Source organism: Sardina pilchardus, chromosome 6, assembly GCF_963854185.1.
Source record: "Sardina pilchardus chromosome 6, fSarPil1.1, whole genome shotgun sequence".
Classification (NCBI taxonomy): domain Eukaryota; kingdom Metazoa; phylum Chordata; class Actinopteri; order Clupeiformes; family Clupeidae; genus Sardina; species Sardina pilchardus.
In genome coordinates, this window is record NC_084999.1 from 29,404,174 (window position 1) to 29,511,673 (window position 107,500).

Below are 107,500 nucleotides of genomic sequence, written 5' to 3' on the forward strand. Positions count from 1 at the left end.
CTGGACGCTGTCGAGATGTTCTGATGCTCGTGTGGGAACCTTATTGGGGTTTTGGCCCCCGTCCAGGCATATGATCAGGTTTCAAATATGTAGAGAAACAACCTTGGCCTGAAGTTGGACCAGCTCTGCTAAGTCGCATCCAGATCTACGTTTCTGAGGGTGACAGAAATACAACTCTCAAGTAACAAAAACAAAATTCAGAATCAGTGTCATTTTATTTATGGAAGAGCTTTGGTTACTTCTTGGACACATATACAGGAGAGTGTGTGTTTCTGATTATTCTGTGATAGACTGACTTGTAAATAGTCAAACATCAACAGATTGAATGATAGAATGCTCTAGTCTACATTTATGTTATTTCAAAGATCTGATATGGTGTAGGGGTTTGCATGGATGGTCGAATAACCAAAAATATGTTAATATCGCTATTTGGTTATTCTAGTGCACAGAATCATGGAAAGTTATGCTACTATGTCATTGTTTATTGAGTTATAAATTGAAATCAGTGAACAGTCAGTTTGACCCAACGTGACCTGAGTAAAATATGTCCTGGCCTGGTCACTCCTTTGAAATGATGTCATCTATGCCCATCTCATACGCTTCTCATCTGTATATCAGGTCATAGTTGTCGTCACGTTATTACCAGGGCTGTGGGGAGGAGCAGCGGAGAGTGAGATTAAGGGGCTACAGTACCTACCATTGCACAGCCCAGACTGCAGGGGGTTTCGTGGTGATATGGTTAGGGTTAGTTGGTGCTCTTACGCTGACCGTGTCAGCGCTGCCTGGAAGACGATGTTGGGGTCTTAAAACACCTGTGGAGAGCACATCAAAGAGCTTATAGACAGCGATATCGTGCACTTTTTAAGATCGCAGTAATTGGCCTGTCCTGAAAATGATATCGGCAGACCCCATCTCTCCCATGCCTAACTGAGTTATCAACTAAGGTCCAAAGTCAAGTTTAATCACACTTTGACATAACTATATATACTGTGTGTGTATATATATATATATATATATATATATATATATATATATATATATATGATTGGTCATTTAGCTGATGCTCTAATCCAAAGTGAACAGTGAACTAATAACTTGGACAAGTCCCTCTGGAAAGGTTCCCTGCTCAAGGGCACAGCAGTGGCCGTCCTTCAGAACCTACAGCCACCTGATGCTCCATTTGGATCATAGGGTTTGATTCTGTGGGAATACAACTGAAAACGTGTATTTGTACTTAAAATTCCTTTGGATAGGGGGCGCTGTGGCGCAACAGGCTACAGTGCTCTTGCCATATACGGGTCCGAGTGCCCACGGGGACCCATACGAGGACCAAGGTTCGACTCCGACCTGCGGTCATTTCCTGATCCCACCCCATCTCTCTCTCCCACTTGCTTCCTGTCTCTCTCTACTGTCCTATATGAATAAAGGCAAAAAGCCCAATAATAATAATAAAAAAATGCCTTGGATGACCATGTCTACATTTTTTTTATGTACTGTAAGTGTTTTGTCTGAACTTTGTTGCCTACAGTAAGTCTTTGGGTATTGTTGTGAGGTTGGTGCATGGAGATTTCTGGATCACGAGGCTGTTTACTGGTTCTCTAGGAAAAAGTCACGCCACGCTCCATGCTGCACACATTTGCACCTATCAGCGAGCCATTAAAAAGCCGTTGATGCTCAATAAGGCGCTGGGCGCTCCCTCAGTCGAGCGTGCGCAGCGGAGGGTTACTCAGTCTGCCCCAATCACCACACGCCAGCATCAGGGCCACACTTCAAACAGGCCCTAACGATGGCACCTGTTAACAGATCCAAACACTCAGAAGCTTTGAATTCCCCTCGACTTACACACAATGTTTACTCAGGCGAGTGCAGATGTTCTCGGCAACCCGGGCAGCGTTACGGTTCACGGCCCATGATTGATTAGAGGGACAATTACGGTACAGAGTTTTGCAAAGATGAGGATTAGCAGGACTTGTGAGAGCTTGTGTTTCTGTTTTGAGAAACTCTCCGACGTGCAACGGATATCCATCAGTTTTTATGCGCTCTGCTCAACAGCCTTGAGTTATTGTGGAACAAATAGAGACATATGGTACAACGTAATACTGTGAATAAGGACGAATGTGACAGTTGACTGTTGCGTCTTGACATGTAAAGAAATGGCAAAAATGATTAAGAAGTTGGTTTCTTAAAGACTAAGATTTTCCACACATATACAGGACAGAATACTGGGCTTTGTGTTTTTCCTCTCTCACATTTCCTGGTAAAATAATCTTCAGTTGTTCCTCAGTAAAAGCAGCTGTAGGGAACTAGCAACAGCAAGTGAACAAGTCAACAGGCTTACAAACTTACAACAACAGCTGGCACTGAAGAGAGCCTTGATATCACGCTAACTCATGTTTTTCTGGACGATGTAATTGACAAGATCAGACTGTGAAATCATTTTTTTTTCTGGGGGGGGTTCCTCTGACCCAAACCACAGAACATGAGTAGCCAAGACAGCTAGTTGGAATGACAGGTGTGTTTATCTGTTCCTCATATGACCTTGAAGCATGAAAAATATTTTGAAGACGATAACAGTACTAGCTGTCTTTAAAAAGTGGCAAATTATTGCAATCTGTCTCTTTAACCCGAGGAAATCTTTGTAACGGTTGGGTTCCTTAAGGAATTCACAGAAACGAAAATGCAAGATGACAGCATTTGCTTGCCATATATGCATGATAGGTACACCCAATGTAATTACGTTCATTACAGACAAGGACGCTGTCATTTGATATAGAAAGTTCCTCCAGAGTATTGGTCTTCATTCCGCTGTCTTCGGAAGAGGAAAGCTTGTTCTAACTACGCACCCCGCGGGAGATTTCTGCCAAAGCTGGAGGAGGTTGCAAAATGTCTACTGTTTCTCACCAAAACAGTGTCCTCAAATGACTTTATGTCTTGAAGCATGACCTTGCAAAAAAAAAAAAGAATTCTGGGAAAGGAGCGACACACTAAATATGCCCCATTTCGTCCACATCCGTTGCAGTTGGGCGATGCACAGTGCACAGGAGTCAGCGCCTGGATCTTGAGCGTTGACACCGCTGTGTGTGTGAGCGGTCCCAGGAAAGTCGAGCATGCCAGCACTCTAGGCTCCGCACTCGGCCCAGACTTGGCAGGGAAGCCGCCCCCACCGTAGCGCTTTACAGCACCGAGAACTTACAGGGAAGAAGGGAAGGAAAAGTGTGAGCTTTGGAATTAAGCTTTTGTGAATGGCTTCAACAAACATTGCTTCTGAACAAACTATGTGAAAAAGGTTTTAGATTCATGTACTGTAGGTGTGTGTGTGTGTTAGTGTGTTCCTGTGTGTTCAGATTAGGCTACAGACTCTGTTATGTATTCATTCTGCTATCCATAGAACCCATCAGCCAATCCATCCAGTGTATCCATGAAACAATCATTTAAAGGGCCTATGTATAGATTTTGACCTATCATCACTATTGCTTTGACAATGGCACTCTTCATTGACTTCCATGTATTCAATACAGATAGCTCGAGGGACAAAGTAGTATTATGAGAGAATGTGGTGCGAAGCTACAGTATATGAATCATGAAACTTTAGTGGGTATCTTGGTAACACAGGGCATAAATGACCCAACTTGAGTAAAAACAACCCAATAAAAATAACCCAACAGGCTCAACCCAGCAGTTAGCTGTCAAATGCTGCCGGCACTCTCCTGGCATTTAAAGGCACACTGTCCAAATCATGTTCCTCTTCAAACGTCCCTTTGACCGGTTTTCTAAATACATGCTGCGCACATTGACATGGCATGATCGGAGTGGACTCTTGACACAGCTGAAAAGACTGCTTCACGGAAAGATGACATGAGCTTGTTTCAGAGTCTGTCTGGCAGCAGAATGCTGTGCACTCAGAGAGAATCTTCCAGAATTATGTGATGACAGGCCTGCAAGGCTCCCAGATCTCTGAGCTCCAAATGCCACAAAATGAGACGTTGCAATCAAGCAAGTATGCTGGTGTGGAATCCATGCATAAATGTATGAATAGTTACAGGCCTGCATACCAAAACATGGTTTATAAACAAGAAGTCATCAAGGGTCCTCAAGAGTTTTGTTTGACCTGTTGTGATCATTTCACACTGGCTTCTCTGTTAAGAAATAGAGTATTATCGATTTATTTCCATCTCAGTCCAACACTGAAATTTCAGTCTCGGGGACTCAGCCCAGAACGTTCCAGATATCTGTTTGACAAGGCGATTAAGGCACCAATCTGAAACACCTTTTGTTGACTGTTAACATTTCAAATTGCTTCTGGACTCATTTTTTCATTTATAATTCATGTCTGGTGAAATATTACAGTTTTTCTCATCACAAATACACACACCAGATTGCCCCCCCAAACAGACACACACACACACTCTCTCAAAAGAATCTGCAAACAATTTTGATGAAGGATTTGACAGTGAATAGCAACATGGTTTTAGGGACTCTCCAAATCAGTTATGCACAAACTACTGGCTGTCTTGCAGGTTTCCTGACAATCTTTTTTTTCAGACCGAGCATTCGGGACCAACACAGATGTACTTTTAAGTCCAAAAAGACCCTGGGATAAAGCTGTCATACTCTCACCTAAACTAGAATATGCATTGTTTAGTTGCTGCTAAAACTATTTTCAGGCACTGTAAGACTGGCAGGAATCAAATAAAAGGCTGTCTTGATTACACGTAACTGACTTCACACATGCCATGGGTTTAAATGAACATGACTTCAGTTTAGATTTGTGTCTGAGAACTTTAAAGGGTAATGACTACACTAAGTGGCTGAAAGCACTTATTTAGACTTATAAAAGTTAATCGACTTTGAGCAGGTCACAGACAGCCTGTATAATGTACCTGGTTATTGGACATACTTGACAACTTGTTAGGATTGGAGAGGCTGTTGAAAAAGTAATCCAAAATAAACACATTTTTTGCACGTTAAACTACTTTTTTTTTCTCCTCTCTGAACCAGGAACAGATGTCCGACCTGGCTGATGAATCGAAACCATCTGAAACAACTCTCACAGACTTACACCAATAAATATACCTCTCAACACGTTTACTGTTTGTAAAGAAGAAAAAAACAGACTGAGAGGGAGAAGGCTGGAGTTTTGCTGTAACCTGTTGCTAAAGATCTTTGATAGGTCCTCCTGAGAAACACCCAAAAACAGACATGAATATTCTAGCAGGTCATAATATTGAGCCAATGATTAAATTAAAATGTCTTGGTTGCTGGCTATTTGACATTAGTCCATTAGCAATTAGAAAAAAGAATAATAACAGACCACTGCATGACTCACTCACACAACCAATTCAAGTTAAATATCATGCACAGTCAAAACACAATATTGACAGAAATCTGATGTTGTTTTGCAGATGTGCTTCACTTCTGTGCGAGGGCAATACAGTACATGACAGAACCCCTCCCTCTTGTTGAGACCCTTTGTGACCCACATTTTAAAGTTTAAAAACTCAACGTGGACTAGCGCTTAGCATTTGTTTTTATCCAAAGTGACATGCAACTGCGTGTCCGGAAATCGACCCGTGCCGCCCGATCGTCAGGCAGTGCCATTACCGCTGCACGACCACGCCTACGTCATTGTTGTCTTCCACGCAGCCACGCAAAGCCCTGCCTGATGAGAGGGTGGTTGCGCTGAGTGGGCTCGGGGTGTGGGGCCAACATGTTTGCTCCTCAGTCACGTCAAACAAGCCATGTTTTCATTCTGCGCAGCACTTACAGATGACAAGAAAAGCTGATTGTTTGTGTTTGACGTAATTTCATACTCACTGACTATTCGTGCTCTCTTCTTTCAGAGCTAAAGAGCGAAACAGAGGGCTTCAAGCAGGGAGAAGAGGGAGAAGGAGAGAACGCTTTTGATGTGCAAGTGCCAAAACACTTGTTTTTGCAGCACACACTTTGGAGTTGACCCATACATATTCCATTCTGGTGTTTGTGTATGTAATGGACACTGACCACTGAAATGTCCCAATATACAGACTGGACAAGACTGAAGAGAATAACTAACTCCTCAATGCAAAGAGCAGAACAGTTTCTTCCACAAACAAATGACAAGTCATATAGCCACCTGGCAGCCAGCCAGAAAAGTATTTCTCATCCCTGAGCTATAAGATGTTATAATCACATGCACACAGTTTAAGTCATCATAACCTGCATCACAGTGATATGTGCTACAAAGTCACACATATGGTGAGAGTTGCCATATACAGTAGATGTCATAGATATGTTCAGTGCAATACTGTATGTAAGATGTGTTTTGAGAATAATACAGTAAGCATGGCTTTCAAAACATGATATAAGGGTGTTATGGCTTTTGCCTTCTATATGTTCATACACACACACACACAAAAAAAAAAACTGTTATGGACACTTGGCTTAGCCTTAGAGCAAGTGCATGTCTAGAGGATTAGCACAAAGAACAACATGGACAGAGGTAGCATCTTGTGGACAAACCAAGGCATTCTAATACCCCTGCCCTTCAATTATAAACACATCACACCTGCGTCCAGGGTCACCTGCTCAAGATAGAGGGAGGCACGCATGCACGCACGCACGAATGCACGCACGCGCACACACACACACACACACACACACACACACACACACACACACACACACACACACACACACACACACACACACACACACACACACACACACACAAAAACACACACACACACACACACACACACACACACACACACACACACACACACACACACACAGATTATAAGATGGATACAGTAGTTCCCAAAACGGGGGCATGTGATCATTAAACTTGTATCATTTAACCCCATTTGTACCCCAACATCCATTATATTCTCCTGATGAAATCCTGGCTAAAGCCTATCGTCCTCTGATACACTGGCCTGGCTGTAGAAGTTCTGTTTTTAAAGGACCATTTGTCACCTTGTGACACTATTCACGAGAACTGATCATTTCCATCCCAGCGAAAAGGGAGCTGAGATAGTTGTCTCCTAAAACACATGGGGGGAAGAATGGCAATCACTGGCACCTTTTTCACAGGGACATATGTTTGCTTCTCAAAGCAATCGACTTCACATCTGTAAAATTTCCACACACACACACACACACACACACACACACACACACACACACGCACACACACACACACACAGAAATGGAAATGTGCATGCAATTATCCTGTCACTGTACAATAAACATCATGTGTCAAACGTGCATGTTTTTTTCTTCCTCGAAACATCAGCCCATGCCTCTTCCTGTTCTTGTCACACGATGATTGGTTGGGAAGCTTTCTTTTTAGTTCAAGTTCAAGTTCAAGTGTATTGTCATTTTCTCATAAATAAGGCATTTATCAGTAATTAAAATTAAAACTGTTGATCCTTGGTGATTTTAATATTCATCTGGACAACTCCTCTTCAGTTGACTTCCTGTCCTTACTCTCCTCCTTTAGTATAACACATGTTCACAGTCCTCCTACTCACAAGGCTGGTAAGGATCTTGATGTGATTCTGCTACGTAACTGTACTGCAGACAACGTTTGGGTTAATCCTCTACATGTATCAGATCATTACTTCATTAGATTCTCTGTGCGTCTCCTTGATAACCCTACAGTTCCTGCTCCGACGATGTCATTCCGACGAAACCTCAGAAGCCTCTCAAGTGAACATTTTGCAACATTAGTAACTTCTGCTCTACCTATTCCAAGCTCATTCTCATCACTTGAGGTTAATGATGCTACAGAGACTCTTTGCTCTACACTGGCATCCTATCTGAATGCAGCATGTCCTCTTTCCACAAGACCCACTCGTTCTAAACCTCGCCATCCATGGCTGACAAACAGTATACGCTCAGTACGCAAGGAACTTAGAGCTGCTGAAAGGAAATGGCGTAAATCTGGAGATAGAAATGATCTTAGTAAATACCAGTCTATGCTATCATCTTTTTCATCCACTGTCACACTTGCAAAAAGAACATATTATCAGAGTAAGATTGAGAACGCCACTGACAGCAGAAAACTTTTTGCTACGTTCAAGTCTCTTCTCAATCCTCCACCACCGCCATCAGCTACTTCACTGTCAGCAGATGACTTTGCAACATTTTTCACTGAGAAAGTTGCTAAGATAAGTGCTCAGTTTGATGACCCTATAAGAAGGACTCTGCCTGGTGTTAGCATGATGCCATCATTGGACTTTTTCTCTCCTCTTGATGAGGAAGCGGTCTCTCAACTGCTTCAGCGAAGCCGTCCAACAACATGCCCTTTGGATCCTGTCCCGTCTACTCTCCTGCAGTCTATAGCACCCGCTATTATACCGGCAGTCACACATGTATTTAATACTTCACTCAGTTCTGGAATAGTTCCTTCTTCTTCTTAAACAGGCAATAACTACACCTTTGCTGAAGAAAAGTACACTTAATTCAACTGATGTGAAGAACTACAGACCTGTCTCCCTTCTTCCTTTCTTGTCAAAGGTTTTGGAGAAAGTGGTCTTCAAGCAAATGTGTGACTTCCTCTATCAGAATAACCTACTAGACCCTATGCAGTCTGGTTTCAAGAGTGGTCATTCTACTGAAACTGCTCTTCTATCTGTGACTGAAGCATTGAGAGTAGCTAAGTCCTCTGCTCAGTCATCAGTGTTAATTCTGTTAGATTTTTCTGCAGCCTTTGATACGGTTAACCATGACATTCTCCTTTCTACACTATACGAACTGGGAATTTCTGGGAAAGCTCTTGACTGGTTCAAATCTTACCTTAAAGGGCGTTCTTTTAGCGTGTCTTGGCAGGGACAGATATCAAAGTCTCATGACCTCACTACAGGAGTCCCCCAAGGATCAGTATTAGGGCCCCTCCTTTTCTCTATTTACACCACTTCTTTAGGTGGGATTATTCGCTCTCATGGATTTGAATATCATTGCTATGCGGACGACACTCAACTTTTCCTATCCTTCCCACCTGAGGACTCTAGTGTTTCCCATCGGATCTCTGCATGCCTGAAGGACATTTCAATCTGGATGAAGGATCAGCACCTTCAGCTTAATCTTTCCAAAACTGAACTCTTGGTGTTTCCAGCAAAAACAGCTATTCCCCAACAGATCAATATCCAGCTTGATTCATCCTCACTGACTCCAACTAGATCGGCACGTAACTTGGGTGTCATAATTGATGACCAACTTACTTTCTCTGAGCATGTTGCCTCAATTGCTAAGTCATGTCGGTATACCCTGTACAACATTAGGAAGATCAGACCTTATCTGACACAAGATTCCACTCAGCTTCTTGTACAGGCAATGGTTATCTCCAAGCTGGACTACTGTAATTCTCTGTTAGCTGGCCTACCTGCTTGTGTATTAAGACCACTACAGTTGATTCAGAATGCTGCAGCACGACTGGTCTTCAATCAGCCAAAGAGGACACATGTAACCCCTCTCCTAGTTACTCTCCACTGGCTCCCTATAGTAGCCAGAATTAAATTTAAATCTCTCACTCTGGCCTATAGGACACTGACTGGATCTGCTCCCAGCTACTTCAGTTCTTTAATCACGATGTACATTCCCAACCGCCCATTGCGATCTTCTGAGGAGCGTCTGTTATGTCGACCAACCATACATGCTAGGTCAAATTGTAGATCCTATTCTTCAGTGGTTCCGTGTTGGTGGAATGAGTTGCCCAGTGCTCTCCGTTCCAGCAACAGCTTTGGATCTTTTAAGAGGGGTCTTAAGGCATATTTGTTCAATATGCACTTAGTCCTTTGAGTTTGTGATGTGTTATGGTTTGTATAATAGTATTGTTTTGTTATAATTTGTCCATTGATATAATTTGACATTTATTTTGCTATTGTCCTTAAATTTAGCCATACCATGCTTTAGTTATTATTATTATTATATATAATTAACTGAGTGACTTATTTGATTGCTATTCTCATTTCACTGTTTTTATTTCTCATTAGGTTAGTGCTTAAAATTATTGTTTTACTGATAATATTACTATTCTCCCTATTGTAATTGTTCACTGTTAATTTAATTTGTACTGTTATTTATTTGTATGTCGCTTTGGACAAAGGCGTCTGCTAAATAACCATAACCATAACCATAAAATCCTGTCACACTTAACTTGAAGGTTTCTACATAAGAGTGACATGAATGTGTCATAAACATTATAAACAAGAATAAACAACATTTATGACATAAGGCTATTAAGTGTCATTTGGTTTTTGTCATGACAAGTTAGGGTTAGAGTTCATGTGTCATGACAGTGTACAAGACTGAAGTGTAAGTGAATATTAAGAAAAAGGGAAAAAAAAGAGATAGAAGAAGATATAAGCTAAGATAATGCAAAAAGAGGAAGTGGCAAGTGTAAAAAAAGTCACTGAGGAGGTGTGAGGCTTGTGGATAGAAACTGGGTCTACACAGGCTACTAACCAGATGATGTCATTGTAGTGATGTCAAATTGCTGATAAGGTCAACACTGCTACTCCAACCAATATAAGCACACTTTGGGGGCCAAGCAGTGAAGCTGTGTAGGTAGGCACCCTAGGCCTAAGGCCTCAAGACTGAGAACAGAATCACAGTGAAAAAAATGGAAGTGCACGAGCCGAGCCGGGCATGAAGTGTGAGGTGAAAGGTTTCAACTGAATGCAGCTGTTTCTGGTAGTACTGTGGGAGGTCCAGTTGAAATCAGTGACCTTATATCTCAGCCAATCTGTTGTTGCTTGACATGAAACTTTCTCTCAATGCCTGCTGCTGAGTTGCTTGTTCCTCTCATTGCTGGTGTGTGTGTGTGTGTGTGTGTGTGTGTGTGTGTGTGTGAGTGTGTGTGTGTGCGTGCGTGCGTGCGTGCGTGCGTGCGTGTGTGTGCGTGCGTGCGTGCGTGTGCTACAGTGAGAGTGTGTGATTCTATGAGTGTGTGAGTGTTTTCTCTCTTCAGGGTGTGCGTGTGTTCGCTGCTGAGTATGTGTGTATGTTCATGTGTGTGTTTTAGTTCAAGTTTATGAATGTGTGTGTGTGTATGCTGGGGTGGGGGTTGGTTTCATAGGCGATGACAAAACAGTTCTACATTCACTTTTACAATTGACTGACAAGGGGTTATAATCCAAAACATAGCCTGAAAAACGCAAAACCACCAATAGTATTTGAATGAAATATACTCATCCTGTAAATGAGAGGATTTTTTTTTTTCAATTTTTTTGTCAATTTCTCTCAATCTGACACGAATGATCTTCAGACCAAGCCTCAGTTGGAGACCATATGATTCAGCTTGTGTTGGTGAGCTACTGTGCTATAATGCATTGATACTACACACACACACACACACACACAAACACACACACACACAAACACACAAACACACACACACACACACACACACACACACACACACACACACACACACACACACACACACACACACACACACACACACATCAATATCATTCTAATCAGCAAGCCAGTGAATGCGAATAATGAGGTCACCTTTTTGGCATATGCCCCATTCATTCAAACAGAGAACTCATCTCTAGCATGCTTCAGTGATACCACTGGGTTCTTCTTAGCACTATTTCATCACTGTTTGGCGTGCAACAGAACAGAGACTGTTCCGGACTACCAGAGAAAGAGTGCCTTCCCATTCCTAGATTCACACTGAATCACTGTCCGCGTGTCTTTCTGGGTGGGGGGAATTTGAGGGCTTTGTTGAAGACCACTGACAACAGGTGGTGAGAAACACTATCCTGCAATAAACAAGAACCATAATGATCAGAAGATGTGCCCCAGAAGAATATTATGGAGTCGTAGTAATTTGAACATTACTTCTGAGAAAGAGAAGGCCTTTAAAAGCCTCTTGGTTGCTAGACTTCGTAGATAGATTTCCCACACATAATTCTTAGTCCTGAAAGGTCACCATGCCAATTCATGTGGATTTATTTTTATCACACTGTTTATGTTGTAAGTGCATGGTGTGTGTGATGTCTTAAAGGGATAATCCGGAGTGAAATTCACTTTAGATAAATTTTTCGGACTATTGGGAGTACATACGTTGAGTTGACACCAAAATCATGTCATTCGGATGTATTTTGAGAAAGTTCGAGTTCACCGTTTTTAGCCAAAACTCGTTAGCCTGTAAGTGACCGGGGCAGGTCCTTCCGCCACTACAAAACGCTATTTTTATACCTCTTCTACTGTTCCAAACAACGCTACACTTACGTGGTAGTGAGTAGAGGGTCCCTAAAGCCAAACCGAAGTATCCTCACGTCTTTATGTGGTCGGATAGAGAGTCCAGAATTAATTTAATCGAGTCAGTACCTTTCCGGAAATGTTAGTAAAGTGTTGTTGAAGCGTTGCGCAGCTGCCACCGCGACATTTCCGGAAGGTACTGACTCGATTAAATTCATTCTGGACTCTCTATCCGACCACATAAAGACGTGGGGATACTTCGGTTTGGCTTTAGGGAACCTCTACTCACTACCACGTAAGTGTAGCGTTGTTTGGAACAGTAGAAGAGGTATAAAAATAGCGTTTTGTAGTGGCGAAAGGACCTGCCCCGGTCACTTCCAGGCTAACGAGTTTTGGCTAAAAACGGTGAACTCGAACTTTCTCAAAATACATCCGAATGACATGATTTTGGTGTCAACTCAACGTATGTACTCCCAATAGTCCGAAAAATTGATCTAAAGTGCATTTCACTCCGGATTATCCCTTTAAGTTACTGAGACCATGAATTTCGCCTTGCGGATCAATAAAGTGATCTATCTATTTTACAAAGAAAAAAGTGTTCCGAACACCCTGAACCCAATGCCACTGTTAGTCTGCTGCTGTAACTGCATCATTCAGAACGGCATCTCATGCAACCATATATAAATAAATATATAAATATGTGAATGGGGTTCAAAGAGGACATGCATGCGGTCCATGGCTGTACTCCTGCCACAGCCTCACATACCATAACACATGGATTTGCATCAAATAAAACCACAAATATGTTCTCTGGAAAGGGCCCCTAGCATTCACGTCTGGTATAGACTCAAACGCTTAGACACATCATGGTCCAGTCCCATATATGTACTGTACAGTGGTAGGGTATGTGGGATGGTTTGCTCAATCTCGTACACCACTGGAAGAGGTCAACTAAGACTAGAAAAGCACTCAGAGAGTGCAAACCTCCATCAATAATTGGAATAGGGTATGGGAATGTGTGTGTAAGAGAGTGTCTGTCTCTGTGTGTGTGTGTGTGTGTGTGTGTGTGTGTGTGTGTGTGATCTGTAGTCTTAATGCATAAACATGACAGATTTGCCACTAGAAGTCCTGCCCTGTACAGTGCAGGACAACTGATGCATGTCTAACCTAAACGTTCAGTTTATTTCCACTAACAAAAAATATCTATAACTACACCATAACATCTAGTGCAGTGACCAAGTCAACTGGAAAAAATGGAGGACTTAAACAGGGATACATTATTTTCATTGTATGGCTATCCTGTGCACAGTTTGTGTACGAGACTGATCGTGTTTGCCAAGGGACATTACCAAGATGGCTGCTGAGTGCGGAGGCCTTTAGAGACTCTGGTCAACTCTCGTCCATCCCGGCACACACACACACACACACACACACACACACACAACAGGGCAAGAAAGTGAGGAAGGCCCAAGCGTGTCACTGAAAACACAGGACTTGCACACAACTGGCTAAACAGAGCTGTGATCCTGTCTTTCTCCTTAAATCCATCCCAGCTGTCGGCCTGTCGCTGCCTTCCCCTCCCATGCTCCTTAAAGACCCGCGCTATTATTTATGTGGATGTAATAGACTGCAAAGGCATTCTTGCATGCAAGACCTCGCTGGGACCTGATGGTGTGATGTCGGGTGCGGCCACAACAGAGAGGGTTCTGTTGGTGGGCCGCCGAGGTCACTTCAAAGAACCTGCATCTTCAGCCTTAACTAATTGACAGCCATAAAATCTGATTTATTGACCATTATTACGGGTGGTGATGGTCAGTCTAGAGTCCACATAAAGTGGACACATAAATACTCAAAGCTGGAAAGAAGTAATATATACTCCGCCAGAATGTGTGTCTTTGTGTGTTTGTGTGTGTGTGTGTGTGTGTGTGTGCATGGAGAACAATGTGAAAGACTTTTTAAAAACACATATAAAATAAATAGAGAAATAAAGTATGCATTAATCAAATTCATATACATGTGCAGTGAAAGATAAACACACACATACACACACACACACACACACACACACACACACACACACACACTCACCCGCATACATAAACACATGAATACACATACACACATAAACATATATTTAAATAAACACAACGGCAGCAACAACAACTGTAAAACCCAAATCCTATAAGCACATTAAGGATCGAAAGCAAGGAATGACAAATTCTTCCTTTCATTTGGGAAAGAGGAAGTCATAATCACTAAACATTCCCTAACCTCTTTAAATGAGTGGTTTTTAGAAAACAAATATGACCAGAATGTAAACTGCACACTCTCTAATAGGAGGAAACATGTGGGGAATGGAAACTGGAGATGCCGGTAGATAAAAGTCTTTCCATAGTGTGATTTGAGGTCTAATGCCAGAGCTCAGAATGTGTGTGTCTGAGTGTCTCTGTGTGAGTGTTTTTTATTTGTTGTGAGAGGATGTGGCTTCTACATTTAAGAGGGCATGAACTTGCTGTGTTCTGTGAACTTGCTGCTCTTATTGTCAATAAACATTATCATTACAAAATCAGTCTACATATTGTCCAGATATAGAAATGTTAATAATAATAATAATAATATTAATATTACTAATAATAATTGTCACAATATTAATAATAATAATCATAATAAAATAAGTTTAGCAGAATAATAGCAAATCCTCATTTTAACATACAGTAACCATAAACATACAAGCCGGAAGGAGATTTAATTAGTTAAAGACAAGGTAAAAGATGATTTTTTAAAATGTTTCTAACACACTTTCGCAAAAATCTAGACCATTAGGTAAACACTCCCATAAGAGACCATGAAAAAAAATGGCAGCGCTTTCCCATGACAGTTTCCGGCTTACGGGAGTTTTGGAACTATTAACAGCCAATCTCTTGGTCAGTAGTCAATGAGTTCATTAAATTGATTACACTCTAGCATCCAGAAATACATCCCACCCTCCTGCGATTCAGCCATTCAGCGCAGGTTTTTTTTTTTTTTTTTACTTTTGATCGTGTGCCGGTGTCACAACTCTCTCTATATGGCTCTAGGGGTAAATCATTCCACTAACAAAGACACAGCCGAAAAGAGTCTTGGCTGTGACCTCTTAGTGTTGATGGAAGACGCCCCAGCAGCCGCTCATTAGGACAGCAGTGGGTGAGAGCGTCATTAAGATAATAAGGTGCAGATAGTGTCTTGGCGGCCAGAGTGATGGAATTTGAATTCAATTCTGCCCACTATAAGAAAAAGAGTAACTAACAGAAGAGTGAAATGAGTCTTCTTTGGCTGATTAAAGACCAGTCGTGCCACAGCATTTTGAATAATATGCAATGGTCTCATTACAGACACAGAGCACTGACAATGCATTGCAATAGTAAAGTTTGGACACCATGGCCTGCACAAGTCTAATTACAGTGCATGCAAATGCACTGTACTGTTCTTCCTAGACTTCTTCTTATTAGAGTGCATGAAAATGCACTCTACTGTTATCCGATTTTTAGAGTGCATGAAAATGCACTCTACTGTTATCCGATATCTTCTTATTACAGTGCATGAAAATGCACTGTACTGTTCTTCCTAGGCTTCTTATTCTTCTTCTAACGTACGCAATTCAGCTTGAACCGTTTAACGTAGAAACTTCATTCAACCTTTGTTGCATAGGTCTCGCTCATGTGTGCTTTGTATTTTTCAACTTTGTAACTTTTATACTTTTTAAACTATGAATTAAAAAACGATTTCCCCATAGATTTAACATTGAGCTATTTCCCCATAGACTTAACATTGCTCATTATGACATCACGGCAGCAATTAGAATGTTACACCAGGTGGCCAGTCCAGGTGCAGCAGCTCTCTCTCTCTCTCTCTCAGGCTTTAAACATTGCTCTCTTGAGACTACATTTTCTGTTCCCCTGTATCAACTGTATCAGCATAAGTCTTCCTAATTCCATCCAACTTTCTATCCATTCATCTTCTTCAAACCATTCACTCATCCACCCATTCTAAACAGTCTGCCTATCAACATCAATTAGACGCTCTACATTCAACTTTTAAACAATCTACTCTGTCTCAGGCTGGCTCTCTTAAAGGGATATTCCGCCATTTTTGGAAATACGCTCATTTTCCACGTTCCCTCGAGCAAAACAATCGATATTTACCTTGTTCCCGTTCATCCAGCCATTCTGTGAGTCTGGCGATACAACTTTTAGCTTCAGCCTAGCATAGATCATTGAATCGGATTAGACCATTAGCTTCTCGCCTGCTAGCTTCATGTTTAAAAGTGACTAAGATTTCTGGTAATTTTCCCATTTAAAACGTGTCTCCTCTCAAGTTAGAAAGTGCAATAAGACCAACTGAAAATGAAACCTGGCGTTTTTCTAGGCTGATTTGACATGGAACTACACTCTCATCTGGCGTAATAATCAAGGCAACTTGCAGCTACTGGCACTACTACTGCTTGTTGTCTATGGGGACTATTTTCAGATGTCGCGTAAGATATCACTGCGCCTATGGTACGTTTGCAAGTTGCCTTGATTATTACGCCAGATGAGAGTGTAGTTCCATGTCAAATCAGCCTAGAAAAACACCAGGTTTCATTTTCAGTTGGTCTTATTGCACTTTCTAACTTGAGAGGAGACACCTTTTAAATGGAAAAATTACCAGAAATCTTAGTCACTTTTAAACATGAAGCTAGCAGGCGAGAAGCTAATGGTCTAATCCGATTCAATGATCTATGCTAGGCTGAAGCTAAAAGTTGTATCGCCAGACTCACAGAATGGCTGGATGAACAGGGAACAAGGTAAATATCGATTGTTTTGCTCGAGGGGAGGTGGAAAATGAGCGTACTTCCAAAAATGGCGGAATATCCCTTTAAGACTAGCCAGTTAAATTGATTACACCTGTATCTGTATCCACTACTCTCAGTAGAGAGCTGTGTCTCTCCATTCTACAAGAATATAAGGCACATTCCATCCAACATTCTATCCATTCATCTTCTTCAGACCATTCACTCATCCACCCATTAAACTGTCTATCAACATCTATTAAACAATCTGTCTATCAACATCCATTAAACTCTCTGTCTATCAACATTAATTAGACTATCTACATTCAACTTTTAAATTATTTACTCTGTCTCAGGCTTTAAGATACTCTGGCTCTCTTAAGACTAGCCAGTTAAATTGATTACACCTGTGTCAACTACTCTCAGAGAGCTGTATCAGTGTCTCTCTTAACAAGAATATAAGGCACATTCCATCCAACCTTCTATCCATTCATCTTCTTCAGACCATTCACTCATCCACCCATTAAACTGTCAATCAATATCTATTAAACAATCTGCCTATCAACATCCATTAAACATTCTATCTATCAACATTAATTAGACTATCTACATACAACTTTTAAAGTATTTACTGTGGGTCCCTCTCAAGCAGCGTTTATATGTCCTCCCTCACTCCTCGATCCTCAATGATCTACATAAAGAAAGATAGAAGAAGGGCTAGACTATCCCATTGTTGCCGCTCCATCATTCTTTATGTAGATCAGTGAGGAGCGAGAGAGGACGCGTAAACGCTATGAGAAGCACCTTCTGTCTCAGGCTTTAAGCATACAATCTCATTAAGACTACAGATCCTGTTTCACTACTTCCTCTGTCCACAACTGTTTCAAAATAAAGGTCCTCACTGCAATAATACACTATTAAATCATTTAACCATTGAAACTACTCAACTATTGAACTGTTCAACCATTCCAACTGTCAGTTATCATCCACTATGCCTCCAGTCAACTACATGAAACCTCCATGTACCTAGCAACCAACATAGCAACCATTAAAAAGTGTTTATGACCGTTTCCATAGCAACCAACATGATTATACTGCAGTAATTTCTTGTTTCCTGATAGTGGCCACCATGGATACCCTAGCAACAAATGTTTCAAAATAAAAGTCCTCACTAGCAAGTTAGCTAGTTACCATGGTTAGCATAGTTAGCATAGTTAGCATTTTTAGCATAACTGCAAAAAATCATCAACTAAGTTAGCTAATCAACCTGGTTAGCATTGTTAGCAAATTTAGCATTGTTAGCATAGTTAGCATTTTTAGCATTGCTGCTAGAAATCATTGGTTAAGTTAGCTAATCAACCTGGTTAGCATTGTTAGTAAAGTTAGCATTACTAGCATAATTAGCATTTTTAGCGTAACTGCTAGAAATCATTAGCTAAGTTAGCTAATCAACATTTTAACATGAATAGAAATCATTAGTTAAGTTAGAACTGGAATGTTTCATCTTTAAACAGTCTACCTTCACACTATCAACTCTCTGTAAACTATGCAACCACCATGTTTACCCTAGCTACACCTTAGTAACCATATCTACATTATCTATCTATTTCTGCATTTTCATGCACTGGTAATTCCTTGGAATTGCATTTCTAGTTATTCTTCTAACGCACGCAAATCAGCTAGAACCGTTTAACGTAGAAACTTCATTCAAACTGCGTTACGTAGGTCTTACTTAGGACATGTGTGCTATGACTTTTCAACTTTGTAACTTTTATACTTTTTAAACTATTAGTTAAAAACTATTACAATTTCCCCCATAGACTTAACATTGCTCATTATGACATCACGGCAGCAATTAGAATCTTACTCCAGCTGGTCAGCCACCTGGGCACCAACTGTCAGTTTCTCTCAGGCAATCTCTCTGAAGACTACATATTCTGTTCCCCTGTATCCTCTGCGCACAACAGTATCAAAATAAGTCCTCCTAATTCCATCCAACTTTATATCCATTCATCTTCTTCAAACCATTCACTCATCCACCCATTCTAAACAGTCTGCCTATAAACATCAATTAGACGCTCTACATTCAACTTTTAAACAATCTACTCTGTCTCAGGCTGGCTCTCTTAAGACTAGCCAGTTAAATTGATTACACCTGTATCTGTATCCACTACTCTCAGTAGAGAGCTGTGTCTCTCCATTCTACAAGAATATAAGGCACATTCCATCCAACATTCTATCCATTCATCTTCTTCAGACCATTCACTCATCCACCCATTAAACTGTCTATCAACATCTATTAAACAATCTGTCTATCAACATCCATTAAACTCTCTGTCTATCAACATTAATTAGACTATCTACATTCAACTTTTTAATTATTTACTCTGTCTCAGGCTTTAAGAGTACACTCTGGCTCTCTTAAGACTAGCCAGTTAAATTGATTACACCTGTGTCAACTACTCTCAGAGAGCTGTATCAGTGTCTCTCTTAACAAGAATATAAGGCACATTCCATCCAACCTTCTATCCATTCATCTTCTTCAGACCATTCACTCATCCACCATTAAACTGCCAATCAATATCTATTAAACAATCTGCCTATCAACATCCATTAAACAATCTGTCTATCAACATTAATTAGACTATCTACATACAACTTTTAAAGTATTTACTGTGGGTCCCTCTCAAGCAGCGTTTATATGTCCTCCCTCGCTCCTCGATCCTCAATGATCTACATAAAGAAAGATAGAAGAAGGGCTAGACTATCCCATTGTTGCCGCTCCATCATTCTTTATGTAGATCAGTGAGGAGCGAGAGAGGACGCGTAAACGCTATATGAGAGGCACCTTCTGTCTCAGGCTTTAAGCATACAATCTCATTAAGACTACAGATCCTGTTAACTGTTTCCTCTGTCCACAACTGTTTAAAAATAAAAGTCCTCACTGCAATAATACACTATTAAATCATTTGACCATTGAAACTACTCAACTATTTAACTGTTCAACCATTCCAACTGTCAGTTATCATCAACTATGCCTCCAGTCAACTACATGAAACCTCCATGTACCTAGCAACCAACATAGCAACCATTAAAATGAAGCGTTTATGACCGTTTCCATAGCAACCAACATGATTATACTGCAGTAACTTCTTGTTTCCTGATAGTGGCCACCATGGATACCCTAGCAACAAATGTTTCAAAATAAAAGTCCTCACTAGCAAGTTAGCTAGTTAGCATTGTTAGCATAGTTAACATTTTTAGCATAACTGCAAAAAATCATCAACTAAGTTAGCTAATCAACCTGGTTAGCATTGTTAGCAAATTTAGCATTGTTAGCATACTTAGCATTTCTAGCATTACTGCTAGAAATCATCGGTTAAGTTAGCTAATCAACCTGGTTAGCATTGTTAGTAAAGTAGCATTGCTAGCATAATTAGCATTTTAGCGTAGCTGCTAGAAATCATTAGCTAAGTTAGCTAATCAACATTTTAACACGAATAGAAATCATTAGTTAAGTTAGAACTGGAATGTTTCATCTTTAAACTGTCTACCTTCACACTATCAACTCTCTGTAAACTATGCAACCACCATGGTTACGTTAGCTACACCTTAGTAACCATATCTACATTATCTATCTATTTTTGCATTTTCATGCACTGGTAATTCCTTGGAATTGCATTTCTAGTTCTTCTTCTAACGCACGCAATTCAGCTTCAACCGCTTAACGTAGAAACTCCATTCAAATTTTGTCACGTAGGTCTTACTTACGCGATGTGGGCTTTGTATTTTTCAACTTTGTAACTTTTATACTTTTTAAACTATTAGTTAAAAACTATTACAATTTCCCCCATAGACTTAACATGGCTCATTATGACATCACGGCAGCAATTAGAATCTTACGCCAGGTGGCCGGCCACCTGGGCACCAACTGTCAGTTTCTCTGGCTTTAAGCATACAGTCACTCTGAAGACTACACATATCCTGCTAAACTGTTTCCTCTGTCCACAACTGTTTCAAAATAAAAGTCCTCAATGCAATAATACACTATTCAATCATTTAACCATTGAAACTACTCAACTATTGAACTGTTCAACCATTCCAACTGTCAGTTATCATCCACTATGCCTCCAGTCAACTACATGAAACCTCCATGTACCTAGCAACCAACATAGCAACCATTAAAATTAAGTGTTTATTACCGTCTCCATAGCAACCAACATGATTATACTGCAGTAACTTCTTGTTTCTTGATAGTAGCCACCATGGATACCCTAGCAACAAATGTTTCAAAATAAAAGTCCTCACTAGCAAGTTAGCTAGTTAGCATGGTTAGCATAGTTAGCATAGGTAGCATTTTTAGCATAACTGCAAAAAATCATCAACTAAGTTAGCTAATCAACCTGGTTAGCATTATTAGCAAATTTAGCATTGTTAGCATAGTTAGCATTTTTAGCATTACTGCTAGAAATCATCGGTTGAGTTAGCTAATCAACCTGGTTAGCATTGTTAATAAAGTTAGCATTGCTAGCATAATTAGCATTTTTAACGTAACTGCTAGAAATCATTACCTAAGTTAGCTAATCAACATTTTAACATGAATAGAAATCATTAGTTAAGTTAGAGCTGGAATGTTTCATCTTTAAACTGTCTACCTTCACACTATCAACTCTCTGTAAACTATGCAACCACCATGTTTACCCTAGCTACACCTTAGTAACCATATCTACATTATCTATCTATTTTTGCATTTTCATGCACTGGTAATTCCTTGGAATTGCATTTCTAGTTATTAGAGTGCATGCAAATGCACTCTACTGTTATCCGACATCTTCTTATTAGAGTGTTATCCGACATCTTCTTATTATTATTAGAGTGCATGAAAATGCACTCTACTGTTATCCGGTTTCTTCTTATTATTATTATAGGCGATTATTCTTCTTCTTACGTTTTTGTGCGTCCAATTCAGCTTCAACCGTTTAACGTAGAAACTTCATTCAAACTGCGCTGCGTAGGTCTTACTTAGGTGACTTCAGCTATGTATTTTTCAACTTTGTAACTTTTATACTTTTTGAACTATTAAATAAAAACTATTACAATTTCCCCATAGACTTAACATTACATTATGACATCATAATAGGGCAATTAGAATCTTATGCCAGGTGGCCAGTCCAGGTGCAGGAGCTCTCTCTCTCTCAGGCTTTAAGCATACATTCTCATTAAGACTACAGATCCTGTTTCACTACTCCCTCTGTCCACAACTGTTTCAAAATAAAAGTCCTCACTGCAATAATGCTCTATTAAATCGTTTACCCATTGAAACTACTCAACTATTTAACTGTTCAACCATTCCAACTGTCAGTTATCATCAACTATGCCTCCAGTCAACTACATGAAACCTCCATGTACCTAGCAACCAACATAGCAACCATTAAAATTAAGCGTTTATGGCCGTTTCCATAGCAACCAACATGATTTTACTACAGTAACTGCTTTATTCCTGATAGTGGCCACCATAGATACCCTATCAACAAATGTTTCAAAATAAAAGTCCTCACTAGCAAGTTAGCTTGTTAGCATGGTTAGCATTGTTAGCATTTTTAGCATAACTGCTAGAAATGATTAGCTAAGTTAGCTAATCAACCTGGTTAGCATTGTTACCATAGTTAGCATATTTAGCATTTTTAGCATAACTTAGAAATGATTAGCTAAGTTAGCTAATCAACCTGGTTAGCATTGTTAGCATTTTTAGCATAACTGCTAGAAATCATTAGTTCAGTTAGAACTGTAATGTTTAAGCTTTAAACTGTCTACCTTCACACTATCAGCTTTCATTAAACTATGCAACCACCATGTTTACCCTAGCTACACCTTAGTAACTATATCTACATTATCTACTGTATCTATACATTTTTGCATTTTCATGCACTCGTAATTTCCCTGGAATTACATTCTCTAGTTATCGATATTATTCTTCTTCTAACGCTTTTTGTGCGTGCAATTCAGCTTCAACCGTTTAATGTAGAAACTTCATTCAAACTGCGCTGCGTAGGTCTTACTTAGGTGACTTCAGCTATGTTTTTTTCAACTTTGAAAACTTTATCGTTGAATTTATATTAATTTTTTAAAACATTTCTTCTCCCATAGACTTAACATTGGATTATGACATCATAATAGGGCAATTAGAATCTTATGCCAGGTGGCCAGCCCCACCTGCAGCAGCTCTCTCTCTCTCTCAGGCTTTAAGCATACAATCTCATTAAGACTACAGATCATGTTTCACTACTTCCTCTGTCCACAACTGTTTCAAAATAAAAGTCCTCGCTGCAATAATACACTATTAAATCATTTAACCATTGAAAATACTCAACTATTTAACTGTTCAACCATTCCAACTGTCAGTTATCATCAACTATGCCTCCAGTCAACTACATGAAACCTCCACGTACCTAGCAACCAACATAGCAACCATTAAAATTAAGCTTTTATGGCAGTTTCCATAGCAACCAACATGATTATACTACAGTAACTTCTTTATTTCTGATAGTGGCCATCATGGATACCCTAGCAACAAATGTTTTAAAATAAAAGCCCTCATTAGCAAGTTAGCTAGTTAGCATGGTTAGCATAGTTAGCATTATTAGCATAATTAGCATTTTTAGCATAACTGCTAGAAATCATTAGCTAAGTTAGCTAATCAACCTGGTTAGCATTGTTAGCATAGTTAGCATTGTTAGCATAGTTAGCATTTTTAGCATAACTGCTAGAAATCATCAACTAAGTTAGCTAATCAACCTCTTTAGCATAGTTAGCATGGTAAACATTGTTAGCATAGTTAGCTAATCTGGTAATCAGGTTAGCTAATTCAATTTTAAACTGTTTATCTTCGCACTATCAACTTTCAAAAACTATGAAACCACCATGTCTACCCTAGCAACACCTTAGTAACCATATCTACATGATTTATCTGTACATTTTTGCATTTTCATGCACTCGTAATTTCCTTGGAATTACATTCTCTAGTTATTATCGATATTATTATTCTTCTTCTAACGCTTTTTGTGCGTTCAATTCAGCTTCAACCGTTTGACGTAGAAACTTCATTCAAACTGCGCTGCGTAGGCCTTACTTAGGTGACTTCAGCTATGTAATTTTCAACTTTGTAACTTTTATACTTTTTGAACTATTAAATAAAAACTATTAAAATTTCCCCATAGACTTAACATTGGATTATGACATCATAATAGGGCAATTAGAATGTTATGCCAGGTGGCCAGCCCCACCTGCAGTAGCTCTCTCTCTCTCAGGCTGTAAGCATACAATCTCTCTGTGAAGACTACATATCCTGTAAACTGTTTCCTCTGTCCACAACTGTTTCAAAATAAAAGTCCTCACTGCAATAATACACTATTAACCCTATGAGCCCTAAGCTGTTTTAAGGGCATTTTCACTACCTCTAGTTAGAAGCATTTATCCTGGTCATTGTAAGTGCCATTCACACATGCTACATATTGTTTTTTTCAGCACAGTCTAGGCTATCCAGATCTGCCACAATATCATGTATAAATACTTGCATTGATTTGATTTAGATTTTTAAATAATAAAAAGTTGAAAAGCGTACTATAAAAATTCTTACATTTTGATGTGTATCTCACCACAGCAAGCTCACATCTCGACCAAACTTACATGGTTATGTAGGCCTGACTGTCCTGAACACGGCCATATAAGAACCATGGTGGAGGTATACTTTGGGGCTGAGCAATTTACAGAAATATGTGGTGTGTGCCTTCCAGAAATAAATGGGAATTTTTATTCAGTGATGAAAAAATGACTTTTTGGCACTTTTTGCACTCCATATTTGTGACACTAGCTGATCTGACATGACTTGTTTGCGGTAGCACACATGACGTGCACAGATGATGATTCTCTTTAATATTTGTTTTACTGCATTGCAATGAACAAAGTAAAGGCAAAAAGTGTTTATTTGTTAAACAAATTTGGATGCAATATGAGTCTTGAATTGGATACCATACAGGAGTGTGCTAGGATCTCAAAACCGTGTTATGAACGTGACTTGTCATAGAGAAACACATGATAACATTGGATTATGAACATAGGCTATTCCACACAAAAACACGAGGTAAGTGGAGCTAAATGAAGTTATTATTTTGCTGTCACTTCGTCTGTTTTATGGCCTAGAAGGTTGTATTTGGTATCTGTGGATAGCTCTAGCTCTCCTCTTTCATCTGACATGCGTGCCAAGTCTTTTTTATCGCGATTTCACGAGGAAATCAAACGAGAGTAAAGGTAGCCAAAGCTATATGACATTATTATTTGTTTGTAACTTCGTCTGATTTTATCATACGAAATGATCGATGTATTTGGTATCAATGCAAAGCTCTGCTTCTCCTCTTTCATTTGATATGCGTGTCATGTCTGTGCGATGCGTGGTCCGCGAGTAATTTAAGCGAGAGTTCTGGATGCGCCGGTGAACGCAGAGCAATATAGACTGTAAATATGATATACTTTGATTTAACTTCATCATTTTATTTTATTTTCATACTTGATCGTACAGACAAGTGTCTAGTATCGTTGGAAAGCCCCGGTTCTGCTCTTTCCTGCAATATAAGTTTCACCTCGCTGTGACTAATAATAGCGGAGCAATGTAACAAAGAAAATGTGTGCGTTTTTTGACGCACTTTGCGTCCGTCGGGCTCATAGGGTTAAATCATTTAACCATTGAAACTACTCAACTATTTAACTGTTCAACCATTCAAACTGTCAGTTATCATCAACTATGCCTCAAGTCAACTATATGAAACCTCCATGTACCTAGCAACCAACATAGCAACCATTACAATTAAGCGTTTATGACAGTTTCCATAGCAACCAACATGTTTATACTGCAGTAACTTCTTTATTCCTGATAGTGGCCACCATGGATACCCTAGCAACAAATGTTTCAAAATAAAAGTCCTCACTAGCAAGTTAGCTAGTTAGCATGGTTAGCATTGTTAGCATAGTTAGCATTTTTAGCATAACTGCTAGAAATGATTAGCTAAGTTAGCTAATCAGCCTGGTTAGCATTGTTAGCAGGGTCATTCTCTAATTCAGGGTACATTCCATGTCAGCAAAAAAGCAAAATAGCGCTGTCCTTTCTCAGTGGAACATTAAATGTCTCAATATAGTATATTAATTCAGTGTTACATATCTGTTATCTGCAGAGCTTAAACATTAACTGTTTTTGAGTTTTTTAAATAAAAAACAGGTTTTTACTTGAGAGTTGGTCAACTATGTTACGGACAAACAGGGTGTTACAAAAAACATTAAATTCAGTCTTGCACTTGAAATGAAATGCAATTTAGAAGGCTCTTGAGTCTATTTCTGCTACACATACAATAGTTATTTTAAATTATTTTTAGAACCAACCTTTTTTTAAAGATGAATATGCAATGCATGTATAACCGTCCTTATGGACGAGGATATTTTTTATTATAAATCTCCATTTAAGCTATCTTTCATCATTCAAAAATATGTTATAGTAAAGTCCAACCTATTCAAATAAGTAGAATGCTTAAAAATGTAAGAAACATCAATATTGGCTGTTTTAACTTTAAAAATCAAAGTGTAACCTAGGTGACAATGAAAATCACACGGTTGACATTATAACTTAGTTGACTGGACATACAGTATTCTTAACCATGGACAACATTTTATTCATGAGACAGAATTTAATTACCAAAGTTCCTTTTGGTGAAAACCTCTTATTTTAAATGCTAAATTATTAAACAATATACATAATTCCACAGAGAATACATTGAAATGCACACTAACAAAACTTTAATTTCACAAAGACTTGTGACATAAAATCATCCTTTTTGTATTCAAAAATCTGAAATGAGTTAAGTAAAATAATATATCTATATAAAATGTGTGTATATTTAAAGGTCCAGTCGATATAAATGACATAGAAACAATTAATTATCACAATATTCCATAGATCACTGATGTAACTTAGTTGACAGATAGTTGAGCTCCGGTGTAACTTAGTTGAAAAATAGAGCTGACCGTAACTTAGTTGACCGTAACTTAGTTGACAATTTCCATATTTCTTCCCCATAACAGAAATGGTGGACCTAGCCTAGCTAACCACATGTCATTTTTTAGAGCAGGTTAATGGAAGAATTCAACACAAAATGGAATTATAATGAATAAAACTTTTTTAGTCATGATAATGTACATAACATAGTTGATGGTTAATAATACGGGCGTTGACAATATGCTTTTCTACATCAAATATTCAAAAAACTGAGAGGAGACACGCCATGGTGTGTTTGAAATGACCACCGCAGAGGAAAATGACATCACATGGTGCTGGTCACATGGTCTTGGGACAAACCATTTTTGAGTTACCGGGGGAGGTTTTGTTTGTAACATAGTTGACCAACATTTTGTGGACATGAATAAATTATATTATTTTAAGTATTTAAATACATAATTTACATTTTAAACTATTATTTTCCTTTAATATTAAGACTTTTGAAAAAGATTGCACAAATAATGTATTTATTTCAATGGTTTTAATGGATGTTTTTGGACCCTCAACGTTCTCACATTGAAATCGGACATGGACAAAACTGTACACTTAGGGCTATAATGACACATTTTAAGCAAAATGAAGAATATATCTCACATATTGTCTATGTGATGTTATTTCATGAAGCAAGTATACAAACAAAATGTTATTTGTTTGAAGAAATTTGATTGTATAAGTATATTTAACATCAGTGGACATGCAGTGTACCCTAAATTATAGAATCACTCAGCATAGTTAGCATTGTTAGCATTTTTAGCTTGACTGCTAGAATTCATTAGTTCAGTTAGAACTGTAATGTTTAAGCTTTAAACTGTCTACCTTCACACTATCAGCTTTCTTTAAACTATGCAACCACCATGTTTACCCTAGCTACACCTTAGTAACTATATCTACATTATCTACTGTATCTATACATTTTTGCATTTTCATGCACTCGTAATTTCCCTGGAATTACATTCTCTAGTTTTTATTTTTCTTCTAACGTTTTTGTGCGTCCAATTCAGCTTCAAACGTTTAACGTAGAAACTTCGTTCAAACTGCGCTGCGTAGGTCTTACTTAGGTGACTTCAGCTTTGTATTTTTCAACTTTGAAAACTTTATCGTTGAATTTATATTAATTTTTTAAAACATTTTTTCTCCCATAGACTTAACATTGGATTATGACATCATAATAGGGCAATTAGAATCTTATGCCAGGTGGCCAGACCCACCTGCAGCAGCTCTCTCTCTCTCAGGCTTTAAGCATACAATCTCTCTGAAGACTACACATATCCTGTTAAACTGTTTCCTCTGTCCACAACTGTTTCAAAATAAAAGTCCTCACTGCAATAATACACTATTAAATCATTTAACCATTGAAACTACTCAACTATTTAACTGTTCAACCATTCCAACTGTCAGTTATCATCAACTATGCCTCCAGTCAACTACATGAAACCTCCATGTACCTAGCAACCAACATAGCAACCATTAAAATTAAGCGTTTATGACCGTTTCCATAGCAACGAACATGATTTTACTACAGTAACTTCTTTATTCCTGATAGTGGCCACTATAGATACCCTATCAACAAATGTTTCAAAATAAAAGTCCTCACTAGCAAGTTAGCTAGTTAGCATGGTTAGCATTGTTAGCATTTTTAGCATAACTGCTAGAAATGGTTAGCTAAATTAGCTAATCAACCTGGTTAGCATTGTTAGCATAGTTAGCATAGTTAGCATTTTTAGCATAACTGCTAGAAATCATTAGTTCAGTTAGAACTGTTATATTTCTCTATTTACACCACTTCTTTAGGTGGGATTATTCGCTCTCATGGATTTGAATATCATTGCTATGCGGACGACACTCAACTTTTCCTATCCTTCCCACCTGAGGACTCTAGTGTTTCCCATCGGATCTCTGCATGCCTGAAGGACATTTCAATCTGGATGAAGGATCAGCACCTTCAGCTTAATCTTTCCAAAACTGAGCTCTTGGTGTTTCCAGCAAAAACAGCTATTCCCCAACAGATCAATATCCAGCTTGATTCATCCTCACTGACTCCAACCAGATCGGCACGTAACTTGGGTGTCATAATTGATGACCAACTTACTTTCTCTGAGCATGTTGCCTCAATTGCAAAGTCATGTCGGTATACCCTGTACAACATTAGGAAGATCAGACCTTATCTGACACAAGATTCCACTCAGCTTCTTGTACAGGCAATGGTTATCTCCAAGCTGGACTACTGTAATTCTCTGTTAGCTGGCCTACCTGCTTGTGTATTAAGACCACTACAGTTGATTCAGAATGCTGCAGCACGACTGGTCTTCAATCAGCCAAAGAGGACACATGTAACCCCTCTCCTAGTTACTCTCCACTGGCTCCCTATAGTAGCCAGAATTAAATTTAAATCTCTCACTCTGGCCTATAGGACACTGACTGGATCTGCTCCCAGCTACTTCAGTTCTTTAATCACGATGTACATTCCCAACCGCCCATTGCGATCTTCTGAGGAGCGTCTGTTATGTCGACCAACCATACATGCTAGGTCAAATTGTAGATCCTATTCTTCAGTGGTTCCATGTTGGTGGAATGAGTTGCCCAGTGCTCTCCGTTCCAGCAACAGCTTTGGATCTTTTAAGAGGGGTCTTAAGGCATATTTATTTAATATGCACTTAGTCCTTTGAGTTTGTGATGTGTTATGGTTTGTATAATAGTATTGTTTTGTTATAATTTGTCTATTGATAGAATTTGAAATTTATTTTGCTATTGTCCTTAAATTTAGCCATACCATGCTTTAGTTATTATTATCATATTTAATTAACTGAGTGACTTATTTGATTGCTATTCTCATTTCACTGTTTTATTTCTCATTAGGTTAATGCTTAAAATTATTGTTCTACTGATAATATTACTATTCTCCCTAGTTTGTAATTGTTCACTGTTAATTTAATTTGTATTGTTATTTATTTGTATGTCGCTTTGGACAAAGGCGTCTGCTAAATAACCATAGCCATAGCCATAGCCATAGCCATAGCCATAGCCAACTGTAATGTTTAAGCTTTAAACTGTCTACCTTCACACTATCAGCTTTCTTTAAACTATGCAACCACCATGTTTACCCTAGCTACACCTTAGTAACTATATCTACATTATCTACTGTATCTATACATTTTTGCATTTTCATGCACTCGTAATTTCCCTGGAATTACATTCTCTAGTTTTTAATTTTTATTTTTCCTCTAACGTTTTTGTGCGTGCAATTCAGCTTCAACCGTTTAACGTAGAAACTTCATTCAAACTGCGGTGCGTAGGTCTTACTTAGGTGACTTCAGCTATGTATTTTTCAACTTTGTAACTTTTATACTTTTTGAACTATTAAATAAAAACTATTAAAATTTCCCCATAGACTTAACATTACATTATGACATCATAATAGGGCAATTAGAATCTTATGCCAGGTGGCCAGTCCAGGTGCAGCAGCTCTCTCTCTCTCAGGCTTTAAGCATACAATCTCATTAAGACTACAGATCCTGTTTCATACTTCCTCTGTCCACAACTGTTTCAAAATAAAAGTCCTCACTGCAATAATACACTATTAAATCATTTAACCATTGAAAATACTCAACTATTTAACTGTTCAACCACTCCAACTGTCAGTTATCATCAACTGTTTTGTTTTGTTATAATTTGTCCATTGTTAAAATTTTACATTTATTCTGCTATTGTCCTTAAATTTAGCCATACCTTGCTATAGTTATTGTTATTAGATAATTAACTGAGTGACTTATTTGATTGCTTTTGTCATTTCATTGTTTTATTTCTCATTAGATTAGTGCTTAAATGATTGTTGTATTGATTATATTGCTATTCTCCCTTTTTTGTAATTGTTCACTGTTATTTAATTCGTATTGCTATTTATTTGTATGTCGCTTTGGACAAAGGCGTCTGCTAAATAACCATAACCATAGCCAAACTATGCCTCCAGTCAACTACATGAAACCTCCAGGTACCTAGCAACCAACATAGCAACCATTAAAATTAAGCTTTTATGACAATTTCCATAGCAACCAACATGATTATACTACAGTAACTTCTTTATTTCTGATAGTGGCCATCATGGATACCCTAGCAACAAATGTTTCAAAATAAAAGTCCTCACTAGCAAGTTAGCTAGTTAGCATGGCTAGCATTGTTAACATAGGTAACATTTTTAGCATAACTGCTAGAAATCATTAGCTACAGTAAGTTAGCTAATCAACCTGGTTAGCATTGTTAGCAAAGTTAGCATTGTTAACAAAGTTAGCATTGTTAACATAGTTAGCATTTTTAGCATAACTGCTAGAAATCATCAACTAAATTAGCTAATCAACCTCGTAACCATAGTGAGCATGGTTAGCATTGTTAGCATAGTTAGCATTTTTGCATAACTGCGAAAAATCATTAGCCAGGTTAGCTAATCAGGTAATCAGGTAAGCTAATTCAATTTTAAACAGTCTATCTTCGCACTATCAACTTTCAAAAACTATGAAACCACCATGTCTACCCTAGCAACACCTTAGTAACCATATCTACATGATTTATCTGTACATTTTTGCATTTTCATGCACTCGTAATTTCCTTGGAATTACATTCTCTAGTTACAGTGCATGAAAATGCACTGTACTGTTCTTCCTAGTCTTCTTATTATTTTCTTTATTATTATTCCGCTGACAGCTTTTTCTAACCGCAATTTCTCTTCAACCGTTTAACTTAGAAACTTCATTCAAACTTTGTAACGTAGGTATTCTAATGGATCGGGTTGCTATGACTTTTCAACTTTGTAACTTTTATACTTTTTGAACTATAAATTAAAAACTATTAAAAATATCCCCATAGACTTAACATTGGCCTCTATGACATCACAATCGGGTCGTTGAGCAATTAGAATCTTATGCCAGGTGGCCAGCCCCACCTGCAGCAGCCCTCTCTCTCTCAGGCTTTAAGCATACAATCTCTCTGTGAAGACTACATATCCTGTTAACTGTTTCCTCTGTCCACAACTGTTTCAAAATAAAAGTCCTCACTGCAATAATACACTATTAAATCATTTAACCACTGAAACTACTCAACTATTTAACTGTTCAACCATTCCAACTGTCATTTATCATCAACTATGCCTCCAGTCAACTAAATGAATCCTCCATGTACCTAGCAACCAACATAGCAACCATTAAAATTAAGCGTTTTTGACAGTTTCCATAGCAACCAACATGATTATACTACAGTAACTTCTTTATTCTTGATAGTGGGCACCATGGATACCCTAGCAACTACTGTTTCAAAATAAAAGTCCTCACTAGCAAGTTAGCATTGTTAGCATGGTTAGCACAGTTAGCATTGTTAACATAGTTAGCATTTTTAGCATAACTGCTAAAAATGATTAGCTAAGTTAGCTCATCAACCTGGTTAGCATTGTTAGCATAGTTAGCATTGTTAACATAGTTAGCATTTTTAGCACAACTGCTAAAATGATTAGCTAAGTTAGCTAATCAACGTGGTTAGCATAGTTAACATAGTTAGCAATGTTAGCATAGTTAGCATTTTTTAGCATTACTGCTAGAAATCATCAGCTAAGTTAACTTATCAACCTGGTTAGCATTGTTAGCATAGTTAACATTTTAGAATACCTGTTAGAAATTATTAGTTAAGTTAGAACAGGAATGTTTAAGCTTTAAAATGTCTACCTTAACACTATCAACTCTCTTTAAACTATGCAACCACCATGTTTACCCTAGCTACACCTTAGTAGCCATATCTACATTTTTTTGCATTTTCATGCACTGGTAATTCCTTGGAATTGCATTTCTAGTTACAGTGCATGAAAATGCACTGTACTGTTCTTCCTAGTCTTCTTATTACAGTGCATGAAAATGCACTGTACTGTTCTTCCTCGGTCTTCTTCTTCTTCTTCTTCTTCTTCTTATTACAGTGCATGAAAATGCACTGTACTGTTCTTCCTATTCTTCTTATTATTACAGTGCATGAAAATGCACTGTACTGTTATTCCAAGTCTTCTTATTATTATTACAGTGCATGAAAATGCACTGTACTGTTCTTCCTCGGTCTTCTTCTTCTTCTTCTTATTATTATTCTTCTTCTAACGCACGCAATTCAGCTTCAACCGTTTAACGTAGAAACTTCATTCAAACGTTGTTGCGTAGGTCTTGCTTATGCCATGCCTGCTTTGTATTTTTCAACTTTGTAACTTTTATACTTTTTAAACTATGAGTTAAAAACTATTACAATTTCCCCCATAGACTTAACATTGCTCATTATGACATCACGGCAGCAATTAGAATCTTACGCCAGGTGGCCGGCCACCTGGGCACCAACTGTCAGTTTCTCTGGCTTTAAGCATACAGTCTCTCAGAAGACTACACATATCCTGTTAAACTGTTTCCTCTGTCCACAACTGTTTCAAAATAAAAGTCCTCAATGCAATAATACACTATTAAATCATTTAACCATTGAAACTACTCAACTATTGAACTCTTCAACCATTCCAACTGTCAGTTATCATCCACTATGCCTCCAGTCAACTACATGAAACCTCCATGTACCTAGCAACCAACATAGCAACCATTAAAATTAAGTGTTTATTACCGTTTCCATAGCAACCAACATGATTATACTGCAGTAACTTCTTGTTTCTTGATAGTGGCCACCATGGATACCCTAGCAACAAATGTTTCAAAATAAAAGTCCTCACTAGCAAGTTAGCTAGTTAGCATGGTTAGCATAGTTAGCATTGTTAGCATAGGTAGCATTTTTAGCATAACTGCAAAAAATCATCAACTAAGTTAGCTAATCAACCTGGTTAGCATTATTAGCAAATTTAGCATTGTTAGCATAGTTAGCATTTTTAGCATTACTGCTAGAAATCATTGGTTAAGTTAGCTAATCAACCTGGTTAGCATTGTTAATAAAGTTAGCATTGCTAACATAATTAGCATTTTTAGCGTAACTGCTAGAAATCGTTACCTAAGTTAGCTAATCAACATTTTAACATGAATATAAATCATTAGTTAAGTTAGAGCTGGAATGTTTCATCTTTAAACTGTCTACCTTCACACTATCAACTCTCTGTAAACTATGCAACCACCATGTTTACCCTAGCTACACCTTAGTAACCATATCTACATTATCTATCTATTTTTGCATTTTCATGCACTGGTAATTCCTTGGAATTGCATTTCTAGTTAAACTTCTTCTTCTAACGCAGCCAATTCAGCTTCAACCGTTTAACGTAGAAACTTCATTCAAACGTTGTTGCGTAGGTCTTGCTTATGCCATGCCTGCTTTGTATTTTTCAACTTTGTAACTTTTATACTTTTTAAACTATTAGTTAAAAACTATTACAATTTCCCCCATAGACTTAACATTGCTCATTATGACATCACGGCAGCAATTAGAATCTTAGGCCAGGTGGCCGGCCACCTGGGCACCAACTGTCAGTTTCTCTGGCTTTAAGCATACAGTCTCTCAGAAGACTACATATCCTGTTAACTGTTTCCTCTGTCCACAACTGTTTCAAAATTAAAGTCCTCACTGCAATAATACACTATTAAATCATTTAACCATTGAAACTACTCAACTATTGAACTGTTCAACCATTCCAACTGTCAGTTATCATCCACTATGCCTCCAGTCAACTACATGAAACCTCCATGTACCTAGCAACCAACATAGCAACCATTAAAATTAAGCGTTTATGACCGTTTCCATAGCAACCAACATGATTATACTGCAGTAACTTATTGTTTCCTGATAGTGGCCACCATGGATACCCTAGCAACAAATGTTTCAAAATAAAAGTCCTCACTAGCAAGTTAGCTAGTTAGCATTGTTAGCATAGTTAGCATTTTTAGCATAACTGCAAAAAATCATCAACTAAGTTAGCTAATCAACCTGGTTAGCATTGTTAGCAAATTTAGCATTGTTAGCATAGTTAGCATTTTTAGCATTGCTGTTAGAAATCATTGGTTAAGCTAGCTAATCAACCTGGTTAGCATTGTTAGTAAAGTTAGCATTGCTAGCATAATTAGCATTTTTAGCGTAACTGCTATAAATCATTAGCTAAGTTAGCTAATCAACATTTTAACATGAATAGAAATCATTAGTTAAGTTAGAACTGGAATGTTTCATCTTTAAACAGTCTACCTTCACACTATCAACTCTCTGTAAACTATGCAACCACCATGTTTACCCTAGCTACACCTTAGTAACCATATCTACATTATCTATCTATTTTTGCATTTTCATGCACTGGTAATTCCTTGGAATTGCATTTCTAGTTATTATTAAACTTCTTCTTCTAACGCTCGCAATTCAGCTTCAACCGTTTAACGTAGAAACTTCATTCAAACTTTGTTGCGTAGGTCTTGCTTATGCCATATGTGCTTTATATTTTTCAACTTTGTAACTTTTATACTTTTTAAACTATTAGTTAAAAACTATCACCATTTCCCCCATAGACTTAACATTGCTCATTATGACATCACGGCAGCAATTAGAATGTTACCCCAGCTGGTCAGCCACCTGGGCACCAACTGTCAGTTTCTCTCAGGCTCCTCTCTGAAGACTACATATTCTGTTCCCCTGTATCCTCTGCGCACAACAGTATCAAAATAAGTCCTCCTAATTCCATCCAACTTTATATCCATTCATCTTCTTCAAACCATTCACTCATCCACCCATTCTAAACAGTCTGCCTATCAACAACATCAATTAGACGCTCTACATTGAACTTTTAAACAATCTACTCTGTCTCAGGCTGGCTCTCTTAAGACTAGCCAGTTAAATTGATTACACCTGTATCTGTATCCACTACTCTCAGTAGAGAGCTGTGTCTCTCCATTCTACAAGAATATAAGGCACATTCCATCCAACATTCTATCCATTCATCTTCTTCAGACCATTCACTCATCCACCCATTAAACTGTCTATCAACATCTATTAAACAATCTGTCTAACATCCATTAAACTCTCTGTCTATCAACATTAATTAGACTATCTACATTCAACTTTTAAAGTATTTACTGTGGGTCCCTCTCAAGCAGCGTTTATATGTCCTCCCTCGATCCTCGATCCTCAATGATCTACATAAAGAAAGATAGAAGAAGGGCTAGACTATCCCATTGTTGCCGCTCCATCATTCTTTATGTAGATCAGTGAGGAGCGAGAGAGGACGCGTAAACGCTATGAGAAGCACCTTCTGTCTCAGGCTTTAAGCATACAATCTCATTAAGACTACAGATCCTGTTTCACTACTTCCTCTGTCCACAACTGTTTCAAAATAAAGGTCCTCACTGCAATAATACACTATTAAATCATTTAACCATTGAAACTACTCAACTATTGAACTGTTCAACCATTCCAACTGTCAGTTATCATCCACTATGCCTCCAGTCAACTACATGAAACCTCCATGTACCTAGCAACCAACATAGCAACCATTAAAAAGTGTTTATGACCGTTTCCATAGCAACCAACATGATTATACTGCAGTAACTTCTTGTTTCCTGATAGTGGCCACCATGGATACCCTAGCAACAAATGTTTCAAAATAAAAGTCCTCACTAGCAAGTTAGCTAGTTACCATGGTTAGCATAGTTAGCATTGTTAGCATAGTTAGCATTTTTAGCATAACTGCAAAAAATCATCAACTAAGTTAGCTAATCAACCTGGTTAGCATTGTTAGCAAATTTAGCATTGTTAGCATAGTTAGCATTTTTAGCATTACTGCTAGAAATCATCGGTTAAGTTAGCTAATCAACCTGGTTAGCATTGTTAGCATTGCTAGCATAGTAAGCATTTTTAGCGTAACTGCTAGAAATCATTAGCTAAGTTAGCTAATCAACATTTTAACATGAATAGAAATCATTAGTTAAGTTAGAACTGGAACGTTTCATCTTTAAACTGTCTACCTTCACACTATCAACTCTCTGTAAACTATGCAACCACCATGTTTACCCTAGCTACACCTTAGTAACCATATCTACATTATCTATCTATTTTTGCATTTTCATGCACTGGTAATTCCTTGGAATTGCATTTCTAGTTCTTCTTCTAACGCACGCAATTCAGCTTCAACCGCTTAACGTAGAAACTCCATTCAAATTTTGACGCGTAGGTCTTACTTACGCGATGTGGGCTTTGTATTTTTCAACTTTGTAACTTTTATACTTTTTAAACTATTAGTTAAAAACTATTACAATTTCCCCCATAGACTTAACATGGCTCATTATGACATCACGGCAGCAATTAGAATGTTACCCCAGCTGGTCAGCCACCTGGGCACCAACTGTCAGTTTCTCTCAGGCTTTACAATCTCTCTGAAGACTTCTGTTCTGTTCCCCTGTATCCTCTGCGCACAACAGTATCAAAATAAGTCCTCCTAATTCCATTCAACTTTATATCCATTCATCTTCTTCAAACCATTCACTCATCCACCCATTCTAAACAGTCTGCCTATCAACATCAATTAGACGCTCTACATTCAACTTTTAAACAATCTACTCTGTCTCAGGCTGACTAGCCAGTTAAATTGATTACACCTGTATCTGTATCCACTACTCTCAGTAGAGAGCTGTGTCTCTCCATTCTACAAGAATATAAGGCACATTCCATCCAACATTCTATCCATTCATCTTCTTCAGACCATTCACTCATCCACCCATTAAACTGTCTATCAACATCTATTAAACAATCTGTCTATCAACATCCATTAAACTCTCTGTCTATCAACATTAATTAGACTATCTACATTCAACTTTTAAATTATTTACTCTGTCTCAGGCTTTAAGAGTAGGCTACTCTGGCTCTCTTAAGACTAGCCAGTTAAATTGATTACACCTGTGTCAACTACTCTCAGAGAGCTGTATCAGTGTCTCTCTTAACAAGAATATAAGGCACATTCCATCCAACCTTCTATCCATTCATCTTCTTCAGACCATTCACTCATCCACCCATTAAACTGTCAATCAATATCTATTAAACAATCTGCCTATCAACATCCATTAAACATTCTGTCTATCAACATTAATTAGACTATCTACATACAACTTTTAAAGTATTTACTGTGGGTCCCTCTCAAGCAGCGTTTATATGTCCTCCCTCGCTCCTCGATCCTCAATGATCTACATAAAGAAAGATAGAAGAAGGGCTAGACTATCCCATTGTTGCCGCTCCATCATTCTTTATGTAGATCAGTGAGGAGCGAGAGAGGACGCGTAAACGCTATATGAGAGGCACCTTCTGTCTTAGGCTTTAAGCATACAATCTCATTAAGACTACAGATCCTGTTTCACTACGTCCTCTGTCCACAACTGTTTCAAAATAAAGGTCCTCACTGCAATAATACACTATTAAATCATTTAACCATTGAAACTACTCAACTATTGAACTGTTCAACTATTCCAACTGTCAGTTATCATCCACTATGCCTCCAGTCAACTACATGAAACCTCCATGTACCTAGCAACCAACATAGCAACCATTAAAATTAAGTGTTTATGACTGTTTCCATAGCAACCAACATGATTATACTGCAGTAACTTCTTGTTTCCTGATAGTGGCCACCATGGATACCCTAGCAACAAATGTTTCAAAATAAAAGTCCTCACTAGCAAGTTAGCTAGTTAGCATGGTTAGCATTGTTAACATAGTTAACATTTTTAGTATAACTGCAAAAAATCATCAACTAAGTTAGCTAATCAACCTGGTTAGCATTGTTAGCAAATTTAGCATTGTTAGCATAGTTAGCATTTTTAGCATTACTGCTAGAAATCATCGGTTAAGTTAGCTAATCAACCTGGTTAGCATTGTTAGTAAAGTTAGCATTGCTAGCATAATAAGCATTTTTAGCGTAACTGCTAGAAATCATTAGCTAAGTTAGCTAATCAACATTTTAACATGAATAGAAATCATTACTTAAGTTAGAACTGGAACGTTTCATCTTTAAAACGTCTACCTTCACACTATCAACTCTCTGTAAACTATGCAACCACCATGTTTACCCTAGCTACACCTTAGTAACCATATCTACATTATCTATCTATTTTTGCATTTTCATGCACTGGTAATTCCTTGGAATTGCATTTCTAGTTATTATCTTTATTATTATTCCGCTGACAGCTTTTTCTAACCGCAATTTCTCTTCAACCGTTTAACTTAGAAACTTCATTCAAACTTTGTAACGTAGGTATTCTAATGGATCGGGTTGCTATGACTTTTCAACTTTGTAACTTTTATACTTTTTGAACTATAAATTAAAAACTATTCAAAATTTCCCCATAGACTTAACATTGGCCTCTATGACATCACAATCGGGTCGTTGAGCAATTAGAATCTTATGCCAGGTGGCCAGCCCCACCTGCAGCAGCCCTCTCTCTCTCAGGCTTTAAGCATACAATCTCTCTGTGAAGACTACATATCCTGTTAACTGTTTCCTCTGTCCACAACTGTTTCAAAATAAAAGTCCTCACTGCAATAATACACTATTAAATCATTTAACCACTGAAACTACTCAACTATTTAACTGTTCAGCCATTCCAACTGTCAGTTATCATCAACTATGCCTCCAGTCAACTAAATGAAACCTCCATGTACCTAGCAACCAACATAGCAACCATTAAAATTAAGCGTTTTTGACAGTTTCCATAGCAACCAACATGATAATACTACAGTAACTTCTTTATTCCTGATAGTGGGCACCATAGATACCCTAGCAACTACTGTTTCAAAATAAAGGTCCTCACTAGCAAGTTAGCATTGTTAACATGGTTAGCATACTTAGCATAGTTAGCATTTTAGCATAACTGCTAAAAATGATTAGCTAAGTTAGCTAATCAACCTGGTTAGCATTGTTAGCATAGTTAGCATTGTTAGCATAGTTAGCATTTTTAACACAACTGCTAAAATGATTAGCTAAGTTAGCTAATCAATGTGGTTCGCATTGTTAACATAGTTAGCAATGTTAACATAGTTAGCATTTTTAGCATTACTGCTAGAAATCATCAGCTAAGTTAACTTATCAACCTGGTTAGCATTGTTAGCATAGTTAACATTTTAGAATACCTGTTAGAAATTATTAGTTAAGTTAGAACAGGAATGTTTAAGCTTTAAAATGTCTACCTTAACACTATCAACTCTCTTTAAACTATGCAACCACCATGTTTACCCTAGCTACACCTTAGTAGCCATATCTACATTTTTTTTGCATTTTCATGCACTGGTAATTCCTTGGAATTGCATTTCTAGTTATTATTATTCCGCTGATCGATTTTTCTAACCGCAATTTCTCTTCAACCGTTTAACTTAGAAACTTCATTCAAACTCTGTAACGTAGGTCTTCTAATGGATCGGGTTGGTATGACTTTTCAACTTTGTAACTTTTATACTTTTTGAACTATTAAATAAAAACTATTAACAATTTCCCCATAGACTTAACATTGGCCTCTATGACATCACAATCGGGTCGTTGAGCAATTAGAATCTTATGCCAGGTGGCCAGCCCCACCTGCTGCAGCCCTCTCTCTCTCAGGCTTTAAGCATACAATCTCTCTGTGAAGACTACATATCCTGTTAACTGTTTCCTCTTTCCAAAACTGTTTCAAAATAAAAGTCCTCACTGCAATAATACACTATTAAATCATTTAACCACTGAAACTACTCAACTATTTAACTGTTCAACCATTCCAACTGTCAGTTATCATCAACTATGCCTCCAGTCAACTAAATGAAACCTCCATGTACCTAGCAACCAACATAGCAACCATTAAAACTAAGCGTTTTTGACAGTTTCCATAGCAACCAACATGATTATACTACAGTAACTTCTTTATTCCTGATAATGGGCACCATGGATACCCTAACAACTACTGTTTCAAAATAAAAGTCCTCACTAGCAAGTTAGCATTGTTAGCATAGTTAGCATTTTTTAGCATAACTGCTAAAAATGATTAGCTAAGTTAGCTAATCAACCTGGTTAGCATTGTTAGCATAGTTAGCATTGTTAGCACAGTTAGCATTTTTAGCACAACTGCTAAAATGATTAGCTAAGTTAGCTAATCAACATGGTTACCATTGTTAACATAATAAGCAATGTTAGCATAGTTAGCATTTTTAGCATTACTGCTAGAAATCATCAGCTAAGTTAACTTATCAACCTGGTTAGCATTGTTAGCATAGTTAAAATTTTAGAATACCTGTTAGAAATCATTAGTTAAGTTAGAACAGGAATGTTTAAGCTTTAAAATGTCTACCTTAACACCATCAACTCTCTTTAAACTATGCAACCACCATGTTTACCCTAGCTACACCTAAGTAGCCATATCTACATTTTTTGCATTTTCATGCACTGGTAATTCCTTGGAATTGCATTTCTAGTTAATGTCTAATCTTCAAACTATTATACAGTGTAAACTGACACTATATGTGACTGAGGCTACGTGTTCAGAGAATATTGTCGCCCATTTTAAACATAGACAGGAGTTAAGCTGTTAACAGAAGGTACGTGTGACCTTTATGTAAGTAAATAAATAACTTTGAGTTATTTACGTTTGTAGCAGAGAACCAGTGAACTTTTTGGGAAAAATAACTCAACGTCTGGTTAAATATCATACTGTGGGACATAACTTTGGGTTACTTTATCCCAGCAGGGTTATGCATTTAACCAAAACAGGTTGGATTACAAATATAACCCAAAATAACAATGTCAAAATAACACTTTAATTACAACCTAATTTGTTGGGTTAAATGAGTTACTCAATTTGCATTAAATAATCAATGGACCCCATTTTACTCAGCGGCTAAGACATTTTTTTTTTTCTGAAAAAAACAGTATCTCAAAATATTAGAATAAATCAGTTATAAAATAGAAATGTCAACCTTCTTAAAAGTAATTAATCTGACCAATCAGAAAAAGTTTATGCACTCAATACTTGGTCAGACTCCTTCTCTGCCTGGGGCACTGCTGAGGTGTTATGGAAGCTAAGGGTGATTTGGTAGCGGCCTTAAGCTATTGTCTGGAGTCTATAATTTTCCTCTTGATAATAAACCATAGATTCTCTATGGTGCTCAGGTCAGGTGAGTTGGCTGGCCAATCAAGCAAAGTGCCATGGTCACCAAACCAATTGTTAGTTTGCGAACAGTTGCCAAGTCCTGCTGGAAAAGGAGATCAGCATCTCCATAAAGCTTGTCAGCAGATGAGAGCAGATGAGAGATGGATACATTGATTCTGGACCTGATAAAGCACAGTGGACCAACACCAGCAGATGGCATGGCACCCCAAATCATCACTGACTGTGGAAAGTTCACTCTTGGCTTTTGTGCCTGACCACTGCTCCTCCAGGCTTTAATTGGATCCTTGATTGGACCTTTGATTTCGAAATGAAACACAACATCCATCTTCATCTGAAAAGAGGACTTTGGACCACTGTGCAATGGTACAGCTCATTTTCTGCTCAACTCAGTGAAGACACTTCTAACGTCTCTGGGACAGGAGTGGCCGCTTGACAATGTGACAGTTGTAGCCCATTTCTTGGACATGTCTGTGTGTAGTGGTTCTTGATGCATTGACTCCAGCTTCAGTCGACTGCCTGTGAAGTTCCTCCGAGTTGCTGAATCAGCTTTGCTTGACAAGATGTGGTCATCGCATGCTGCTTGCGCACCTACCACAATTTCCACTTCCAGTCAACTCAACATGAATATGCTTTGATACATCACTCCCTGAACAGCCCGCCCTTTCAGCAACTTTTGTCAATGACTTTCTGTGGCTTACCCCCCTTGTGGAGGGTGCAAATGAGTGACTCCTGGACAAAAGTCAAATCAGCAGTCTTTCCCATGATGGTGGCCGTTTAATGAACCAGACTGGGAGATTAAAGGCTCAGGAAACTGACTGATTTTGGCCCCAGCTGCAGCGCAACTGGCTGGGGCACCTGCACCATACGCCGGCGACCCAGGTTCGATTCCCGCCCCGTGGGGCTTACTCTCTCTCCCATTCACTTCCTGTTTCACACTGTCGCTGTCATTATAGCCATAAAAAAAGGAAACTGAAATGTCTCTATTATAAAATCTGGAATTACTGGATTTATTTCCATAGGAGTTGATCCGTAAACCAAAAATTGCTGGAAATATGTTAAGAATCTGCAGAAGAATATATGAAAGTTTAAGAAATTACAGGATATTCAGGATAGGACATTTCCATGGTATGCCGTTTTTTTTAGATGCACCTGCACTGTTTTAAAAATAAAATGGGGAGGTGAAATTGGCATGCTATTTTAATGATAAATTATATTCAATGAATACTATAGGACTGTATAGACTGAGACTGGACATGTATGGTAAATAGACACCCATGTTACATGGCACTTTTAACATTTTGAGTATAGTCAGTGATGAAAACAAGGCCATTTCGACATTTTCCACATTCCACCTATAAGTCTTCACTGTATAGCCTAATGTAGGTTAACAGCTTTAGTATGCTGATTTAACACTTGACCATAGAACTGAAAGTTATCAATTTTTATTTTAAATTGCAATCTTCATTTTAGTGAAGCAGGTTCTCAAATGACTCCTCACCTGCAATTACAGAGGCCAAGCATATCCAAGACACTTTCCAAACTGGAAATGTAAGGGTGCATCAAGGTGTCGCTGACACAACTAGTCATTACACATGCAGAACATTAACTGTGACATGCTATATGTTTAACAATCTGATGCATTTTGGAGAATTTAGCTCGCAGAGAAGAGATATAGAAAGCAACACCAAATTCATCATCAATGTTCAGACAGGACACAGAAAGGAATGGGATGAAGAGGGGATCAAGAATCTGAATAAAGATACTCTTTTTGCTGTGGGTGGAAAATTTGTTGATGTCAAATGATTCCCCCGTAATTATGTGGGAATGCTAGATAAACTTGATAAAAAAGCACAATGAGAAAAATGTTTGCTACAGCATGCGATGGACCACAGCCCTCTCAGACAATCACTGTCAGGACAAAGGCAGACATGCAATCCACACTCACAAAGTAGCTCCATGCACTTTAATGCAGACCAGATTTAGAAACCATTCCCTCCCAACTGGCCTTTCCTTGAGCTTTTATTTTTTTTTTTTCAAATAGTAAAATTCCTCACTCACACACACACACACACACACATACACACGCACATACTGTACATATATAATACGTGCAAACAGACAAGGCAAGTTTATTATATAGTGATAATCATTAAGACTGCTGTTTAGCTCCAGAGTGTAAATCTCTACCTTTATGATGAGGATGGGAGAGACCCCATGCTTGGTGTGTGCTCTGAATGCAGCACAAGCCAAGTCCTTTGTCATGGATGTGCGCTGCCTTCACTGTAAACATATACTTTCACCATTATCACTGCCATCACATAAAAATGGCACAACTATCAACAGTGGAGTCAGTGGCGCAACATTATGTAACATTCTATCTGAATTTCACCACAGTAATCTAAACAAAGGAGGGACAATAAAAAATATCCTGCAGTGATCCTGTGCCATGCTGTGTCGTTGCCTCATATATTCACAGGAGTTCAGGAGGAATATTATGGGCTGTCTGGGTCTACCCCCGGTGCGGAACACATGGCAACCAAAAGATGGTGTAATAGGGAAAATCTTGTAATATTCCATAGGAGTCTGGGTCAGACTTAAGTGCACCTGATGTAAGCCTCTATGGAGACGCTACGAAAAAATGTTGGTGAGGCTTTACTTGAAGACTTGCACAACATGTTATAAACATAGCTGCTGCATGAGGGATACATTTATGCTGATGAACATGCACAAATATCAACTGCCACTTGTGTTTCACAGCACCTGATGCAGGTGTCATTTTAATTCTGTCATCGCATTGCTTTAGAATTGTGTGATGCATTACAAAATTTAACGTGCTTTCCCGTCAGTGCATCATTCATGAGTCTATAAAATATTTATTTATTTTGAGATGATTTTGATATACTCATGAATGATACACTGATTGGAAAACACTTTAAATTGCATTGTACCTGTGACAATGGCAATTAAGACCTATTGAACTCAGATCATGATCTCAATAGTAGGTAAGATGAACACTTACACCCTACTGAATCAGAATCAGCTCTCCTGCACCAAGATGTTCTGCATAGATGTGTTGGAGTGTGGGTGCAGGTGCACAGGTGGAAAAAGTCCTATCATGTATTGGTTCTACCTGTGCACAGGTGATCTCACCAATTAGCTGCTCTACCTGGCTGAGGAGTTCTGCTAATTAGAATAAGCTAGTTGAAGTGAATGGATGGCACAGGTATGTGGTCAGACTTTTACTCTCTGAAGCTGGACTTTTCCACCTCTGTGTGGGAGTCAGGACCCAAACGGCAGGTAGCTCTGGGAAGGTTCTGGCTCACCTCCGTCTTGGGTGTTGGCCAGGCTCACAGAAGGTTTGTGTTGGCTGATGTGAGGTCATGACTGTGGCTACAGAAGTGCTAATATCCAGCAGATAATACCGTCTGTATGTGTGTGTGTGTGTGTGTGTGTGTGTGTGTGTGTGTCTCTCTCTCTCTCTCTCTCTCTCTTGCCTCTCCAGCTCACACACAGAGCCTGGGCATGCAGTGAGGTGAAACGAGATGACCTTAGAAAAGCACGCACACACACATGCACACATATATGCACGCAAGCATGTAAGCACACACACACACACACACACACACACACACACACACACACACACACACACACACACACACACACACACACACAGACATGCACGCACACACACACACACACACACACACACACAAATGGAGAGAAAGGCTGGGGCCTGAATTTATGGGGGGAAGTGCAGCAAGACTTGGCGGTACCAAACGCAGCACAGATGCCGGCCCGGTTAGAAAACACCGTCCGCCGGCACCATCCATCCATCATGGGGAGGGATGGGGGAAGCACACTCTTAATTTACTGGTGCTGGGGCCCACAGAACAGGCGTTGTTGGGCTTGGCCGGGAATGACATTGCTGAACTGGGTCAGGGCTGCCAATAACTAAGAGGCCATTTCTTTTTTTCGTTCTGCTAACTTTCGGTTAACACGCACACAGGCTCGGCTGTGGGTGTGCTGGCTACACGTGGCGTGGAGTGGGCAGCAGGAAAGACAAGGGCCGGGTTTCCCAGATTCTTTAAGAAGCTCTTAAGTGCTAAGAACTTCTTAGGAGCGTTCTTAAAATGTTCTTAGAGCGCTCCTAAGAAGTTCTTGGCACTTAAGAGCTTCTTAACGAATCTGGGAAACCCGGCCAAGGTGAAGATGATACAGGTGCCTTTAAGTCAGCGATCACAAAAGCGGACTCTCTATTTTTGAATTTAGCGTCTCCATATACTAAAAAACTGCACACATCACTTTCTTGAAAGGGTTAGGGTTCATGTAAGCCCCTTCTAATAAGAAAAAACTCCTCCACAACACCTAGCCAAGACTAGGGTCAGTCAAAACAGCCAAGACATAATAACAATACATTTATTTTATTCCTTTTTGTACTGTAATAGTATGTAGATTGTATGGGATTCTTCTGTTTAATAATGCAGCACAGTGGCAACAGGTCTTTAGGACTGAATCTCTCAACAGCAGGTCTTCTTACGCACATTCTTAAGGCTTCAGACTCAGTCACCCCAAGAAACAGCAGAAACAGCGTGTTCATGACTTGTCAATCCACCCTTTCCCCCCTCCCATCATGGTATGAAGCATATCCAACACACAGATAGCTCCTGGTGACATGGAGACATAAGAATGATTTGACTCGCACCCTCAGTCCATAATAATCACCGTCATGAACCATACCAGGCTCAGAAACAGATCTGAATCACCCTTGTCATGTTTTCTTTTGAACATGTTCTGTACCTCCTCCCTGGGTTGGCTGTTGTTTTGCTGATTTATCAAACAGGGTTATATAATCTGGGGTTGGGATGAGATGGTGATGGTAGTGGTGTGTGTTCGGGATGGAGGGGTGGGGGGGAGCTGTCTGAGCTGAACTCCATGACCCCCCCCCCCCGCGCCCCAACCTCCACCCACCCTGAAAGCTGCCCTGTCATGATGAAACTGTTGTGAGAATGCTTATAGCTTATCCTGTCATACTGAGGGAGACTTGGATCACTGCTCCAGTTTTGAGGCATGAAGATTCCACCCCCCCCCCCCCTTTTCTTCTCTTTTTTTCCGCATTTTTGTGGATGTACAAGGCGTTCAAGCGAGGCGTGCCAAGTGAGATTGTTTATGGTGTTTTACATTACGTTCCCCGCCGTGCCAGTGAGCTTTCTCTACGTAGAGTTGGGGGGGACCAGGGGCGGGGGGGGGGGGGGTGCGGGGGGAGGATTCTCAGGCCCATGCTTCGAGGCGGAACAACGCACACCTTTTTATTTCTCACTCAGCTCTCCTGGGGCGTCCCCTTCTGCCAGCAGTTATGCGTATCCCACTGTGGGAAAATGCAAACATAATTTACAACAGGATCTCTGACCATTAGCTACACCGAGAGGAGGTCTGCAACAGGGAAGAATCTCATCTCATATACATTCCCTCTCTCACTCTCTCTGTCTGTCTGTCTGTGTCTATCTTACTCAGTCTCCTTGCCCATGAAATGTACACTAGGCATGGAGGAGACACATGTTATAAAAGGGAAATATTGCTGTTGTTGTATGCGAGATTCTGTTGTAAACTAAAAGAAACCTTAGTCCTCAAGTAACAGGAATCCGGGAATCAGGAATCTTGACCTAAAATATGTAGTCCAACAGAAGATTTCTATTTTTTTTTTTTTTTTTTGAAATGGAGAAATCACACCTTGGAAGTGGACATGCTCTCTGCTGAAAAGATATCAAGCTGTATTTACCTTGGGAAGCACGACAGGTACATTGAGAGCGGGAGAAAATATTTTAGCAAATATTGAGCAGGGTTGTGCATGAAGTATCTCATATCTCCAAGAGCATTCTGGCTCGACTGCATTGGAGAGGAGCTGCTGAGGAAATAAAAGGGTCACTGAGGAAGGGCATTTGACTTGATGGACTTGAGTCTCTTTTTTCCGCCCCTATTAAATCACAATGTTTGTGCATACCAAGGAACATACATCTGGTCTAGAGAGCAAAGTGCGAGAAAGAGCAGACATCAGGAAGTGGAGCTTAAATGTCCCGTTCATTTCAGACAGACCAGGTCAGACCAGGAATAACAAGCCCCGATATAAATCTTGCTATTTGATCAGCTGGTAGCAGCAGTAGAAACAAACCGAGTGAAGGAGGGGGATCTTAAAATAAATCCTTCATCCCAAAAAAAGACCAAGAAAAAAAAAAATGAAATAATGAGGGAGACGAGGAGGGGCCACCAATAAATGGGCGCAAGTTGGTGTGGGATGAGAGGAAGATGTCCCTTTTTTCTTTTCCCTCCGCTGCGTTGGCCGCGGCTGCCAAGGTCATTAAAGTTAGCCAGAACAGCAGCAGCCGTGGTGGCGGCAGCAACACGGTCACCTAGACGCCCGCAGCGCAGCGTAAACACAGTGCCGGGTGACAGTCGTGCTCGAGGTCACGTCAGGAAACACACAAAGACCCCCGCCTAGAGGGGTTGCGTGAGAGCACACTCGTGTATATTTACACACACACACACACACATACACACATGTACACAAAGTCACTCACACGTCAGGTGACACACAAAGACCCCTGCCTAGAGGGATTGCATGAAAACAGAGTCAGTGAGAAGTCACTCACAAATACATACATACACATGTGAATGAACACACATACACATGTACACAAAGTGGCCCACAAATACACACACACATACATACACACACACACACACACACACACACAAATACAAATTTGTAACTGGGTAAGTGCTGTGTCTTCCTGTCCTTTAATGGTATGAACAGGCTCCGTGGTGATGAACTGTTGCTCCACAGGCACAAGCGGTTGCGAAGGACCCCAACTTCTTGAGTTAGCATCAGTCGGCAGCGGGAGATGCAGGGAGGTCTACAGTGGCAGAGCCCAGCCAGCGTAATCGGCGCGCTGGCCCGCAGAGCTCCAGGGGGAAGTTCACCGGGTAGCCCAAGTGAGACGGATCACAGTGACAGCTCACCACGCACCCTGGGAGTCAAAAGCCAAACAAACCCAAGCAAGCTCGCAGATAACACAACAAAATGGAGCCGCCTCCTCCGTCTCTGTTTTCCTGCTCTCCAGGGTGTGCAAATATAAGTGCTTGTTCCCATGGCGAGCAGAACTTATTGCCGTGTCACTGATTTTGAATGTAGCTTACTTTGAAGGTGGTGACATTGCAGATTTACGATCAAACTGTATGTCAAATTATGCGTGACAAACTTCGCACTACATTTTTACATAACTTGACTCTGTATGCCCCCTGCCCTGACTTTGCATATGTCTCTCTCAGGGTGGGAGGTCAACCAACCCGCATGACAGGCTCACACAGAGATGAGTGAAGCAGAGGTAGCTCTCTTGCAGTTTGTTCTCCACGTCCCTCCATAACACCTCTTCACACATTCACACTAATTCTATCATAGCCGATTTACACTGTACTGGAAGGTGTTATTATTATTAAGCTTGTGGGTCTGGCTGCCATTGAAAGCCATGTGAGAAGTCGTACAACAGCATGTGTTATTAGAATAGTATGGTGTTTTAGCTAGCGTTTGAAGATACTGTGGGAACCACAGCAGGTTAGTTCTTCATTTAATAATAGAAGAATCACAGAGCGCACACTCTCCCAACAGAGGTCCACCTAGTAGCTTTAAAATGAGAATAAAGAGAAGAGAAAGAGAGGGAGAGAGAGAGAGAGAGAGTGTGTGTGTAGGGCGAATCCTTTCTGACTGAGGTTTGACCGTCTGCTGGCCTTGCCATGATTGCCTTGCTAAGACAGATGAGATTACCCTTCCCTGCAGGCACAACAGGGCCACCACCGTAGACAGAAGGCACACACACACACTCTCTCTCTCTCTCTCTCTCACACACACACACAGAAGGGAAGAGGCATGAGAGAAAGAACGATATAGAGAAACAGACAAACACAGAGAAAGGAAAAAGGCAGAGAGAGAGAGAGAGAGAGAGATAGATAGAGAAACCGAGGGAAGACAGAAACTTAAAAGCAGGCCTCTCATCTCTCCCTCTCCCCAAACGTTCTCCCTGGCTATTACACATCAAGGCCTGGACATACCAGTGGGACTACAAAAACAACAAGTGCCTCTTTCTTGGTCAATGGAAAGGTCCTCCAGCCCACATCACATGAGAAGCCAACCAGTGGAAATTCACATCATCCTGGGCACTGCGGCAGCTGTACATTTAGGAGCGCTTCGCAACATGGTTTATTTCTTGAACATATTAAAGTGACCATTCCAATTAAAGGTGATGTTTTAAAGGCTTTAAATGTCAGCTATTGAGTATCAACAATTGCATTGTTATCGGGAAGCCAGGGCGGATATATTTAAGGAGGGTTAGGGGAAGAGTCTTATTTCAACATTTTTCAGATTTTGGGAAAATATTTCCGACGTTTCGTAGCGTAAATGATAAACCAGATCTGCTATTCAGTTCAAATATCACGCGAAGCAGGTGCTTTTTAACCAACATCTACCACAGCAGCAGACATTATTTTGGCCACAGTTTGGTGATGAAGAACAGTCATTCTTTTATAAGCATCTGTTCCGATAAGTGAAAATCTGAGAAAAGAACTCTTGAGAAGCTTGAATAATTTAGCCGAATGATTTAAGAGACATGAATGGCCATGCTTTTAAGGGCCCATTCCAAAGCTAAAAGTCTTTCTCTTGCAGGTGTCTCACACTTTGCCAGAGTACCTCAGCAAACTACAGGAAATTAGGAAAGAAATGGGCCTGCCATTTCCAGCAGGCCTCCGGCCCTTGCCAGAGCCCACGGATTTCATCAAAGACGGTGGTCTAGCTCTTATCCCTGTTCTCATCCCACCTCCGCTGGTGCCAATGCCTTTTGCAGTTCACAAGACAAAAGGGGGGAAGAATGCTAATTATGAGGTCAATTTCTAAACGCTGTCTTATTTTCCAAAATACCCATTTTCAGACGTCTGTATAGACTCAACAGGCTAGTTTGATTCATCCGCCTTGAAGCTTGTCTGACCACAAAACGTTCGCCTCGAATGGCCTCTTTGTGAAGTGAGAGCAAAACACAGGTATCTGTAGTCGCTGAGGCAGCATCTCCGAGACCAGGGCTGGACCCAATTCGCTCCCTGGGCCCTCGCCGTTGGCTCGAGAAGTGAGAGACACTGGGTGGCTCGGCTTTGATACCGACCGCCGTGGTGGAGGTTGCCCCCGTCGACGTCATCGCGCACGGAGACAGCAGGAGTCTGTGTAAGAGTCTGTGTGTGAGTCTGTCAGTGTGTGTGTGTGTGTGTGTGTCTGTCTGTCTGTAAAACATGACATCACAGTAGACTATTCGGCCTGTTCTTGTCTGGCCCTATCTCGTTTAAAAGGCCAGAAGATAGTGGACAGGAGACGGCGTGTCCAGCTCAGTCCAACAGAGTGCCAAACCACTGCAAAGACCCTGTGGGAATTGCTTAGGCAAACACAGGTGGCCTTAAAGCTGCGTTTAAATGCCTCTCTCTCATATACAATAGTGTGGTACAAGTTAGCTTTACTGTCTGAAAAACATGGGTAAAAAGTAAGCACTTTGAATAGAGCTCTCTTACAGACACTCAAGAGTTTGACAGTACGTAGAATGCTAAAGTTAGTTTTAAAAGGCGGTGGCAACGTATGTTCTGAGGGCTCCCTGTTACACTTCTAGCATGCTGGCAGTGAGCTACAGTCCAGTCCTATGAGAGGACGGAGGCTTCCCTGACCCACTTGTGTGCATGTGATACTGCTGTTCTACTGTGATGATGAATTGTCTGATGGTCAAAGGCAACAGACCAGAAAGGATCAAGTGAGCAGCCTTTACTCTTTCTTTATAACAGGGACTATACTATAAGTCATGCACCCCTTCTCATATTTCTTTTCATTCTCTCTCTCTCTCTCTCTCTCTCTCATGATCGTTCCAGCTACAGGTAGCCCCGTTTTATTTTTAGCCAAACATCCATCCGGAGTGCTTGAACATGTTCCAGTTTTTTCATGCTCCACGTTTCAGCCATGGCTGTCTTCTCACGAACACCCTGTGCACTCCGTGTCCATTAGTGGGGCTAGGTGCATGTGCACCAGATGGGTGGACGTGGTGCAGAGTGTGGTCCCAACTCTATGACAGTTCAACGTCTGCCTTTGGAGAGGGGAAAGTGTGTTTGTTTTGGACGGACTATAGTCAGACCTGCATCTGCCAGTTTCTCTGAGCAAGCGCTCTGGCAGGGAGCGGGTAGCTTGGGAAACTGGAGATTTCGGGCGGAGAACGGTTTTCACGTTTCACTTTAGATTAGCACTGGGGTTTCCGAGAAACCTTTTTCACGCATGTTTTTCTTATCAGAAGTTAATTATTTTATTGTTACCTTAAACACCCCAGGACAGCTTGTGTTCTTTCTGTCCTCAGTGCATTTTATTTGAAAAAAAAAAAAAAAACAGATTCTCAGGAACAGATTATTTATTTAGTTTATTTTTGAGGCACATAAAAATTCCTGCTACAAAAGAAAATTGTAAAAGGAGCTTTTTTTTTTTATCATTATTTAGCACATGAAAGCTTTTCTGTTGGTATCTTGTCACTATATGAGCCAATTCTTGTTGCCTCTGTTCAGCACAGGCTTTTAATAGATTTTTAGTCTTGTTTCAGAGAGGGGCCACTGCAAGAGAAGGTATCTAGATTTCCGGTGTTTGCCTTAGGGTAATGGTTGCCACATGTTTCATTAAAGATATGTATCTGATCAGATGAAATCCACAACAGTGGAAAGCCTGGGCAGAGAACATAAAAGCAGTAAATAAATAAATGGCATGGCATGATGATTATTTACAATAAACCCCATTACCCTGTTTAATCTGAGGGCCTCTGTTGTCCCGTAAAAAGTCATTACAACAAGATTGGGAACTGAGTGATAACAATAGATTTACCGTCGGCCAGGAGTCTACTTGTTTTAACAACAACGCAGGCATCAGCGCCATAGCTGCCATTCACATCCTGGATCCGTTCTGTGCATCGGCTGTGTGCCCAATTAACGCCACACATCGACGAGATGTGATATTAACATGAACGTTAGGGGCACTAGTATAGGTATATGTGACCATACACGAGTATGCGAGGTCTCTTTATCTCTCTGGCCCTGATTTCTGTGGATTGTTAGTCAAGTAAGTGATAATCAACGACGCGCCTGTGCGTTTTATAGGAAAATAATGCGCGTTCAAAGTGGTATTAACCTCAGAGCTAAATACATTTTGCAAAATCAATAAGGCACGGCTAATAGTTGGGAAATTACGCTAATAATGGCTAGAAGATAGAGATAGATAGATAGATAGATAGATACTTTATTGATCCCCAAGGATACAAAGAAAAATACAAAGGTAAGGTGCCAAATGCCATTATGTTTCACTTTTCCTCATGCCTCCTCAGAAAATCAATATAGACCTACTGAAAGTTAAGAAACACCCGGGTAAGCATAGGTCTGAAACTGAGGTGGATTGCCATAGAGAAGGTGTTAGCTCATCTCTTCCACAGGTTACCATATCACATTATATGCTCTCCTCCTGTTCCACAGTCTAAAAAGCAGGCCTATGTTAGGAGTCACCTACAATACAGTGATGCACTCCAGTCTGTCAAATACCACAAGAATGTACAACAGTAGTAAATAAACAGAGTTACTGGAATGTCTGAATATTGATTACATATAATAGCCCACAGAATGTTTCAGAAAATAGTAGGTCTGAAGATATAAATATTAAGTTTATTGTGGCTTATCTCAGTTTAAATGGTAGATTACATCGAACAGATTGGCTCCCATAAACACCATTTTTTATAAGAGAGCTCCCCATGTGCGCACTTCCCCTCAGCCAAAAAGATAATGCTGTGATTTATGTGGTGTGAAAATTGTAGCTGCAGCAAGCTGCGAACTAAACAACATGGAGATTTTTGTGAGGGTGGGTTTGCAGGGGCAAAATAAACAGAGGATAAAGCACATTAAGGGAGCACATCCCCGTGACAAAACAAGAGCTGTAATTTCAGTGCAGCCTGCATCTCCCACTGCTTGTTTTTCATTAGTTTTAGAGATTTACTGTTTGGTCTTGTTTCTATGTGTTTCGGCTCTCGCTCCGTTACCCACACTCGTAGACACACACACGCAAAAGCACACATACAAACACAGACACATGCGCATACACAGCACACGTGGACACGAGACACACACACACACACACACACACAAAAACACACACACATTCACAGACCCTCAATGACACACTCTTACTCTTGCCATTTACAGTCTTCAATCCCTTTTCCAGTAAACAGACATTCTCACTCCATTTAAATGAGGTGGCAGACAGTTTTGGTGCGTACACACAGGAAAATATGTTGGGTCCTTGTTATTTGTTCTATGTGCGTGTGTGTCTGTGTGTGTGTGTGTGTGTGTGTGTGTGTGTGTGTGGGGGGGGGGGGGGGGTACATAGGTTAGAATTGCAAAAAATTGGGTCAGCACATTGAGTCAGCAAGTCCTAGCCAAAAAACTCTCAACTCAAAATACTATTTGTGCAGCAACAAAGAAATTCAATAGTGGAGTCGGAAAGGGGAATAGATGAAGTGAATATAGCGATGACAAGGTAGAATCATGCATTCCAAGTCATGCTTGTCATTCTGTAATGTTTTGTTGCATGTGTTGTCTGTTCAGCCTGATGTAGCTATACTCAATTCTAGTCAGGATATGAGTCTGATACTGCATGATAGGGACATGATTATAGGGTGAGTTTCAACCGATACAGGGGGCAAAATGCCTCTGCACTCAATTGGATAGACCCAGAGTGGTAGATAAAACAGAGCGGCGACACTCTCATAGACCTCCATAGGGAAAAATGGCAGCGCTTTTTCCAGGCTATATCCTCGTTATGGGACTTTTGGAACTATTTACAGCCAATCTCTTGGTCAGTAGTCAATGATTAATTGATTACACCTTCCAGCATCCAGAAGTACATCCCACCCTCCTGCGATTCAGCCATTCAGCGCAGGTTTTTTGGAACTTTTGATCATGTGGCGGCAACATCAAAGAGTGCCGCAACTCTCTCTTTCTATGGCTCTGGATAGACCTAATCAGAGCAACAAAACAGCTTAGCGTGAATCATAGGGAGAACAGGTGACATGTAGATAGGCACCGTTGCTCATCTGTCCATCATCGTATAAGGCCCGCCCAGACAATTTGATTGGTGCAGTAACAGTTGGTTGTAACTGCTCTGGTTCAGGCATAGTTGATTCTCAAACCAGACCGAATTTCCCAACCCTAAATTTGTGCTGACTTCCAGGCTAGTCTGTTCACTGTACATACCAAGCCAAAGTTACACCTACAATGGAGGTTCATGTATTATACCGCTGTCCCTCACTGTGCAACTCGTCATACCCAACAACCAATAATTATTATAACCCCACAGTGTGCACTATCAGAACTATACTTATTGATACTTTACAACCCCTAAAACAAAGATGCCTTTTGGGAGCAGTCCAAAGGGGTTGTCAAATCTACACCCTCTTTAAGATACAGCCCAGGTAGAAAAACTATACTGGGACGGAACTGGGCCACATCTACCATAACCTTCGGCATGGATCTGCATAATGGACCTGATCCGGCGTCTAAATGCACATCGGTCCAAAATTGTTTTGGATCCGTTTGACAGAACTGGACTTAGTCCAGGCCCTAGTACACCACTACGAGGGACCATCATGACCATATGCCAGTCCAAACAGGTTCTTTAGCTATTGCGACCCATTTCCTGGTGGTTCCACCTATGTCATCTTCAGTCATACAAAGGCTTAGTTCACACTGGCAGTCGAAATTGGATGTCTTCCGATCAGAACCTGATCTTTCTGACTGACTGTTCTCATTGCATATTGCAAGTGATCACATCCGATCACATTCGATATAAATTACACACACCTGGATTCATTAGGTAGAGTTGTACACAACCAAGTCGTCATGGATGAATGTGGATTTATTTTTTATATTTTCCAACTTATTATGCGTAGCCGCAGCGCAAATACCTCGTCACCCTTTACGTTACAGTTTTCCATGTTTCACCATAAAATGATGACTTGAGTCTGACGTTTGTTTTTGTTTTGCTGGTAGCCCTGGTGCACACGCTGAATCAATCAATCAATCACTTCCGTCACTCAGAATTACATTGCAATTGTTTGTCGCAGTGCAAATGACGAAAGGGGCACGTTGAAATCCTATTGAAGTTGTTCGACTGTTCAGATTGAGTCATATCCGATAGTAAGTGATATTGAAACCACCTCCGTATGTGGTGTGAATCAGCATTGGAAAAATTGCATTTCATGCGGTTTTGTGCCGTTCAGACTACCCAAAATTCAAGCTAGATACAATCCAGATAAGCAAAAAATCGGATTTCGACTGCCAGTGTGAACTAAGCCTTACGTGTATATGCCCCTTATTAAGTATGCCTATAGCATCTTCACATCTTCAAGTATTTGTGAGTGCCTCAGCCATAACCACTGTCTGCTTTTTCAACAGCCTGAGACAACTCCACTGGTGTGGTGTGTGCTTGCCAAACTGGTTCCCTCATGTCTGCTTTAGGTGTGTGTACTTTATATCCTTCATTTCAGACGATTCCTTAATCACATCTTCAAAGGGAATTGTTAACTCATATACTCTAGTATAACTATAAAGTAAACAATGTAGGCTACACACATTCAGAGTAGGCACAATACCATGTCTAGGCTCATAGCAGTCGCAGCAAAACTCAATTGCTAGTACTGTTTGTACATACTCTGTGTCAGCTTTGCTGGTCCTCTCGCACAAAATCTACTATCCCTGTTATTAACTAGTAAAAATGTAACATGAATAAGCATGGCAATGTATTCAAACACTGATTGTGTGTACTGTAAGCTTAAGAGGACACAGACAGACAAAATCATAGCCAAGGCCACAACCTCAACAGAAATAAGTCTGTGAGCTTGGCATTTCCCTGCATTTCCTCTGGAAATGTACATGTACTGTCTTATTTTTAAAAACACAGTGAGGTTTTACTGACTTTAAATGTTTTTTTCAAGAGTAAACAGCTATGCAAAGAGAATAGAATACCTCTTTTCTTTATTCGATTTTTGCTGATAGGCATCATCATGTTAACAGTTTTCCCAATCAGCAGTCAATCAGATTTGAAATTGAGGGCTTAAAACAGATGATCTCATAAGTGTTCTAAGGCAAACTTAGCCGTGTGTGTGTGTGTGTGTGTGTGTGTGTGTGTGTGTGTGTGTGTGTGTGTAGGTGTGTGTGTGTGTGTGTGTGTGTGTGTGTGTGTGTGTGTGTGTGTGTGTGTGTGTGTGTAATTCCTGTATGAGAGTGAAAGCGACTACATATCCCCTCCTTAAGTATCCAAGACTTAAGTTCTGTCAGCACCTCAGTAGCACTAGAGTTAAGCTCCGTGAAAAGGCCTCTCCACTACAGCCGGCTGCTGGGTCTAGGGCTTCTCCCATACAGACAGTATCAGTGGGGGAGTTCAGGCTGTCCTGACGACAATCCGTCTCCACTTGTTTAGTCAGGCTGGCTGAGGGCTGTTCTCCCTCAGAGTGCCAGTGCTCTGCTCTGCTCTTGACCCAAACCAGATCTTTGGCTAATGAGCTGCTCTGAAATATTATCCACAAACGCATTCACACAATTATTAGACAAGCCGTGTTCAATCGGGGGTTCAATTCCATTTCTACACTGCGTGTTGAAATGGAATATCTTACTCTTAAAAAACCTGTTTTGATTATCAAAACGTGTGTGGCGCTGCCGATTCAGAAAAAGGTCGGAAACCTGTTAGCTCCCAGCATCCTCTGCATCTGGTGTCTGTGTAATTGAGAGAAGCTTGGATGACAAAACGAAAATGTTTATAATTCCTGCCACACTGCATTAGGGCCTTTGTGGGGGAGTCTGAACAAGTAATCGGCTAATTTAATTGTTTATGTGAAACGCCCTACCACTTTCTTGGGGGAAACTGTGGTTTTACAAAAAGCTTTCATTTTGGACTTCTGTGGCCTGCTTGGGCTCTCTTGACTTTGTCAAACAATGAGAGATTTGAACACTTTCATCTGTATGTGTTGCAGCTCTTTCTTGGGCTATTCTTCTTTACTGACAAAGTGGCTATCTAACACTGCTGTGCATTCTCAGGCTTATAGGCTGCTGCAGATTATATCTCAACGTAACCAACTGTATGTTTTTGGGGATATATCTGGGGATGCTTCCAGATGTGGTAGAAGCTTGGCTAACTAGTATCCTGACCTTTCACCCATCTAGAACAGTTGTACCCCTGCTGTGGCCTTGTGCTCAATTGGAGTTAGCCAGATCATTTAAAATCAGTTTGCTGTCAGCATGGTTCCTCTGATGTTCAATGCTCCCCCTTTGCTCCATGGAGTTTTTAGAGACTTCGCTGGATATTCCTCATTCTATTTGACAGGAACTCTTTATCTGTTAGTTCACAGCACAGCCCCACTTCATTTGTCTGCATGCTTGTGCCTCTGCCGATATGCCAGTGGGCTGTCAACTCTGTTAGGAGAACCTCATCAATCCGTTGTGATGGGAAATAGTTTCCCATTAGTAAATATGGGGTCATTTCGTGTCACTGTTAAACACAACCATCTTTTCCATGCCGTGCAGCGCTGTGCTAAGCACACTCCCCTGTTCATGTACAGTGCAGTGCACGTTGGGCTGACACAACAATCATCATCTATCACGGCACCTCACAGCTGGGGAGACGACTGTACGCAGCTCTGGGAATGGATGAAGGGAATACCGACAGAGTGACCCACCACCTTTGTACTGCGAGACAAACAACCCACACACATCCCACCCTCATAGAAGTGAAAAAGTCAAACTGGGTGGGGTAGGGTGGAGAGTTTAATCGAGACGGAGAGAGAGAGGGGGAAAAAAAGTCATTAGTGAAGTATTTCTCACTCTTACAATGTTGGATGGCTTTCAGGAGCGCATGGGGCTTCCTGTCCGTGACCGTTGTTACATGGTTCTATAAAATTTAATACACGCAGAATCCTTTGGTTTGGAGTGAGATTGCTTTCTAAATCTGCTATTTATTGCAACTGCTTCATTTGTCTGGGCTAGCTGCTGCCTTCACTGTCTGCACGAGAACCTCCTGACCCCCAGTGCCCTCTCCGATGAGACTGATGGCTCAGGGAGAGAGATGGGGCAGCAACAGCTAGCAGATTTGGAATAAGATTTTAGATAGGATAATGAGGTCTTGTGTCCAACAGGGGCCTTCTTCTGCCGTAGGCCCAATACGAGTTCATACAATAATATTCGGTGTCCATGAGTCAGGGGTCATCCCTATGTTCTCCAGGTCCTATGTTCCCCGGTTTTCGCCAAAAGGGTCCTATGTTCCCCGGTATGTATTGCGACTGGGGAACATAGGACCTTTTTTGGGAAAAGTGGGGAACATAGGACCCTTTTTAAAATGTACCAAAAAAGGGTCCTATGTTCCCCGGTCCCATACAAAGTGGGGAACATAGGACCCGGGGAACATAGGTACGCTCCCATGAGTCATGCTGCCTTCATACCAATGTCGGTTATACGGAAATTCTGAACTCTTGTGTCCCGAAGTACCTGGCTTGACGTCACAGTCATGCTGTCCAATACCGCTTCCCTTGAAACACAGTGAGCGGCAAACCTTACTGTCATTACAAATAGGCAAGGTAATTCATCACTCAGTTAAAATTACAAACAGAAATATTCGCCCAAGATATTCTCCTTCTTGCTCAACCATAAGAAGTTCTAAAGACTTATTTATGCGTTTCCTGTAAAGACACAAAACACAAAAACGCAGTCATGATGTTACTGGTAATCCAAATTTGTTTTCCGAGTTGATCCCATGAACACACTTTTTGTTGAGGTCTGGATTTTTATAGTCGTGTCCTCCGAGTTTACGGTCGTCATGAGGGCAGTCTCATTCTCCAGGGAGAAGGAAGCATAACTGCAGTGCAACGCCTGCTTGCCAGATTAGGTCATGTGACAGGATGCAGAAGAATTGTGACGTCACTCTGAAGTAGGGTTCAGACCAAAGATTCCCGACGAGATGAGACGAGCTGCGACGTTCTAAAACCTAGCGACTCAACGTGTTTAATGCTCTGTGACGGCTTGCGACTACGTGCAACTTCTAATTCACACCGCTGCAACTCGGTGTGAATTGGGCTTTACAGTAACACCACAACCAGTATTTCCATTACTGGAAAGTCTGTGTTACACGTACAAGAAACAAAATGACTATATTTCTGGTGTCTACTACTACTACTATAAAAGTATCTTGTAATACCACTTTGCACAACAAGTTGTGCTGTATCAATCCAAAGCAATGGAAGACATCACTTGGACTTGAGACCACATCAGTTCATTGGTCAGTTGTGTTTCTTGATGTAGGGGTTCTGGTCATGGAGGTATTATAAGAACTGGAGAAAGTGAACAAGTCCTGCCCCCATTCATTTCAATTTGGAATGCTAGGCTAGTGAAAATTGAACGATTTTTTCAGGCTTCAACATGGCGTTTCAAGGGACTTGTTTCCGGTGCCATTTTACTTAGCCAATTAAGTGCTAGGTTACTGATTGACGTAGCGCACAGAAGGAGAGCTCATGCCCACACTAAGCTCGTGCATGAGCTGAGAGTGGAACAGCCACCAATCAGCATGAGGAGAAATGGCACCGGACATGATATATTTCTGGAAAATAGCGACTAGGAAGTGCCTTGCTAATCGGCGAAGCTAATCAGTCAAATCCTGACCCCCTGGTTCTGGTGGTCTAGTACAGGAATCTGGTTGTCCAAATGGAAAAGCCAAAGGTTGTGAGATTTTTTTTGTCTCTGAGCAGGGCAGTTAACCCTGTTGGTCCAGGTTAACTTTCAGTCTCTCCTGATAAATGACAATGTAATATTCACTGCTGGTTGGTGCCTAAGAGGCTGCCACCACATGAAAGGGAAGCACAAAAGACAGGAGCTCTCAATCCTGCTCTTGCTCCATTTCTTCCCCTCACCACGAAACAGTGTTCTACCTTGCCACATACACGTCTTGAGAGCCAGCCAAGAGCCACTGTTGAGACCAGTATATTCACAAAAGGTAAAGTGGCGGCTGAACTATCACACTGAGAGAAGCAGTCATACGTCAGAGAACACCACACAACATTGGATTTCTGTGTAAAAAAATAGCTCCAACTGTAAAGTCATCAGCAGATATCACGTCAGCAGATGTCTTTAGGTTTGCGTTGCTTTGTTTACTGCAATTTCTTTGTGTTTTGCAAGTCCCTGCTTTATGACATAAATCAACACAGACCGCAAGAACAAATCATGATCACTGCTAGAAAACAGCAATCACTGTGATGACAGGAAGTGTGACGTGGGTTATGACATTTGCCTTTTTCACCCGGAAACCAGAAGGAGGCCAAAATGAGGCTGAGGGGTTCAGGACAGGGGTGCTGAGAAAGTATAAAGAAATGAACTACAAAAAAAAAATCAGTGAAGCATAAGTAAGTAAATAAACAAAAAATGAGGCTGAGGGGTAGACTGACCAGACTGGAGTTAACGTTACCAACAATGGCTCCTCACTGCTGCGTGCAGAGATGCTCCTCATCCAAATGAAGACAAACCTACTGTGGACAATTTTCTGCGGTTTGCCAACAGACCCGGCGCCTTTGACGTCAATGGATCAAAACATCAGAAGAGTTCAACCTCCATGAATTTGTGACTTCTAGGGAAAAGAAAATGGCATGTGACATTATGCATTACCACCGTATTGCTTGTCAAACTGAAGTGGAAAAGTTGATACTGGGGAGGAAAACAGTGGATGCTTAACATGTGCATAAAGCGTTTTGTTACGAGTTATCATCATAATGTCAGTTTTTTTACCTCCGCCAAGGAGGTATATGTTTTCATCGGGGACCGGCCGGTGTTTGTCTGTCTGTCTGTCTGTCTGTTTGTTTGTCTGTCTGTCTGTTTGTTAGCAGGATAACTCAAAAAGTAATGGATGGATTTCGATGAGATTTTCAGGGAAGGTCGGACATGACTCAAGGAAGAAACAATAAAATTTTCGGAGTGATCCGTCGGGATTCCGTCGCCGTTTATGTATTTAGCTTAGTGGTGTAATGCCATGGTATGGCCACGTGGTGGCGATCTGAATAGTTTAGGTTCAAATGTATGACAACCTAGGAAGAACAATGCAGGCGGAGGTAGCTGCGCTCTTTCACTGTGTGCAGCTCATATATTAGTAAAACAAATGTGATAACACAGAATGCACAAGTGCCTTAGTGTAACGACAGACAGCTGGCCCATAGCTGTGCAAATGTATGTTGGTAAACCTCCCTCCCGACGCCTTTAGAGTAGTGCTGGCAAGACAGCTAGCAGCTAGGGCTTTAAGCTAGATTGTTAGCGCCGATCCAAGGTGCTACTGTTTGCGGGTTAAAGTCCGGGCGTGTGCAGGGCTGAGCCACACTGTTCAACACAACGTGAGCTACCTGTTGGAGACCCCGAGTTATAGGATGAACAGGTGACTGGTGACAAAAATGATGTTGAGATTCACTGAAGAAAAGACAAAAGAAAGTCTCAAAAGTTTTAGTACAATATTATCATTTTGTATTAAAAAAAAAAACAGGAAAGGAGTAAATTAAAGTTTAATGAGGTTACTGAGAGGTTTCCGGCGCTTGCCCTATAGTATTGATGTTCATTTTTGCTTTTTGGTCAAAATATAAAACACATAAATTGTTCTATGAGAGTGTGGTCTCTGAGCTCTAAGGAATTATATATTTATGTCTGTCTATTTACTTTTATATTGTCAGCCCCAATACAGCCCCCATGAAGATGAACAGAGGACATTCCTCGTCCTGGAATCTTCTGTTGCTGCCGCAGACTGAAGTTGAGCACAAACAGACTCTCAGTAACTGGGTGATTATGCCACCACACCTTGCAGTCTGAAGTTACCGTTTAGGCCTACAGTGATGCTAGTGGCTACAGGCTATCCCACGTATTAGCTACATGTAGTGCATCTGTTGGGCTTAAAATGTAAGCTTTCTGCTCTCTGTACTATTTTATCCTACTTTAAAAATCATGTTATGACCTAAAAGGTGATGTGAAGCGACGATTACTGTGCCACTGCCCTGTCATTTTAATGCATGCTAGTTGGGCTACAGGCAGGGTTCCCACTCTAAGTCAAATATAAAATTCCATGACATTCCCTGGTAAAACAACTGAAACTCCTTGACCTTCCATATGGTACAATACCAAACACAGGTTTCAGAGCAGCCGGAGAGCGTTCAAGAATCTTTTACATTTTAGTGGAAGATGAGTAAATGGGCATTGAATACACAAAGTTGGGCTAACCACAACTACTCAAACAAAAGCTAATAACCAGATACACAAATTCTACAGGGAAATGTATATGTATTCATGTATTTTGGCAAGTAGCCAATACTAAAACTGCCACAATAAAATACGGCCTCGAGACCGTAAGGTGATTTTCTGTCAATAACTCCTATCAATTCTGTTGGAGTGCTGTGGGGAACCTTGACATTGGAACTCCTTACAAGGGAAATGAAAAGAGAAGATATGTCAATGAAAGAGTAAATATAGAACCATGGGCCATAACTCTGTAACTTCTGTCAGGGTCTGTCAACAGATCCCAACTGACAGAGAACCAGTTCTGATTATACATGAATCAAGCTACATGGCTAAAATCAATCAAAACAATATTGATTTCAAAGCTGAGCAACTCTTGGTAGCCTACCACTGGGGTTGAGAACGGCCTTTTTTGACACAGATGGAATAACGCAATGCCCCTGAGCATATCTGTGCATGGCACAGAACTATGTTTTATTCCTGCACAGTGAGAGTCTATCAAATCTTATCATATCAGCTCACCCAACATTCTAACTCTGTGAGATCATCTTGTCTCATGCAGTCTGGATATAACGAGCAGTTCTAGCAATATGCACAGCTAATGACCTCAGAGACCAGACTGATGTTGGCTCTCATCCATGACTAGACCTATAGATTCTGGTCTGGAACACCAGAAAAACACGGTTTCGAATGACTTGGCTAACATCAATGCTAGCACGCCCTCTTCTGGAACTAGCAGTGCAGATCACTCACAAATCACCTCTCATGTACCCCCTTACATTCTCACACAAGTAACGGGTTAATTGCGTAGGCCTATGAGAGTCGTATTTGTTCTGCCTCAATAGAACACTACCTCATTGGCATTACTGGAATATGGTCCTCGATTCTTTATGATTAATTTGAAACGATGACACTTTCATTAAATTAATTAGCCTACACATAAGTACAAAGTAGGTCCATAGAACCCCATGTCTATGAACATAAGGACGCTAAATCAATAAATAAACTTAAATATGACCTGATATGGAATGAAATGGAAAGTAATTTGTTCATAAGTTCATAATCAAAGAACCTTTCCAACTGCTTCATAGTTTTCTCAACTTACTGCAGCAGGCTCTTGCCGTCCTTTGGTCAGCGTCAACTCTAGTTTGTAAAGTGACGTATTTCCGGGTGCGCTTGGCACTACACGTGGATCAGTAGGAATTGGGACCTCCGGAGTAAACGATTGTTTTCTACCTACAATTCTGTTATTTTAATCGTTCTAAGTACATCGCCAACATGGTGAAACCACAGTTTAAAGGGAAATGTTCAATAAATCCCTCGTCATCAAGTAGCAATCCAGGTAAGAATACTGAGTTTGGCCAACTAGCATGTCGCAGTAAATAGTCAGCTAATGCTAGTTTCTATGTGCTGTTAACAAGCTAACTGACACCAACATTTCCGAAGCATGTGATGGTCAACAAACGTAAAACATGTGTATATCACCCTTATTAAGACGTGGATCCTACTAATGTAACGTTACCGTTAATACATGCCGATTACTTCACAGAAGAACGATAACATTTGGTTAGCATTGACTTTGGTCAGTCGATGGCTAACGTGAACTGCTCCTGTCCGAAGTGTACTTTTGCATTGTTGAGCCTTGTACACAATGTTAGTGGTATTCTCTTCTTTTCCATCTAAGACCGTGCAAAGGGGTCCGGAGGAAGCACCATGAGGGACCGTGCCACTATCAAACGCCTGAACATGTACAGGCAAAAGCAGCGATGGTATGTAGATTTTGAACGCATTTGAATCCCTGAAAAAATGCCATGAATACGTTGTGTTGCTTTGTCGGCATCATAATTGTCAACAAAATGTCAACATAGGGGCAGTGGAGGCCGTTTCAATTATCTACGCTCTTTTCACTGTTGATAAAATGCCGCTTCACACAGAAGCATGGATGAAAACAGAATGCACTAAACAGTACTTGTGCCACAGGCCCTTAGTTAAATCTTCTGAAGCTGGATAGGGGATTTAGACCAGAATGATCAGTTATGATGTTTGGCACAACTCCTGTTCTTTGCACTGTCCCTACAGTAACAGCAAAGGGAAGGTGATCAGGCCTTTACAGTACCAGTCCACTGTCGATCCAGGCACAGTTGCTCGAGTGGAGCCCAACATCAAGTGGTTCGGTGAGTACGGACGTCTGCTTTCGTCTGCTTTCTCCTCAGAAGGAAACAATATCCATGCCAGCACACAGGCTTGCCCCCTTTTGTATAACCCATGTGCCAGTTCAGTGCACACACATGCCCAGTGCCTTTGCCTGTCTGGATTGTGTGAAGTTCAGATGTATCACTCCCTCTGAAGTCAGTGTTCAAATGCAACATGATACAAAGGAAATTTATTCGGAGGTCACTTAACAGCTCCAGTTGACCTATTCATGCCAGATCCTATATCGGTGTAGACACACATCCAGACACACAACACACTGCCACTTCATAGTGCACAGTACATCATCTCAAATATGGTGCATTTGATATGCCTGTGTGTGTATGTATGTATCTATATGCAATGTTTTACCTACTGATCTTTGTTCTTGCGATAGTTTGCCTTGTAATCAAGTAATTGAGTCTTACAGAGTTGTGATTTGCAGATGATTGTGATTATTGTTATTGTTCAGTTAATTTTTATATAGTCTGTTACTAACATTTTAATTATTCAGAAGATATGACTCTACCATACACTGCTAATTTTAGTGCAAAACACTCTGAAACGCATGGTCTAAAGTGTAAGTGCAATTAGGGCATATCCAGTCCACATTTGCTATTTTCACAGCGTAATAAGTGATCAGGAGCCAGACCCGTTGTTCCAAAACGGTTAAACAGGGGGTGGGTGTTGTGCACAGCACACAAAGTCAGGGCTGAAGGAGGGCAGCGTTTTTTTCCCCATGATGCACGAAACACGAAAAGGATGTTTTTCTAAAACACGTGAAAACAAAATCAATACAATGCAACTTTGACCGGAAAAAGAAAAACATATTTCTGAATGCTCTGAAGTATCATGGCGACGCCCATTGTCGGCTATAGAATATCGTGGATAGCCTACGTGCATATGCACACGCCTAGTGTTTTAACGACAAAACAAAGTTTTGCGCTTAGATATTCACTTTCACTATTTTTAGTGCCATTAAAGAGACCCTATGCAACTTTCTGCAGGAGACGATCGCTCCTTGTTTACATCTGGAAGTCTGAGACGAAGAACCACGCTTGCAATTTATATATTTAAATATAGCCTATACATGTATAAATATAGACGCTAAAGCTGTCGGGGAAGCTCTGCAGAGAAAATGCAAGCATAAAACGAGCGAAAAAGAAAAACGAAACCGAAACCAGAGATGAAATCGCCAATCCTGCATAGTTCCTCTTTAAAATAGCATTTTTTTGATCACACCTATTTTTTTTTCATTGACACCCCTGTGGGTGCGCAAAGTTAATTGGACTTGTCATCTTGTGCGCTTGGCGGCATAATGATCACTGCATTGGAGGTAACTTGTGCCTGGTGTTAGGCAGGGTCCTTATCACAGTAAGTGCCGAAAAATGCAATATTGTGTTTTTAGCGTTTTCTTCTTTTAATTACAAAAATAGACACTCTAACATACCTTGTGTGCGACTCTGGGAACTCTATGATGACAAGAACTGAAATAGATGACGGTCGAAAATTCATGAAAACGCACAATTTGGACATTTCATCATAACTCAAAATGAACCTATGCTTTTGATCGTTGCCGGTTTGGGTCGAATCAGTGATGCATGCATGTCAGGTTAAAACCAGGCTGTTTTTGTGGGTTTATCACTAGGTGGCAGTCTCACCAGGTCTCGCTAGATCACTTCCCGGAAACTTCATATTTCATGAAAGACGCTTTATCTCCATTTCTAGAAAACAAACAGGGATTTTAATGAAAACTAGCCACTGTTTAGCTTGGGATTTCTCAGGAACAGAGGCATGGAGAAATAAATGGTTTGTACCCACTGAGAATTTGAAGTCTCACCTTTCAAACCAATAGTGTAGAAGCGGGTGCGCACATCTGAATATTTAAAAAAGTAGGTGCTGGACTCAAAAAGCAACAGTAAAAAGGACAGAAAAGTCCGCACACCTAAGCTCCAATATTCTTTTTTCAAACGAGCCATCTTATGTGTCCATAGGTATAGCATAAAACACGCTGTGGCTCTACAAAAATAGTCAACAATGATCTAGATTGCTGGCACTCTGGGACAAAGATTCCAAAAAAATTGCGCCTCCACAATGTTAATGTGTATTGATGTCATTGTAAGTCACTTTGGACAAAAGTGTATATGAACCATAAACATGGCATATACTATATATTCTGTATACATCATGCACAGTATATACTGTAGTATAAGGTGTGTTTCAAGTTCCATCAGATTTAACATGTCTCTTATTTAAATTGGAGAAGATGCTAGGGCTATGGGACAAAGTTGCTTCTAGATGCTGTTGGTCTTATTAACAATTCTCATCGTAATTTGATCAGTTTATATCCGACATTAGAGGGTTTGGTGAAACCCGGATATTCCCACCATCCTAGCAAACATTATGGCTGCACTCTCTGGGTGTTTCCACTGATCCAGTGACTGTAGGTACTAGGGTGTACAAAACAGCGTGCAAATGTTTATGTAATGATGAACTTTGTGTCAAATTGTTTCCGTAATCATTGCCAGAACATTGGATTTCACATTCAACATGTAATAATAATTACCATTTTTCAGCTGAGCACAAGTGTACACTGATAAGACTTGCACATGTGTAAATAATTTACACATGTCAATCCTCAGCTTTAAATCACTCCTCTGTGGTGGTCTTCTTCAATACTAGTTGGCTACAGCAACAGCATCTTTCTCTCTCCCTCTCTCCCCCCCTCTCTCTCTCCCTCTCCCTCCATTCCTTTCAGCCAACACCCGGGTAATCAAGCAGTCCTCGCTGCAGAAGTTCCAGGATGAGATGGGTGCGGTGGTGAAAGACCCCTACCGGGTGGTGATGAGACAGAGCAAACTGCCCATGTCCCTTCTGCACGACCGCGTCAAAGCTCACGTCAGTACACACACACACACACACACACACACACACAAACACACACACGCTCACAATACACTGATACTTTGCTCAGTAGATCATTATGTGTGCAATAGGGTGTAGATGATTGCTTTCAGGTTCACAACGGGTCAGGGTTGAGGACAGAAATTCTATTGGCTCTCTTTGTTGATGTAAAAGGCTGGAGTTTTTTTTTTTTTTTTTTTTTTTCTGGGAGATGAACTGGCTGCGAAGACCGTGTTTGTCGCTTTGCATCAGACAGCGCAGCAGTGATCAGAAGCCCTCACGTCTGCCATGTACACAACAGCAAAACACCAAAAACCTCAGACCGGCTGAGATCTTGCACTCGCCAAACATGTTGTTGATCCCTGTTCAAAGTCCGCCCACCACCACCCCATGTTAAACAGTTCCATACAAAAATGATCGACTGTTTTCTCTCGACTGATATAACCCACCCGACCCCTTAATTAATCAATTCATCATTGGTTTTATTGGTTATTATTACTTGCCCGAAGGAAATTGTTTTCAGTTTGGGTTGTCTTTTTATTCTGCTAAAACTTCAAACCCCATTTTCATGAGAGTTTGTGGAAATGTGTTGCATGGACCAAGGAAGACTCCATTGCATTTTTGAGTGGATCCAAATGATGGGCAATTTCATGGGTTAGATTCACTTTCGCTACACTTGAGAGGGGCATTTATGCTTGGGCTACTTAGGTACGCACTCTCAGGGTGTTTTTCTTCAGTCGTGCCTGATTGATGTGAAAACTATGTGTGAAAGGACATCTCCAGCAATTTTAACAGTACTGTTGGTATGAAAACAAACTGAGCTAACCGCTACAGCAGCCAGGCAGCTATAGTGCTACAGTCTGGGGGCATGATTTAAAACTGACAGTACTGACAGTATTCAAGACCTCCAGAAACCGAGATCTATGTGTAAAACTGCCCTTTAGCGCTATACCTACTGGAAACAGCTTGTGTCAAGCTGTGTCACATTTTTGATTATCAAAATTCGTTCTTTACTCTTTGATTTATTTGATTTTGCGAAGTTCTCTTCAAAATAAACTCTAGTTGCTTGTTGATGCAACAAAAATGTTTGAGTCAACTGCTTTTGAAATAGTAGGAATAATCTCCGTACAGTTGCTATTTCCACATTCCTCTCCGCACCATTTAGTCTTGTTTGGAATACTCACAATGACCTTATTGCTTAGATAGTGTGGGTACCTGTTCTGCATGGGTTACCAGATCTGCATGGCGCGTCATAATAGACATTCTGATTGGTCTATTAGCCGTTACACTTCGAGAATTTCATTGGTCAGAATGTTGTTTGCTGTTCGATAATTCGCCTGTGTTTATTGATTTCTGTTGAAGGACCCAACGTACAGCGACGCACGAGCGTTTTCAAAATATTAAACTAGCCGGCTAGCCGACTACTAGCTACCACAACCTGGCCACAACACGTAGACAAGCTTATTGTTTTACCCACTGGATTTGTGAATTAAACTAAGAAAATATTTGTTGCTGTATTAAATAACAAATGTTTAGCCTGTCAAAACTACCCAGCTAGCCACCATACAACGATGCACTGACACCTTTTTTGTAATTTCAAACACCGATACGCTGTATTTACCTACCGTTTTCGTCACGAGAATGTAACATTTTCACAAAGAAAGCATTTGTTGCCGTATTAGATTGCAAACTGCTTCTAACCTGTCAAAGCTTGAAACATAGAAGTAGCCTACCCAGCTAGCCACCAAACATTGATGCACTGCTTTACCTATCGTTTTTGTAACTTAAACAAACATCGATACACTGTGTTTACCTACCTTTTATGCCATAAGGAACTGCCGTTTTAATAATAATAATAATAATAATGAAAAAGCATTTCTTGCTGTATGAAATTGCACACTTCTTCTAACCTGACAAACCTCGAAACCTCGAAACATCGATGCACTGCGTTACCTAACGTCTTTGTAATGTAAACAAAAAAAGCATTTGTGCACGTCTTCTAACTTCAATCTGTAGGCTCTATTTCTTATCCTGGACTGCCATCTACTGGATAGATAAGGCAACAGCCTAGTAATTATGTGGAAAAAAACCTACTACATGTTGGATTTACCAAAACATGACTATGACTAATCATGGGGGTATACCACAGTGGAAACTTAAATCATTTGCATTTCTCATGCTAAAAATCTGAAATCAAAGGGAACATTATTATTGCATTGATTAGTTAGCTATTCATGTAAAATGTAGCTTGTCCATACATCTGGAAATCCATTACCACCAATATCAAACAAATCAATTCCAGAGAAAACAACGGTTGACATGTTTATTAGTGTGTAAAGCGTTTTACAATGTGTGTTGCATCTTGTAAAGATATTCATTAAGAGAAATCAAGTTTCAGTGTCCATGTCTCGTTGGTGCAAGTCCAAAGGTAGACCACTGTCTAGCACCGTCTCACTGTCCACTGTTCATTGAGGCCTGTCAACCTGTGAAAATAAAACCAACAAACAATCAGTGTTTTTAACTGGCTTTAAAAACTGTGGAAGAAATTTAACCTAAAGGTCTATAACAGAGTCTGAAATAAGGTTTTTGTCTTAGTAGGTTATTAATCTCTGCCCAAAGAGGTCTCATAAGCATCAGGCAATCAGGATACATATTATAGACAAAGTCTGTGCACCCAAGAAACAATCAGTAGTTTCTCACACACGTATTTATACCTTGCATCGTATCATAATACCATTGCGTCACTACACCTTCTGCACACACGACTTGGTCAATACAATGAGTTACATTACAACGAAGGACATTAAGAACATTTCTATCATCATACAACACGTGATTTGCAATCTACACACCAGTTACCGAAACAGAAGAAGTGTCAAATAAAAACAATACAAGGTTAAGTTATCGGCAGGGGTGTAGTTGAGGGGCAGCCGTGGTGTACTGGTTAGCACATCGGGCTTGTAACCGGAGGGTTGCCGGTTCGATCCCCGACCAGTCCACCACGGCTGAAGTGCCCTTGAGCAAGGCACCTAACCCCTCACTGCTCCCCGAGCGCCGCTGGTTGGGCAGGCAGCTCACTGCTCTGGGTTGTGTAATTCACCTCACTGTGTGTTCACTGTGTGCTGTGTGTTCACTAATTCGGTTAAATTGGGTTAAATGCAGAGAACTGAATTTCCCTCACGGGATCAAAAAAGTATATATTCTATTCTATTCTATTCTATTCTAGTGGTAAAAAAAAGAGGCGGGGTAAACTATAAACTCTATGACCAGGGGTGCGTTCCCCGAAAGCATCGTAAGCCTAAGATGATCGTAAAGTCCCTCTTACGAACGTCTTAAGGTTTTCTGACTCTTTGCCGAAACCATCGTAACTTAAGAGCATTGTGAAAACACTCATAGATCTATGAGTGCTCCAGGGTTCTCGTTACTGACTAAGAGCGTCTTAACGCATATGCCTCAGTGGAGTCACCAGCAGGATATGCAGGGGGATTACAACTCAGAATATAATTATCCAACTTGTGTTACCATTCTTTATTGTATTCACTTGTGATGACAAAAACAGCCTAACAAATTATGAAATGAGACGTTGCCAGAAAAGTTTGTCATTATCTTTGTGCAGGCTATCTTTTATTAGGCCTATGAGATAAAAACAGAGAAAGGAACATGTGGTTTTAGTCTGTGCTGCGTCAAAATCTAAGTCTAGGCTATATGTTACAGTAGCCTATTCAAGCCTACACATTTCCAAATTTTCTTACTCAACCTCTTTCTTCAAACGTCTGCGTGACATCTCGAAACGTTATTGCAGGCAGCACACCGTGCTCTCACAAGTGGGTTAGCTTTAACTTCAGTGGGGCACGATTAAGAGCTAGCCAAAGCCTAATAGGCTATGTTACATCTTCCAACAAACATAAAAATGGTGCAACAATCTAATGTTAAGTAATAACAATGATGTATGCCTGTATGTGGTAGATGCTTACATGCAGAGGTTTTCTATTTTCGTATTGATGTAAACGAATGTATAGATCCGAAGTTCAGACGGTGCCTAGCTGTGACGTGCAGTCACCTGACATCACCACCAAATTAGGGGATATTTCAGAACTTTTAACGTGGACAGCTCCCTTAAGAGCATCTTAAGAGTGGTGCACGCGCGTTCACGCTACGAGCATGTTCGGGAAACAGTCAGAAAAACCAAATGATCGATCTTATGATGAATCGTAGAAAACCCTCATAAGTTTGTCTATCCATCGTTATCGGGAAACGCACCCCTGGACCATGACGCAGTCACTGTAAGGCGAATCACAGCATACCGGTGTATGTGTATCCTGATATTCTTTATAGGTTATCATTTGATTGTACCAAGGGTATCACTGATTTTTCCCTCACAGGTCACGCAATCACTAATCAATGCATATATTGATTTAAGTTCTTTGCTAAATAGACTCAAGGAATAATATGGTTGAAATCTCTCTGTTCCCTCTCACACAGATTAGCCCATCTCTGTTCCTTCATTCTCTGTTGTCTTACTTCTTTCCCTCCTCTTTCCTGATCTCCTCTCTCCATTTCCCTCCACAATATGTCTCCTCTCTCTGCACTCCCTGCATCATTGTCTGCCTCACCTCTGTCTGTAAAATTAAATTAAAATGAAGAAAAGATAGTTTAGCACACTATGTCCTGTCGATTAGCTGGTCACATTATAAGGCTTCAGACAAACTATTAATTAGAAAGAAAAAAAATAGCATGCATTTAATGTTTAGGTATCCAGTCTGAATGCTATAGCCTATCTACACATTCAAGTTAACTGACTTAACCCTATGAGCCCTTAAGCTGTAAGGGCATTTTTCTACCTCTAGTTAGAAAAATTTTTTCTGGTGATTGTAAGTGCCATTCACACATGCTACATATTGTTTTTTTTTTTTTTCAGCACAGTCTAGGCTACCCAGATCTGCCACAATATCATGTATAAATACTTGCATTGATTTGATTTAGATTTTTAAATAATACAAATTTGAAAAGGGTACTATACAAATTCTTACATTTTGACGTGCATCTCACCACCGCAAGCTAACAGCTCGACATGACTTGCATGGTTATGTAGGCCTGACTGTCCCGAAAATGGCAATATAAGAACCATGGTGGAGGTATACTTTGGGGCTGAGCAATTTACTGAAATATGTGGTGTGTGCCTTCCAGAAATAAATGTCAATTTTTATTTAGTGCTGAGAAATGACTTTTTGACACTTTTTGCACTTCATATTTGTGACACTAGCTGATCTGACCTGACTTGTTTGCGTGGTAGCACACATGTCGTGCACAGATGATGATTCTCTATAATATATTTTACTGCATTGCAATGAACAAAGTAAATGTAAAAAAGTGTTTATTTGTCAAACAAATTTGGATGCAGTATGAGTCTTGAATTGGATACCATACAGGAGTTTGCTAGGATCTCAAAACCGTATTATGAACGTGACTTGCCATAGAGAAACACATGATAACATTAGATTATGAACATAGGCTATTATGCCACACAAAAACATGGGGTAAGTGGAGCTAAATGAAGTTATTATTTTGCTGTCACTTCGTCTGTTGTATGGCCTAGAAGGTTGTATTTGGTATCTGTGGATAGCTCTAGCTCTCCTCTCTCATTTGACATGCGTGCCATATCTTTCTGATGGCGGTTTCACGAGTAAATCAAACAAGAGTAATGGCAGCCGAAGCTATATGACATTATTATTTGTTTGTCACTTCGTCTGATTTTATAATACGAAATGATCAATGTATTTGATATCAATGGAAAGCTCTGCTTCTCCTCTTTCATTTGATATGCGTGTCTTGTCTGTGCGATAAGGGGTCCGCGAGTAATTCAAGCGAGAGTTCTGGATGCGTGGGTGAACGTAGAGCAATGTAGACTGTAAATATCATATACTTTGACTTAACTTCATGATTTTATTTTATTTTCATACTTGATCGTACAGACAAGTGTCTAGTCTCGTTGGAAAGCCCCGGTTCTGCTCTTTCGTGCAATATAAGTCTCATCTCGCTGTGACTAATAATCGCGGAGCAATGTAACAAAGAAGAACGTGTGCGTTTTTTGACGCACTTTGCGTTCGTCGGGCTCATAGGGTACTGTGTTCCTGCCAGTACCATTTTGAGAAGGGCAAGGGGGTGGGGGCTCTCCCAGTCAATAATTTCAAATGGTAGTGAGTCGGAGAAGCCTAAACTAACCCATTTTTTTCTCTAATGACTTTATCATGTCTGGAATTTTAAGCCATGTAACATCATCCACAAGTAGTTAGGTAGACATTGTACTCTAGATTGTAATTACACCTGTCTCTACCGGGTAATGCAGAGTGAAAGCCGTAGGTGTCTTTTTCGTTGAGGCCTGCCGTGAAATAACAACAATCTTGGGAATAGTGTTTAACTTATCAGTGGGAACATGAAAGTAAAACCTGTGTAGTTGAAAAGCCCACTCACCACGTCAAGGTGCAGGCCACGGGTGGGGTGTTAGTAGGACAAGACACCTGTCTCTGCCGGGAGTAATGCGGAGTGACTGACAAGGGTGGTCTTGCTAGAAAAAAAAATCTGTGGAAGACAAACTCTGAAGATATTAGTTAGTATACGTACAGCATGGTGACACACACCCATTTTTTTTTTGGCCCACCACCACCCCCCCTTTTCGGGGGACAACTACATTCTTAATAAAGCAATGAACTATGAAAGAGAGACAGGAGAGAGCACGCTGTCATTCATGCATTGAATGTGCGCTGTGCTGTATTATTGCTTACTGTGTAGCACAAGTGGCCTAAATTGAGTTATTTTTTATGGGATAGAATGTAGCCTAGTTGCATGCCTGTGTGCGTATCAGACCATCTCTCCTGCTCAATCAAAATGTATGCGCATGGATATAGTTCTGCATTAAGTTGATTAGTCTACAGTACGTGTTCATTAGCTATTCTAGCAGGGGGAGGTGGTGGATTTAAAAGTAGCCTAGACTATTTGGCACAGGTTATTGCGCTGTCACTGGTCGTCAAAATCATGCAGAATTGCTACGTTTTCTAACCGATGAAATAAATCACCGTTTGCAAAAAAACATTGACGTGTAAACAGGGCCTTAGTGTACTGCACTGAAGGTAACACAGACACACACACACACTACAGTACAATAAGTCATCGCTTAGCATACCTGAGCGCCAGAGGCTGGTGTGTCTAGAAGGGGACGTTCTGGTGGCTGGGAGAGGGAGAAGGGGTCACGGCTGGTGGAGCATGCCTGCACGAGTCGACCTCCATGGCGGCAGCGAGAAGAGTGGCATCCGATGGACCCTCATCAACAGGTGGACCGACAGTGCCCAGGAGCGGTTGTGCTGCTTGGGCTGCCTTTTCCACATCCCTGGTCAGCACATACCTCTTCAGGTTTGCCCCCTGCTTCTCTCTCTCCCTTGTGGGATACAATGATGGTCACAGCGTATCCCACGTCGTTGCCGAGTAGCCACTGGAATGTCTGACCCCTGCACTGGCCGAGCTGCAGCTTGCTGGCCGGTGGTTGGTGGGGTCACCTCCCTTCTTCTAGCCCTCGCCTCAGAGCGCACCAGTTCGGAGTTCTTTACCAGGGCAGTGGCAGAGACCACTACCTTTATGGAGGGGTCAACTCTGACGTTGAGTCCTTCTCAAAGCGGAAAATGGGCTCCATTTTCTAGAAGAGACAAGATTTCAATCACTAACCATCTAATACACATCAACTGTTTAGATCCTACTAATAGCCCATTACTGTACACAATAATACTTATTCATTAACATACATTACACATCAGGTGTCCTGTTTACACATGTAAACCATATTTACACTTCGAATTTTCAACTCCAAACTGTAGCAACTATATCTATGTGGTATAAGGAAGATACCCAAGAAGTCTGATCAAAGACTAAATACATTTTGAGAGATCCCTAGCCCTTGGAAAAGACGTAACTAAAATGTCCATTCACCTCCTTGTATTTAACTTGCAAAAATCACGACAGGTCTGTTTACACGCCTAAAGCATGTTTATACTTCAAATTTCGACTCAACATAGTTGAAACACCATGCATGGGGTCTTAAGAAGTGTACCACGTTGGCTGGTCAGGTTTTTAAAGCATTTCCAGGGATACCATGTCATTACACAGCAGTGGCAAGCTAATTTATTTTCTATGTTTAGGATGCTAATAGCGATATACGCTAACGCATCTAAAGCACAGTTATACTTTACATTTCGAGTCCACACAATTAGCAGTAGGCTACGACACCTTTGGTCTCAAAAAATAAACCCAATAGTCAGAATAGTAGCTATTTCAAACACGTTTCACCGCGATGAGGTTTGAATGTGACATGCTCACCTTTACCACGATAACGCTAAACTTGGATGGCTATTTCACTGCTAACTGATTCTTTTCTCAATAAAACTACACTTTCGCTGTAGCACATACTTTTACAACGAATAATGTCTTACCTTGTAATAATAATTGTCCGGTCTCGAGTCAGATAACTCCATCGCGGTTGTCACCTTCGTCTTCGTCGTCGAATGAATCAATGACATTGAACCCCGCATTGAACTTGCCATGTTGTGAAAGGGTCCTCTATAAATATTAAAATATTAAAACTTTAACTTCAGGCATCGCCTGAGCAGCTATGCTTCTAACCCCGCCGAATTCTACTCTCGGCTTTAGACCAATGAGGTGGCGACAAATCATCTATTATGACGCGCCATGCAGATCTGGTAACCCATGCAGATCAGGTACCCACAATAGCATTATAATTCCAACGATGACAGATTCTTATCTGTGTATTGTTTAGAAATCTTTTCCCCGCTAAGTCTTCCAAAAGTACGCTAATGTGAAACAAGAAATATCAAATGATGGCACATCTGGGCAGGCTTGACCGTTCTTGAAAACAGTGTGTAGTATGTCTTTTGATGACGTAGGACTGTAGTGGACACTATGGATCTAATTCACCATACTGTATCGTCTTGTTCTTTGTTATAGGGATGGTGTCTCTTTGCTGACGCGCTACTTGATTGTTAACATCACAGGCAGCCCTATGTTTGTTTTAATGGGTTTTGTGTGAATGAATAAACAAACACGCCGTTGTGTTGTCAACGTGACCCTCTCTCTTCACTTCCTTTATTGCAGTTTCTACAGGACAGATCAGCAAAGGCAATGAAATTATTCTGAGAATATGATAAGAGTCCATATAATATCTATTGCGCCCATGAAGATCGTAACATTGCCACTCAAGCTTATTGTGATTCCGTTCAGACAATCTTTTTGATCCCAAGAAGGGCACTTAATTGCTGTATATGCTGTATATTGCTTGTGGCTTAACAAGTCCATACGCATGCCTCAAACTTGCAACCTTGCAACTTCAAACTCCGTATGAAGAGCCTCTCCTCCACATCCTTTTCTTTTTTTCGGTTTTGTTTCTTATTTTGGTGCTTTGATCCCTCTCTGGCGCGATCTCAAGTCCCAGCTCATCCTGCCTGCCGATCTTGGCCAGTGGCAGCGTTCCACCTCTTCCAGTCACCGCCGGTTTTTCGAACGAAGATTCTCCCTGGTGCTGGCTCGCTGTGCACCAAAATGAGCATCTGCTGTTGCCAGGGGCTAGAATCAAGACAAATGGAGTATTGCGCCGAGTGAGGAGAGCTTCAGATTAGCAGCGGTCAACCCAAGAACGTGCTAATGGTCCTAATTAGCCCCTTATTACCCCAGACATCAGCAGAGAAAGAGTGGCGAGGACATGCATGCCTGGGTGGATGTCAGAAGGGTGTCCACTGGCTTTAAGAATATAAACTCCAGAATCCCAGAGCAGATGGCCACAGTTTCTTCCTCAAGACTTGATACTGATGCACTTTGACAAGATCTGGTAAATGTTAGGCTATTTTGCTTCTTTTGTTTGTTGCAACATGACTCTTAACTGAAATCAAACCGGGAATTGCCTGAATAACATTGCATTGACTGTTTTCGGGTCTGACTGTCTTCTCCAAGATTCTCACATTACACGCACGCATACATCCATAACAAGTTGCGTCATCGAGATGAATTTTTGTTTGCTGAACTGAAATATACATGTTCACAACTGTCTAGACCCCCAACAAATGCACACCAAGTTGCGGGATTTGTAGCATAGTTTCTTGACTTGCTTACAGCGTTGATTGTGCTGAACAGTTGATCTTCAAATTCATCAAATTCGCAAACACAGGCGGACATTTGCAAATGTTTGCTAACAGGTTTCTGTTTGCCTCATATTCACCACGAAGGGTTGCCAGAAATTGCCACGGTTTTTCAACGCACCTCTGGTCTTGCCCCGCCACGCTGGCTTTGCTGTCCGTCCTGTTTCAGCTTGGTTCCTCAGTGGTTCATCTCTGGAGAACCAAGCCAGAGATGTGGCTGAAGCCAATTAGCTGATCATGTTACAATCTGCAGCGACCATCTCAACCATGAGAAGGGTTGCCGCAGTTGAGTCCTCCTTCTCACATTCTCTGTGTCTTTTGCTCAACAGAACTCCAAGGTTCATATCCTGGACACGGAGGCGTTTGGAACCACATTCGGACCCAAGGCCCAGCGTAAAAGGCCCAGCTTAGTGGTGGGGGATGTGCAAGACCTTTTGGAGCAGGCCCAGGCCTCTGCGGAAAGCTATAATGCCGACAAGGACCGGGACCTGGTCATAGAGGACACTGGCATCAGGTAAACCTTCAGCAGGGATTCAGCAGTGCAGCTGATTTCAGATATAAGCACACACTCAGAAGATGTCAAGGTGAATCTTCTAACCGTGGAGGAACAGAAGCTGACTGTATACATTCCTTTATTCCCAGGGAAAGTCTTTTGCAGATGTGATGCTGTAACTTATTTTCATGGTTTTCTTGCCATTTGCTTCTTTCCATGGTAGTCATGAAATAATGCAGATTATAGTCCGCTCTCAAAGTCTTTGTGCTTTGAAAAGACTCTGGGAAAGATTCATTGTTACCATAGATTCTGCTCCTCAAAGCAAAAGAGGAGAGGAATTAGATGGGATTCTATTCTGCCTGTCTCTTGTCACTGGCTTTTATCTCTGGCCATTAATCAGTACTTGCTGGTGCTTCCAGAGACGAAGTTCGTGAAGAGATCTTCAAGAAGGGCCAATCCAAGAGGATTTGGGGTGAACTTTATAAGGTAACCAAACTGTTCTCTTGCTTTAAAGGGGGTTTATGGTGTGTTTCTTTTTTTAGTTTTAAATGTGATGGGGGAGGGGGAATGACAGCAATATTAATAGAATGTGAAGAAACAATTTGACATTTAAAATTCTGACGCAATGCCAGGACTGTGTTGCCCAGTTATCCACTAGACTTTAGCATTCAGCAAGAGTGGCTTGTCACTGCGTTCAAGACAACTTGGACCCTAAAGAACTCCAAATAGCACCTTTTTAAGACAATGTTTTTTTCTCATTCAGGTTTGTCAAATTGTCCAATAATACCTTCTCAAGGTGACCTCTAAACCTTCATCTCTACCCCCACCTCAGGTGATCGATTCCTCGGACGTCATCATTCAGGTTCTGGACGCTCGTGACCCCGTTGGCACACGCTCCAAGAACATCGAAACCTACCTGAAGAAGGAGAAGCCCTGGAAGCACCTCATCTTTGTGCTCAACAAGTGCGACCTCATCCCCACCTGGGTCACGGTAAGCAGAGCCCCTGCGGTGCACGCTTCCTTAGCGTGGGGATGGAGAATAAATGAACAGTGTTGTTCTTTGCCTGAAGGCCCTCGCCTCTTGTTTCTGTTTTGCCCTACGTGTGTGTATATCTCAGCCGCACCACTTTTTGTTTTCACGTGCGCGCGTGTGTGTGTGCAGAAAAACAAAACAAGGGGTCACCAAACAGGAAGCTAATTGCCTTTTCCACAAGATTTGTTTATGGGCGTGAGATCACCACACCAAAGCCTGCGTATTTCTTGTTTTGTCTTGTTTTGTTTGGGAGTCCCGTGCCAGGTACCTTTGTGCGCTGTGTTAATGCTTGCTTTGTGTGCATACCCTATGTTCAAATGGAAATCTCCTGTCAGGTTTTTCCCTGTTGCGGCCTTGCCTGTTCTGGTTCATTGGTTTGTTTACCACTAGGAGTGTGTGTGTGTGTGTGTGTTGTGTGTTGTGTGTCAACACCATGACACGCAGAATGGGTGTCCGTAGACAACTCTCAGATAAAAACTATTACTTTGAGTGAATCAGTGTGCTTGTTGAGTTGATTGACATCAACATTAATTTGGCAAATTAGTCTTCTGCCTTCATCTTTCTCATAGAGATGAATAAGGTTAGTGTCATCACAGTGCAGACATAATGGAGAGAGACATAGCCATAACTAGCGTATAAGCGTAATAAACGACAGTGTTCAATTGAATCCATGTTTTATTTGTTTGGTCTTTATATCTTTGTCCATGAGAATAAGTTGTAGTGAAGGTGTGTGTGTGTGTGTGTGTGTGTGAGGGGGAGAGAAATAAAAGATGGAGAGCCAGAGAATAAGTGATGTATGTGCCAACTGTGTGATTTGAGTCTGCTTTTCTGTGGGTAGGGGTTGGCTATGTTTTTGTGAAGGGTGATCTATGTGCTCATATTTTGTGTGTGTGTGTTTTGTGCTGCAGAAACGCTGGGTGGCCCTGCTGTCCCATGACTACCCCACGCTGGCCTTCCACGCCAGCCTCACCAACTCCTTCGGCAAAGGCTCCCTCATCCAACTCCTCCGCCAGTTTGGCAAGGTGCGCTCCTCTGGCCCCTTCACACCAGACACAAACTTCAGCAACACCCTTTTTTTCTCCTTCTTTTCTTTTATTCCTCCTGTTTTTCATGATTTCTCTTCTGTATTTCTCTCATCGCCGCGTGGCATGGTGTGTGTGTGTGTGTGTGTCTGTTTCCAAAAATTGGCCAAGTGTGTAAAGAAGTGAGTGATCAAGCTGAAACACCACACGCACACACACACACACGCACACATGCAGCTCTTTTGTCATGCTTGAGGCCCGGGTGAAAGGTGAATGGATGGTGAGCCATGTAGCACAGCCCCAGCGTCTTCCCCCAATGGCCCAGCATCACCTCTCCTCCCCAGGCTTTGCCCCCTGACTGCACATCTGCGATCGGTCGGTCAGCCCCTATTTATAGGGTCTGGGCCATAAACAAGCTAGAGTTGGAAACCCTAAAAAGAGCGCGCAGGCCGGGGCAAATAAATTCAGTTGATGGTTATACTACTGATACACCACTTTTAGCTGAGCAAGGCCGGGAATACCACAGTTATTATGGCGTAGTTGTAAATCTTTAGCCATAATGACTTTGAAGGGTGTTGCGTGAAACAAAACCACTATTTTCTGCTTTGAAAATATTGACTAAACCACCAGAACAAATGCTACGTCTCATGTTGAACTTGGAGAGCCTGCTAGAAGATAATGTGTCATTTAAAGTGTTGCACAATGACCAAAGACACGTGCTGTTTTTTTAATCCTTTGTACGTTTATTGCTTTGCCATTACACTTTGAACGTTTGCTCATTTTAAATGAAGGGGGAAGTGGAAGAACTGGGGCCTTTTTGTAACGGTCTTCCTACATTTGATTTGAGCTTTTTTCTCTCGTTCTTTCACATTTGCACTCTGAATTTCATCTTTCACATAGTCCATTTGTTTCTCATTTCTTGTGCTTGCCATTGCAGCTCCACACAGACAAAAAGCAGATAAGCGTCGGCTTCATCGGTTACCCTAACGTTGGAAAGAGCTCAATCATCAACACCCTGCGCTCCAAAAAAGTGTGCAACGTGGCGCCTCTCGCTGGCGAGACTAAGGTAAGGTCCTCTGAAGCCGCCTTCTCACCTCGTCCTTCATTTCACCCACAATGCAAATTCCGAACGCCTTGTACTTCTTACTCAATGGGGTGTGTTCAAGTGTTCCTCAAGTAAATGGCTTGTAATGTGTTCAGCACTCTACCCCACCGCCACCCCCACCCTCAACCCCCCTTTTGACAGAGGTAATTTATTTGTCTGGCATTTTTCGTGAGAATCACTCTTTGTGGTTCATTATAATAGCTTTGGCTTCTCCTTCCCCAACATGCATTTAATGGAGCTTATTGTGTTCCAAACTTCAGGTTTCTTGAGGACACTCGTGCTTGTGGGGCAGCAACATTTATTTATTTGTTCGATTTTTTTTTTAATGTTACAATACCGTGTCTCGTTTCATTTATTAAAGTTATTTTTGATATTGGATTGATTATCTTTTCCCTTTTTTAACCCAGTTATGACTCATCACATTGTTGATTATGACATTGAGCACTCATTCCAAAAATTCTGAATGGTAGTATATAATTTACGGTGAGATTTTCCCGGTCTGTGTGTCAAGTGTGGTCGAGACATATTGGACAGCTTTGACACGAGTGTGTTTTTGGTGGAGAATGTGAACCTTCCAGCAGGCCTTGTTGGCCCTGAACACATGTATTTGTGTGTTTGTGTCAAAATTACCCTCTCCTCCCCTTACCCTGTCAGTCGTTTCCTCTGGTTGTACAAACAGGCAGTGAGTAATGGTTTTCCAGGAGGAGATGAGAGGAGGAGGTAAGAGAGGGGGCGCATGATGGCTCTTTTTCTAAGATCCAGATTGAAAACAGCCATCTTCCACTCTTGGGGATCCTTTGCTAATATGTTTTTCCCCCTCTTAACAAAATGTCTCCTTAGATGTTTTCGTCCTTTATCTAGTCATCTCCTGAACACTGTTGGGTGTAGCCAGATGCCAGTGTTGAATGGTAGAATAGTTTACCTGTTGGCGTGTTTTCCACGTTTGTCTCTCTTCTCGCCCTTCCAGGTCTGGCAGTACATTACCCTAATGAGACGCATTTTCCTCATCGACTGTCCAGGTGTTGTGTATCCTTCGGAGGACAGCGAGTCCGACATTGTTCTCAAAGGAGTGGTAAGACTTGATCCCAGCTCTCTTTCTTTCTTTCTCTCTCTCTCTCTCTTTCTACCCCCTGGGTCACGTATCAAACGTATCAAACATGTGTATCATTCAAAACATTCACCGTTGAAGTGGATCGCTCATCCGTGAATTCTCCTCGGTCAGGTTCAAGTCGAGAAGATCCGCAACCCCGAGGACCACATTGCCGCAGTGCTGGAGCGGGCCAAGGCTGAGTACATCCAGAAGACCTACCGAATTCCGTCTTGGACATCCGCCGAGGATTTCCTGGAAAAGCTCGCATTCCGCACGGGAAAACTCCTTAAGGTCTGGCCTCCAGAAGCACAGCACAAAACACGTACCCACCTACCTACATATATTGCGTGTGTGTGTGTGTGCGCGTGTGTGTGTGCATCTGTGTGTTTGTTTATCTAACTTTACAAGTAAACAGGCCCCGTGAGTCAGGTCCGGGCCTGCTGGGTGGAAACGGGCCGGGTGGTGCCAGCGGGAGCTGGTGGAGTGAGTCAGTCTCGCGCATGAACCCTCCGCGCACTTCCCGTCCGGGTCGACCGGGGCCCGCCTTGGCCACTCTCCCCCAGCAGCAGCAGCAGCAGGAGCAGCTGCGCAACTCCCTCCGTGGCCCTCAGGAACCAGCAGGCCCACTTAATCAGAGCCATACACTCCGATACCAACAAATGAACGGTCCGCCAGACGCCCAACATTGGGGGGGGGGGGGGGAGTTGCGCTCAGGAGAGGATGACCACATTGGGTCTTCATCCGGAGCCGGGGATGACGTTTTGAGGCCAGCTCGTTAGATCGGATCTGGTTTTATCTGAAAGGGAACAAGTTGTTTTGGTTAATGACTTGCGTTTTAGATCACACTCTCTGAGGCTTCTGTTGGGTTATGAAAATGTGTTTTAAATTCGGCCTCTGTGCGTGCGTGCGCGCGTGTGTGTGTGTTTGATTGCTGCAGGGTGGTGAGCCCGACCTTCCCACCGTGTCCAAGATGGTGCTGAATGACTGGCAGCGAGGGCGCATTCCCTTCTTCGTGAAGCCCCCTGGCATGGACACAGACGAGGAGGTGAGCAAAGAGGGCAAAAGGGCCTTGGCCTTCAGCCACAATGTGAAAACTACAAATGCACTACTCTGCTCTGCCACCCTCTGGTAAAATGCAAGGATTCCATACTCCGTTGCAGTTGTATGCTGTTAAGAAATTGATGGGCGGGGGTGGGGGTGGGGGTGCTTATAACAGCGGGCTAAATCTGCTTAATTAGGCCTGTAAAAAAGGCTCATGTTCATATAATTCCAGAAAAAAACCCAAACGGCACTGTAATGGGCTAATTTATTATACAAGCAATATAGCATGTGTGCGAGTGGGGTTGGTAATGGATATAGCTTACCCACAGGTGTAGCCAAAAAAACAATATTTAATTGGGGGGTGGGAGACCAGAGGAATAGGGTAATGTTGAGAACCACTGGTGGAAAAGGAATTATTGGAATTGTTGAATAATATTGTGACTGTTTCTGAAGGGATATTGAGCAGGTTTTAGTCGTCCTTTTCACTGGTTACGTATCGGTTCCCATCCCAGGCGCTTCTTATGTCCTCGCACGGCGCGGCAGAAGAGGCCGAGCAGGCTGTGTGTGAGGAGGAGGTGGAGGCCCAGGCTGCAGTGTCCTCCTCTGACCAAGAGGCCCAGGAGCAGCACAAGCACAGGCAAGAGCAGGTCGGCAAGATGCTGTCCAGCATCCGGCAGAACTTCGGCAAGATCAACGTGGCGCCAGAGTTCACAGAGGAGGACCTCGTGCCCGTCGAGATGCCCGACCTTGCCGACCTGTCCGGCAGTGAGGGCGGGAATGATGACGAGGAGGATGAGGAGGGTGGCGAGGAAGGTGACGATGGTGAGGACAAGGGAGGAGAGAAGGAGGATGAAGAGAAACCAGAGGAGGAAGCCGGGCGCTCAAAGACCAAGGGTGCACGTGAGGTGAACAAGGAGATGGATGAGAAGATCGCCAAGTTGAAGCATTTCCTGGACCGGGCAAAGTCCAAGCACTTCTCGGCTATCCGGTCAGTGTTCCATTTTTTTTTTTCCCCTCTCACCCCTTTGATATGCAGCATTGTTCGCCAGGAGTTCTTGACTGAGTGAGTGAGTCGGTGAAGCGGGGGGGGGGGGGGCGCTGAAGGGGTGCACTTGTGCCCTCTCCAGATTCCTGGCCTTTGGCAGAATCTGGCTTGTCTTCCTGATTTGCCTCTGGCACATCTGCATGATTCATGCTGCTGTCTTTTACGTCATTGTACTTGTTTGTATGTTTGTCGTTGTGAAATTTCACATCAGCACTTGGCCAAGGACTGGCGCGAAACACTGAGGCTTTGTTTGATTTGTGTTGGTCTCCCTTCCTGCATCCAAACACCCACTTACCCTCTAACCCCCCAAACCTTTGGTAGCGGGTAACTGAAATTGTGAGTAATGTTGTTCTCCCTCTGTTCCTTTTAAAGGATCCCAAAAGGTCTTTCAGAGAAGGTGTTTGAAGACATGAAGGCAAAGCAGACAGCAGCAGATAAATCTAAACGCACAAAAGGTAACGCCACCGCCTAATCTGAGAACACCTCTTTTTTCCTCTTCTTCTTCTTCTTCTTCTTCTTCTTTCTTGTTTTTATCTCTTCAGAATGCCGAAATTGGTGGTTTGTGCTTTGACTGCAAGCTTACTTGCGTGATGCGTGAAGGTTTGAGAAAATGCTTTGACCAAAAATAGACAAAAAAATAAGAAATCCATTGGCATCCATTGGCCTTGCCCAAGTTGCTTGTATTTGACCTTCCCCATAGTTTTATCAATTTCTATTGAAAAGCATACACCGTTATAAATCTCTAAATTACAATTAAACCACATATCATATGTCCCCTTTATTCATGGGTTTCGTCAGGACCCTTGCCACAGGTGTATGAAATCAAGCACCTTGTTTATGCATGCAGACTGCATGGTGCTAGATTGTTTACACCTGTGGAAAGGGAACTGATTAAACCCATGGATGTGAAATATGTATATTATTCTATTATGCTGACTATTTAATTCAAACTTTGCACGTGACGCCACAACCACTGGCTGGCAGGCAAGAAGAGCATTCTTCAGCAACAAAACCGAGGAAACTAATCAAGGATCTTACCAGGATCTCACCAGTTTTACTATACGAAAGATTATGTTTTGAGGTGAAAACGACATGATGCCAGATAGTTGTTGTGATAGTTGTGCGATTGGATGCACTAACCGCCAAGGAGATAAGCTGGGTTTTTTGTTGTTGTTGTTTTTTTAACTACTTATCAAGCTGTCATTCGCCAGCTGGCAGGGTGTGTACATATTCAGATGAGGACTTCTTCACATGATGGAACAGATGTCACCTTATGACATCTACAAACATGCAAACGTTAGCCATCATGGTTGTCACGTGACTGCAAAGTATGAATTCCTCCACCAAGGAGTTTGTTCGTACTCTTTGTGGCTAAATGAGGTCAGCTGCAAACCTACTAAAGCGGAATTAGACCATTCACTTCATCCGACCTGTGTAAAGGAAAGTCCTAATTGGTCTACCTAGTACAGCTTTTGTATGCAGCATGGAAACTTGCAGTATGTCACAGAACTGTTGTGATATTGCTGATGTTTTGGGTCCATACATGGTCATGATGACTTGCGAATTCATCAGATTCCTAAATGTGTTCTTTTCACCATCCTCTTCTTCAACATCTCTTACGCAGGCATGACGCAGGTGGGCAGAAAGAGGAAGGCTGGGGATGATGAAGAACCAGAAAGGAGACGAAAGAAGCTCACGTCTAAAGAGGTATGACTTGGCGTGTTCTCCCTGCGTGCCTCATCCGTCTGGGTTGACACCACAGATGGATGATGGCCTCCAAGATGTGGTTCCTGCTGTTTCTCAAATGGAATCGCTTGCTTTTTGTCTTATCTCTCCATAATTCTGTCTCTCTCCTCCCGTCTGTCTATGCAGAAGCGAAGGATCGATCGTTCCCAGAAGACGAAAAAGGTCGGAGTGCGGTATTATGATACGCACAACGTCAAGAACAAGAACAAGAACAAACAAATACCCACAAACGAGGGCAAAAAGGCCAAGCGATCCAAGCGATAAGCAATTGGGGCTCCTCAAATCTGTATCTCTCAATGGACATTTTGTGCAAGTGTATGGCTGAAGGTGGGAATTTTGTTGGTGTATTTAAGAGTCTGATGTGTCTGTCATCGGAATAGGCTACAAAATGCTTTTTTGATCGCCTTAATTGACTCATCGTCCTTCGTGAAAGTGATGGCTGGCTAATACTTGCTGCTGTCTTAAAACCAACATTGTTCTGTATAGAACGTGGGAATGTTCTTCACTATAAAGTGCAGCCATTCTGCTGCATGTCAACCAATGATCTGCCAGTGTCTTGTTCACTGGAGTGTCTCTGCATCTGTTAATAAAGAAGCGCAGAGGCTTTTGACTTTTTTCAATGTCCTTTACTGCAAAAAAAAAAAAAGATTTTGGCTTTGGAAGTGTGTATTTCCATGAATATGCATTGAAAGAACAGTCGTGTGCAGGGCTTTATCAAACAGCAAGGTCAATATCCAGCATAGAATTATTTCTTTGGAGCGATGATGCCTTCCAGCTGGGTCTGTAAAAATAAGAAAAAAGCAATTGCAGATGAAGTATTATTGTCTTCATGTAGTGTGCCCCTAATGGAGGGGTAAAAATAAAACACATTATTTATTCAGTTTGACCTAAGGAGATTATTCACTTGTTGACACTGAACTCCTTTTTGCATTATTTACAGTGTTTGGTCAAAGTGCTGAATTTAATACAGAAGAGCTATATTAACAAAATCATTCACAGGTAGACGGGAGGCTAAAACGCGTCACAACCTCTTGAAAGCCAAGATATTTATTCATTTTCTAAATGCCAGAAGGGGCTTACCAAGTCCAATTGATACCTTGCTTTACTAATTACTAAAGGAATAATGAATCATCTTGAGAATTGGTATGTCCATGACATTGTATCATTTTCATCAGAACATTACAAGAGAAAAAAAATATTAAAATGTTGTTGTGCAATTCCACCTCTTTTGCTGAGAGTGAGAGACTAGCTGGGGTCCCAGTGTTGACACCCGCCTACCTTGAGTTGCTGGTTGGTGCGCTTGAGGAACTGAAGCTCCTCTGTGTGCTTCTTCTCCTCCACCTGTCGCCGCTCAGCCTCTCTCTTCTCGATGGCCTCGCACTTGGCCTTCTGCTCGTTCACCTGCCGCTCCAGGTCCCGCTTTTCCATCTCCAGGCCTGCGATCTATGGAGCAGGTCAACAATTCCTCAGACCAGAGGTCTGAACTTTTTTGTGGGCAAGGCACATAAAAGGTCAACCCAAAACACTGAGGCTTTCCCGACTTAATCCTACTTTACACGGACAAGATTTGGGAAAGATTATTGAAAGGTTGTAGTCTTTTAAGTAATGCCCCTCATTCAACCTACTCAAAAGACTACAATCTTTCAAGAATCTTTCCCAAATCTTGTCAGTGTAAGGTGGGCTTTAGTTACTTATTATGAAGTATCATACACATGATTATTTTTCTATACAGAGTGTTCATGAGTTGAGACTACAGCGATGGGTACATGCTGACATGTTGACTGAGGTGTGTAGCAGATCTGTAGCCTTATCATGCTACTTTATAACAGCCACTTTAAATGACTACCAAAAACCATTTTAGTTAAGAAGCTGTGACATTGATGCATTTCAAATGGCCCTCTAGTTCCTCAGTTCCATGGCACATCTCATGACACACCACACCGCCATTGCCTCAGACCAATGTTGATCTGATCCCAGAGTCAAATTTTCAAAGATTTGGGAAAGAGTCTTAAAAGATTGTAGTCTTTTGAGCAAAGCTTGAATGATGGGCATTAGTTCAAAGACTACAATCTTTCAAGAATCTTTCCCAAATCTTGTCAGTGTAAGGTAGGCTTTGGGCAACTAGGTGTCTATACATGATCAGGTGTATTCATTTATCATCCCAAACACTAGATTGTCTCAGACTTGGGCTGACCCACACCTACCTTCTTCTCCGTGTCGGCCTTGCCCTGCTCAGCCTGCAGAGCTTTCCTCATGCCGAAAGCCACGCTACTCTCGTACAGTGTCTGGTAAGCAGCGATGGTCATGCGGATCTCATCTCGAACCCGCAATAGTAGCAGCCCCCTCTCAGAGCAGTTTATTGTGACCTGCCTGATGAGTTCATCTCCAGAAAGACAGATAGGGACTAACTCAGTTACTGCAGTTACCATATGTGCATTTAGATTTCATCATGACACAAAGTCTCTAGTAATGTAGGGAGTCCAGCAGACAATAGTTTACTGACATATAACATAATAAGATATTATCTTTCCATTTCATACATGCTACCACTCCCACATAAACCAAGTCCTTGAAGAAACAACAGTACACAACATCACAGGCTGATGTGCAGGTTTGGCCCCCTACCAAAGCACTGTGTGTAGAGCTCTCTGCGAACAGGACAGATGCCTGTCTCCCTGGCCTGCCTCTGCTGCAGCTTCATGTCCAGCTGTTCCTGCAGGTGTACCACATCCATGCGTGTGCAGGGCGTGCTGGCCACCTGTTGCACCCACAGCTGGTTGTTTTCCATCCATTCCCTGCAAGACACAACCCACATGGGGGCAGCAGACACACAGATAGGGCACAGATGTGTGCACACACGGGCAGGGACGAAACTTAGCCCTATGTTTGAGCCCAGGCAGGTTAATGCTTTTACATCTTCTCCAGAAACGTGACACACTGGAACGGATGTCGCCCCAACCAGATCTGCTTGAGAGTAGCAAGTCCAGACTACACTTTTTTTTTTTTTAAACAAAGTGATACGGCAGGGAAGACAGATTAGGCCTAAATGTAATCTTTACCTTGGTGGAAGGATGGAATTAAGAATTTCTTCTGTTTGTTGCTTAGTGGCATCAGATGTTGGGGTCTTCGGTTTAGGTGGAGGAGGAACTGGACCTGTGACAACCTGTTGCTGAGGACTGACTTTCAGAGGACGGGCCTGAATTCAACAAGATTTCAATATAGAATGTTTCAACAGTTTAATTTAATACAGTTTATATACTGGCCTAATGTTGATTAGCAAAATAGAGGTGTAGAGGTGAGAGTAAGTTAGACTACTATGCTTCCAAAATAGAGATTCTGAATGCAGCTGGATAAGCTGCATGGTGAAAGGTATGTGTTGTTGTTTTGCCATAGGCCTACATTAATGCAGGATGAGCTAAAAGCATGCCTACATTTGTTTACTGAAAGGCAATTCATTTTAAAAAGGACTGTCACTTTAGCTGTGCTATGCAACTTGTTTAATCAAGGAAACTAAAACAGTTTACTGGCCTAATGTTGATTAGCAGAATAGAGGAGAGTAAGTTGGACTACTATGTTTCCAAAATAGAGATTCTGAATGCAGCTGGCTACATGGTGAGAGGTATGTGTTGTTGTTTGCCATAGGCCTACATTAATGCAGGATGAGCTAAAAGCATGCCTACATTTGTTTACTGAAAGGCAATTCATTTTAAAAAGGACTGTCACTTTAGCTGTGCTATGCAACTTGTTTAATCAAGGAAACTAAAACATATTGGTGGTCAGCTGAAACAGTTTACAAACGGTTAAAATAATACAAGGGGTGCTACAAATATTCTGGTTAGCTAGCCAAAATTGAGAGGCTAAAAGGAACTTTACCTTTGGAGACTTCTTTTCTGTATTCTTGCTCACCAAAAGTGGGTTGTCATATTTCACTAACGAGTCGGCTGGGGGTATCATGATGGTAAACTGGAGAGGATCTAAAATTAAATTAAGTTGTTTTCAAAGTAACAAAAGAAGCGGAAAACATTAACACATTGTATCAGTTAGTTTGCTTCACCCTCACTAACTGTTTACGGTTACCATGGCGATGGAGCACTCCGCCACATCTCCGCAAAAGCAACAAACAGTAGCAAACAGACTTGGCAGAGTAGGCCTAGCTGCTAGTCGTACTGTAGAAGTAGCAGACGAGCTGACAGATATAAGAAGTACATCGCGGTTGCACAAGCAAAATTCAACTTTGAGAAGAAAGGAAATGCATATGTTTGTGTTAATAGCAATGCATGCTTATACTGTGGTTTACTGTTCTATTATGTATGGTTGTGATTCAAACGTAATACAATGCAATTAATTAGACTAAGATCTACTATTGAAGTTCCTCAAATTTCCAGCATACAAGACATTTACTGTCGTGTTGTTCTGCATAAATGTACCACTAGGCGGCTGACTTACGTTCAATTTTTGATGTTCGCACGTATACGACTGACGTAGCACGCAAGGGCGCATGGTCTGGTCTTCCGGTTGTTTACAAATTATTTTTATATATGTCCCAAATTGCTGAGCTATGGCAATGCATGCGAAAGCTACCCCTCCGCAGATCCCAGATACACGCAAAGAGCTGACAGAATTGTTGAAGAGAAAACAGGAGCTTGCGGTAAAAGACCTTCACTCGTATTTACTGGTCAACAATAACAAAGGCGTTTGTAGCTCTGTTAGCGTTAGCTAACCATGCTAGTCAGTTATATTTGTGTCTTGCTCGGTTTCGGATTGTATTGGCCACAAGGCGCAATCATGCTGCGTATTTATGAAATATTACGAATTGATATGTGAGCCAGAACACTGAACGCAAGTCAAGATTGTTTTGTCGGGCTTTATTTACTGTCTAACGTGTAGCTAACGTTAGCTACGTTGGCTAACTCACCAGCCTATTGTGATTAGATTCACCTGCTGTGTTATGTAGGTAACGTTAAGAACCAACGTACTTTTATTAAGTGACGAATGCTTTGTTTAGGATGCACCTAAGTCCATGCCCAAGGCAGGCAGCACTAGCCCCTATGGTGTGTGCAGGTGTTAGGGGTGAATTGGGGGCGTGCCGTATCATGACATGAAATAGGTCTGTGTTTTCATATCTCTTAGAAGCCATGCAGTAACACTTGAGGCGTAAGTTCCAAAGATATTAAATGGCATAGTATTAGAGTCGTAGACTGGCATTTATCTGCACTGTCTTGAAAACATGGGGTAGTCTTTGATGAGACCAAATTACATGTTTCCCCCCTGCTCTTCTAGGAAACATTGGCAAACCTGGAGAGGCAGATCTATGCATTTGAAGGGAGCTATTTGGAAGATACACAGATGTATGGGAATATAATCCGAGGATGGGACCGCTATCTCACCAACCAAAAGTAAATTCATTTTAGTAGGCTAATATCTACCTTTAAGTGAGTGAACACACTGTCTGAAATGGATCTCCGCTGTTGCTGTGACCTTACTGTTTGCTTTTCGTACTATGCCTTACAGAAACACAAACAGCAAAAATGACAGAAGGAACCGCAAATTCAAAGAAGCAGAGCGCCTGTTTAGCAAATCCTCTGTCACCTCTGTTGCTGTAAGTGACACTGTATTTAAAGTGACTCCGTTTTGTGCCCACTGATTTGTGGCTGTCAGTTACTGTGGCCACTTAAATGATTCTTTCCATCATGTTAATCAAGTGTGTGTGTGTGTGTGTGTGTGTGTGTGTGTGTGTGTGTGTGTGTGTGTGTGTGTGTGTGTGTGTGTGTGTGTGTGTGTGTGTGTACACACAGGCTGTCAGTGCAATGGGAGGAGTTCAAGACCAGCTTGTAGAGAAACGTAAGTACTACCTTGATGAACTACTTATACGTCATATACATGAAATCCTTTCTTTGCATGCTGTCCTTGTAATATCAGAAAACCGAAGTGTGGAAACAGAAAAACGTCTGTGTAATGTCACAGCAATAAACACACTTCTCTATGTGTGGTGGTTGCAGGGGAGCCAGGCAGTGGTTCGGAGAGCGACGGGTCTCCGGACTCCCAGAACCAGGAGAACGAGCCCAGCCCAGAGGAGCCAGAGGAGGCCGAGGGAGCGGCCCACAGCGTGAAGCCACAGAAGGCTGTCTCCTCGTCCGCTGGCGGCCACCAAGGTGGCCACAAGAAGCGCAAGAACAAGAACCGCCATAGGTGGGTCCCCCCACCACCACGATAACCTCTGTCCTTCCCAGTCTGTACATGCTTTTATGCTCCTGTGATAGGCTGATAGTTAGTGTGAGGCAATATGTCTGCATTTGTGTAAAAAAAAAGAAAAAAAAACAATTAACCTTAGATGGCCTTACTGGTGGTGTTCCAGAAATCTATACTGTACGCCACAGGTCTCACTTCCACGGTAGTCTGTGTGAGCAGCTCTCTCTACATTTTGCAGTAACAAATTAACCTTGAATGACCTCTGACTGGTGGAGTACAGCGAAAATATGCTGGACCACATGTAAGGCATTTAGCTTATTAGTTCTTATAGTGTGTGGCCTGTTTTCTCTCTCTACGTCCGTATTGGCCTTAACTACTTCTAGCTTTTAAATGAAATATGGACTATATGGCTCCATGACTGCCAGCAGTATGTGGTGTGATTAGAGGAAGCCTAGACTCGCTCTACGCCTAATGAGAGCAGTAAGTCAGAAAACCGTTCATCGCATCCATTGGGATGCATCAAGCTCAGGTGTTAGCAGAGGTTGTAGTATCTAATCAGTAATGTGGTGTCTTCTCTCCTCTGCTGCTTTCAGCCCCAGTGGCATGAATGACTATGACTTTGAGTAAGTGTGTGTGTGTGTGTGTGTGTGTGTGTGTGTGTGTGTGTGTGTGTGTGTGTGTGTGTGTGTGTGTGTGTGTGTGTGTGTGTGTGTGTGTGTGTGTGTGTGTGTGTGTGTGTGTGTGTGTGTGTGTGTGTGTGTGTGTGTGTGTGTGTGTGTGCGCGTTTGTAGATCAGCATCTGCATGTTGCATGCTGTCTCGTAACTGCTCCATTCAGCTAATACTCTCTCCCACACTCCATACATTTCTAAGAGCTAGACTCCATTCATGTAATGGTCATTTGCTCTAACAGTTTTATTTTTGTGTTTGTTACGGTAGCGATCCTCAGCTGCTCCATTTTTGGACAAATGCTGGTCTCCATGATGAGAGAGTATTAAGACTAGCTTTCAGTCTGAATTGCTTGATTAGTCCATCTGCCTGTAACTGTATGGCATGCTTGTAGAAGTCATCAATATTGGGAGATGTTGAGATGGCACTTCCCATTTTTCCATCCTGACTGTTATCTGTAGATTGATTAATTACGGAATGTACATTAAAAAAAAGTCCTCTTGATTTGCTCACAGGATGGACATGAAGATCAACAAGAAACCTCGAGCTGTAAGTACCACTTTTACAATGCTTGGTTTGGACCCTTCATGGGATCTTGTTAGATAGAAATAACGATGTAATATGTGCCACTTAGTAATTATATGTCAATATTTTACACCATCTACGGACTTCATCCATGTTCTGTTTTACTCCCGCTGCTATGGGTTCAGTCTGAAATGGCTTTCTTTTGTGTGTTTCATCTCCTTAGCAGCCGGACTTCTAGACCACGGGAGAGAACACAGGGTTGCATCTGGAAAGGAAAGGCCATACGTGAAGATGTCATACCATGCTGCATGGAAGTGAGCTGGAACGAGAGGATGTACTGTTTTGCCTCCGCTGATGCAAACAGACAATAAATAACCCTCTGTGAAGCAGGCTACGTGGACAGATTCAAGCCATACACCAACTCTTACCCCCTTATAGGATATGTAGGTCATGTTTGGGACAGTCACATGGCAGAACTTTATGTGAACTTCACCCTCTGAAGGGAAAGCTTGGTTTCCATGGTGGCCAGCTGGTCTTCGTCTGCCTCTCTCTGATAGACAAGTTTTTGACTTTGAACATGGGTCATGTGTACAGTTTTCACATTAGACTCCTGACTCCCTAAGTTACCTTTTAGTAGTGTCCTGCCTCTATGGCATCTATTTTGGTGTTGTTTGTAGAATCCTGGTCAGTGTAGGTGTGGATTAGCTGTAGAACTGGAACGAGCTACATACTGTAAATTCAGTTTACAGGGTGCTTGAACTGGCTTTAGTATGGGGTTGCTAGACGCGTCCGTTATTTTCAGGCACTCCAGAGAATTTCCCAGAACTCAGAGAAATCAATGAAAAGGAAAAAAATGTCACTGTCAAGTCAATCATGTCTGTCTAGTTTTGAACTTTTCATTTCTTTTTATATGTTTATTGTTGATAAATGCCATTTCATCATGAGCTATTATTTTTATACCTTGTACTTTTGTGAAATTTCTGTGAAAAGGGTTTACAAGTCATGACAAATAATAAAGTTTTTTATTCATCTTTATTGTTCATCAAGTGCCCTCAAATTTTGTACGGAAGCGTCAATGTATGCTTGTGACCAGGATCTCATCCAGATGCTGTAGCAATGGCACGCGATGGCAATGTCTTTGCCTGCTTTATTGCCATCTAGAGAGAGCACAGGTAGATGTAAAATTTACCCACCAGAGGGCGCTACGTACCATGCTTTAAGGTTGTCATGTTTTTGAACCATTCAATTTTCAGAGATTTATTCATCACATACACAGATGACAAGTAGTGAAATCTAGTTAGCTCCTCAACTGAGGTAGAAAGAATGTAAATAAAACAGCAAAGATTAAAAAACAAGGTATAATGGCATAATTGAATTAAATAATAAGCTAATAATAATAATAATAATAATGATAATAAATAATGTCATCAAAATGGGATGTTGATTAGAGTGGCAGGCATGTGTATGTCACTGATCTCAATTTCCAAATTGTATTGTATGTAATTCCCTTCACAGTCCACTCATGAAATGTAGGAATGGCTTGTAATATGAAATCATCAACTCACCAATAGTGTCCATGATGGACTTGCTTCCATCAGCTCTATTTGACATATGACCTGTGCCTGGGGATTAACATACTGTATGCCGTGCCTCCACTGAACAGTGCTGGAGGATTCCACCCCAGCATTAAAATATGTAATATATATTGAATATGCATATAGAGAGAGAGATATTAAGTATGACTTTAGTTACTTCTTGCGGAAAGGATTTTGATAATGACGAATGGCTTCTGATTCAAACTACTTTTGTATTACAGTTGTGTATTGTGCGCCTGTGTTTGTGCGTGGCCAGGAAGATGCACAAAGTGTATCTCGGGACTTGTTGCTAGGGCTCTGTGCAGTTTATGCTGCTCCTGAGAAATGGTAAACAGTGGCGAGGCAGTTGATAAATAATCTGCGTTGTGCATCATCTTCCTGCCCATTTGTGGACGCATTGCACTGAGACTCAGTGTGCACTCTGGCGGAAGGCCAGCTTAGGGATCTTTCCTCATAGGCCTGCATGGCTCAGTGACACACCTGGGTGAAATAGCCCAGAGTAAGTGGCCAATCTCCTAGATTGGGTATTAGGGCTGTTTTATGAGGAGGCGTACCACTTACTCTTTAGTTAACTCATCCCGTTTTGGCTCAGACGCGCATTATTCCTCTCAGGCCTTCAGGTCAACCTGTGATATTGAGTGGGTTTGTTTTTGAGTTTGTGATATGGCCATGATTTCAAGTAGGTGGTAAGTTTGTAGGTTGTATGCCAAATGTAGCTGATGAAAGCAAGTCCATCATTGACACTGTTGATAAGTTGATGATTTCATATTTAGTGGTAAACCTAGATAAGATAACCTAGAGGGATGAGCTCCAGTAACATGGTTTAGTAACAAACCTTATTAACTTAAATGACTGGTAAATCTTCTGATAGGAGTCTGTTGACTCTATAAGGTAGTTTGCCACTCTGTCTGGTAACGATATTCTCAAGCGTACGCCTAACGCCATAATGTGTTTACAGCGGAGTATGGTTGCAAAAGCACTCGGTGTTATTAACAAAACAAGGCTGCTCATTTAGCATCCTTCAGTTTGGATGGTGTGACCATTAAAGTGTTGTTGATTGTGGTCCCTAACAATTCAATTTACGTCACCAAAATGCTTCTCTCAATTTCACATGACACAACTGCTAGCTCCTTTTAAGGAATTTGCAAAAGAATGTTTGGAAACAGCTTTGATGTGTACCAATTGAAACATTTAAGAACTTTGAGAGCTAGCTAAGTATATTTAAAATTGTATTTGATCTTGAGTCTTCTTGGACAAACAACAGAGTCTGCTGTTTTGGAGAAAACAGGTGTTTTCTGAGAATCACCCAAGATGTTTTTAAATGTAGGCTAACTCAATTTGTACCTGCACACCAGAACATCTCAGGACAAACCCTGCATGCACAGACGTAACACAATTTGGCACCAATCGGCATGTCTTTTCTATAATGTCTTTAAGCTTTAAGCTATGATTGTGGGACAAGCCTGCATTTCGTTTTATTTAGTATTTTAGGCAGAAAGGTCATATGAGCATGTGTCTATAGATATGTATATCCTACAAGACTATAATAACCTATATAAATGTGTAATCAAAATTTAAAAATACAAATTGTTGAGGCTTCTCGCATTGCAGTATATAAAATATGTTTATGCAGACAGGGTGAAGACAGAAGCCCAAGGCAGAAGCATTAGGTTATCCAGGTGTTTGTCCACGTTTCTGTTTATGTTTGATCATTGTGGTATGAAGAGGCCATCAAATCGTTCGAAAATCATATGGTATATGGCCGGCTTTTTTCGTAGGCTACCGACAGTACTCTGTGACCTTGAGAAACAGATGGCCGGAATTCTCCTTTGAGCAGCATTGTAGGCTAGCTAATGCTTTGAAGTCTGCAGTCGCCATTAGCGTTTTGTTGCTGTGGGGGTTGAGCATGTGGCAGCAGAGAGAGCATGGGGCAGGAGGGCAGGTCTTGATAGATGAGGGGGCGTCTCCTCCAGTGGCAGCCAGCCCACCTGTGTCACACAGGTGACGACACCCGAACACACCTGGATATCTCTACCTGCTGCTTCATCTGATGTCTGACGCTTTCAATCGGGAACAAACCCAGGACCACAGCCAAGAATTCCTCAGGCAATGGTTCCTTTAATCTTGCCTCCCTCAACATGGGATAGGTCTCTGTTAATGCAACAAAAAGAGGGGGAAAAAAGCTTATACATGAATCATACTCGCTTGTTACTTAATGCGCATATACTGTTTGCCAAGACGGGTCTGGTCTTGCGGTCGTCACACGAGGTTATTTATTGGTGCTCTCGTGGTTTCTGCTGCCCGGCCAACTTAAGAAAGTCGAGCCCTATAGCGTCTTATCCCCACAACATCAAGGGCCCATTAGGATCTGGAGATGCTGCTTCTTGTTTCAGCCCTCTCTGCGTCCACATTAAGTAGGCTAAATCCTCCTGACCTCAGCACAGAGACAAGACAGAGAGGGCCAGAGGCCGGTGCCAAGCCACAAGCATCACCTCCAAATCTGCTCCATCAAACATCAGGGTTCCTGCATGTCAGTTTGGGTCTTAGGAAGAGTAAGTGGCGTTGAAAGCGCTGCGCTGATCATACATGACAGTGTACAAGAGTTGCAGGCAAGATGGACGAGGGCTTGATGATGTGGTCCAACCAGCATGCTGGAGCTCCAGCAGTTCAGGTGTGTGTGTGTGTGTGTGTGTGTGTGTGTGTGTGTGTGTGTGTGTGTGTGTGTGTGTGTGTGTGTGTGTGTCTGTGTGTGTCTGTGTGTGTGTTCAGGTGTGTGTGTGTGTGTTTGTGTCTGTGTGTCTGTGTGTGTGTGTGTGTGTGTGTGTGTGTGTGTGTGTGTGGGATGGGGGGGGTGTCTTGAATTTAGTGTGCATTACTGTAACTTAATGTAACACAACTATAGTTGAGAAAGTAGCAGATGAAAGACAAAGCTGTTGGTTTTGGTCGACGTATAGACTCGGGATTATCTGGACTGGATCCTCAGTGGTTCTCACTTATCTAACCCCCATTGTCCCTGTTTAGTTCCATTAGAGGCGCAGCCCCCCTCCACGTCCCGTGGACACCCAGAGCAAACCACACTCTACCAGAAGACCAAACAGAGACCGCGTGGAATTAGGAGCAGGCCCTTGGAATGCTCCCTCTCTCTCCGTTCCACCCCACGGTTCCCACCACCAGGCTCCTGCCACGTTTCACTCAAGGCTTTGCAATAGCACTCAACACTGTCTGTTTTGTTTAGGCCTTTTCATTTTTTTTCCCCCTCTGTAACTCACTGGTGATTTCAGTGTGCTGAGGTCTTCTCTTGTATTGCATGTTTGATTGCTTTTTGAAACATGTAATTATGTCTGACATGTACAGTAGTGGACCAGCACACAGTCAGTCCACTACTCTCTCTCTCTCTCTCTCTCTCTCTCTCTCTTTCTTTCTCTCTCTCTCTCTCGGATATAGGTGGGGCCATTTTGCTTGGAATAGTAAAATAAAAATCCTGGAATTGTTGAATTGGTAATTGATGATGATTGATGGATCATGGATGGACATGACTGTTGAAGGTTGATAGAAACAGATTCATTCGTGATCACATCCAATTCGCATTTATATAGATTTATTTTTTGTAATGTTGACTAAACACCCGAATGACGGAATACTGTTCACAACTCCTTGATTTGAAGACATGGAAATTTTAGCCAAATTTCCATGAATGCACTAAAAATACAAAATGGAGGAAAACGGATATCTGAAAATAGGAATTGATATATCCCTGCTGAAAAAAAACGCCTGACCAGCTTGTTTGACCACCCAGCTAGACCAGCAATACTCATGCAAAAATGAAAATGCCATGCTGGTCAAATTTGTTTGTGTTGCTGGTCTACATTAATGGTTTTAACTGGCCATGCCAGCTTATATTGGTCATTCTAGCAAAGCAGCATGACCATCTTACACCAGCCGTATCCCACACGACAGGCTGGTCGCACCAACATGACCAGCTTCCTCCGATGGTCACGCCAGCACGTCTGCCTGGTGACCCAACCAGCTACACCAGCAAATGCTGATCTCAGCCTTATCAAACCACTGTGACCTCATCTTCTGCGCAGTACAGTAGCACTGGTTCTTGGCAGCTCCTCGTGACAGACAGAGTGTCTAACTGTTTCTCCTACATTGCTGCTGTATCTCTGCCTTCGGTGTGTTGATTGACGGTCTTGGCCGGAGGAATCAGGTCCTGCCAGGTGAGTCACCTGAGAGAACACCAGACAGGTTTGGGTCATGAGTCATTTAAATACTCACATACAGATGTGCTGTCACACACACACACACACACTCCCTCTCACACATGTACACACACTTCCTGTGGCTCTATTGAGAAATGAGTTCTGGCAAGGACCTGGTGCCAGGTTAGTGGGTGAGTGAGTATTTTCGCTCCAGCACTAACATTTGCGCACTTCCCGTGTGGAGGCGAGATGAGAGCCCTCATCATCGTCCATCCTAATGGACACAATCTTTTGACCAAGAGGGGGGTGAGTGGACCGCATTCCAGAAACCCAGTGTAATGGCAAGAGAGTGTTCACTTCCTGTGAGAAAAATGGAAAAATGTCTGTGAAAGGCACCCTCTTGTGCTGAAATCTCACATCTCGTGACCAAACCTCTAGTCTCTCAGCGTTACCGTGACAGGACCTCCTGACATCGGAGAGAATCACGCTAAAGATAGCTGCGAGGCAGCGGCAAACACAAACCATAGTTATATTATTTTAAACAAAGTTCTATGTTGATAGGTAGGCTACTGTGAAATGATTTCTGCGCAACAGAAAGGAACATCCCACCACCCGTAGCCGGAATCTTATACAGATTCTATAGATTCTGCTTTGTGTCATGACCGCATTACCACCTCAGATGTGCATTGACTTCTGCTACCCACGCATTGACTTCTGCTACCCACCACCTCAGATGTGCGCTGACTTCTGCTGTCGTCCATTATCCCTTAACAGTTCAGAATGATAATGTTGCTAGGATACATCAGATGTAGCTGTTTCTATACAGCCCTGGCTGTATGTCTATCTCTGTATGGCTCTGGTATACCTTAAGCTGACAGTTATGAGAACGTAACATTGCGCTCTGGAAGTTAAGCCAAATTGAACTTGAATCAACACTTTTCAACTCTAGTCCGAGTGGTCCCCCACCATACTCCATTAAAAGCTAAAAATAAATTTAAAGCTTGGTGCTGGGGAACATCACATACATCACATAGCCTACATTACATTTGTGCGGCAGCAGCAATGTTCTTTACAGCCAAACAGTACAGCTGGGGTAGAGTGGGTGACAGGTGACCCGGGTCTAGTGGCGTGTGTGTGTGTGTGTCTGTGTGTGTGTGTGTGAAGGGGGGCTCAGACGGCTGTGGAATGCCTTATTTCAACCCCGTGCCCCACCCTACCCCACCGCACCCCATACCAAACCATACCATCCCACCTCCCAGGCCCTCCACACGCCCCAGCCCCCGGGCATTGCCAAGGCTTTGGTTCACGACGTTTCACGGTTGACTTAATGGCAGTGACACAATGTAACACACCATGCCCTGACTGGCACTGACTAATCTCTCCTCCCTGGTCTCGCTGTGCTCTCGTCTAGACGTCTTCCTGATACTGCCACAGCGCTGCCTGCCTTGTCTGCCACATCGTAAAAACACCAGCTGCCAGCGGAGTGATAAGATTTCCCTGTCCGAGTCATCAGTGATTGGACTGTGATGGTGAGGGGAACTCAGAACGGAGGTTGTGATTGAGCACAGTTCTGTACGAATCTGAAGGTTATCGAATTTAATCTAGCCGCAGTGTGTGACTCTACTCTCTGGGATACACTGTTGCTTTATTGTCCTGTTAGACCCAAGATGATGTTATCGATAGATATTTTTAGGTACTCTAATTTAGTACAGAATGCACCTCTAAGCAGGTGGTAATGCCTCCAAATAGGTTGTGATTTGGAGAGAAAAATAGGCTCCTATACGTTCTAAATGGCGACGTGATCTTACTCATTTCAAGATTACCTACGCTTCTGCTGTCCACAGCAATCTGACAAAGACCTCCTTATCCATGACATCAAACAAGATTATCCACTTCCAGTGTGAAATGAAAACTGAATCGCACCCATTATACAAAAGCATCGAAAACTGGAACCTGGGGCCACAACTACTAGGGAATTCACTGAGTCTGTTGATTAGATTTTCTTGTTTACTCTCTGGCACAGTCTTTGGTCTATGTTGAAGATTTAAAGGGGGATCTCAGGACAGTCCACTGGCATCGTGCAACTGGACAGCTCTGTGCAAAAGTTTTAGGCATTTGTCTTAACACATTTTTTTCATCTTCTGTCTTGAAATATATTTAATCTATTTAAACAATTTAGATGTTACTGTAAGATTCTTTCTATGTATACTTGGTTCACAGGTAAAAAACCTTTGAGAGTATCTTCACTTTGTGGCATTAATTTAGTTCATTAAAACTTGTGCGCATGTCAGTGCTTGTGTTTGAATGTATCTCTATCTGTGGGGACACTTTAATGTGGTTCAACAGAGAACCACATGTCTGATGAAGGGCTATAACGTTCGGAACGTCACACATTAAATATCTACTCCGAGCTCAGGGTGTAGCAGACTTTTTTCCCACTTCTTTTCAACAGAGAACAAACTCAGGCTTGAGCTACTGTACTGTGTGGGCTGTCTTGAGGATGTGTGCATTTTTTGCATCTGTGGGGACGGAGGCTGACATGCAGAAACAGCGATATAGGCCCGTGATTGGCAGCTCACATGGGAGCGGCAGAGGAACAGCTTCCTGCACTGTAGGCCCCACCTTATGATCACAAACCCTGATCTGGAGTCCTTCCCCTCCTTTATTGACTCATTAAGCTAGAATTTATTGCATAATGACTTTATGATTGTGGAATGTGGATGATTATTTTCCACACACGCCTTCCTTGTTGATATGCTTTTTTTTTCATTCACACTCACCTGTAAATGATCTACAAATGTTCTACAATGATCTACACTGAGCCATGATCTACTGTTTATATACATTTTCAGCAGGTAACTGTTACCTTAAGCAATCTCGCCATATTCAGTGTGTTAAAGGGATAATCCGGAGTGAAATGCACTTTAGATCAATTTTTCGGACTATTGGGAGTACATACGTTGAGTTGACACCAAAATCATGTCATTCGGATGTATTTTGAGAAAGTTCGAGTTCACCGTTTTTAGCCAAAACTCGTTAGCTTGGAAGTGAGCGGGGCAGGTCCTTTCGCCACTACAAAACGCTATTTTTATACCTCTTCTACTGTTCCAAACAACACTACACTTACGTGGTAGTGAGTAGAGGGTCCCTAAAGCCAAACCGAAGTATCCCCACGTCTTTATGTGGTCGGATAGAGAGTCCAGAATGAATTTAATCGAGTCAGTACCTTTCCGGAAATGTTAGTAAAGTGTTGTTGAAGCGTTGCGCTGCTGCCGCCGCGACATTTCCGGAAGGTACTGACTCGATTAAATTCATTCTGGACTCTCTATCCGACCACATAAAGACATGGGGATACTTCGGTTTGGCTTTAGGGACCCTCTACTCACTACCACGTAAGTGTAGTGTTGTTTGGAACAGTAGAAGAGGTATAAAAATAGCGTTTTGTAGTGGCGAAAGGACCTGCCCCGGTCACTTCCAGGCTAACGAGTTTTGGCTAAAAACGGTGAACTCGAACTTTCTCAAAATACATCCGAATGACATGATTTTGGTGTCAACTCAACGTATGTACTCCCAATAGTCCGAAAAATTGATCCAAAGTGCATTTCACTCCGGATTATCCCTTTAAGTCTGAGCTCAGATAACACATGGATCACTCAAAGAACTCACTGGGGAACGAGTTGTTATCGGTGAGCATGTTTTATGAGGTTCTATAAACCTTAGGCATTCTGCAGCAAGGCAACCACAGTCTAGCAGAACAACATCAACAAAACAACTCCACACCCACCATCAGAGAAACCTACAAATATAATTTCCTGTTTAGCCTGGGATATCATAGACTTAATATAAAAATAATATTGCATGCAGAAGTCCAGCATGTCTTGAAAAGGTTCTGGCAAGACATCTGTGAGAAACTGCTAATGGGTACCACAAGCTTCATAAAACCTTAGTGCTCTTGCCTTTCCAAAATATTGTTTGCGAAGCACTTGACAACAAGACAGGAATGAGGGGAGAACGAATAACAGAATCACATTTTAGCATTCTGCTTGTTTTCTTTTAACCCCAAAAAATCTTTCCTATAAGGCCCAGGGCCTCCAGTGTGTCGGTGCGTCTTTATGTGTGTGTGTGTGTGTGTGTGTGTGTGTGCGTGTGCATGTGCATGTGTGCGTGCGTGTGTGCGTGCGTATGTGCGTGTGTGTGTGTTTGTGCGTGTGCATGTGTGCGTGTGTGTGTGTATGTGTGCTAGTGTGCATGCATGTGTGTGTGTGTGTGTGTGTGATGTTTCCTTGTTTTCCCTCGTCTGAAGCAGGGATCTGGTCACACTCATGCGCCATGAAGACATGCATCTGGGTAACGTCGCCAGAGTGTTTTGACTGGAGACGTCTTCTCCGAGGACAATGTAACCCAGTCAGGCATTGCATCCCGAACCCCCCCACCACATCAGCACAGTTTACACTGTGGCCTGAAACACGGGGGTGGGGGGGTGGGGGGTAGTGGGGGGGCTCAGGAGCACAGCACCGTGCGAGGGCCAACTCCACACTATAGATCAGCTTCTCTGGCTCATGCGAAGGAAATAGCTCCATATATCACGGCTCTGTATCCACAGCGCATTCAGACACTATTTCTTCAACGTCGAAGGCAATACAAAGGACTATGTTTTTCGGAGCTACATTTAGTTTATACGTTTGGAGTTGGTAGATGTAGATCAGAAGTTGGTGTCACAGGATGTGGACCAAACGCACACTTGTGGATGTCACGGTGCTAGCATGGGGTATTCATCTGTGACCAATCCAATCCTGCTTTGTGTCACTAGAAGTTTTACGTTACCTTCAGTGGCCTTTTAGACATTCGTTCATTTAATTTAATTTGCTTAATTGACTTACTCCCACCACAAAGGGGCCATAAAGACGAAACATAGCATTATGAGTGAGTAATTATGGTCCACATTAGGACTTATAAGGGATAAGTGGACTGGGATGTTGACGGTGGAGTATGCTAAATCAGCCTTTTTCTCAAGGGCCACTTGGGGTGAAGAAAAACAAAAACAAAAAATCTGCCTCAGCAATGTGGAACGTTTTAATGTCAAACTAATGTGATTGTATCACACAATGTGCACGCACGCACGCACGCACGCACGCGCTCACGAGTTACACGTCACAGATGTTCCTGAGGGGCTTCACGAGTGGAGAGTGAGATGCGTGTGCACGGACATATCCGCAGCCCTTACGAGGGTCGGTCAGCTGGATCGTGTCAGCTTTGGCTCGCGGGCCCTTCCTTCCTCCGGCCCCCCAGGGCCCCCTCCAGGGGCCAGACCCTCAGGGCTCCAGCCCGGCTGTGTGCACTCCACTCCACTCCACTCCACTCCACTCCACTCCAGGGCCCAGACAGAGAGGCCGAAGGATTCAAGTATGGTTGTGTGGTGTCTCCATTATTTTACTCATTTTGCGTTCAGAAATGGACTCTGTAAATATTGAGGTACAGTGACCTTTCGGAGGGATAAAAAATATTTCACAGGTAACGTGTTATGAGTTAGAAAGCAACGTATACACTTTGTCCACATGCACACACACACACACACACACACACACACACACACACACACACACACACACAGTCACACACCTCTTGTGAAACTGGATAACTGTGGCAGTAATTTTCTGCTGAATCAAATCTGTGGAGATTAATCTACAGTATATCTACAGTATATGGTGTCAGTGTTACTACACTTGCTATTTGGTTTTTCAATTCTAATATCAAATTATTAGGGAATGTGAGCTGTTGGGTTGGGGGTGGGGGAAGGGGGCTGTATGTGACTGTATGTGTATGTTGTATTGTACTGTACTGTAGTGTCTTGTTCTTGTACCTTTGTCCAGTCCATTCGAGGACCCTCTCGAAAATGAGATGCCACATCTCAAGAGGAATTCCTCTTTAAATAAATAAAAATTCAAAATCTGAATTGTATGTTTGTTGTTTGTTTGTCTATGCAAACTATGCTTAGCATTTCGTAGGAACAGGTAAATCACTTCTTAGGTTTCAACCTACATCCGTACTACTCTGCAACGGAGAGAGGGGGAGAGAGAGAGAGAGAGAGAGCTCCCTCTCGCACTCACCCCTAACCAGAGGGCTGCGCGCGGAGTTGACCCCCAGCAAAAAGAGTGCCTCCAGATGTTCACACACTCATTCTCTCCCTCCTTCTCTCTCTCTCTCCCTCTCTCTCCCTCCTTCTGCAAATCTCTCCCACACTCCTATGCTTCTGCTGGCTGCACCCCCCCCACACACACACACACACCACCCCCACCCCCCTGCCTCCCCCAACTGCACAGAGCGTTTCCATTTCCTTTTTTGGTGAAAACTCCGAAAGCGTTGACGGTGACGGGAGGAAGACCTTCACCGGCAGAGAGAGAGAGAGAGAGAGAGAGAGAGAGAGAGAGAGAGAGAGGGAGAGAGAGGGGGGGGGGGGGAGTAAGTCTGGCTGTGCATTTGTTGGGAGGCCCGTACGCTTCGGCAAGGCAAGGAAACTGCTCGCTCAGCATGCCTGCCTGCACATGTACACACACGCACAGACAGGCGCGCACACACACAACACACACACAAACACACTGACATACATTATTTCTTTCTGCCTCTCTTGTTTCATGTCACAACGTACACACACACACATGCACACATACACTCTCTCTCTCTCTCTCTCTCTCTCTCTCTCTCTCTCTCTCATAGACACACACACACACAAGCAAAAACCAGTGGACACGTTAAAAAAATGAAAAGGAAAAACAAAACAAACAAAAAACAGAACTATTAACAACTATAAACAGGACACATCAGATAAGAACTTAATATAGTCATAACATTTTTATTAACAAA

General features: G+C 41.5%; 4 protein-coding genes and 2 long non-coding RNA genes across 10 annotated transcripts in view; 2 read left to right on the top strand and 4 right to left on the bottom strand.

The window, feature by feature from the left end:
• Positions 1–47,458: 47,458 nt before the first annotated feature.
• LOC134083158 (uncharacterized) lies at positions 47,459–64,740 on the bottom strand. The gene is made up of 3 exons (XR_009939707.1): positions 64,704–64,740; positions 61,780–61,958; positions 47,459–47,573 (listed from the first exon to the last, which is right to left on the bottom strand). It is a non-coding gene; the product is annotated as an uncharacterized LOC134083158 (long non-coding RNA).
• A 3-nt stretch (positions 64,741–64,743) lies between these two features.
• On the top strand, positions 64,744–88,075 carry gnl2 (G protein nucleolar 2). Its single transcript, XM_062539330.1, has 16 exons — positions 64,744–64,940; positions 65,283–65,367; positions 65,678–65,772; positions 68,547–68,686; positions 79,215–79,399; positions 79,798–79,864; positions 80,211–80,369; positions 81,320–81,433; positions 82,371–82,499; positions 83,506–83,610; positions 83,761–83,919; positions 84,566–84,673; positions 85,182–85,657; positions 86,087–86,169; positions 87,339–87,421; positions 87,587–88,075. Exons 1-16 carry the CDS (start codon positions 64,877–64,879, stop codon positions 87,722–87,724), a joined length of 2,190 nt encoding a protein of 729 aa, XP_062395314.1. The 5' UTR covers positions 64,744–64,876; the 3' UTR covers positions 87,725–88,075.
• LOC134082157 (uncharacterized) lies at positions 70,820–77,261 on the bottom strand. 2 transcript variants are annotated; one of them, XR_009939582.1, is made up of 4 exons: positions 77,170–77,261; positions 75,873–76,379; positions 75,164–75,271; positions 70,820–71,175 (listed from the first exon to the last, which is right to left on the bottom strand). It is a non-coding gene; the product is annotated as an uncharacterized LOC134082157 (long non-coding RNA). The 2 variants fall into 2 exon arrangements; XR_009939583.1 differs by having other exon boundaries at positions 75,164–75,287.
• Positions 88,076–88,114: 39 nt separating the features above from the next.
• On the bottom strand, positions 88,115–92,529 carry dnali1 (dynein, axonemal, light intermediate chain 1). 3 transcript variants are annotated; one of them, XM_062539331.1, is made up of 7 exons: positions 92,437–92,529; positions 91,334–91,434; positions 90,520–90,656; positions 90,086–90,255; positions 89,665–89,843; positions 88,739–88,903; positions 88,115–88,241 (listed from the first exon to the last, which is right to left on the bottom strand). In XM_062539331.1, the coding sequence occupies exons 2-7, from the start codon at positions 91,412–91,414 to the stop codon at positions 88,206–88,208; spliced, it is 768 nt and encodes a 255-aa protein (XP_062395315.1). In that variant the 5' UTR covers positions 91,415–91,434; positions 92,437–92,529; the 3' UTR covers positions 88,115–88,205. The 3 variants fall into 3 exon arrangements, with proteins under 3 accessions (XP_062395315.1, XP_062395316.1, XP_062395318.1); XM_062539332.1 differs by lacking the exon at positions 92,437–92,529 and adding an exon at positions 92,376–92,399; XM_062539334.1 differs by lacking the exon at positions 92,437–92,529 and adding an exon at positions 91,907–91,925.
• Positions 91,920–95,877, top strand: LOC134083157 (chromatin modification-related protein MEAF6-like). Of its 2 annotated transcripts, XM_062539336.1 has the most exons (8): positions 91,920–92,108; positions 92,741–92,856; positions 92,972–93,059; positions 93,256–93,301; positions 93,460–93,649; positions 94,243–94,272; positions 94,833–94,866; positions 95,066–95,877. In XM_062539336.1, the coding sequence occupies exons 1-8, from the start codon at positions 92,019–92,021 to the stop codon at positions 95,078–95,080; spliced, it is 609 nt and encodes a 202-aa protein (XP_062395320.1). In that variant the 5' UTR covers positions 91,920–92,018; the 3' UTR covers positions 95,081–95,877. The 2 variants fall into 2 exon arrangements, with proteins under 2 accessions (XP_062395320.1, XP_062395319.1); XM_062539335.1 differs by lacking the exon at positions 94,243–94,272 and having other exon boundaries at positions 91,924–92,108.
• Positions 95,878–107,475: 11,598 nt separating this feature from the next.
• The window catches only part of fhl3a (four and a half LIM domains 3a), a 46,872-nt gene continuing 46,847 nt past the window's right edge, over positions 107,476–107,500 (bottom strand). The window contains exon 6 of the mRNA XM_062539337.1: positions 107,476–107,500. This exon is cut by the window's right edge and continues 2,486 nt beyond it. The gene's annotated coding sequence lies outside the window, so the exon portion shown is untranslated.

Coding starts and splice junctions, on each gene's coding strand:
- gnl2 (XM_062539330.1), top strand. CDS start 64,877: ATGGTGAAACCACAGTTTAAAGGGAAATGTTCAATAAATCCCTCGTCA. Junction 81,434..82,370: donor TCCTCCGCCAGTTTGGCAAG/GTGCGCTCCTCT, acceptor TTGCCATTGCAG/CTCCACACAGACAAAAAGCA. Junction 86,170..87,338: donor TAAATCTAAACGCACAAAAG/GTAACGCCACCG, acceptor TCTCTTACGCAG/GCATGACGCAGGTGGGCAGA.
- dnali1 (XM_062539331.1), bottom strand. CDS start 91,414: ATGATACCCCCAGCCGACTCGTTAGTGAAATATGACAACCCACTTTTG. Junction 89,844..90,085: donor GCTCTACACACAGTGCTTTG/GTAGGGGGCCAA, acceptor GTCTTTCTGGAG/ATGAACTCATCAGGCAGGTC. Junction 88,904..89,664: donor AGGCCGACACGGAGAAGAAG/GTAGGTGTGGGT, acceptor CCTGCTCCATAG/ATCGCAGGCCTGGAGATGGA.
- LOC134083157 (XM_062539336.1), top strand. CDS start 92,019: ATGGCAATGCATGCGAAAGCTACCCCTCCGCAGATCCCAGATACACGC. Junction 92,857..92,971: donor CGCTATCTCACCAACCAAAA/GTAAATTCATTT, acceptor TATGCCTTACAG/AAACACAAACAGCAAAAATG. Junction 93,060..93,255: donor CCTCTGTCACCTCTGTTGCT/GTAAGTGACACT, acceptor GTGTACACACAG/GCTGTCAGTGCAATGGGAGG.